Source organism: Nomascus leucogenys, chromosome 2 (genome assembly GCF_006542625.1).
Source record: "Nomascus leucogenys isolate Asia chromosome 2, Asia_NLE_v1, whole genome shotgun sequence".
Taxonomy (NCBI): domain Eukaryota; kingdom Metazoa; phylum Chordata; class Mammalia; order Primates; family Hylobatidae; genus Nomascus; species Nomascus leucogenys.
In genome coordinates this window covers 76,807,702-76,919,285 of record NC_044382.1, presented here as the reverse complement: position 1 = coordinate 76,919,285, position 111,584 = coordinate 76,807,702, and the positions used below count along the sequence as shown (strand labels likewise).

General features: G+C 51.0%; 1 protein-coding gene and 1 pseudogene across 3 annotated transcripts; one reads left to right on the top strand and one right to left on the bottom strand.

Moving 5' to 3' along the window:
* Positions 1–8,581: 8,581 nt before the first annotated feature.
* Positions 8,582–9,651, bottom strand: LOC100583033 (annotated as a pseudogene).
* A 16,252-nt stretch (positions 9,652–25,903) lies between these two features.
* On the top strand, positions 25,904–90,365 carry SBK1 (SH3 domain binding kinase 1). Of its 3 annotated transcripts, none has more exons than XM_030799278.1 (4): positions 25,904–26,700; positions 83,935–84,167; positions 85,538–85,740; positions 86,626–90,365. In XM_030799278.1, the coding sequence occupies exons 1-4, from the start codon at positions 26,606–26,608 to the stop codon at positions 87,469–87,471; spliced, it is 1,377 nt and encodes a 458-aa protein (XP_030655138.1). In that variant the 5' UTR covers positions 25,904–26,605; the 3' UTR covers positions 87,472–90,365. The 3 variants fall into 3 exon arrangements, with proteins under 3 accessions (XP_030655138.1, XP_003261540.1, XP_030655157.1); XM_003261492.4 differs by lacking the exon at positions 25,904–26,700 and adding an exon at positions 59,052–59,898; XM_030799297.1 differs by lacking the exon at positions 25,904–26,700 and adding an exon at positions 63,505–63,523.
* Positions 90,366–111,584: the final 21,219 nt, after the last annotated feature.

The following is a 111,584-nucleotide window of genomic DNA, read 5'->3' as shown; positions in this document are numbered from 1 at the left end:
GCGACCATCACCAAGCTGGCTAATTTTTTGTATTTTTAGTAGAGACGGGGTTTTGTCATATTGGCCAGGCTGGTCTTGAACTCCTGACCTCAGGTGATCCGCATGCCTCAGCCTCCCAAAGTGCTGGGATTACAGGAGTGAGCCACCTCGTCCAGCCAGTTTATGATCTTTTATTGTTGAAACCTGAATGGAATAAGGCACACATTATGTTGTTTAGTCTTCGCAGCAATTCTCACAGGGCCCAGAATACTTCAGTAACTCGCCGAAAGTCATCCAGCTCGTTAAGTGGCAGAGCCAGGATGCAAGGCCAGCGTTCCTTCCATCATCCCATGCTGCCACCCAAAAGTCCATCAATGTGCTAAGCCCTGTGCTAAGGGCTATGTGGAAAAATTAAATCAATAAGAGCTAGCCGCTGGCGGGGAGGAGTTAACTTCAAAAGAGAAAAGTTGAAGAACAGCCCAAGTTTGCCAAGATTTAAAGACCATCTCAGGACAATAACAGATGAGATGGCGTGTACTTCACTGCCAAATGCACTGTGCTGGCAAATATGGAGAAGAGAGAGATGCACTTTGGGCTGAACCCATTGGTCTGGGAAAGCCTCAGAGACAAGGCAGAGTACAAATATCAGGAAAAGCTATGGGCACATAATTATCCCAGGGAGACTTTGGATTCAGACTCTGGTCAATCAGTGCATGGCAATGGATCTGACCACAGGCAATTTGGGCTTTAGATCTCAGCCTAGCTGCCTGCATACCACAATGTTTTCATCATGGGCTGAAATTCTCGAGACTTCTTTTTTTTTAGAGAGAAAAGTAATTCCAGTTGGCTTTAACAAAACAGGAATCCACACTTGAGGCCAGGAGTTTGAGACCAGCCTGGTGAACATGGGGAAACCACGCCTCTACTAAAAATAAAAAATAAAAAAATTACCCTGGCATGGTGGCACATGCCTGTAATACCAGCTACTTGGGAGGCTGAGGCAAGAGAATTGCTTGAACCTGGGAGGCAGATGTTGCAGTGAGCCAAAATCGTGCCACCACACTCCAGGCTGGGTGACAGAGTGAGATTCTGCCACAAACAAACAAACAAACAAAAAAAGATCTATTCTAATTTGCATATATTAAAAGTCTAGGTGTAGGTGGCCTTCAGGCATAGCCTGATCCAGAGGTTCTACCATGTCCTAGGGACTTGGTCTCTCTGTCTCCTAGCTTTCTTTTTTTGTTGTTTGTTTGTTTGTTTGTTTGTTTTGAGACAGAGTTTTCTCTTGTTGCCCAGGCTGGAGTGCAATGGCGAAGTCTCAGCCCACTGCAACCTCTGCCTCCTGAGTTCAAGCAATTCTCCTGCCTCAGCCTCCCAAGTAGCTGGGATTACAGGCACCCGCCACCATGACCAGCTAATTTTTGTATTTTTAGTTGAGACGGGATTTTACCATGTTGGCCAGGCTGGTCTCAAACTCCTTACCTCAGGCGATCCACCTCCTCAGCCTCCTAAACTGCTGGGATTACAGGCGTGAGCCATCACCCCCACCCTCCTAGCTTTCACTTTACTCTAGGGCATACTTTCCCCTAGTGATGGATCCTGGCTATTCTAGACTGTTATTCTCTCAGGATTAAGTCTAAAGGAAAGAGAGTTTCTCCTCCTGAATTGTTCTGGAAAGAGTCCTAGGACTTACTCTGGTTGACTTGACTTGGGTCATCACTTTTTAGCTGGCTGGAATCAGATTTGAAGTCCACAGGACACGTGTTCCATGCACCAACCATATCTATACTCTGTCACGTCTCCATTTCCAGGCCCTGGTGAGTTCAGCTGAGGGACAGTGTACAAGTGAGGGACTAGCAAAGGGACTTCTCAAAGAAGAGGAGCTGGTCAGGCGTGGTGGCTTACGCCTATAATCCTTGCACTTTGGGAGGCCAAGGTGAGTGGATCACCTGAGATCAGGAGTTCAAGACCAGCCTGGCCAACATGGCGAAACCCTATCTCTACTAAAAATACAAAAATTAGCCAGACATGGTGGCGGGCGCCTGTAATCCCAGCTACTGGAGAGGCTGAGGCAGGAGAAACACTTGAACCTGGGAGGTGGAGGTTGCAGTGAGCCAAGATGGCGCCACTTCCCTCCAGCCTGAGCAATAGAGTGAGACCCCGTCTCAAAAAAAAAAAAAAAAAAAAAAAGAAGAGGGGCCCTGCTCCACCCTTGGAGCAGTCAGGAACCTTCCCAGTACATCATGACTGTCTTAGTCCATTCAGGCTGCTATAACAACGTATACTGGGTAGTTTACCAACAACAGATATACATTGCTCACAGTTTTGGAGGCTGTGAAGACAAGATCAAGGTACTGATCAATTTGGTGAGGGCCTGTTCCTCATAGATGCCACCTTGTTAACCTTGTTACTGTGTCCTCACACGGAAGAAGTGGCAAACAGGCTCTCTCAAACCTTTTTTCTTTTTTTTTTGAGACGGAGTCTCACTCTGTTGCCCAGGTTGGAGTGCAGTGGTGCGATCTCAACTCACTGCAACCTCCACCTCCCAGGTTCAAGCAATTCTCCTGCGTCAGCCTCCCACGTAGTTGGGACCACAGGCATGTGCCACCACGCCCGGCTAATTTTTTTGTATTTTTAGTACAGATGGGGTTTCACCATGTTAGCCAGAATGGTCTCGATCTCCTGACCTTGTGGTCTGCCTGCCTCGGCCTCCCAAAGTGCTGGGATCACAGGCATGAGCCACAGCACCCAGCCACCCTTTCTTTTTTTTTTTTTTTTTTTTTTGAGACGGAGTTTTGCTCTTATTGCCCAGGCTGCAGTGCAATGGCACAATCTCAGCTCACCACAACCTCCACCTCCCAGGTTCAAGCGATTCTCCTGCCTCGGCCTCCCGAGTAGCTGGGATTACAGGCATGTGCCACCACACCCAGCTAATTTTGTATTTTTAGCAAAGATGGGGTTTCTCTATGTTGGTCAGGCTGGTCCCGAACTCCTGACCTCAAATGATCCACCCACCTCAGCCTCCCAAAGTGCTGGGATTACAGGCCTGAGCCACCACGCTGGCTTTTTTTTTTTTTTTTTTTGACAGGGTCTCACTCTGCTACCCAGGCTGGAGTACAGTGGCGCGATCTGGGCTCACTGCAGCCTCAACCTCCCAGGCTCAAATGATTCTCCTGCCTTGGCCTCCTGAGTAGCTGGGATTACAGTTACGTGCCACTACTACCCTGCTAATTTCTTGTATTTTTAGTAGAGATGGGGTTTCACCATGTTGGCCAGGCTGATCTTGAACTCCTGCCCTCAAATGATCCACCCGCCTCAGCCTCCCAAAGTGCTGAGATTATAGGCCTGAACCACTGCACCCAGCCACACTGCAGTCTTGACCTTCCAGGCTCAGGTGATCCTCCCACCTCAGCCTCCTGAGTAGCTGGGACTACAAGCATGCACCATCACACCCCGCTAATTTTTGTATTTTTTGTAGGGTTTTGCTATGTTGCCCAGACTGATCTTGAACTCCTGGGCTCAAGCAATCCACTGCCTCAGCCTCCCAAAGTGCCGGGATTACAAGCGTGAGCCACCACACTGGCCCAAACCTCTTTTATAAGGGCACAAATTCCATTCACTAGGGCAGAACCCTCACGACCTAACGACAACCCAAAGGCCCCAGCCTCTCAATGCCATCACCGTAGGGGTTAGGTTTTAACATGTGAATTTTGGAGGGACACAAACATTCAGACCATAGCAATGACATATCCTGTAGAAGACTTCCAGTAGACGGGTCTGGACTTCCTTCAAACACTCAGTTTATGAGCTCTGCTGCTGAGAAAGGGGGACCAAGGCAAGGTGGTGGGTCCTAAGGTTGACAATAATTGGAGGGCTATCTCCATTCTACAGCCTGTCTGAAGGATCAAGAGTTTCCACTCAGTATGCCCTGAACATTACCTTACACACCTGACTCACTCTGAAAATTAGAGCCTGGCATGGGAACCCTCAGGACAGAATTGGTGGCAGGACCTGGTCTGAGCATGATGGAAGGATGGTTAGAAATGATCTTGCATCCATGTGGTTCAGAGTTCAAGATGGGAGGCTGAGACAGAAGAATAGCTTGAACCCAGAAGGCAGAGGTTGCAGTGAGCCAAGATTGTGCCATTGCACTCCAGCCTGGGTAACAGAGTGAGACTCCATCTTTAAAAAAAAAAAAAAAAAAAAAAAAAAAAAAAGCCGGGCACGGTGGCTCACACCTGTAATCCCAACACTTTGGCAGGCCGAGGCGGGCGGATCACGAGGTCAGGAGATTGAGACCATCCTGGCTAACAACATGAAACCCCGTCTCTACTAAAAATACAAAAAATTAGCCAGGCGTGGTGGCAGGCAACTGTAGTCCCAGCTACTCAGGAGGCTGAGACAGGAGAACTGCTTGAACCTGGGAGGTGGAGGTTGCAGTGAGCCGAGATCGTGCCACTGCACTCCAGCCTGGGCAACAGAGTGAGACTCCATCTCAAAAAAAAAAAAAAAAAATTCAAAATGCCTGTCACTCTGTCACTATCTGGGCATAGTTTGTGACAACAAAGAGAAAAGCATTTGTGTTAATTTAATAACATATATACATTAGGAATGCTTTCAGCAGCAAGTAACAAAAGTCTAAAAGTCTAGCTGTAGGTGGCTTTCAGGCATAGCCTGATCCAGGGGCTCCTACCATGTCCTGGGGATTACTTAAAACAGGGCTTATTTTTCTTTCTTAATAGTAAATAAATGATACTATATAGATACAGCTGCTTATGATGCCATGGCATCTGTATGATTCGCTTAGCCTTTTCCTCATGGTTGCAAGATGACTGCTGCAGCTCCAGGCATTGTATTCACATTCTTTTTTTTTGAGATGGAGTTTCACTCTTGTTGCCCAAGCTGGAGTGCAATGGCATGAACTCAGCTCACCTCCACCTCCCAGATTCAAGCAATTCTCCTGCCTCAGCCTCCCAAGTAGCTGGGATTACAGATGTGCACCACCACCCCCAGCTAATTTTTTGTATTTTTAGTAGAAACAGGGTTTCACCATGTTAGCCAGGCTGATCTCAAACTCCTGACCTCAGGTGATCCACCCACCTCGGCCTCCCAAAGTGCTGGGATTAAAGGTGTGAGCCATGGCGCCCAGCCATGTTCACATTATAAGTAGGAAGCAGGGGAAACAAATGATGCCAGCCACACCTGGCCTGCCTTTTTTCAAAGCTTCCCTGTAAACCTTGAACAGCCTTCTGTTTCTATCTTATTGACCAGGACTGGGAAATAACACCTCCCTAAGCTTCAAGAGAGTCTGAGAAAGAGAAAATGTAGCTTTTCTAGACTCTATAGTGGCAGTAGCAAGAGAGAGGGAAGTGAGGAATGCCAAATAGTCCCAACCACAGGACACTTTATTGTAAATATGGCAGGATAATATTTTTTGAGACACAGATTGATGTTTTATTTGATTTCTTGACTTTAAAAAACCTTTACTATTATTATTATTATTATTTGTAGAGACAGAGTCTTACCATGTTCCCCAGACTGGTCTCAAACTTCTGGGCTCAAGCGATCCTCCCACCTCAGCCTCCCAAAGTGCTGAGATTGCAGGTGTGAGCCACCATGTCTAGCCTGATTTTTTATTTTCTTCTGTCTTCCCTACTGTTAATCCAAAACCTGTCTTTGTTTCATATTCAGTAGAGAAATGGGAGAGGGTGGAAAGCAGGTAAGATCCATGAGTTTCAGGCTTTTGTATCCCAATAGCTTAAGTCCTTACTGGAGAAAGATAAAGGCCAAAAATAGAACTTGTCATTTTCAGATGCCCTTGGGGTAGAGAGAAAAGAGAAAGGCAGAGGGGAAGTAATGGGAAAAAAGAGAGAGTTTGGGAAATCTCAGAGGGAGACGCTGTGAACTCTACTTCTTGGGGGAAAAGCGATGAGACCACAGAGAGACGCTTGAGAAAGTCCAGAGCAGATGGGACCAGGCACGGTGGCTCACATCCGTAATCCCAACACTTTGGGAGGCCAAGGCAGGAGGATCACTTGAGTGCAGGAGTTGGAGACCAGCCTGGGCAACAGGGCAAAACCCCATCTCTACAAAAAAAAAAAAGGCAAGTTAGACATGGTGGTGCACACCTGTAGTCCCAGCTACTCGGGAGGCTGAGATAAGAGGATTGCTGGAGTCCAGGAGGTTGAGGCTGCAGTGAGCCATGATACACCACTGCACTCCAGCTTGAGGGATAGAGCAAGATCCTGTCTCAAAAAGAAAAAAAAAGAGCAGAGGGGAGAATGCTTCACACAATGCCCTAGTTCTCAGCGGGCATGAGAGTAGTGGAACATTCTCTGAGCCTTGAGCATGGTCCTGAGAGGTGGAAGGAGCTGCACAGACAGAAACAAGCATCCTGTGTAAGCTGAAATCCAGGGGATCGATGTCTGAGGGGTGATGTCTCAGGCAGACCTGCATGGACAGAGGACTTCAGGACAGACACTGCCCACCATAGTTTGGCACTTCAAAAGTTACCAAGAAATATACACATTCACATAGAAAGGTGAAAATGCCATCCTAGCTTGCAATAGAAATTATGCTGAGTGGCCAAGCATGGTGGCTCACGCCTGTAATCCCAGCACTTTGGGAGGCCAAGGCAGGTGGATCACCTGAGGTCAGGAGTTTGAGACCAGCCTGGCCAACATGGTGAAACCCCATCTCTACTAAAAATATGAAAATTAGCCAGGCACGGTGGTGTGCGCCCGTAATTGCAGCTACTCAGGAGGCTGAGGTGGGAGAATCACTTGAACCAGGGAGGCAGAGGCTGCAGTGAGCTGAGATTGCACCACTGTACTCCAGCCTCGGCAACAGAGTGAGACTCTGTCTCAAAAAAAAAAAAAAAGAAAAAGAAAAAAGAATGGAAAGGAAAGGAAGAGAAATTATTCTGACTTATGGAAAAAGTAAGAAAGTTCTTCATGCCTTCTTGAGTATGTGGTCTGAGATCATAGTCTGTGGCAGAGACCACTGGGTACCTCTCCCAGCATCCATTCTCCCCCTTCTCCTTAGGAATAAACTTTTACTTCTAGCTGGGTACACTTCCCAGCCTCCTTTGCAGCTAGGTGTCATCATGTGACTAAGCAGTGGCCAATAAGAAGTAAGCAAAATGGGACCCTATGGGACTTGTGGGACTTGTGGAAAGTTGCCTTAAAAGGAAGGAACACAAGCTTTCTCCCCACTTCCTTGTTGCTTGGAGTAAGGCAGTTCCAGCAGCCGTGTTGGCCCAAGAGGTGACCTTGAAAATAGAAGGCGGATGAGAAAGTGGAGCATGAGACTCTGTGTTGTGGCCATAGCATCTTGGACCACTTGCCTTCAGATGTATTTGACATGAATGGGAAATGCACTGCATTAGTTTGTGAGGGCTGCCACGACAAAAAACAGCCAGCTCTCCACATCCTCAGGTTCTGCAACCACAGATTCAACCAACCACAGGTCAAAAATATCTGGAAAAAAAAAAAAAAAAACTGTAATAGGCTGGGCGCAGTGGCTCATGCCTGTAATCCCAGTACTTTGGGAGGCCAAGGCTGGAGATGGCCTGAGGTCAGGAGTTCGAGGCCAGCCTGGCCAACATGGTGAAACCCCATCTCTACTAAAAATACAAAAATTAGCTGAGTATGGTGGTGCGTGCCTGTAATCCCAGTTACTCAGGAAGCTGGGGCATGAGAATCACTTGAACCCAGATGGCAGAGGTTGCAGTGAGCCAAGATCGTCCTGCAGCACTCCAGCCTGGGTGACAGAGTGAGACTCCATCTCAAAAAAAGAAAAAAAAAGAGCAATACTAGGCTGAGTTCAGTAGCTCACACCTGTAATCCCAGCACTTTGGGAGGCCAAGGCAGGCAAAATTACTTGAGGCCAGGAGTTTGAGACCAGCTTGAGCAATGAAATGAGACCCCCATCTCTTCAGAAAAATTTATAAAAATTAGCTGGTCATGGTAGCACACACCTGTAGTCCCAGCTACTCTGGAGGCGGAGGTGGGACGATCAATTGAGCCCAGGAGTGAGGCTGCAGTGAGCTCTGATTGCGCCACTGCACTCCAGCCTGGGCAACAGAGAGAGACCCTGTCTCTAAAAAAAATGAAATAAAATACAATAAATAATACAGTATAACCACTATTTACATAGCATTTGCATTGTATTAAGTATTCTAAGTAACCTAGAGATGTTTTAAAGTATACTGCATAGATTATTTTCAAATAATATACCATTTTATACGAAGACTTGAACATCTGCTGATTTTGATACGTGGGAAGTCCTGGAACCAATCCCCAGGGACACCAAGGGACAACTGTACCTCAGACTAGGAGGTTTAAACAAGAAAAATTTATTTTCTCACAATTGTGGAGACTAGACATCCAAGATCAAGGTGTCGGCCGGGTTGGTTTCTTCTGAGGCCTCTCTCCTTGGCTTGTAGATGATCATCTTTTTAAAATTGATTGATTGATTGATTGGCTGAGTGCAGGGGACTTTATTGATGGTACACAACAAGGCGGGGCTCCCTAGGCCCCTCCCTTTTCAGGGAGTCTGCATGGAAACTGTGAGGAAGAGAGATTCTCAGTGTGGTGGGGGACTGAGTGTGGCAGGGATTTTCCAGCAGTGAGGGCCTTTCTCTTCCTCTTGTGCTCTTGCTGGGGCTGGTGGTCCGGGGGTCTTACTCCTTGGAGGCCATGTAGGCCATGAGGTCCGCCACCCTGTTGCTGTAGCCAAATTCATTGTCATACCAGGAAACAAGCTTGACAAAGTGGTCATTGAGGGCAATGCCAGCCCCAACGTCGAAGGTGGAAGAATGAGTGTCACGGTTGAAGTCGGAAGAGACAACCTGGTGTTCAGTGTAGCCCCAGATGCCCTTGAGGGGGCGTCAGACGCCCGCTTCACCACCTTCTTGATGTCATCATATTTGACAGGTTTTTCCAGGCAGCAGGTCAGGTCCACGACCGACACTTTGGCAGCGGGGGCACCGAAGGCCATGCAAGTGAGCTTCCCATTCAGCTCAGGGATGACCTTATCCACAGCCTTGGCAGCACCAGTAGAGGCAGGGATGATGTTCTGGAGAGCCTCGTAGCTGTCACATCACAGTTTCCTGGAGGGGCCATCCACAGTCTTCTGGGTGGCAGTGATGGCATAGACTGTGGTCATGAGTCCTTCCACAATACCAGAGTTGTCATGGATGACCTTGGACGGGGTGCTAAGCAGTTGGTGGTGCAGGAGGCATTGCTGACAATCTTGAGGCCGTTGTCATGCTTCTCATGGTTCACACCCATCACGAACATGGGGGCATCAGCAGAGGGTGCAGAGATGATGACCCTTTTGGCTCCCCGCTGCAAGTGCGCTCCAGCCTTCTCCATGGTGGTGAAGATGCTGGTGGACTCCACGACGTATTCAGCACCAGCATCGGCACGTTTGATTTTGGAGGGATCCCGCTCCTGGAAGATGATGATGGGATTTCCCCGTTCTCAGCCTTGACAGTGCCATGGAATTTGCTACGGATGGAATCATACTGGAACATGTAGACCATGTAGTCGAGGTCAATGAAGGGTCATTGATGGCGACAATATCCACTTTACCAGAGTTAAAAGCAGCCCTGGAGACCAGGCACCCAATACAACCAAATTCATTGGTTCCAACCTTCACATTCACCATGCTGAGAGAAGACGCGGCTGTCTGTCAAATGGGAGGAGCAAAGAGCCAATTTTGTTTTTTTAAGAAACAGGCTTGACCAGGCGTGGTGGCTCATGCCTATAATCCCAGCACTTTGGGAGACCGAGGCAGGTGGATCACCTGAGGTCAGGAGTTCAAGACCAGCCTGGCCAACATGGTGAAACCCCGTCTCTACTAAAAATACAAAAATTTAGCCGAGCGTGGTGGCTCACACGCCTGTAGTCCCAGCTAGCTGGGAGGCTGATGCAGGAGAATCACTTGAACCCAGGAGGTAGAGGTTGCAGTGAGCCGAGATCACACCACTGCACTCCAGCCTGGGCAACAGAGTGAGACTCGGTCTCAAAAAAAAAAAAAAAAAAAAAAAAAAAGGGCTCTCACTGTGTTGCTCAGGCTGGCCTCAAACTCCCGGCCTCAAGCAATCCTCCTGCCTTGGCTTCCCAAAGTGTTGAGATTATAGGTTTGAGCCACCACAGTGGGCCTTAAATGGTCATCTTTTTCCTGTATCTTCACATGGTCTTCCCTCTGTATGTCTGTGTCCTAATCTCTTCTTTTTTTCTTTTTTTTGAAACTGAGACTTGCTCTGTCACCCAGGCTGGAGTGCAGTGGCGCGATCTCAGCTCACTGCAACCTCCGCCTCCTGGATTCATGCAATTCTCCTGCCTCAGCCTCCCAAGTAGCTGGGATTACAGGCACTCACCACCATGCCCAGCTAATTTTTTTCTTGAGACAGTGTCTCGCTCTGTCGTCCAGGCTGGAGTGCAGACGCGTGATCTCGGTTCACTGCAACCTCCACCTCCCTGGTTCAAGCAATTGTCCTGTCTCAGCCTCCTGAGTAACTGGGACTACAGGCACATGCCACCACGCCCAGCTAATTTTTGTATTTTTAGTAGAGACAGGGTTTCACCATATTGATCAGGCTGGTCTCGAATCCCTGACCTCAGATGATCCACCCACCTCGGCCTCCCAAAGTGCTGGGATTATAGGCGTGAGCCACTGTGCCCACCCCTAATCTCCTTTTCTTATAGGGACACCAGTCATATTGGATTGGGACCTCCGTCCGCCAATGACTTTATTTTCACTTAATTACCTCTTTAAAGGTGCTATCTCCAGATACAGTCACATTCTGAGGCACTGAGAGTTAGGACTTCAACATATGCATTTGGAGGGGGACACATTCCAGCCCATAATACACACTTGTTAGCAGGAGTCAGGCCTACCCTGCAGTGTAGCTCTGGAAATAGCCCCCTGCCCTTTCTCAGCCTGTTTCCTCTTTTGTAAACCAGGGGCTTCCACTGACGGTGCTCATGGCTGCTGTTGTGCACTGTGCTTCTTAAAAGCTCTGTCTGGGACTGATGTTTAGCTAAATTTAGGGCCAATCTGTCCCCATCGTGGGCTTGGTGGAGCTGAAGAAGGGTGTGGGTGGACTCACAAGGAGATGGCTCCAGGCCCGCAGGTTCCCCTCCTCCGGCTTTGCTAAAGGTCTCCCTTCCTCTCCTATGGTGAGGCTCCAGGAGTGGCTCAGGCCCTCCACTGAACACCGACCATCCTCCAGGCTGCACCCGGAGGACATGTGCACCAGGCCTGTTCCCAAGGCCTGCCTCTGCCCGGTGGCCCCAAGCCCAGTCTGCCCTGGACCTCAACAAAGGGATGAGTTACATTTGGCAAAGAACAGTGCTAGGTGCCTTTCATGGTTAGCTTGAGAACCCCCATTTGATGAATGGAGAAACTGAGGCAGGGTCAGTCACAGTGGCTCACATCTGTAATTCCAGCAGTTTTGGAGGCCGAGGCAGGCAGATCACTTGAGGTCCGGAGTTTGAGACCAGCCTGGCCAATATGGTGAAACCCTGTCTCTACTAAAAATACAAAAATTAGCTGGGTGTGGTGGTGGACATCTGTAATCCCAGCTACTCAGGAGGCTGAGGCAGGAGAATCGCTTGAACCAGGGAGTCGGAGGTTGCAGTGAGCTGAGATCCCGCCACTGTACTCCAGCCTGGTGACAGAGCAATACTCTGTCTCAAAAAAAAAAAAAGAAAACAAAACAAAAAGAAAGAAAGAAAAGAAACTGGGGCAAACACCTACACTTAACACCTGGCCTTGAATCTCACCCACTTCCACCTTCTCAGGAACTTCTCACTTCTGTATTTCAATCACTTTCAATTGAATCCATCTCATGAATGTTTTATTTATTTACTTATCTGTAGAGATGGGGGTCTCCCTATGTTGCCCAGGCTGGTCTCAAACTCCTGGACTCAAGCGATCTGCCCACTTCGGCCTCCCAAAGTGCTGGGATTGTAGCGGTGAGCCACTGCGCCCAGCCAATAATTCTTATATTAGACAGAATAGCCATTCATTTGTGACATGAGTTGCAAATATTTTTTCCTAGTTTGTCATTTTCCTTTTGACTCTATTGAGGTGAAGGAGACATAGGCTCTTGAGTACATTTCTAATGGCTTGTGCAGATTGCTACCACTCCTGTGATTGACAATTTGGCATTATCTAGCAAAATTGCAAATGCATTTATCCTTTGACTCAGCAGTCTCATTTCTGGGCATGTTTTTTCCTGATCAGATAGCTCAGATTTTCTTTTTTCTTTCCTTTATTTATTTTTTCTGAACACTCCTGGGAATTTATGCTATAGAGCTACTTTACATGAATGAGTATTGTGTGTGTGTGTGTGTGTGTGTGTGTGTGTGTGTGTGTGTGTGTGGCTTGGTACTGTTGACTTTGTTTTTAGAAGACTGGAAACAGTCTAGGGAATCATCAAAATCATCAATAGGGAAGTGATGAAATAAACTATGTTAAATCCACAAAACGGAATATTTTGTTGCCATAAAATAATGAAGAAGGCTTCTATGTATTGTAATGAAAAGAGCTCTAGGATATACCGTTAAGTGAAAAAAGCAAGGAGAGGCTGGGCACGGTGACTCGCACCTGTAATCTCAGTACTTTGGGAGGCTGAAGTGGGCAGATCGCTTGAGCCCAGGAGTTTCAGACCAGCCTGGGTAACATGGTAAAACCTCGTCTCTACAAAAAATACAAAAATACAAAAAATTAATCCCAGCTAATCAGGAGGCTTCAGGTGAGAGGATCACTTGAGCCCAGGAAGTTGAGGCTGCAGTGAGCCACGATTGCACCACTGTACTCCAGCCTGGGTGCAGCGAGACCCTGCCTCAAAAAAAGAAAGAACTATGTAATGCCACATTTGGATGCCTACCCAAGACACAATGCCAAAGCAGAGGTTTGCAACCAGGGCGATTTTCCCAACAAGAGATGTTGGGCAACATCTGGAAGCAATGTTTGCAACTAGGGATGGGGCCAGGCACGGTGGCTCATGCCTGTAATCCCAACACTCTGGGAGGCCGAGGCGAGCGAATCACCTAAGGTCAGGAGTTTGAGACCAGCCTGACCAACATGGAGAAAACCTGTCTCTACTAAAAATACAAAAATTAGCTGGGTATGGTGGCGTGTGCCTGTAATCCCAGCTACTCGGGAGGCTGAGGCAGGAGAACCACCTGAACCTAGGCGGCGGAGGTTGCAGTGAGCCAAGACTGTACCACTGAACTGCACTGCACTCCAGCCTGGGTGACAAAATGAGACTCTGTCAAAAAAAAAAAAAAAAAAAAAAAAAAAAAAACCCTAGGGATGGGGTGCTACTAGCATCTAGTGAATAAAAGGTAGGAAGGCTACTAACACACAGGACAGCCCCCTATGACCCAGAATCATCCAGCACAAATGTCAACAGTGACAAAGTAAAGAAACCCTGGATTAGCATTTTCTCTGACATCAAAGTTAAATCCAGTGGACTTCTGTTTTTAAGTCTTTATCTATCTTGGCCTCTGAAGGAGTATGCAGGATCATTGACTCTCCCTCCTTCATGCAAAGCTGAATCCTGTGACTTCTGCCATGATGCTGGCTTCCCTTCCTCCATCCCCTTTGCAGGCTCATCCTCCTACATGGCAATTAGATATCAGGGTTCCTGGAGGCGAGTCCTAAGCCCTCTTTTTGTCTCACCCCACACTGACCCTCACTGATCCCACTCACTTTGACTTTGTTTTTGGTTTATTTCAATAGAGGTGGGGTTTCACCATGTTGCCCAGGCTGGTCTCAAACTCCTGGCCTCAAGCAATCCTCCAGCCTCGGCCTCCCAAAGTGCTGGGACAACAAGTGTGAGGCACTGACCCAGCCACACCTTGGACTTTGCTTACCATCTTTTCTTTTCTTTTCCTTTTTTTTTTTGACCAAGTCTCGCTCTGTACCCCAGGCTGAAGTACAGTGGCGCAATCTCAGCTCACTGCAACCTCTGCCTCTCGGGGTCAAGCAATTCTCCCGCCTCAGCCTCCCATGTAGCTGGGACTACAGGTGCGTGCCACCACGCCTGGCTAATTTTTTGTATTTTTAGTAGAGATGGGGTTTCACCATGTTAGCCAGGATGGTCTCGATCTCCTGACCTCGTGATCCACCCGCCTTGGCCTCCCAAAGTGCTGGGATTACAGGCGTGAGCCACTGCGCCCAGCGTTGGTTACCATCTCTACACCAATGAGTCCCACAATTATACACAGCCCAAACCTCACCTTGCAGTCAATTCCATACATCTAACTTCCTGCTCCACAACCTCGCCTAGATGTTTCCAAGGCCCCTGGGGCTCATCAGGAGGACGAGCTTGCCTTCAGGGTCCTCCATACCCAATCCTCTTTTGGTGTCCCTATTTCAGTGACTAGCAAAACCATCGATCTAGATCCACAAGCAAGAAGCCTAGAAGTCCGCTGGGCACCGTGGCTCATGCCTGTAATCCCAGCACTTTGAGAGGCCGAGGCAGGTGGATTATTTGAGGCCAGGAGTTTGTGACCAGCCTGACCAACACGGTGAAACCCCGTCTCTACTAAAAATACAAAAAAATTAGCCAGGCGTGGTAGTGGGCGCCTGTAATCCCAGCTACTCCGGAGGCTGAGGAAGGAGAGTCACTTGAACTCAGGAGGCAGAGGTTGCAGTGAGTCAAGATCACGCCACTGCACTCCAGCCTGGGCAACAGAGTGAAACTCCATCTCAAACACACACATACACATACACACACACACACACACAAATTTTGATTTTGTGAGCCACGGCTCCCGGCCATAGTAGCCCTTAGACTTTTGAGTGACATAGAACTGAAGGAATTGAATGCAAGCTACTGTTGCTACCTGGGGAAGAAGGGTCACAGTGAAAGGCACAGAAAGTGCAAAGACCCTTCAGTAGTGAGAGAAGATGAGTATCATTCCCCGCACACTTACTGGCTATTTGTATTTCTTTATTTCCATTTACCAGTTTACATTCTCTGATTTTCCTTTTTTTTCTTTTTTCTTTTCTTGTTTGTTTGTTTTCTTTTCTTTTCTTTCTTTCTTTTTTTTTTTTTTTAAGATACAGTCCTGCTGTGTCACCCAGGCTGGAGTGCAGTAGCAGGATCTCAGCTCACTGCAGCCTCTGGCTCCCAGGTTCAAGCAATTCTCCTGTCTCAGACTCCCGAGTTGCTGGGACTACGGGTGCATGCCACCACATCCGGCTAGTTTTTTTGTATTTTTAGTAGAGACGGGGTTTCACTGTATTGGTCAGACTGGTCTCAAATGCCTGACCGCAGGTGATCCACCCACCTTGGCCTCCCAAAGTGCTGGGATTACAGGCGTGTTGTTTGTTTTCATTTTTGTTTTTGTTTTTTGAAACAGGCTGGAGTGCAGTGGTGCAATCACAGCTCACTGCGGCCTCAAACTCTTGGGCTCAAGTGATCCTCCCACCTCACCCTCTGAAGTAGCTGAACTATAGGCAACCACCACCACGCCCAGCTAATTTTTTTTGTATGTTTTGTAGAGATGGAGTCTCATCATGTTGCCAGGTTGGTCTCGAACTCCTGGGCTCGAGCAATCCTCCTACCTCAGGCTCTCAAAGTGCTGGGACTAATGACATGAAGACGTGAGCCCAGCCTGCTCTTTTTCCTATTGGATTTACAGTCCTTTTCTTTCTGATTTGTGAGAGCTAATTTTGGTTTATGGATATTACCCCCTACCTGTCCTTTGCATTATGCACTTTTAAAATCATTTGCTATTTGTGTTTGTTTTGCATATGGTAGTTTTTGCTGCATAGACAATTTTCCATTTTTTTTAGTCAATTTTTTTTTTTTTTTGAGATGGAGTCTCTGTTGCCCAGGCTGGAGTGCAATGGTGTGATCTCAGCCCACTGCAATGTCTGCCTCCCAGGTTCAAACGATTCTCCTGCCTCAACCTCGCAAGTAGCTGGGATTACAGGTGCCTGCCACCATGCCCAGCTAATTCCTGTATTTTAGTAGAGAGGGGATTTCCCCATGTTGGCCAAGCTGGTCTCAAACTCCTGACCTCAAGTGATCCGCCTTGGCCTCTCAAAGTGCTGGGATTACAGGCGTGAGTCATAGCGCCTGGCCTTTTCTAGTCAAATTTATGATTTCTGAACTCAGTTTCTCACCTGGAAAAGCCTTTTGCATCGAGTTTTTTTTTTAATCATTTACATTTTATTTTAATTCTTTTATAGCTTTATTTTTAACTTTGAAATCTCTGATCCATCTGTTGTTTCCTAGGGTTTAAAGAGTAAGGTATCTAGTAACTGTGAATATAGCTTTATATTTCTCCAAAGACCATCAAGTAACCCAACTTTTCCTCACTAATTTGCTTTGTTTTTGTCTTGTTTTAGAGACAGGGTCTTGCTCTGTCGTCCAGGCTGGAGTGCACTGGTACTGGAAGCTCACTGCAGCCTCAAACTCCTGGGCTCAGGCGATCCTCCGAACTCAGCCTCCGGAATAGCTGGGACTACAGGCATGTGCCACCACGCATGGCTGATTTTTTTTATTTTTTTAGAGACCAGATTTTACCATGTTACCCAGGCTGGTCTCAAACTCCTGGGCTCAATTGGTCCTCTCGTCTTGGCCCCCAAAAGTGCTGGGATTACAGGCGTGAGCACCACACCTGGCCCTTCCTCATGACCTGAAACGCCCCTGTGTCGGATGCTAAGTTCAAATCTACCCCTTTCGTAGTCATCTTTGCAATGCTGAGGCTACAACTGTGCAAACCACCTTAGCCGCTCTCTGCTAGACTCCCTGCTGGAGGCGGACTGCGAGGCTGGGGGAGTGAGGACACCAGAGTCCTTCCTGTTCCCATGCCCCTGGGGCAATGGTGATGCTATTTGGTGGCTTGGGGGACTTTAGCCCTCCCGCCACTTGCTCTTCTGTCCCCCCACCAAGTCCTCCCAAATAAACATACTCTAAGCCAGGCACGGTGGCTCACGTCTGTAATCCCAGCACTTTGGGACGCGAAGGCTGGTGGATCACCTGAGATCAGGAGTTTAAGACCAGCCTGGCAAACATGGCGAAACCCCGTCTCTACTAAAAATACAAAAATTAGCCATGCCTGGTGGCAGGTGCCTGTAATCCCAGTTACTGGGGAGGCTGAGGTAGGAGAATCACTTGAACCAGGGATGCAGAGGTTGTAGTGAGCTGAGATCGCACCACTGCACTCCAGCCTGGGCAACAGAGCAAGACTCCATCTCAAAATAATAATAATAATAATAATAATAATAGCAATAATAAACATACTCTTGAGTTAAACAGCACGTCTGTCTTCCAGTGTTGCCTTGAAACAAACTCCCCAGCACTTCTCTTCCTCTTCCAACCAGATTGCCATCCTAAAGATGTCTGCAGAGAAATTCTGAAATGGATCTGACTCTCTGAAGTGAGGGCTGAAGCCAGGCACAGGGGCTCATGCCTTTAATCTCAGCGCTCTGGGAGGCTGAGGCAGGAAGCTCTCTTGAGCCTAGGAGTTCGAGACCAGCCTGGGCAACATAGGGAGACCCCCATCTCTATTTAAAAAAGTAAAATAAAATAAAAGATAAAAAAATAAAGAAGGAGGCCAGGCGCGGTGGCTCATGCCTGTAATCCCAGCACTTTGGGAGGTCAAGGCGGGCAGATCATGAGGTCAGGAGATCGAGACCATCCTGGCCAACATGGTGAAATCCCGTCTCTACTAAAGATACAAAAATTAGCCAAGCATGGTGGCGTATGCCTTTAATCCCAGCTACTCAGGAGGCTGAGGCAGGAGAATCGCTTGAACTCAGGAGGCGGAGTTGCAGTGAAGCGAGGTGGTGCCACTGCACTCCAGCCTGGTGACACAGCGAGACTCCATCATAAATAAATAATAAATAAATAAATAGAAGGAGAGCTGACAACTGCCTAAGAGGGCTGTTCTCACATATCCCACCTTGCTGAGGTCTGCACATAGCTTGCCCACGCTGCCAACCTTCTCTGTGAGCCAAGTGTGCTCACCCTAAGATGGCACTCCCAGCCTCCACTCTCTCCTGGTTCCTCCTCCCCACCACACAACTGTCCAGAAGAAGGATCCAGACCAGGGGGCAGAGTCCCCTGTGGCTAGGGACTGACTCCGCTGGGCTGGGCATCTGAGGCCACCAGGGAGCCACCATAGTTCTTTGGGCAGCTCCATTTCAACACAGGGCCACGTGGCAGGGGCAGTTCCCTTGCTGGTATTTGATGGAACAGCTGCAGCACGCAGGGGAGGGATTCTTCTTGTTGTGTATGGATCCCCAAGGACAGACTAAGGGCCAGGAGGTGGAAGGTACAGGAAGGGAGCCTGTGATGGTTAGTATTGAGTGTCAACTTCATTGGATTGGAGGATGCAAAGTATTGATCCTGGGTGTGTCTGTGAGGGTGTTGCCAATGGAGATAAACATTTGAGTCAGTGGCCTGGGAGAGACAGACCCACCGTCCGTCTGGGTGGGCACCATCTAATCAGCTGCAAGTGTGGCTAGAATAAAAGCAGGCAGCAGAATGTGGAAGCACTAGGCTGGCTGAATCTTCTGGCCTCCATCTTTCTCCCGTCCTGGATGCTTCCTGCCCTCGAACATCAGGCTCCAAGTTTTTCAGCTTTTGGACTCTTGGACTTACACCAGTAGTTTGCCAGGGGCTCTCGGGCCTTCAGCCACAGACTAAAGGCTGCACTGTCAGCTTCTCTAATTTTGAGGTTTCGGGACTTGGACTGGCTTCCCGGCTCCTCAGCTTGCAGACAGCCTATTGTGGGACTTCATTTGTTATCGTGTGAGTCAATTCTCCTAATAAACTCCCCTTCAAATATTCATCTATCCTATCAGTTCTGTCCCTTTGGAGAACTCTGACTAATAGAGAGCCCTTTTAATTGCCTGCAGCTCTGTGGGAGGTAGTGAGTTTCCCATCCGTGTTCCTTTCCCTGGAATGCTCTTCCCACAAGGATTTGCAGAGCTCTCTACTCAGCCCCTTGAGGTCCATGCCACTCAAGTGTCACTTTATCAGTAAGGCCATCTGCAGCCACCTACCTAACATTGCAGACCTCCCACTCCATCTTCTTCTTGCTCTACTTTCTTCATCACTTATTATCATCATCCATTTTTATTAATTTATTTTTCTTTTTTTTTTTTTTAGATGGAATCTCACTCTGTCGCCCAGGCTGGAGTGCAGTGATGCGATCTTAGCTCACTGCAACCTCTGTCTCCCAGGTTCAAGCGATTCTCCTGCCTCAGCCTCCTGAGTTGCTGGGATTACAGATGGGTGCTACCACACCCGGCTAATTTTTTGTATCAGTAGAGACGGAGTTTCACCACGTTGGCCAGGCTGGTCTCGAACTCCCAACCTCAAGTGATCCTCCCGCCTCGGCCTCCCAAAGGGCTGGGATTAGTGGCGTGAGCCACTTCACCTGGCCTATTTTTATTAATTTATCTTATTATCTATCTCCTGCCACAAGAATATAACTCCACAAAGGCAGGGATGTATATTAGTTTTGTTCATTCCCGAATCCCCTGTGTCTAGAATATAAGTGCACATAGTAGGCACTGTAAATATCATTTTCATTCTCATTTCACAGCTATAGAAACTGAGGTTCATAGAGGACAAATAACTGGCTTTCACAGCACGCCTAGGTTTCCAACCCCAGACATTCTGTCCCCTTAACCCTACACTACACTGTGGTTAGAAAATGCTTATTGTAGCACTGTGTGTAATAGAAGAAGGCTGTAACCAACCTGATTTCCCATCAGTAGGGGAGCAGTTAAACAAATTACAATACCACGCATCCTGTAATAGCCTATAAAAGCAATCTGTAAATGAATTAAGCAGACCAATATGCACATATATGGAACAATCTTCAAGCTATTGTTAAGTGAAGATAGCACGATGCCCAACAGTGCATTGCATGTGCTCTCGTGTGAAATAATAATAGTAATGATAATGATAAAAAACAGGACCAGCCGCGGTGGCTCATGCCTGTAATCTCAGCACTTTGTGAGGCCAAGGTGGGAGGACCACTTGAGCCCACAGGTTTGAGACCAGGCTGGGCAACACAGTGAGACCTTGTCTCTACAAAAAATTAAAAAATTACGTGGTGGCAATGCCTGTAGTCCCAGGTAGCTGGGAGGCTGAGGTGGGAGGATTGCTTGAGCCTGGGAAGTCGAGGCTACAGTGAGCTATGATTTCACCAGTGCACTCCAGCCTGGGTGATAGAGTGAGACCTCATCTCAAAAAATAAAATAAAAATAAATGACAAACAAGATAGTCACACACACAAAGGCTGGATGTGCAGAGAGATGTTCTGGAAGGATGCTCTAGAAACTGTTGATAAGGCAAAGGACAGCCTGGGGGCCTTTAGTAGGAGGAAGCCTTTGTATTCCTTTTTGTAGTACTGAGATTGGGTGTTTTTTGTTGGTTTGTTTTTTTATGGAATCTTGCTGTGTCACCGAGGTTCGAGTGCAGTAGCACAACCTTGGCTCACTGCAACCTCTGCCTCCCAGGTTCAAGCGATTCTCCTGCCTCCGCCTTCTGAGTAGCTCGGATTACAGGTGCCCACTACCACACCTGGCTAATTTTTTGTATTTTTAGTAGAGACGGGGTTTCACCATGTTGGCCAGGCTAGTCTCGAACTCCTGGCCTCAAGTGATCCTCCCACCTCGGCCTCCCAAAGTGCTGGGATTACAAGCATGAGCTACCACACCCAGCCAGCATTGGGATTTGAGTTCATGCACACGATTTACTTTTTTTCGGCAACGTAAATCTTCCACATAGTTTAAAACTCAAAGCTACAGGAGGTATCTCAAAAATTAGCAGCCCCTTATCCTGCTGCTCTGCACTCCAACTCTTCTCTTTCTAAATTACGCAATGCATTCAACTCTTTTAGCTGATCCTGCTGTTTGCTGTTGTCTTTGGAAGTCAAGGTCATTCAAACTCTAAGCAACATGAAAATCACCCAGGGATCTTGTTAAAATACAGGTTCTGATTCAGCAGGTCTGGGGCAGGTTCCAAGATTGTGCATTTCTAATAAACTCCCAGATGATGCTGATGCTACTGGTCCATGGATTATTCTTTGAATGGCAAGATTCTAAAGAATCTGTGAACACAGCTATTTCTTGATTTTTCTGGTTTTGATCTTACTTCCTACTATAGAAAATGAAAATTTAGTTCTCTAATATCCTATCCCTCCTCTTCCACACACGTGCATACTGTCTTCATCCTCCCAATATGGTTATATAACCTTTTTGGTTAAATATGGTTACATAACCTTTTTGGTTAAATATGGTTATATAACCTTTTTGGTTAAAATAAGTTTTGGTATTTATATTATTATACCTTTGTAGATAATATTAACAGCTCAGCCACATAGTATACCATGAAGGCATTTCCATTTTTGTGCAACTTTTTGTTTTCCCTGGAGTTAATCATTGCTTAATATTTTCACTTCGGCTTTATCAGTGCATTCACAAACCTTCCTGACAAAACTGAAAGGCTCTTCTTAGTATATTCAAACACATTGCATAATCTAGGTCTTGGAGCCCCTGTCCCCTGATCCAATATAGGCTGGTTGCTCCATGTATTTCCTCCAACAGAGTGAGACTCCCAAAAAAAAAAAAAAAAAAGTGCAAGAAATGGGTTACTAAACAGAGTTTGAAGCAGAGAGAAGGATTTGGAACCTCCGCTATGAATTAGATTATGACTGCTAATTGTATCCTATTCTCCCTTCCTCTTTTCAATAGTAACCCACCTTTGCACCTTTAGCAATGCATATGGCCATGCAGCTAGAGACTGAATTTCCCAGTCTCCCAGTCTCCCTTGCAGCGAGGAACCAACTATTTGCTAATAGAAAATAAGTAGGAGTAAGGAGTGTCACTTAGGCATCACTCCATCTTTCTTCCTTCTTGAGGACCAAAATGTGAGCATGATGCCTATAAGCCATTTTCGACCGAGAAGACTACCAACCCCTGGACTGCTACCTGAGAAACAAAATTCTACCTTGTGATAAAGAAAACTTGGCCCAAACCTGGCTCAGGATATAACTTTTTCCCATGTGATGCAATTCACAACCTCCTTCTGGGAAGACATTGGCATACTTAACAAAATGAAGAAGCAACTTTTTTTTTTTTTTCGAGACCGAGTTTCACTCTTGTTGCCCAGGCTGGAGTGCAATGGCACAATCTCGGCTCACTACAACCTCCACCTCCCAGGTTCAAGTGATCCTCCTGCCGCAGCTTCCCAAGTAGCTGGGATTACAAGCATGCGCCACCACGCCTGGCTAATTTTTTCTATTTAGTAGAGACAGGGTTTCACCGCATTGGTCAGGCTGGTCTTGAACTTCTGACCTCAGGTGATCCACCTGCCTTCGCCTCCCAAAGTGCTGGGATTACAGGCATAAGCCACCTTCCCCGGCCACAACATTCTGATAAACTTTAATTCAAATAAGACTTCTTCTAGAAAACCAGGGGCCCAGCGAAGTGGCTCATGCTTTGTAATCCTAGCACTTTGGGAGGCTGAGGTGGGAAAACTGCTTGAGGCCAGGAGTTCAAGACTAGCCTGGGTAATATAATGAGACCCCCATCTTTACAAAAATTAAAAATTAAAAAAAATAGCTGGGAATGGTGACACATGCTTGACACAGGTGACACAGGCAGAGGGAACCAGCAGCCCTCTAGGAGGGGTGGCAAATGGCTGAGATTGAAAGGGTCAGACCCTCCAAGATGTTAGGGGCAGAGTTTGGAGCTGCATGGTGACTCTAATCCTCCTTCCCTAGGCTGTCATCAGAAGAGGGTCCGGGGTGGGAGAGCGAAAGGTGGAGTCTCAGGATCTTGCGAACTGCGTCTGAGCCTCCACACGCTACCTCCAGCTGAAGAGCCAGGCCCAGCCACCCAAACAGGAGACAGACAGAGCTTCACAGCCACTAAGAATTAAGACCTATTGATTTTCCCCATTAGCTAGAGAACGCCATCAAAGTGCATTAAAACCAGGCAAAGCAGCAGCATCGTGAATAATTAACATCTGCAAATGACAACCCCATGGGGCTGAGGGGAGGCGGGAAGGGGCTTCTAGAGGCCTGGGGCACCCTGACCCCTTCTGACCCCCACCCCAGGGAGCCATAGTCTAGGCTGCCCTCCCCTCCTTGTCTCTTGTCCCCTCTCATTCCCTGTCCTCTCCTTAAAGAAACACCAAGTCCACAGCGCAGCCAGCGACCTAAGCCGATGCTGGAGCAGGGAAGATAGAGCACGGAGGCAAGAGTCAGCGTTGGCAGCTCTGCTGTGTGTCACTGTGTGACCTCAGCGAAGTTGCTGCCCCTTTCTGGGCTCATTCTCCGCCTCTGCACAGTGCAGCGATTGGCCCAGCTGGCCTCTTGCTCAGTCTGTGGTTCTAGAGAGAGACAGTGACTCCCAAAGTCACACAGCAGGTCCGTAGCAGAGCCTGGGCCACTGGGGCCTCTCCCGCAGCCCAGTCTATGGGACCCCTTTGTGCCAATCGGAAAAAAGCACCCCCTTTGGGTAAAGCAATTGGAAGAGGCCACCCCTTTGAGCGGACCAATTTGAAAATGAATGCATGTCTTCTGAATAGATCAATTAGAAAAAGGCATCCTTCTAGGGGGACTAATTTTTTCTTTTTTTTTTTTTTTTTTTTTTGAGACAGGGTCTCGCTCTGTCTCCCAAGCTGGAGTGCAATGGTGCAATCTCGGCTCACTGCAACCTCTGTCGCCTGGGTTCAAGCAATTCTCCCATCTCAGCCTCCTGAGTAGCTGGGATTACAGGTGTATGCCACCATGACTGGCTAATTTTTGCATGTTTAGTAGAGATGGGGTTTCACCACGTTGGCCAGGCTGATCTCGAACTCCTGACCTCAGGCAATCCACCCTCCTCGGCCTCTCAAAGTGCTGGGATTACAGGCCTGAGCCACTGTGTTCAGCCTAGGGGGACTAATTTTTTAAAGGCACCCTTCAGACTAACCAATAAGAAAGAAGCACTCTTTTGGGTGGGCCAATAAGAAAAAGGCAACTCCCCACACTGTCACAGTTGAAAAGTGCAAGTCTTGGCAGAGCAGAGGTAGGGCTGGATACCACCCCCCATCCATCCTCCCCTCCCCTCCCCTCTCCCTGACCCCCCGACTGGCTCCTATCTGCCAGGGTGTCCTTATGCATCGTGCACAGCCTAAACAACTGTACATTGCTGCTCTGTTCCAAGCCTCCACCTTCTCTGGCCCAAGGAGGCCCAGACCTATTCTTCCAGCCAGTGGAACTCGGTTCCACATATATCGATGGATCCTTCCAAGCCTCTCTGCTTCCCCACCTCCAAACTCCTCAGCCCCTTAGCTGACCCGAGTTCCCACTTTCATCTTCCTCCCACCCACCCTTCCTCCTCAGAGCCCTGGGTGGGCAGCTCTGGAAGCAATCCCTCACGCATCTCCGACTGCATCACCTCTGCCTTCTTGCTGCCTTGCAGCGCACCGTCCCTGCCTTCCATGCCTCTGAGCCTTTGCATACTCTATTCTCTCTGCTGGTGATACCTCCTCTCTTGAGCTCCCCTGGAAAACTCTACTCACTCTTCAAGGCCCGGCTTAAAGATCTCTGCCTGTCACTCTCCTCCTCAAACGCCAGCCAGTTCTTGCCTCTGGGCTTTTGCACCTCTTCCTAGAATGTTCTGCCTCCAGATCTGGCTGGTTCCTCCTCCTTCCTCCTCCTCCTCCTCCTCCTTCGGGTTTCAGCTCCAGTGTTCCCTTCTTGGAAGGTGTTCCCTGAACACCCCTTCTAACTACCTCCCCATCAGCCTGTCACATGTCCCTGTTTTATTTTTTTCGTATCACTTTGGACAATCTGAATTTATTTTTCCTTTGTTTACGGGTGCTTCCAGAGCCATTGTGAATGGTGGTGCATGTTGTCAATTGCAGAGGAGGTGAGTGGGGCCGAAACCCAGCCTGGGTCCACACTACAAGCTGGTGTTGGGGCTGTACCTGCTTGGTGGGAAGCAATTCCTAATTCACATGGTGGCACTATGCAGGCAAGCTGCAGCTCCACTGCTGTCACCTCCTGCAGTGACACCCAAACCCACCAAAGAGGAATGACACCTGCCCACTTCACTGCTGCATGCCCATGTCCAGCACGGTGCCTGGCACCAAATAGGTGCTCAATAAACATTTCCAAGCCTGGTGCAGTAGCTGTAATCCCAGCTACTTGGGAGGCTGAGATGGGAAGATTGCTTGAGCCCAGGAGTTTGAGACCAGCCTGGGAAGCATAGCAAAACCCTGTCTCAAATAAATAAATAAATAAATAAATAAATTCAGGCAAACAAATTCTCTTATGATTCCCCCACTCCCACCCTCTTCCCATACTCCTCAATAAAATACTCCAGGCACTGTGGCTGCTTCATCGCTGGGTCTCACTGAAGCCAGCCCCAGAACTGGGCCCAGGGTTGGCAAAGGTGACTATTAAGGGAACATAGGAGGACCCAGGACGTTGAGGGGTGAGTGTGTGAGTTTGGGGGCCCTGGGGATGCTCCCTGAAGCTCTGAGCACCGTCTATCCCAGAGGGGCTGCCCTGAGCCCGCAGTTCCCCCTCCCAGGGCCCCCCAGCTTCCTGGAGGTACGTGTGGAGGGGTCAGTGGCCCACACACTCCCAAGCCCCGGGAGCCCAGTGCGGCACAGAGACTCGTGGGCAGGAGGTGGCACTGAGGGTCCTGCTGCAGCAGCCAGGCTCAGAGCGGGGGCAGGATCAAGGCACCACCCTTCCCTCTGCTCCCCGAGGCCACTTCGCCAGGCTGCCTGGCCGCACCCGCCCGGCCTGCCGGCCTCCCCAGCTCTGGCAGAGAAGGAGTTAACCTCCAGGCTTCGCAGCGTGAATGTGGAGCTATTAATACCCACAGCCCAGCCAGTCTGCCAGAGAAGCCACTGGAGCTAGGGAGAGCAGGGAGCAGGGAGAGCCGCCAGTCTCAGCCGAGCCGGGACCGGGACTCCGGGGGTCAGAACTTTTCTCAAGGACAGCGTGGGCACCGTGCCAGCCTCACCTGGCTCTTGCCCGTCTTTCAGCTGCAGGTCCCAACCCTCTCTCCTGGAGGCCACCCATGCCACCCACCCCAGCCGAGGAGAACAAACTTTCTTAAGGAAGGCCCCTCTGCGGCCGTGCTGGCTGGACCGGGAGGAGCAGACGGCTGGACAGACAGGGGGACTGGGGCACGGGACACCTGCGAGCCTGCCCTCCCAGTCCTGCCTCTGACAGACAGCCACAGAGTGGGCAGCCGGGGGGCCTAGGGCTCCACAGGGGCAGTGGGGGGGGCACTCCCAGACCTCCGTCCGCCCACCAGCCACCTCGGAGTCCAGGTGGCTGGACACTGCTTCCCAGGGCCCAGCCCCGTGGCTGGAACCCCTGGGGGTCAAGACAGGAGCCCCCACCACACAGAGCCCCCGGCTCCTCCACCCACCGAGGCGACGGGCAACCTGAGTGAGAAGGCACAGGTGGCGGGCGGGCAAGTGCAGAGCCCTGAAGCCGACGGGCTGCTGACCCTGGAGCGCCCTGGCTCGGGGACTCCTGCCCAGGCTGGCGACGATGCTGCAGAGGCCACCCCCGGCCACCCCTGCCCTGTCCTGGAGCTGCCTCCAGCCTGGCCCATGGGCTGCGGAGTCGATGATGTGCCGGCCTTCTGCTTCGTCTGCTTCCACAGGGAGGAGGAGGAGGAGCTGCTGGAAGAAGTCCCATTGCGAAGGTCAGTGCCCGTGGGTGGCCAGTGGGTGGGCAGCAGGTGGGCGCAGTGCTCGACCCAGGGTGCCTGTGGGCCTGGCAGTCTTGCTTCAAGTCAATCTCTCTCTGTCCACTGCTTACCACCCGCTGCCACTTCCTGCTTCAGATCTCAGATCTCTTACCTGGTTGTTGCCACAGCCTCCTTCCTATCTCCCCAACCCTAGCCCCAGAGTGGCTTTCACATCCTCTCCCACAGTGAGCATGTCCCTCCCCTGCTCAGAACCCTCCATGGCTCCCAGCTCCCGTGGGATAAAGTTAACACTTGGCTGAGCATTCAAGGCCTATGTGATTGGGGCCAACACTCCCCACCTCATCTCACTCTGTTCCCCTATATTCACCTCCAGTGAAACTCTGCCCAGACTTCTCTTCCCCCGTTCTCCTCCATCCAGGCCCAGCTGCAATGCTTCCTCCTTCAGGAAGCCCTCCTGGATGTCCCTGTCCCACCCTAACCTGAGAGCCACCTTTCTATCCTGCACTGCAGTGGCACCTAACAGGTGTTCCATCTTTGTTGAATTCATAAGCGAAAATGTGTGCATGTGTATTTGCTTGTGTGTGTGTGTAAAAGAGAGAGAGAGAGAGACAGAATGGTTTGTGTGGCTGCGTGACTGGGTATTGGGGGTGACCGTGTGTGACTGTGAGCCTGTGTACGTTTGTGGAAGCAGGTATGAGTTCTACATACCTATGTGGAGGGAAGGGCTGTGCTTGGGGCCCAGTGGGAGCTCATGCCCTAGAGATCATTGTTCCTTTAGCCAGCTCTCCCCACCCCCACCTGCAGGGAAACCCAGGCTCCAGCCAAGTGCATTATCCAAGCTGTGACCACAGGCTCTGGGAGTGATCTGCAGGGGAGACAGGGGTCACCTCTGCTCCAGCCCAGCCTGCCTGCGCCTCCATCACTGTCTGAGTCAGCACTGCCCTGCCCTGGATGGGGAGAAGGGCAGGCATGGGCCAAGCCAGTTTCCCCCTCCAGGACCCTTGCAGGACAAGCGGGCCAGACGTGGGCTCCTGCAGCCTAGGCTGGGTTCCTCCCTGACTTTCTCTCTTGGACTCTGGGTCCACAGTTCCCGCTCCATGGGCCTCTGTCTCCTCATCTGTGAAATGAGAGGATGTTCCCTGCTATGGTTGTCAGCTTAACATTCAACACAGTGACTGGCCACCCACAGACTGCCAGGGCCTGGGCTGGGGACTGGAACCTGGCTCACAGGGTCACAGCCTGCTAGGAGAGACAAAAGAGAAGACAGGTCAGTTCTGCACAGAGTAGTGGGCATCTTGATGTGTGTGGGTGCCCAGTGCCTAGGAAGTCAGAAGGCAAGGCGGACCACCTCTGCCCACAGGAGCCATCGGAGGCCCACCAGGTCTGTCTTAACGTGCAAGTGCCCTCCCAGGGGTGAGAGAGGCTGAGGAAAGGGCATCGCAGGCAGTGGGAACGGCAAGAGGGAAGGCTCGGTGCAAATAAGAAACAAAGTGTGGATGGTGGGGATGAGGCTGGCAGAACGGGGCCAGATCACACAGGGTCTGGACGCTGAGCCAGGGACCTGACCCATAGGCACTGGAGCAAGCGATGGGGAAGACTCGAGACAAAACAGGGGCAAGTGAGGAGAGGCAAGGAAATAATAGGTGCAGAAGGGCTTCTTGAACTCCTAAGCAATGGTCTCATGATAGAACCCCATGTTCATAGTGAACACTCAAAATGCTTGTTGAATGAATAAATGAATGAATGAACGAACGAATATGACATTGAAAGATAGGGCATCAGGCAGGGTGTGGTGGTTCACACCTGTGACCCCAGACCTTTGGGAGGCTAAGGCGGGTAGATTGCTTGAGCTCAGGAGTTCGAGACCAGCCTAGGCAACACAGTGAGACCCCCATCTCCACACATACACACACACACACACACACACACACACACACACACACACACACACAATTAGCCAGGCATCGTGGCATGCATCTGTTAGTCCCAGCTATTCCCGGGGCTGAAGCAAGAGGATCCCTTGAGCCCAGAAGTTCAAGGCTGCACTGAGCTATGGTCACGCCCCTGCACTCCAGCCTAGGCGACAGAGTGAGACCCTGTCTCAAAAAAGAGAAAGAGAGAGAAGAGGGCATGGGAATAATCTGAGTTGAATTGTTAAAAAATACTACACTCCCGGACCCTGCCTTGGCGATTTTGCAGCTTCAGGTCTTAGGATGGATGTGTAATGTTGATCGGTTTCCTCCAGGTGAACAACTTAAGCAAACCAGCATTTGGGAAGCCTCAGAAAGAGACAGGCATAGGCCTTAGGGTTGGCAGCCGTGAACTCCTGCCCCCTCCTCCCTCATCCCTTCATCTCCCACCTCTGATTCTGGGGACTCTCTGTAGGGGATGTCTCTCCGCCTCCTGCCCTGGGAGTATGGTAGCCTGTGTTTGCAGGAGCTGGTCTCCTTTCTAGCTGGCGGGTTCTGGCCCTTTAAGACCTGGGAGGGGACAGGGCCAGGCTGGGCAGAGACAGTGACCACAGGTGCCAGGTGGTGAAGCTAAAAATACTGAGTGATGTGTCCGCCCAGGCTGTGGGAGCCAGTGCTGGCTGGGGAGGGTGGGACGGAAGGCTCTGGAGTGTTTCTTTGCTGCTGGAGGAGGGGCAGGGGGGCAGTGAGGCTGGGTGGGGTCACCTTGGGGGCTTAGAGAAATCTGTGGCTGCCCCCAGCCAACCCCGCCCCGCCTCTCCCAGCCTTGCTCCAGCCCCTGGTAGGCTCCAGGATTCAGTCCTAGAATAGCTGGCTGCCACGTTTAGCAGCCCCGGGCAGGCTAATTCTGGTGCATCCCGCTTCTGTGTGATCCTGGGGAAGTCACTTCTCTTTGGGTCTCTGCAAAATTAAAGAGTTGGACTTTCTCAGGCATTTGTAGGGAAAGAAAGGCAATGAAGGGGGGCAGGTGACCAGTTCACTCCTTTGTGGATTCAGTACATTTCCCCTGAGGCTCCTTGGGGACTGGATGCTGAGGCCACTGCGATGAATGTGACACAGCCATGTCCCTGGAGGGGCTCGCAGCCTAGTGAAGACAAAAACAACACACGCTCGAACAGACAGCGCAATGTGCTATGATAGAGGTGTGAGCACTGTGCCCTCGGCTTCTGTTGTGGGACGATGCAAGAGACAGCCCCACAGAGAACACATCTGCATTTGATGAAAATTTGTCAGCAAACGCGTCACCCACAGTGATGTTCACCAGCCACCTACATCTGGTGTTTTGATGTATTAATTAAGGTGAGGCAAGCTGTTGGAATAAATAAGCTTGGCAATCGTAATGGCTCAACACAGAAGAGCCTTATGTTCTGGGTGTGTGTGTGTTTTGGGGTGGGGGTGGTGATGGAGGAGACTCTGCTCCACATGATCTTTCAGGGATCCAGGCTCCTCTCATCTTATAACTTTGTCATCACCCATGGCCACTGCTGGATCTTCTGCATCCAGCTTGCAGATGAAAAACAAGAGTGGAGAACACACATGAGGTTTTTATGAACCAAAGCTGGAAATGGCCTCCTTTACTTCTGCCCACATGCATTGGCCAGAACAGCTCATTGCAAGAAAAGCTGGGAAATATAATCCAGTCTACATGAAAGCATCCAGTACATAATAGATGCCCAATGTGCTCATTCATTCACTCAACAAATTTCCTTGCATATCTTTTGTGGGCTAGCACCAGAAACTGGACTGAAAATATCATCCCTGCTCTCATGGGGTTTATATCTAATGAGGGAGTCAAACAAAACACAAGTGAACAAATAAACAAATCGTCAAGGTTCAAAGCCCACTGTGAAGGAAATTACCAGGGATGGTGGAGACAGCTGCTTTGCATACAGTAAACAGGGAGGTGAGGATATTTCATCTAAGACCTAGAGAATGAGAGGTAGCCAGCAGTGGGAAGAGGGGTAGTAACAGCAGCTCAGGCAAAGCAAATTGAGAGCAACAGGTAGGCAGGAGCACGGGGAGGGCTCAGTGTGGCCGAGGCAGAGCAAATGACGGGGACAGTGACAAGAGGCAGGGCAGGAGGGATAGGAACAGCCAGGCCATGCAGGCCTTGGCACCCATGGCGAGGAGAATGGATTTTGTTCCAGATGGAATTGGGAAGCCTTTGAGAGCTCTTAAATGGGGGAAGTTGTATAATCTGATTGACATTTTAAAGGATATTTCAGGCTATGCTTGGGAGAATCAATGGTGACAGGCCAGAATGAATAGAGGACGCCAACGTGGAGGTCACCGTGGTGGGCGGCTTTGGAGATGGGGAAGTAAGGAAGTGCTTTCTGAACATATTTAGGAGGCTGGGCACAGTGGTTCATGCCTGTAATCCCAGCACTTTGGGAGACCAAAACAGGAGGATTGCCTGAGCCCAGGAGCTCCAGACCAGCCTGGGCAACATAATGAGATCCTATCCCTGCAAAAGAAAAATTCTAAAATTAGGCAGGCATGGTGTCATGGGCCTATAGTCCCAGCTATTAAGGAGGCTGAGGTAGGAGGGTTGCTTGAACCCAGGAGTTTGAGGCTGCAGTGAGCTGTGACTGTGTTACCACACTTCAGCCTAGGTGACACAGCAAGACCCTGTTTCTAAAACTAAAAATAAAATAAAAACAAACGTTGGAGACAAATCCACAGAATTTTCTGATGGGTTAGAGGAGGAAGGGAATCCGGGGTGATCTGGGCTTTAGGGATTGCAGAGGTGCATGGATGATGGGCAGATTCGAGGGAGGGAAGAGACTTGGTGAGAACATCAAGAATACAGGCTCACACCTGTAATCCCAGCACTTTGGGAGGCCGAGGCGGGCGGATCACTTGAGGTCAGGAGTTCAAGACCAGCCTGGCCAACATAGTGAAACTCCGTCTCTACTAAAAATACAAAAATTGGCCAGGCGTGGTGGCACACACATGTAGTCCCAGCGACTAGGGAGGCTGAGGCAGGAAAATAGCTTGAACCTGGGAGGCGGAGGTTGCAGAGTGGATATCGCACTACTGCACTCCAGCCTGGGAAACAGAGTGAGACTCCGTCTCAAAAAAAAAAAAAAAAAAAAAAATCCTGCCACGGATATATTTTCCACTTGAGAAGCAGGTGAGGTGTCCAAGGGAAGATGTCAAGAGAGCACATCATAATGACAGTCTGGAGTTCAGAAGAGGAGCCTCTCGGCTGACGGTGGAACTTCAGGGTCATGGGTAAAAAGATGGTGTTGCGAGCCATGAGATCACACGGGACAGAGGGGAGGGAAGAGGCTCCAGGACAGGGCCCTGAGGACTCCGCAGTATTGAGATCATGTGGAGGAGAAGCCAGCGAGGGAGGCAGAGAAGGAGCAGCTGGGAAAGTGGGAGGGAAACTGAGAGCATGGGCAGTCACAGAAACCAAGGAAGTGTCGCGAGGAGAGGGGGCGTGGTCCACCTGCTTCAAAGATGTGAACAGTCCAGGGAAACGAGATTAGATTCCGCTGCCAGGCGCGTTGGAGCACGTCTGCAATCCCAGCACTTCGGGAGGCTGAGGCAGGAGGATTGCTTGAACCCAGGATTCGAAACCAGCCAGAGGAACATAGGGAGACCCCCATCTCTACAAAAAGTGAGAGAGAAAAAAAAAATAGGGCTTGCGCGATGACTCACAGCTGTAATCCCAGCACTTGAGGAGGCAGAGGCAGGAGGATCACTTAAGGCCAGGAGTTTGAGACTAGCCTGGGCAACATAATGTATAAAAAAAAAAAAAAAGAAAGAAAAAAAGGAAAAAAAGCCAGGCGTCATGGCACGTGTCTGTAGTTCCAGCTACTCAGGAGGTTGAGGTAGGAGGGTTGCTTGAGCTTGGGAGGTCAAGGCTACACCGAGCCATGATGGCACCACTATAGTCTGGTCTGGGAGACAGAGCAAGACTCTGTCTCATAAGTAAATAAATACATAAATAAATACTAGCCGGGCATGGTGGCATGCACCTGTAGTCCTAGCTACTCAGGAGGAGGCTAAGGCGGGAGGACTACTTGAGCCCAGGAGTTCAAGGTTACAGTGATTTTTTTTTTTGAGACAGAGTCTCGCTCTGTCACCCAGGCTGGAGTGCAGTGGCGCAATCTCGGCTCACTGCAAGCTCCGCCTCAAGGGTTCATGCCATTCTCCTGCCTCAGCTTCTCCAAGTAGCTGGGACAACAGGCGCCCGCCACCACGCCTGGCTAATTTTTTTGTATTTTTAGTAGAGATGGGGTTTCACCGTGGTCTCGATCTCCTGACCTCGTGATCCGCCCGCCTCGGCCTCCCAAAGTGCTGGGATTACAAGCGTGAGCCACCGCGCCCGGCCTAGGTTACAGTGATTGTACCACTGAACTCCAGCCTGGGCAACAGAGGAAGACCCTATCTCTAAAAAATATAAAAGTTAAAATTAAAAACATAAATAATTTTTTAAAAAAGAAAAAAGATTAGATTGTGATGTAGAAGTCAAGAGTGACTTTGATAAGAATGCATCATGAAGCCTGGCATGGTGGCTCACTCCTGTAATCCCAGCACTTTGGGAGGCTGAGGCAGACGGATCACTTGAGGTCAGGAGTTCGAGACCAGCCTGGCCAACATGGTGAAACACCGTCTCTACTAAAAATACAAAAATTAGCCCTGTGTGGTGGCATGCGCCTGTAATCTGAGCTACTCGGGAGGCTAAGGCAGGAGAATAGCTTGAACCTGGGAAGTGGAGATTGCAGTGAGCCGAGATTGTACCACTGCACAGAGTGAGACTCTGTCTCAATTAAAAAAAAAAAAAGAATGCAATCATGAAGCAGTGGAAATAAAACCAGGTTTGATGTGGTTAAAGAAGGAAGATTGAACACACACATGTAACTTCTCTGTATCCCAAAGCCCCATTGAAAGGACAGTGAGGCTGAGTGCAGTGGCTCACAACTGTAACCCAACACCTTGGAAGGCCGAGGCAGAAGGATCACTGGAGCCCAGTGGTTAAAGACCAGCCCAGGCAAGACCCTGTCTCTACAAAAAAATTTTAAAAATTACCTGGGCATAGTGGTACATATCGGTATTCCCAGCTCCCGGAGAGGCTAAGGTGGAAGGATCGCTTGAGCCCAGGAGTTCAAGGCTGCAGTGAGCTATGATCACACCACTGCACTCCACCCTAGGTGACAAAGGGAGACCCTGTCTCTTACAAAAAGAAAAGAAAAGAAAAAGGATAGTGAGTGGATTTTTTAAGGTGTGTGCATCAGTCTTTTATTGCTTCCATAACAAATTGCCATAAACGTAGTTGCCTTAAACTAAACAAATTAATTCTTACAGTTTTATATGTCAAAACTGACACAGATCTCACTGAGCTGAAATCAAAATGTTGACAGGATGGCTCTAGGAAGCTCTTCCTGGAAGGGCTTTCTGGATGCTACAGGCAAGAACCCATTTCTTTGACTTTTCCGTCTTCCAAAAGGTACCTGCATGCCTTAGCCCATGACCACCTCCCTCCAGCAAGGTAGCATCCCTCTGATTTCTCATCACATCACTTTCTTTTTTCTTTTCTTTCTTTTTTTTTTTAAAAAAAAAAAAAAACAGGATCTCGCTCTGTAGCCCAGGCAGAAGTGCAATGGCCCAGTCAGGCTTGCTGCAGCCTTGACCTTCTGGGCTCAAGTGGTCCTCCCTCCTTAGTCCCCCAAGTAGCTGGGACTACAGACATGTGCCACTACACCACGGCTAATTTTTAATTTTTTTTTTCAGACTGTCTCGCTCTGTCACCCAGGCTGGAGTGCGGTGGTGCAATCTCAGCACACTTCAACCTCTGCCTCCAGGGTTCAATTGATTCTCCTGCCTCAGCCTCCTGAGTAGCTGGGATTACGGGCATGCACCACCACACCTGGCTAATTTTTTTATTTTTAGTAGAGACACCGTTTCACCATGTTGGCCAGGCTGGTCTCAAACTCCTGACCTCAGGTGATCCACCCACCTCAGCCTCCCAAAGTGCTGGGATTGCAGGCTTGAGCCACTGCACCTAGCCTAATTTTTAATTTTTTTATAAAGATGGGGTTGGGGCTGGCAGAGGTATCTCACTATGTGGCCCAGGCTGGTCTCAAACTTCCGAGCTCAAGTGATCCTCCTGCCTCAGTTTCCCAGAGTGCTGGGATTACAGGCATGAGCCACTATTCGTGGCTGTATCACTTTCTCCTACCACACCTGGGAAAGGTTTTCACAATTCATGTGATTAGATTGGGCTCACCTGAATTATCCAGACTGATCTCCCCTTCTCAAGCTTCTTAACCTTAATCACATTTGCAAAGTCCCTTTTGCCATGGAAGGTAACATGTTCACGGCTTCTGGAGATTTGCAGGGGGCCATTGTTCTGCCTAACACAGCATGAAGCAGTGAGAACTAATCAATTGAAAATGGAGAAAATAGCAACACCATTTTGGAATCTGGAAGATAAATGAACACGTGGTAATAACTGACTTAGCAAGCTGAGGAATTTGCACTTTAAGTGAACCCTAAACTGGGGTTAGGACAGGCCAAGGAGTATAATTTATACTGCCAAATCCCCCAAAGGTGCTGGCATTAATAGCCTAAGTACCTCTGGAAATGAGAGTAAATCTGAGGCTGAACCCCAGAAGGACTACGGTAAGAAGGACTTAAATCCTCAAATGTCCTTGCGGCCAGGCGCAGTGGCTCATGCCTGTAATCCCAGCGCTTTGGGAGGCTGAACTGGGAGGATTGCTTGAGGCCAGGAGTTCAAGACCAGCCTGAGCCACATAGCAAGACCTTGTCTCTAAAAAAGGGTAAAGACTAACCAGGCGTGGTGGTGTGCACCTGTAGTCCCAGCTACTTGGGGGGCTGAGGTGGGAGGATTGCTTGAGCCTAGGAGTTTGAGACCAGCCTGGGCAACATAGTGAGACCCCATCTTTACAAAACAGTTTTGTTCATTCCTGGAGGTCCCTCTCCCTGTCAAATAGCATCTAGTTTTTGTTTCATAGTTATAGTATATTTTCTTAAATATCTAAATATAGTAGTAATAGTTCTGGGGGTTTTTTGGTTTTTGTTTTTGTTTAGAGATAGGGTCTCACCCTGTCAACTAGGCTGGAGTGCAGTGGTGGGATCAGGGCTCACTGCAGCCTCCACCTCTGGGGTTCAAGCAATCCTCCTACCTCAGCCTCCTGAGTAGCTGAGATCATAGGTGTGCGCCACCACACCTGGCTAACTTTTAAAAATGGGTTTTTTTTTTTTTTGTAAAGATGGGTCTCACTATGTTGCCCAGAAATCAAAACTATTGGCCAGGCTCGGTGGCTCATACCTGTAATCCCAGCACTTTGGGAGGCCAAGGCGGGTGGATCACCTGAGGTCAGGAGTTTGAGACCAGCCTGGCCAAAATGGCAAAACCGTTTCTACTAAAAATACAAAAATCAACCAGGCATGGTGGCACCTGCCTGTAGTCCCAGCTACTCGGAAGGCTGAGACACGAGAATTGCTTGAACCTGGGAGGCGGAGTTTGCAGTGAGCCAAGATCACACCACTGCACTCCAGTCTGGGTGACAGAGCGAGACTCTGTCTCAAAAAAAAAAAAAAAAAAAAAAGGAAAGAAGGAAAAAAGAGCTAGGCAGTGACTTTGGTGTTGATCCAGCAGTCTTGGCCAACCTATGGAGGAGCTCAAGAGCAAACATTGTCCAGGAGAGGAGCCCCAGTGTCCCCACTGTCCCCACTGTCCTCAGTCATTGGCTGGAGCTGCCCAACAAGACCTTAGTCTTGGCTCAAATGCTGTGGCAGATCTCAAAGACAGTGTAGTTGAAGGCTGTCAGCCAACTGCAATCCTCAAAGCCGAATAGCAAGTTCTTTCTTTTTTTTTTAGATGGAGTCTTGCTCTGTCACCCAGGCTGGAGTGCAGTGGCGCAATCTCAGCTCACTGCAAGCTCCGCCTCCCAGGTTCATGCCATTCTCCTGCCTCAGCCTCTCCGAGTAGCTGGGACTACAGGCGCCCGCCACCACGCCCGGCTAATTTTTTGTATTTTTAATAGAGACAGGGTTTCACCGTGGTCTTGATCTCCTGACCTCGTGATCCGCCCGCCTCGGCCTCCCAAAGTGCTGGGATTACAAGCTTGAGCCACCGCGCCCAGCCTTGTTTTTGTTTTTTTGAGACGGAGTCTTGCTCTGTCACCAGGCTGGAGTGCAGTGGCGTGATCTCCACTCACTGCAACCTCCGCCTCCCAGGTTCAAGCGATTCTTCTGCCTCAGCCTTGAGAGTAGCTGGGACTACAGGCACACGCCCCCACACCCAGATAATTTTTGTATTTTTAGTAGAGATAAGGTTTCACCATGTTGGCCAGGATGGTCTCGAACTCCTGACCTCGTGATCCACCCACCTCGGCCTCCCAAAGTGCTGGAATTACAGGTGTGAGCCACCACGCCCTGCTGGAACTATGTTTTCAAAAATAGAAAAGAAAATTATTTTCAGCCTAGAATTATTATTATTATTATTACTAAAGACAGGGTTTTGCTCTGTCACCCAGGCTACAGTGCAGTGGCACAATCATGTCTCACTGCAGTCTCAAGCTCCTGAGCCCAAATGATCCTCCTATCTGAGCCTCCTGAGTACCTGGGACCACAGGCAGTGCCACCACACCCAGCTAATTTTTAAATTTTTGTAGAAACAGGGTTTTGCCATGTTGCCCAGGCTGGTCTTGAACTCCTGGCTCAAGTGATCCTCCCATTTTGGCCTCCCAAAGTGCTGGGATTACAGGCATGAGCCACCATGCCCAGCCCTCAGCATAGAATTCAATACTTAGCCAAACTACTAATAAAGTGATAGTAGAAAAAAACAATATTTTCAGATTGGCAAGAGCTCAAAAATTTTACCTTCTATGCACCCTTTCTTTTATTGATTTATTTATTTTGAGACAGAGTCTCACTCTGTTGCTCAGGCTGGAGTGCAGTGGCGTGATCTCTGCTCACTGCAAGCTCCGTCTCCCAGGTTCACGCCATTCTTCTGCCTCAGCCTCCCGAGTAGCTGAGACTACAGGCACCCACCACCATGCCCGGCTTTTTGTATTTTTAGTAGAGAAGGGGTTTCACCATGTTAGCCAGGATGGTCTCGATCTCCTGACCTCGTGATCCACCCACCTCAGCCTCCCAAAGTGCTGGGATTACAGGCGTGAGCCACTGCACCTGGCCTATGCACCCTTTCTTGAGAAAGCTACTGGAGGATGTTCTCCACTAAAATAAGGGAGTAAACCAAGTAAAACAAGAAATAGTAAACAAGAAAAACAATAAAGAGTAAGACCTGGGCCAAGAATAGTGGCTCACACCTGTAATCTTAGCACTTTGGGAGGCCAAAGCAGGCAGATCACCTGAGGTCAGGAGTTCAAGACCAGCCTGGCCAACATGGTGAAACCCCATTTCTACTAAAAATACAAAAATTAGCTGGGCATGGTGGCACGTGCCTGTAATCCCAGCTACTCAGGAGGCTGAGACAGGAGAATCACTTGAACCTGGGAGGTGGAGGTTGCAGTGAGCCAAGATCACGCCACTGCACTCCAGGCTGGGTGACAGAGTGCGACTCCATCCCCCCCCCAAAAAAAGAGTAACATCTGGACTCCAGGAAACAGGAATTGAATGTAAGAGAGAGGAGAAGGGAATCTCGCAGTTCACACTCAAATTAGAGAAGAGATTTCTTCAAGGAGATGAAATTGATAGAATACCTAATGTCTTTGAATTTTGGAGACATTTACACAAGTAGGGGAGAATATGGGTTGAATGATATATAAACATGTAGGTAAACAAGTACTCCCCTCTCCAAAAAATGTTATCAAACCCAGGAAAACCAAAACTTTTGAACAGAAAAGGGAAAGAAATTTAAAATGAAAATTTCTGCCCTGCAAAAGACTCTGCCAAGAGAACGTGAAGAGAAGCCATAGAGTGGCAGAAAATATCAAGTGCTCCTTGGTATTTACCCAAATAAGTTGAAAATGTATGCCCACAGAAAATCCTGCACATGAATATTTGCTAGTTTCATTTTAATGTGGTAAGGACACTTAATATGAGATTTGTCCTCCTAACATATTTTTAAATGTATAATACATGTATAATGCATGGTTGTTTTATTTGAGACATGGTCTTACTCTGTTGCCCAGGCTGGAGTACAGTGATACAATCACAGCTCACTGCCGCCTCCATCTCCTGGGCTCAAGCAATCCTCCATCCTCAGCCTCCAGAGTAGCTGGAACTACAGATGCGTGCCACCATGTCCAGTTAATTTTTAAATTTTTTATAGGGACAGAGTTTCGCCATGTTGTCCAGGCTGGTTTCGAACTCCTGGGCTCAAGTGGTCCTCCAGCCTCAGCCTCCCAAAGTGCTGGGATTCCAGGTGTGAGCCCCTGTGCCCAGCCACAATGCAGTATTGTTAACTATAGGTACAGAGTTACACAGCAGCTCTTTAGAGCTTATTCATCTTGCTTTATTGAATCTTTATGCCTATTGATGAGCTATTCGCCAATTTCTTCTGCAACTCTGACAACTATAGAACCAAAATCTAGGAATTAGACTTGTTTAGATATCCCATATAAGTGGAATTATGAGATATGCAGTAAAATATGCATAATATGTATGCAGTATAATACAAAATAAGCCTTCTGTGGCTTATTTTGCTTTGCATAATGTCCTTGAGTTTCATCTATGTTGTCGCATATTTTTTTCCTTCTTTTTTTTTTTTTTTTTTGAGACGGAGTCTCACTCTGTCACCCAGGCTGGAGTGCAGTGGCATGATCTTGGCTCACTGCAACCTCTGCCTCCCAGGTTCAAGTGATTCTTCTGCCTCAGCCCCCTGAGTAGCTGGGACTACAGGCATGCACCACCACGCCTGGCTAATTTTTGTATTTTTAGTAGAGATGGGGTTTCACCATATTGGCCAGGCTGGTCTCGAACTCCTGACCTTGTGATCCACCCACCTCAGCCTCCCAAAGTGCTGGGATTACAGGCATGAGCCACCATGCCTGGCCTGTCATCGCATATTTTTAAGGCTTAATAGTAGTAGTCTGTTGCATGTATAGATCACATTTTTTTCATCCATTCAACCCATTTGGGTTATGTCTACATTTGGCTATTGTGACTATTGTTGTAAAGAATGCAGGAGTGCTAATACCATTTTGAGAATTTTTTTTTCTTTTTTTAGAGATAGAGTCTCATTATATTGCCCAGGCTGGTCTCAAACTCATGGTCTCAAGCAGTCCCTCTACTTTGGACTCCCAAAGTGCTGGATTAAAGGTGTGAGCCACCGCACCTGGCCTCTCCTTCAGATTTTTTTTTTTTCTTTTGAGACACAGTTTCTTTCTTATTGACCAGGCTGGAGTGCAATGGCGCAGTCTCGGCTCACTGCAACTTCTGCCTCCTGGGTTCAAGCAATCCTCCTGCCCCAGGCTCCCAAGTAGCTGGGATTACAGGCGTGAGCCCCCATGCCCAGCTAATTTTTGTATTTTTAGTAGTGACGGGGTTTCACCATTTTGGCCAGGCTGGTCTCAACAAACTCCTGACCTCAGGTGATCCGCCTGCCTCAGCCTCCCAAAGTGCTGGGATTACAGGTGTGAGCCACCATGCCTGGCCATAGGTTGTCTTTTCACTGTGTAGATTGTTTCTTTTGCTAAGCAGAAGCTTTTTAGTTTGATGTAGTCCCACTTGTCTATTTCATTTTTTTGTAGAGATAGGGTTATGCCATGTTGCCCAGGCTGGTCTTGAACTCCTGAGCTCAAGCAGTCCACCCGCCTCGGCCTCCCACAGTGCTGGGATTCCAGGCGAGAGTCCCTGCACCCAGCCCCACTTGTCTATTCTTGTTTTTGCTGCCTGTGTTTTTGGTGTTATATCTGCACATGAATATTTATAGCAGCTTTATTCATAATTGCCAAAACTTGGAAGAAACCACAATGACAATGTCCTTCCATAGGTACACCCATACAATGGAATATTCAGTGATAAAATGAGCCATCAAGCCACCCAAAATACACAGAGGAATCTTAAATGTGTATTGCTACGTGAGAGAAGCCAATCTGAAAAGTACTATCTGACTCCAGTGATACGACATTCTGGAAAAACCAAAACTAAAGAAAATAAAAAGATCAGTGGTTTCCAGGGGGCTGGCAAGAGAGAGGGAGGGATGAAGAGGTAGAGCATGGTGGATTTTTAGGGCAGTGAAACTATTCTGTATGATACTGGAAGGGTGGACCTGTAACTTATATTTGTCAAAACCCATGGAACTCTACAATACAAAGAGTGAGCCCCGATGACGTAACATATGAACTTCAGTTAGTAACTATGTATCAATCTTGGTTCATCAGTTTTAACAAGTGCACCACACTGATACAAGATGTTAATGGTAGGAGAAATTTGTTGGGAGGAGAGGAAGTATACTACAAAACTGAAAGTCTCTTGGTCGATTCAAACACATTCTGCTCAGGCCTGGTGCGGTGGCTCACACATGTAATCCCAGCACATTGGGAGGCCGAGGAAGGCAGAGCACCTGAGGTCTGGAGTCCAAGACCACCTGGCCAACATGGTGAAACCCCGTCTCTATTAAAAATACAAAAAAATTAGCCAGGCATGGTGGCGGCTGCCTGTAATCCCAGCTATTCGGGAGGCTGAGGCAGGAGAATTGCTTGAACCCAGGAGGCAGAAGTTGCAGTGAGCCAAGATTGAGCCACCGCACTCCAGCCTGGGTGACAGAGTGAGACTCCATCTCAAAAAATAAAAAGAAACACGTTCTGCTCAATTGTTCTGTAAGCCTAAAACTACTCTAAAATATAAAGCCTGTTATTAAAAAAAAGAGAGAGAGAAAAAGAGAAAGGAATCTTAGTGTTCCACACAGAGCTGTAAATAACGTTTCCACAATATGTAAACATTTCCAGTCTCACCAATGTTATAATGCAACTGTAATGTGAGGGGGGATAGGATGTGGGAGTGGGTGGGAGAGGGGGTGGATGGACAGAAGGAGCTAAATCCTCTTCTCCCAAAGTGGAAGGTTGGTAAGGAATGCCTAAAACTGGAAAAGAAGCAATGTAAACATGTTATGTAGGAAATGCGGAGGTAAAAATGACTAATCACAAGCTAAAAGAGTTGAGATGGTTGTCCTTATGAAGTGGGAAAAGGGGCCGGGTGTGGTGGCTCACGCTGTAACCCCAGCACTTTGGGAGGCCGAGGCAGGAGGATCTCTAGAGGACTGAAGTTCGAAACCAGCCTGGGCAATATAGTGAGCCCCTCCCCCATCTCTACAAAAAATTACAAATTAGCCAGTCATGGGAGCTTGTGCCTGTGGTCCCAGCTACACAGGAGGCTGAGGTGGGAGGATTGCTACAGTGAGCTGTGATCACACCAATGCACACCAGCCTGGGTGACAGAGCGAGACCCCATCTCTTAAAAAATGAGAAATGGGGGTGAGGCTGCCCCCGTGTGTTGATTCTAAACAATGGGCATGTCTAACTTGAATAAAAATTGAAAGTATATTTTCTATATGTATATAAGAAAAGAAGAAATAATAAGAAAAAACAAAAGAGACTGGGAAGTTGCAGAGCAGAGAGAAGGAAGCCAGTTCCATCAAGAAGCTTTGTTCGGGGACCCAGAAATGGCTCAAGATGTGGGTCATGAGGAGACGCCAAAGCCTCGGTGCCCACGAGAAAGTCCTGGAAAAAGAATGAGGAGGTCCCGGTGCAGTGGCTCATGTCTGTAATTCCAGCACTTTGAGAGGCCAAGGCAGGTGGATCGTTTGAGCCCAGGAGTTCAACACCAGCCTTGGCAACATGACAAAACCCTGAGTCTACAAAAAATAAGAAAATTAGCCAACCATGGTGCATGCCTGTAGTAACAGCCACTCAGGAGGCTGAGGGGGGAGGATCGCTTAAGTCTAGGAGTTAGAGCCTGCAGTGAGCTATGATTGCACCACTGCACTCCAGCACTCTGGCCTGGGTGACAGAGGAAGACCCTGTCTCAAAAAAGGAAGGAAGGAAAGAAGGAAGGAAGGAAGGAAGGAAGGAAGGAAGGAAGGAAGGAAGGAAGGAAGGAAGGAAGGAGAGAGAAAAGAAAAAAAGAATGAGGAGGATGGAGTGGGGAAGAAGGGAACCTCTGAAGAAACAGGGTCCCTGCAGCCCCTCATGGGGAAGGGCCCTTCTGCCTCTGAAGCGGATGGAAGAAGTGGAGGAGGAGGGAGGCTGGAGGAGGGGTTGTGGTTTGATGGCGGAGGCAGTGGAAATGTATCTCATCCATCTGTTTTCTCAGCGAAGTGGGAGCCACGGTTTGTTTGAGGAGAGAGGAGGAGGTGGGAAGTCATCCCAGACCCTGCTACAGAGTGGGCTCCACGGACAGCAACGTCAGCACCCCTGGGGGCTGGCGGGGTGGAATGCGGAATCTCGGGCCTCACCAAGACCCCTAGGAGACTCACAGGCGAATTACAGTTTCAGAAGCTGCTCAGAAAGGGCAGGAAAAAGCAACTGGGAGGCATAGTGTGGGCCGAGGTTGGGGGCACTGTGCTGAGTGCCTCTCCGAGACTGGTGCCCCTGAATGAGAAGGGGCATTGGCAGCTGCGGGGTGACCCTCCCAGGCAGTGTTGGCTTGCTTGGTGCAGGCTGAGAGCGGATGCCCGGCTAGCGCTGTGCCAGGCTGGTCCTATAGCAGGACAGGTGGGCATGGGAGTGGGCATGTTTTCCAGGAGGCCATCGTGGTGGTGGCAGAAGGGGGTTGCTGGGTAGTGAGAAAGTGCTGCAGGTGGTGGATTGAAGTTTTTATTTTATTTATTTATTTATTTATTTAGAGACGGAGTCTCACTCTGTTGCCCAGGCTGGAGTGCAGTGGTGCAATCTTGGCTCACTGCAACCTCCGCCTCCTGGGTTCAGGTGATTCTCCTGCCTCAGGCTCCGGAGTAGCTGGGATTACAGGCGCCCGCCACCACGCCCGGCTAATTTTTTGTATTTTTAGTAGAGACAGGGTTTCACCGTGTTAGCCAGGATGGTCTCGATCTCCTGACCTCGTGATCCGCCCACCTCGGCCTCCCAAAGTGCTGGGATTACAGGCGTGAGCCACCGCACTGGCCTGTGGATTGAAGCTGATGCCTGCAGGTACTAGGCCAAGCGATGAAGAGGATAGAGGGGCGGAGCAGAGGGCGGAGTGCCCGAAACAGAGAACTCAGAGGGGGTGAGGTGTGGGGTCATTACGCAGGTTGGGGTGTGGGCCTGGGAGCGGTGGCCAAGGGGCTTGCAGAGGAGAGGGTCGAAGGGGACGGGAGGAGGTCAGGGAGCTGAGAGGCTGCTGGAGGCTGCTGAGAGCTCCTCTCTGTTCTCTGAGGTTTGTACCCCACAAACCTAAAGCTGGTGAGAGAGGAAACGGATTCATTTGCTCTGGGGTGTGGCTGCGTGGGGACTTTTGAAAGCTCTCCGGAGTTTGAGAACCACGGTGTAAACATAGAGACAGAGAGAAAAAAAAAAAAAAAAAAAGACAACAGGGGAGTAACAAGAAGACACCCTAAGGTGGGAAACGGTAGCTCACGCCTGTAATCCCAGTGCTTTGGGAGGCCCAGGCGGGAAGATCACTTGAGACCAGAAGTTTGAGACCAGCCTGAGCAATACAGTGAGACCCCCGTCTCTACAAAAAATTAAATTAGCCGGGCATGGTAGTGCTCGTCTGTAGTCCTGAGGCAAGAGGATCGCATGAGCCCAGGAGGTGGAAGCTGCAGTGAGCCATGATCACACCTCTGCACTCAAGCCTGGGCGACAGTGAGACCCTTTCTCCAAAATACAAATTTAAAAAGGTACTCTGGGGCTGGCACAGACCGAGGACCTCGAGTGGACCAGCTGGAGAGGGGATTCATGTCCTGGGTTGTGGGCGAGCAGAAGATGGAAATGTCGTGGTCTTGCCCTCCAGACAGAACACAGAGACAGAGCGCGCCGCGGTCCCTCGGATCGTCCTGCACTGCGGCGGAACGGCCACTAGAGGGCGCGCTGTGCTCACATATACTGACCGGCCGGCCGGCAAGTGGCGGATTCCGCTGACAAAGTCTCTGTTTAGCCACAGACGCCTGGGCTTGGCCCCAGGCCTTCTACGTCCGCCCAGCCCTCCCCAGGCCACATCGGGTCCCGGGAGAGAGACTGAGATCGACTTTGGGGCAGGGGAGATCAGGGGGAGGTAGGCGGTCTCTAGGACAGGGAAAGAGAGGAGGCAGCCACCTCCCCCACCTCACCCACCCCGCCTTTGTTTTAGAGGCAGGATCCCGCTCTGTCGCCCAGGCTGGAGTGCAGTGTCCTGATCCCGGCTCACTGCATCCTCAACCTCCCGGGCTCAAGCGATCCTCCTGCCTCAGCCTTCTGAGTAGCTGGGACTACAGGCAGGTGCCACCACGCCGAGAAATTTTTAATTATTATTTTATTTTATTCTATTTTATTTTATTTATTTATTTATTTTGGGACAGAGTCTCACTCCATCACCCGGGCTGAGTTCAATGGCGCGATCTCGGCCCCAGTTTGAAATTCTTAATAATTTCATCTTTAAATTGTAAGGGGAGTCTGATGGGCCAGTGGAGCATGTGCCCAGGCCTTGGAGCCCCTGCCTGATACCACATATGATCACCCTCTGACCACCTCCTGCAGGCAGGTTCTCAGCCAACTACTCACCGCGACAGCAGTCACACTGCTGCCGTTTGTTCCCAGCCAGGGGCCTAGGTGAGGGCAGGATCGGTGTCAGGTGTGCAGCGACGTGGCCCCGGACACCTGTGAGGTCTGCGCTTGCCCCACCAACCTCCCTGTGCCCAAAAGAGCATGACATTAGAAAGGGAAAAAGGGGCGGGCATGGTGGCTCATGCCTGTAATCTCAGCACTTTGGGAGACCAGGGCAGGTGGATCACTTGAGGTCAAGAGTTCAAGACTAGCCTGACCAAGATAGTGAAATCCAGTCTCTACCAGATGTGGTGGTGCACACCTGTAATCCCAGCTATTCGGGAGGCTGAGGCAGGAGAATCACTTGAACCCGAGAGGCTGAGGTTGCAGTGCCCCAAGATGGCACCATTGCACTCCAGCCTGCTGGGTGACAGGGCGAGACTCCGTCAAAAAAAAAAAAAAAAGGGAAAGGAAATAAAAAACACCATCACACAACTGGGCGTGATGGCTCATGCCTGTGGTCCCAGCACTTTGGGAGTCTGAGGTGGGAGGATCACTTGAGCCCCAAAGTTTGAGGCTGCAGTGAGGTCTGATTGCACCACTGCACCCCAGCCTTGGACAACAGAGCAAGACCTGGTCTCTAAAAAACCAAACCAAAAAAAAACCAAAACAAAACAAAAACAAACCACCATCACAGCCTGGGAGAGAGAGAGACTGAGGGAAAAAGGAAGAAGCTTTTGTTTCTGTTCTCGGAAATAAGAGGCCCCACATTTAAATTTCTCTGGGTCCCCCATTCTGTCGCGGGCACAGGGTCAAGTACTTTCACCTCAAAAACTGTCAGTGCTCCATCATGGGAGCTGTGGTTATTTAGGATCCTATGGTTAGAGAGAAACAGGGCGAGCAAGACAAAGCTCAGGGGCCACAGGGACAGCTGGTGGCGTTCAAGGTGACTGGTGCCAGGCCTGGAGACCACATTCCCCTGCCCTCCCCAGGGTCCTGAGTCCAGGGTCGGCACAGAGGGCAGCAGGCTGGGGATGAGCCCCTTCCTCCCCACACCTCAGTTGTCCCACTGTGCACAGGGAGGCGGCTGGCTTCCAGCAGGGACAGAGGGTGAGGATGTCTTTGTAAACTGAAGCACGGGGGGACATGTGGGCAGCAGCGATGGTTCTTGACCTGCCAGAGATTGCCATGGTTGCTCTGAAGGGTCCCAGGGTCAGGGGCTCAATTGCTAGGTTTGTTTATGTATTTATTTATTTTGAGCAGGGTCTTGCTCTATTGCCCAGGCTGGAGTGCACTGGCACAAACATAGCTCACTGAAACCTCAAACTCCTGGCTCAATCTGGCCACCATGCCTCCCTAATTTGAAAAAACTATATATATTTGCTTGTTTCAGAGATGGGATCTCACTATGTTGCCCAGCCTGGTCTCTAACTCCTGGCCTCAGGCAGTCTTCCTGCCTTGGCCTCTCAAAATGCTGAAATTACAGGCATGAGCCACCACGCCCAGCCCAGGACTCAATTTCTACCCCATCCCTTGAAATGTTCAAAGGGGATCCAGCTTTAACCCCCTAAGGATGGCTGACAAGGGATGGGGCCTCAGTGGTGACCTCAGGCCCAGGTGTGGATATCCTCTATGGCGCTACTGTGAGACCCTGACAGTAACTTCATTTATTTTATTTTATTTTATTTTATTTTATTTTATTTTATTTCTGAGACAGGGTCTCACTCTGTCACCCAGGCTGGAGTGCAGTGGCATAATCTCGGCTCACTGCAACCTCTGCCTCCCGGATTCAAGTGATTCTCCTGGCTCAGCCTCCTGAGTAACTGGGATTACAGGCACATGCCACCACACCCAGCTAATTTTTGTATTTTTGGTAGAGATGGGGTTTTGCCATGTTGGCCAGGCTGGTCTCAAACTCCTGACCTCAGGTGATCCACCTGCCTCAGCCTCCCAAAGTGCTGGGATTACAGGCATGAGCCGCCTGTGCCTAGCTCCTGACAACAAGTTCAAACCAGACTCTGGGGGTAGCTACAGGTCTTGGTAGTGATCTCAGTGGCCTCAGACCCAGTGGCAACCTTGGTGACCTCAGACCTTGGTGGTGTCCTCAGACAGACCCTGGTAACAGCAGGGAGGCACCTGGCATCTCACTCCCCTCCCTCCATCCTGGCTGAGCCTCCGTCTCTCCCCAGCCACTAGGATTTGAGCCATCCCCCTGGATCCACTTAATTAGCCGAGCTCATTAACTCCCACGAGACTTCTCCTCCCCCTCCTAATTAACTGACTTAATTAGGGCTTGCAGGCCCAGCTCCTCCCAGCCCCCTCCTGCTCCACCCCAGCCTGCCGCCTCCGGGCCGGCTCAGCCAAGCCTCCCTCAGCCTGGGATTGGAGCCAGGTGTGAACTGGGCCCCTCCAGCACCCAGGCCTCCACCCTGTGTCCCTCCCTGAGTCCCAGGACACCAGGACAGTGCCCCTCCCAGGCAGCAACCCAGAGGCAGGATGGAAATGGGGACGGGGGGGTGGTGGATGGAGAGAGGGATGGAATCGGGATAAAATGGAATCGGGTGGGAGGAAGAGGTGAGGCTGGCAGCTGACGGACAGGCTAGGTGGCACGGTGGTCAGGGCCTGGACTCAAGAGCCTGCGTGGGTTCAAGTCCCAGCTAGGGTGTGCACTTCAGCAAACGCCTCAGCCTGTCTGTGTCCCTGATAGATGATGATAGCGTCCACACCCTTGGGATGGTAGCGAGGTTTAAATGAGCTCATTTGTGTAAAAGGCTTAGAACTCAGCCTGGCACAAATCTGTGCTTGTTAAATAAGTGGGTGGGCATGAACAGAGGCCCCCTGAGGGCGAGAAGCTGGAGAAGGGGAGGGAACAGCCAGGTGGGGATCCCAGGCAGGCTCTGGGGGCTGCCACAAATGGACCGGGCTGGGAAAAGCCATGGCCTGGGAGAGGTTAAAGGGGTAAAAAGTGGGCTGGAAGGATTCAGGCCTCCGTATCCTGTTCCTCCTCCAGGGGGTGGAAGAAGCTGACCTTGTTGGTTCATTACCTGTGTCCTCTGTGCCTCAGTTTCCCCATCTGGGGGAAGACCCTAGCCTTGTGAAAGTACCTGACATATCCCAGATGCCTAATCAAAATCTAGACTCATCCCTGAGATGGGAAGTGACCCAAAAAGCATTTGGAGGGAGGGGCTTAGTGAAGGTGACCTACACCTCCCCTGGGACCCAAGCGAGGAAAGTGCGCTGTGCAGGCAGCAGGCTGGATGCAGGTTAGACATCAGGCGGGACTTACCGGAGTTGGGGAGTGCAAGATCTCGGCAGCAGAAAGGAGGAAGAGGTGTCTGAGCTGCCAGGTGGGCTCTGGGGAGAGATGAGTGGGCACTCGCACTGAGGGGAAGGGGAGAAGGAGCCTGAGCACCAGCCGGCTCTCAGCTCGCTCAGCTCCCGTCACCCCTCAGATCTCAGGGCGGCCATGCCTTCCTCCGGGAAGCCCCTGACCTTTGTGTCTCCTCTGTACCCTGGTCTCAGTAGGAATTTTACATTCGTTGGCATGATTAGTGCAGTGTCTCCCTCACTAGTCTGGGAGCTCCTGAAGGCACAGACTGTGATTTTTAGCCAGCCCTTTTATCCCAGAGCCTTCACATTTTGGGGGCCTGGGAACAAGTGTGAATGAATGAATGAATGAATGAATGGAGTGCCTTGGCCCAGAGGTTCCTGGAGCTTGGAGGGAAAGGGGCCCCATATGACAACCCAGGCAGCTATGAACCCACCCAGCCCCTCACATGGCTCCAAGAATAACCGTTCTTCGAGGGCAGCGGCTAAACTCCAAGGACCCAAACCCCTGCTTGGGGCAGGCTGAGCTTCCTCTGAGAATCCCCAGCATACCCTGGGATGCTGAGGAAATAATAGTGACTGTATGGGACAGAGGAGACGGTGTTTAATTACTCTCACATTTTTATTTATTTATTTATTTGTTTGTTTGTTCGTTTGTTTAGAGACGGAGTCTCGCTCTGTTGCCAGGCTGGAGTGCAGTGGCGCGATCTCAGCTCACTGCAATCTCTGCCTCCCAGGTTCAAGCAATTCTCCTGCCTCAGCCTCCCGAGTAGCTGAGATTACAGGTGTGCACCACCACACCCTGCTAATTTTTGTATTTTTAGTAGAGACGGGGTTTCACCATGTTGGCCAGGATGGTCTTGATCTCTTGACCTCGTGATCCACCCGCCTCAGCCTCCCAAAGTGCTGGGATTACAAGTGTGAGCCACTGCACCTGGCCATACTCCCGCATTTTTAAGCACTTTATTTCTGGGGGGTTGTAAGTGACAGAGACCAAAGTCCAACCGACTTAAGCACAAAAAGGACTTGAGTGGGTCATGTAACTGAAAAGTTCAGAGTTTCAGGCATAGCTGGATCAAGGGGATCAAACGATGACAAGGATTCTCTCTTTACCTCTCTTGGCTCTGCCGTCTGCTGTGTTGGCCTCCTCCTGAGGGATTCTTCCTGCTTGCAGCAACTCCAGGCTTACATCCTACTGCTTTTCAGTGCCATAGAAAGACAGCTTCTATCCTACCAGCCTGGCTCAGTGAACAGACCAATCTCAGAAACGATTGCTAAGGCCATGGGGGTGTTATACACTGATCAGTGGGGGCTGGGTCACAAGTCTTCCCCTAGAGTCGAACAGGTAAACCCCACCATTGCAACCCCTAATGGATAGGGAAGGATGTATCAGGGAATGTGGGTTCCCAGAGGAAACAGGGGTTCTGTTACCAGGTAGAGGACAGAGGCTGTGTAACAGAGGAATATGTGGGCATCATGCCAGACCCAGCCGGTCACTGTTCTAAGTGCTAGAAATTGGTGGCAGACATGTCATTTCCCCACCCCTTCCCCACTCCCACCTGCCAGCATCCTCATCTCTTTTCCCCAGGGCCTTCTCTGGCCCCAGCCTGCTCTGCTGTCATCCAGAATGCTGCCTCCCCTCCTCCCCACTGCCCCAGCAGCACTCCCCAATGACTGACAGGCAGAGTATCAATACCCCAGCTCCTTTGCCTTTGGATGTGGTAACCCTGAGCAGTGTGTTGTACGCTGTCTCTGTGAGTTCCTCAGTGGGGTTCACCTCCCATTGCCCATGGTGGTGACTGAGTTGGTAACACAACGCTTGTCGCTGTCTTTCTGTCTCACCCACCGGACCCACCACTCCGCTACCTGGGATCACCTACCAAACTACTTGCTCTAGAATCCTTGTCTCAGGGTCTGTTTCTGGGAAACCCAAACTAGGACATCATTAAAGCCAGCCCCCAGGGATGTGTTCCAGACAGCACTTGTTTCCTGCCAAATGTCTACGATTCCTGGGGCTGGCTTTGTTGACCTGTGCCTGTGAAGGAGCTGGGACGGAGCCAGCTCTGAGAATCCTGTCTTCTTCTGGGAATTCCAGGGGATGCCCCCTGCTCCCCCAGCACACACCCCCATGGGCATGGGCGGGGTCAGGACCCATCAGATCCTCGTTGCATAGCTTCCAGGGGCAATGGCCTCATCCCAGTCCTAAGGAGCCCAGCACCCAGAGCCATCGTGAGCAGGAGGTCAGGGTGGCGGGGGCCAGGGAGCCAAACTTGCTACCTAATCCTAGTGCTTCTCAGAGTGTGAGAGAGGAGGGCATTTCCGGTCGTTCTCAGACCAGGCTTTAGAAAACACAAATAATCAGGCCGGGCGCAGTGGCTCATGCCTGTAATCCCAGCACTTTGGGAGGCCATGGCAGGTCACTTGAGGTCAGGAGTTCGAGAAAACAGAATCACATAGTGAAAAAGTTCTTTCTTTTTCCTTCTTCTTTTTCTCCTCCTCCTTCTTTTTAAGATCCCATTTTAAAACACTTCCACGGAATAGTTTTTAATTATTTTGGAAACAGTGAAAGAATTTACACAAAACTGTAAACTGTGCACACCTACAGCTATAATAGAAACAGTGTCAACATTTTATCACATTTATGTCAGAGTTTTTCTTTTCAGGGATAGGGTCTCACTCTGTTGCCCAGGCTGGAGTGCAATGCCATGATCACGGCTCACTGCAGCCTTGACTTTGTGGGCCCCAGCAATCCTCTGCCTCAGCCTACCGAGTAGCTGGAACTACAGGTGTGTGCCACCACATCCGGCTATTTTTTGTAGAGACGCAGGTCTTACCATGTTGCCCAGGCTGATCTGGAATTCCTAGCCTCAAGTGATTCTCCCTCCTCGACCTCCCAAAGTGCTGGGATTACAGGTGTGAGCTACAGCACCTGGCTCTTGTATCAGATATTTTTAATTTTAAAAAACATAGGGCTGGGCTGGGTGGCTTGCACCTGTGATCCCAGCACTTTGGGAGGCCAAGGCAGGCGGATCACAAAGTCAGGAGTTCAAGACCAGCTTGGCCAGCATGGTGAAACCTCGTCTCTACTAAAAACACAAAAAATTAGCCAGGCATGGTGGCGTGCGCCTGTAATCCCAGCTACTTGGGACGCTGAGGCAGGAAAATCGCTTGAACCCAGGAGGCGGAGATTGCAGCGAGCCGAGATTACACCACTGCACTCCAGCCTGGGTGACAGAATGAGACTCCATCTCAAAAAAAAAAAAAAGACAAAGTATAACAGATAAAGATGAATTCCTATTATACTCCCCCGACGAGTCCTATTTCCTGGGTGCCATCCCGAGGGGCAACCACTCTCATGATTTTAGGGCTATTCTTCTCATTCCTTTTATTTTTTGTAGAGACAGGATCCCACTATGTTGCCCAGGCTGATGTCAAACTCCTAGGCTCAAGCAAATCCTCCTGTCTCAGCCTCCCAAAATGTTGGCGCGAGCCACTGCACGCAGACCTGCAGCTGTTCTTCTCATATGGGGTTGGCACACATTCAGCTGCAAAAAAGCCAGAATTCCCAACTCAAAGTGGCTCCAAGTTCAAGCAGCTCAGCAGCTCCGTGATGTCACAAAGAAGCAGGTTCTTTCCCTGGGCACCGTCACACTGTGTTTCCCCTCATCAGTGGCTTCCTGCTGGCCATGGTCACAGAGTTGTATTTCGGCAATGGAGAGCTCATCAGCACTTGTGCTAGAGCACTGTTTCTCACTACAGAATGGACACTCCAAAAAGGGATGGAGAGATTCCTGTATCCATCACCCACTCCAGTGCTGCACGTCCCAGGCACCTGTGCCATCTTCCATCCAATCCATCTTGGGTTCTGTTGGACCTCTTGGTTTTTCTATCAGCAATAACTTGGCCTGTGTCTTCCAGTGGTCCCAGGAAGGAAGTTCTCCACTACAAAGGACCATTGTGCCTGGCACAGTGGCTCACACTTGTAGTCCCAGCTACTCAGGATGCTGAGGCGGGAGGATCTCCTGAGCCCAGGAGTTCAAAACCAACCTGGGCAATATAGTAAGACCCCTTCTCAAAAAAAAAAAAAAAAATCACAGGCCAGGCACAGCGGCTCACGCCTGTAATCCCAGCACTTTGGGAGGCCAAGGCTGGTGGATCACCTGAGGTCAAGAGTTCAAGACCAGCCTGGCCAACATGGTGAAACCCCATCTCTACTAAAAATACGAAAATTAGCCGGGCATGGTGGCACGCACTTTTAATCCCAGCTACTTGGGAGGCTGAGGTAGAGGAATCACTTCAACCCGGGAGATGGAGGTTGCCAAGATCACACCACTGTACTCCAGCCTGGGCAACAAGGTGAGACTCCATCTCAACAACAACAACAACAACAAATCATAAATGCAGACTAACAAGCCAGGAATGCCTTCTCTCTGTCATGACTGGAGACACAAGGAATCAAGAGCATCACAGGACATGCTGGGGAAATCCCCAAATACCATCAGTTTCCCAAAGCATGGAGTCTATCAGTGTGGCCAGCCTGTCATCCCAGCACTTTGGGAGGCCGAGGCAGGCGGATCACCTGAGGTCAGGATGGCCAACATGGTGCAACCCTGTCGCTACTAAAAATACAAAAATTAGCTGGGTGTGGTGGCAGGCGCCTGTATTACCAGCTACCCAGGAGGCTGAGGCAGGAGAATTACTTGAAGCCGAGAGGTGGAGGTTGCAGTGAGCTGAGATCGCACCATTGCACTCCAGCCTGGGGGAGAAGAGCGAGACTACATCTCAAGAAATAAATAAATAAAATTAAATAAATAAATAAAAATTAAATTAAAAAAAGAAAAGAAAAGAGACTGGACTAGGTAGTTCACGCCTGTCATCCCAGCACTCTGGGAGGCCGAGGCAGGCAGATCACCCAAAGTCAGGAGTTTGAGACCAGCCTGACCAATATGGTGAAACCCCGTCTCTACTAAAAATACAAAAAAAAAAAAAAAAAAAAAATTAGCTGGGCATGGTGGCATGTGCCTGTAATCCCAGCTACTTGGGAGGCTGAGGCAAGAGAACTGCTTGAACCTGGGAGGCAGAGGCTGCAGTGAGCCGAGATTGTGCCATTGCACTCCAACCTGGGTGACAGAGCAAGACTCCAACTCAAAAAAAAAAGAAGAAAGAAGGAAAATAAAATCATGGCTAAGTTTTTTCTTTGTGTTCTGCTATCCAAATTATACCCATCAAGACCCTCTCTGGAGAGGTGGCACCTTTGAGCTGGCAAGAGTGGCTTATCCCTAGGCATCAGGGACAAAGGACTGCACCATTGCAGGCTGCTACTTCTTTTTTGTTTTTGCTTGTTTGTTTTTGTTTTTGTTTGTTTTGTTTTGAAAGAGAGAGTTTCACTCCGTCGCTCAGACTGGAGTGCAATGGCGCAATCTTGGCTCATTGCAACCTCTGCCTCTCCAGTTCAAGTGATTCTTGTGCCTCAGCTTCCCGAGTAGCTGGGACTACAGGTGCGTGCCACCATGCCCAGCTAATTTTTGTATTTTTAGTAGAGATGGGGTTTCGCCATGTTGGCCCAGGCTGGTCTTGAACTCCCAAACTCAGGTGATCTGCCCACCTTGGCCTCCCAAAGTCACCACTTCTGTGCCTCTCTTCAGATGTGTTGTGTTGGTTCCATCCTCTGAGAAGCAGGCAAGGTGGGCCAGATGTGCAAACAATTTATTGAGGAAAACCCTTGGGAGGGACCAAGAAGGAGGGAGGAAGAGGAAGCTGGGAAAATCATCAGACTGTACTAGAGCTAACTCGTGGAAAAGAGAGACAGAAGGAAGGATGATGGGACAGGAAGAGTCTTCAACTGCAGTGCAGTGAGAAAGTTTCTACAAAGTCAAGGGGGAGTCCTTGATCTAAAGCTGCCCGTTCGAGGAGTCCTGTGTCTCCACGAACAGACGCGCCTTAGTTCTTTGGCTGGGATTAGCTCGTGGGAAGCAAACCAGAGCCTTCCTATGTGAACCACAGATGGGTTTCACAGCTGCTGCCCTTGGTCAATGACTTTTCCTGAAGTCAGAGGTCTGAGTGGCACATTTTCAGGGCCGTCACATTCCATTCCTTGCACTACTCAGCTCTACCATGGATCCTGTGAGCCTCTCTTTCTATGGGAAAACTTTGAAGAGGGAGATTAGTGGAACACGCTAGAGCCCTCGCCTCCTTGCTGCAGTTATCGAGAGGCCATAATCAGCGCTTGTTCCTTCTTTCTTCACTATCCATTCTAAATTATCCACACTCTCCACTGTCGCCTTGGCAGGCCTTGGTGGGTTACCTGGTGACGTGACCCGACCCTTCAGTCCTGAGGGACATAAATTATTGGTTATTGTAACCCATGGATCACTGGATTCCCATATATTCCTCCTTGTCCTCCCACTGTAAAAGCAGCCCTGCCCTCTCTGCTGACCAGGGTCAGTTAGTGCAGCCATGATGGTGCCCTCTCTTCTCACCTGCTGGTCCCAGAACACATGGAGTCCAAAGTTTCCCGACCCCGGCCATAGCTTAAATTTAATGGGACCCATGCTGTGTCCCCTGGCTACAGTATACCCCCTTTGGGGACCAGGACTTCCCACCCTGTAGAACTGAGAGGGAGTCAGGAGGGGGACTTGATTACCCACAATGCCTGCCAGCAAACCTTTACTAACTGCACTATGGGCAATCAAAGTCCCAGATGAGGAATCAGGGAAGGTTTCCGCAGAAGGTGGCCTTGAACTGGGCAACCCTTGATAACTGTGGCTAGGGGCACTGCGAGGCTTGATTTGACTCCTCCCCTCTCTAGGTCTGTTTCCTCCTCTGCAAAAAGAGGAAAGTGCTCTCTAAGTGCTAACATTCTGAGACTCAGCTTTTAGACACAAGAAGATGTTTTCTTCCTGCTTTCTCCCTCTCCAGCCCCCTCTTCTGCACACCCAATAACTCAAATCTCTCTATTAGTTTATTTACAGCACTAAGGCCTTGGAAAGGATTAGAACAAAGTTAGGATGAAATCCGAAACTTCTCTACATTGACAGGACAAGGAGTGTGGGAGAGGATGGGAAGACACAGAGTTCTTAGAAGAGAACTTCTTTGGAAAACAAGGAGGAAGGGAAAGGTGTTCCAGACAGAGGAAACCGAGTGGACAAAGGCGTGGAGGTATCGAAAGCAGATGTCAGGCTGGGTGATGTGGTTCACACCTGTAATCCCAGCACTTTGGGAGGCTGAGGTGGGCAGATCACCTGAGGTCAGGAGTTCAAGACCAGCCTGGCCAACAATGGCAAAACCCCGTCTCTACTAAAAATATGAAAACTAGCCAGGCGTGGTGGTACACACCTGTAATCCCAACTACTTGGGAGGCTGAGGCAGGAGAATCACTTGAACCCGGGAGGCGGAGGCTGCAGCGAGCCAAGATTGTGCCATTGCACTCCAGCCTGGGCAACAAGAGTGAAACTCCATCTCAGAAAAAAAAAAAAAAAACAGATGTCAGGGCTCGGCGTGGTGGCTCACACTCGCAATCCCAGCACTTTGGGAGGCTGAGGTGGATGGAAGGCTTAAGCTCAGGAGTTCAAGACCAGCCTGGGCAACATGGCAAAACCCCATCTCTACAAAAAATACAAAAATTAGCTGAGCATGGTGGTGCACACCTGTAGTCCTAGTTACTTAGGGGGCTGAGGTGGGAGGATCACTTGATCCCAGGAGGTCGAGGCTGTAGTGAGCCATGATCACACCACTGCACTCCAACCTTGGTGACAAAGTGAGACCCTGTCTCAAAAAAAAAAAAAAAAAAGACAGAGGCAGATGTCCTAGAATAGCGTGACTGAGGTCAAGGCTGAATAGAGAAGAGAGGTCCTTTGTAGGGGAATGGAGAGCAGGCTCTAAATGTTAAGGGCTTTGAATGCCAGGATAAGGTTAGACTTTACCCTGATGGTACACAGGAAGTCCTTGGCAGTTTTATGTAAGACAGCAACCCAACCCCATTTGTATTTTACAGAACTGATGATCCCAAAGGATTTGGATTCTAGAAAAAAGACAATCGGGCCGGGCGCGGTGGCTCACGCTTGTAATCCCAGCACTTTGGGAGGCCGAGGCGGGCGGATCACGAGGTCAGGAGATCGAGACCACGGTGAAACCCCGTCTCTGCTAAAAATACAAAAAAATTAGCCGGGCGTGTTGGTGGGCGCCTGTAGTCCCAGCTACTCGGAGAGGCTGAGGCAGGAGAATGGCGTGAACCCGGGAGGCGGAGCTTGCAGTGAGCCGAGATTGCGCCACTGCACTCCAGCCTGGGCAACAGAGCGAGACTCCGTCTCAAAAAAAAAAGAAAAAAGACAATCACCAGGCACGGTGGCTCATGCCTGTAATCCTAGCACTTTGGGAGGCCGAGGCGGGTGGATCACTTGAAGTCAGGAGTTTGAGACCAGCCTGGCCAACATGATGAAACCCCGTCTGTAGTAAAAATACAAAAATTAGCCAGGCATAGTGGCACACGCCTGTAATCCCAGCTACTCGGGAGGCTGAGCCAAGATAATCACCTGAACCCCGCAGGCAGAGGTTGTGGTGAGCCAAGATCGTGCCATTGCACCCAGGCTGGGCAGCACAGCAAGACTGTCAAAAAAAGAAGGTGGGAGGGAAAGAAGGAAGGAACGGAGGAAGGAAGGAGGGAGGGAGGGAGGGAGGGAGGGAGGGAGGGAGGAGGGAGGGAGGGAGGGAGGGAGGGGAGAGAAAGAGAAAGAAAGGAGAAGAGAAGAAAAGAAAAGAGAAAAAAGACAATCTAGACAGAGGCAGGAGGCCGACCAATTAAGAACTGAAACAATATTCTCAATGGTAGAGGTTGCCAACCTATGGCCTGGGGGCCAGATTTGTCTGCAAAGTGTGTTTCATTTGGCCCATTCAGTATTTCCGAATTTTGGGAATTCGTTTCAAACATTTAAAATTTGGAAGATTTCTGGATTTCCTGCTTCTCTTTGAATATCATCCAGCCACGCACAGCCCACGATGTATCCGGTTCCCCTCTTTTCCACCCTCTCTATCACTTTACACACGACCCCAGTCGCTCATGTCTGCGCCTGTAGGTACTTGAGTTTGCAATCCCTGTCTCCTAAGCTCTGGAAACAGTTGGAGTGGCTGGGAGGATTACGCTGGGTTGAGAAAACAGCCTGATCAAAAACTTAGAAGAAATAGGGGCAGCCAGAAAAAATGGTGAGTTCATGTCCTTTGTAGGGACGTGGATGAAGCTGGAAACCATCATTCTCAGCAAACTATTGCAAGGACAAAAAACCAAACACCGCATGTTCTCACTCACAGGTGGGAATTGAACAAAGAGAACACATGGACATAGGAAGGGGAACATCACACACCGCGGACTGTTGTGGGGTGGGGGAGGGCGAAGGATAGCATTAGGAGATACACCTAATGCTAAATGACGAGTTAATGGGTGCAGCACACCAACATGGCACATGTATACATATGTAACAAACCTGCATATTGTGCACATGTACCCTAAAACTTAAAGTATAATAATAATAATAATAAAATAAAAAAGAAATGCTTTTGAAGCTTGAAGCTAAAAAAAAACAAAAGAAATAGGGAAGGCGTCCTGTGGGGGCTTTCTCACTAGGGAAAGAGTGAGCTGCAGGGAGGAGAAAGAACAGGGCCTGGAAGGACACGCTGTCCGTATCTCATCTCTGTCCTCATCCACCCACTTCATCCAGGCCACCAATTTCCGGTTATCAAACAGACAATGCAACATCCCTTACACCTGCTGCTACCTCTGCCTAGAATCTCCTTTCTTCCCTTCTATCTGGCGAGCAGTTCCTCCCAGCTGCACTCCTGGACTAGTCACCGGCTATTTGCAACAAGGATCGCAAAGGCGACCTCAGTTGGATAGGGCATCCACCCAGGCCCAAGTTTATGACCTCTTCCCTAAGAAGACTGTGAGTTCTCTGAGGTCTCGCTGGAAATAGGATGCATGGATGGATGGATGGATGGACGGACGGATGGATGGATGGAAGCGCAGGCAGGCAGGCGGAGGAACAGGCGGACGCATGGATGAATGAAATGCATATCCGAATGCAGAACCTGGATTTGTTTTCCCTCCTTCAAACAGACACAGGCTCCGCCCCACAAGCACAGACCGGGACAGTCTGGGGCAGTCTGGTCCCGCAGGGCCCAGAAAGCTGGACCAGGTGACCCTCTCAGACTCCCTCGAGTCCTCTGTAACCTCGTTCTCGCCCCCTCGTGGGCTCTGACCTAGAAAAGGAAGGGGGTGGCTGAGGGGTGGGGGGTGGGAGCCAGCTCGGGAGCCACCGGCGCTAGGACCCAGCGCGGCCGGAAGGGGGTGGGGGCGCCGCGCGGGGAGAATCTGCGCCCCGCGGCGCGCGGCGGGAGGGCGGGCGCGCGCCGAGCGGGACGGACAAAGGGGCGGGCGGCGGCGCGCGAGCCGGAGGGCGGAGCTGCGGGCCGGGCGGGCAGGTGCGCGCGGGCTGGAGGGCGGAGCCGCGATGCCGCGATGGAGCGCAGCCCGGGCGGGCGCCGGGGCCGGGGCCCGAGCACCAGGCGGAGCGCGAGCCGGAGCCGCAGCCGGAGCCCGGGCCAGGCCGGGGGCCGGGAGCGCAGGGCCGGGCTGCTCGTAGCGGCGGCGACCGAGCCCCCCAGCGGCTGAGGGGCTTCCAGCGCCCGCCGGTGGCCGGGACCCAGTAAAGCCCCCGCAGCCGAGGAGCGCGGGGAGCCCCCTTCCACATCCAGGATCCAGCGAGCCTCGGGGAAGAGGGGGGGCCCTCCCGGATCCGACACGGAGCGACTCCCCTGCGGGGAAAGCGGAGACTTCCTCGGTATTTAGAAGAGAGCGAGCCCCCTACGGCACCGCAAGGACTCCCCCTCCTCAGTCTGGGCCCCCCCCAAGACCTAGAACGCAGTGCCCCCAGGCCGGGATTGCGAGAACCCCCCTCCCAAGATCCGGTCATTACAACTCCACACCTCAAGACAAGAAGACCCAGCCAGAACGCCCCTAGATCAGGGGATCCCAATTCCCCCCAACTCCGGTACACAGAAATCCCAAATCTAGGCAGCCGGGGACAGCAAGAGACACTCTCACCAGCAAGAAGCCTCGGGGACCCCCCCCTCCAAAGCTCCAGGACTGGGGCGACTGAGCCCCTGGCGGCACCGCTTGCACCCCGGTCCATGGTCGCGGCGCCCTGAGCCCCCGGGGCCGGGCAGACGAAGACCGCGACGGCGCCCAGGCCCCCTGCCGCGGCGTCCCCGCGGCCCCAGCCCAGGTAAGCTGGGCCCAGTGAGGGGCGGCAGGTCAATGGCCACCGAGGTCCCCATAGCCCTGCAGGTGGGGAAGGAAGTATCGGGTTGCGCGCTCCCCCTTCCCCAGCGTCGCCATGGAGCCGAGGCTGAAGGACGTCTCTTTGTGTCTCGCTTGGAGGAGCCGCCCCCTCCTCCTCTCCCTTCCCCCACCCCACTCCCTAGCCTTGAGGCTCGGGCGCAGCTCCCCGGCCCCACGGGGGAGTGGTGGTGGAGCCCGTTGTGCCATGGAGAGGGGGGAAGAGGGCGGAGAGTCCCCCCCCAGAAGCCGCGAGCCTGGAGGTTGGACCCCAGGTCCTTGGAGTGTGAATACCCCTCCCCCACGGCCAAGCTGAGCTTCTAGTGAAGTCCCCTCGAGAGGGGAAAATTTGGGGGTGCCCACAGGTGAGGGGGGCTGCCTTATGTGGCCCTGGGTGATGGCTGGGGCTTCGGGTGTGTGTCTTTGTCTGTGAGAGTGAGGGGAAGGGGTGTGTTTGAGCGTATGAATGGGAATCGCATCTTCCCTGTGACTCCGCTGCCCGACCCAGGCCACATTGGGGGTCTTTACCTAGACCATACTTTGTACTCCCTGTGGGACAGGGAGGGAGTAAGTACCCCCCAAAGTGAGGCTCTAGTTTCTGGGGAGGAGAGGTAGCCTAGATGAAGAAGCCATTTCAGGTCAGGGCACCGTTCTGTTCCCATTTGTCCCAGGGACAGCAACCCAAGTCCTTCCCTTCCCCTCCTAACCTGGAGAACACCCAGGTTAAACCAAGAGTTGGCTCAATGTGTCCCAGACAACCAAGGGCCAATTCCAGGGTCTCGCTGTGGCTTTCCAGGTGGTATACACGGCCGTACCCCAGCCTGGCCCTCAGTGAGGTCCGGAACCCCAGGCTCTACCGCATATGGGGAGCCGAGAGGCCCTAGGGGACATTGTACCTTGAAATCCTGAATCAGAGATCCTGAGAAGGGGCCGGATTGCATGGAAGGAACACACTCTGGGCTGCTGGGAGTTCCCCTAATCTCTTCCCTCTGAGCCTTCTGCAGACAAGCAGTGATGCTGGACCCATTTGATAGGTGCGCAAACTGAGGCTCGGGAAGGCGGGACCCAGGGTACAGCTAGCCCTGCCAGTAGCTCCTTCACTTATTCATTCAACAAACCTTTCACCAATGTCTGTGATGGACCATGCACTAGAGTCAGGGTCCTTTTCCCCACTTCATTCCTATCTCCTTTCTTGATGTCTCCTGATCATCAGACCCCTGAGTACATCCCACTGGGCCTGTTGAGATGGACCTGGCCAGGTCCAGCTGACAGATTCTTGACCCTACACCTGAAGTACCTGATCCCTGTCCTGCCACAGCCTTGGGAGCCCTGAGCCTGGGTGGCTGACTCCTCATCTCCCAGCTTCCCAGCACCAAGTGCCCCCACCCCCACCTGCTGCTGTCACTGACCCAAGGGTGAGGATGTGACCAGCAGGAGAAGAGGGTGGGGGGCACTTGATGTGGGCAAACCTCTGGCAGCCCCTTCTGCCAATTTCAGGACAGTTGAGGCAGCCACCTTCAGCACAGGCTGTGGGGGGAATCAGGTGCCCTGAAGACTGAGTGACCTTGGGCAAGCGTGTGGCACTTCCCAGAGAAAATGACAGAGAGTGAGCCTCTCTGCAGCTTGAAGGGCGGATGGAGATCGAAATTGGGCAGGACAAGCATCCAGGGGTTTGCTCTACCCATTGCTGAAGGAGTTCATTTCTCCCCAGTGGGGGCTTTGTCACACACCCCACAGGCAAGGCAGTGGAACCAGAGGCTGAAGAGCAGAAATTTGAGTCACTGTGACCAGGGCAAACTGTGAGGAGGCCAGAGGAGGACAAGGAGCAAGACCTCCCCTCCTCCCTAACCTGCAGTGGCTCCCCATTGAGTCTAGAATCAAGTCGCTGAGTCCAGACAGTCTCTGGACTGCAGCCTGGCCCTAAACCACCTCTCCTAGCCCATCTCCTCTGTGTCCTCTAATTCTCTCCCTCCGTCACGTGCTCTTCCGCTGACCTGAAAAGCCCCACTCTAGGATGGCTCCGGAGCAGTTTTCTGCCTCCACCTCCCTTTTTGAGCTGACCTGAGCTGGCACATAGTAGAGAGCTGAATTTGATTGGTTGGTGGCTTGGTGGCTTGGAGGTAGTGGCGTGTGTCTACATGTGCAGTGAGAGTTTGTTTCCACATCTAGACTCAGCTACAGGAGATGGGAACCAGGTTTGTCTTGTCCACACTGCATCAACATTGTCTAATTCAGAGCCCAGCGTATGGTAGGGCACGTGCTGTAAAATACAGCCTATAGACGATTTTTGTTGGTCCAGTGTATTTTACATGTTTGCCTTTGTTGTTAGTGCTAAAAAAAAGTTGGGGGGGAGGCAATTTCACATACAAAAGCTGATTTTTGGATCTTCTTGAAAAATCAGATGATGTGGCAACCCCAGGCCACAGCGGGAGAATGACCACCTTCTTTAGACAGGGCCCATGCCTTCCAGTCCACCCCCAGGCAGCCCATTCGCTCCCTTAGGTCACCTCCTGGCCCACGATGCTGGCATCTGGGTTTGCAGGCCCAGAAAAATCTTTTTTTTTTTTTGAGACAGAGTTTCGCTCTTGTCGCCCGGGCTGGAGTGCAATGGCGAGATCTCGGCTCACTGCAACCTCCAGCCCCCCGGGTTCAAGTGATTCAACTGACTCAGTCTCCTGAGTAGCTGAGATTACAGATGCCCACCACCACATCCAACTAATTTTTTTTTTTTTTTTAGACAGAGTCTCGCTCTGTCGCCCAGGCTGGAGTGTCGTGGCACAATCTTAGCTCACTGCAACCTCCACCTCCCGGGTTCAAGCAATCCTCTGCCTCAGCCTCCAGAGTAGCTGGGATTACAGGCACCCGCCACCATGCCTGGCTAATTTTTTGTATTTTTAGTAGAGACAGGGTTTCACCATCTTGGCCAGGCCGGTCTTGAACTCCTGACCTCGTGATCCACCCGCCTCGGCCTCCCAAAGTGCTGAGATTACAAGCGTAAGCCACCACACCCGGCCACACCCAACTAATTTTTGTATTTTTGGTAGAGATGAGACTTCCCCACGTTGGCCAGACTGGTCTCGAACACCTGACCTCAGGTGATCCACCTGCCTCAGCTTCCCAAAATGCTGGGATTACAGGCATCAGCCGCCACGCACAGCCCAAAAAATCTTTGTTCAGTGGGCGACCTTCGTCTGTGTGTGTTCTGCACTCATGGGTGTTCCCTCCCACCCCCATGGTCAAGTTAGAACGTGCACAGAATAGTGTCCATCCAGGGTCTTAAGGGCTACGTGGTGAAGTGAGCCTGAACTTCTCCAGCCTGGTTCCACTTTCCACTCTTGATCCCATCTTGCACCCTTACCCCTGAACTTAGTGACATCCAGCAACCCAAAACCTGTTTTCTCTGTCTCACTTGCCCCATGTGTCCCAGGGACAGCAAACCTGAGTCTTTCCCTTCCCCTCCTGACCTGGTTCTAGGTGCAGGTCTTGCTCAGGACTCTTGGGGCGGGGCTGCTGTCCAGGGTTCCGTTCACCCCTCTGTCCACAGAAGAATTGGATGAAAGCTTCTTGCAGCTGTAAGTTTCTTCCAACTTTCTAGGACTAAGTCCAAGCTGATCTAAGTTTTGGTCAGGCAGGAGAGCTGGGGGCCTAATTATAGGAGTTACTAAAAAATATTGGTTGGGTGCAGTGGCCCACACCTGTAATCCCACCACTTTGGGAGGCTGAGACAGGCGGATCATTTGAGGTCAGGAGTTTGATACCAGCCTGGCCAACATGGTGAAACCCTGTCTCTACTAAAAATACAAAAAATTAGCCAGGTGCAGTGGCATATTCCTGTAATCCCTGCTACTAGGGAGGCTGAGGCAGGAGAATTTCTTGAACCCAGGTGACAGAGGTTGCAGTGAGCCGTGATTGTGCCACTGCACTCCAGCCCGGGTGACAGACTGAGAGTCCGTCTCAAAAAAACAGAAACAAAAGTTGACATTTCCTGAACAGAAATGAAACTGATGGGCATTGTGGAGTAGCTGGGCCAGGGGCCAGCAGCAGGCGCTGTCACTGGGCACAGCTCTAGAAGGGAGTGCACCCCTTTTCTGAACACAGGTCTCCAGCAACCTGAGGTCAAAGGAGATTCCAGAGCACCATGGTGGAGAGCTCAGGCTCTGGACTCTGCCTGGGCTTGAAGCTCACTGAACTGCTCTGTGACCTTCAGCAAGGCACTTACCCTTTCTGGGCCTCAATGCCCTTGTCTGTAAAAGAGGGATAACACTATCTTGTAGGATCATCAGGGGGATTAAGCAGGCTAAAGAATGAAAGGGACCTAGGACAGGGTATCCCATATCAAAAGTGCTCACTAACTGTTGGCCCTTATTAAATGGGGCGTCGGCAGGTGGGTGACTGAGCCTCCACAGTTACGCTTCCTTGGGAGCTGGTCTAGGGAGGCAGAGGCTTCTGGTTCTGTCCTCAAGAAAGGGAAGGGGTCTCTGAGAGGCAGGATAGCATTGTGAAGTGGAGCTTGCCCCTGCCCCGGGTGTGAGTGAGGGTGGAGGCCCTTCCTGAGCCTCTCCTAGCACTCTGCCTGAGGGCTGGGACTGTGATTTTGTGGGTAAAGCCCTCCTCCTTCCCAGCCTATGCTTTCCACGTGAGGCGCCTGCTGCCTTCTGCTGGAGAGTTTCCTGGAGACTTTCTGCCCCAGGAGGATGGGTCCCAGGCCAAAGTCTTCCCCAAACCACCCCTACTCTGGCTCGCCTCCTGCTCCCCCTTTCAGGTCTCAGGAAGCAGTGGCAGCTAGGCCTGGAAAGGCCAGTTAAAGTGTCCTCTCCTCCCCAGCCACCCTCCCATTGCCCCACCATTGCTTGGCCACACCTGGAGAGAGGACAGGTCCAGCTCATCCCCACCTTGGGAAACCATGTAATGTCAGGATTGGAGAGGAAGCAGTGGAACATCTCTTAGTGTCAAGTGCTCAGTGCTGGACGGCGATTTCTCATTTAGCCCCGAGGACAGCACCATGTTAACCCCAGAGTCAGGATTTGCACCCAGCTCCATGGGCCACAAAAGGTTTGTGTGAAGCCAGTGTCTGAGTGCCCGGGTTTGAAGCCCACCTCCACCATTCTCTGGCTGCATGACCTTGGGCAGGTCAGTTGTCTCCTGGGCCTCAGTTTCCTCTGACGTAGAATGGAGACAATAATAGCTGCCACTTCCTAAAGTCGTTGTGAGGATTAAGTGGATCTGTTGCAGATGAAGCGCTTGAGCAGGGCCTGCTGCTTAAGTGTTTGCTCTGGCCTTCCCTGCCGGGGTATGCAAATGAGCTGATCCAAGCCCAGGGAACTAGTGTGACCTCCCACTGCACTAGCACTCCTTCCCCGTGGCTTTAGGCAACCACCAGAGGGGCCGAGGATGTTCCAACTGCCTCTGGGCTTTGGGATGGCCCCAAGGGGCTGGGAGACAGGGCAGGGGTGGGGCTGGAGGGGACCATCCTCTTCCTCCTGATCTGGGCCCAGAGAGGCTGCACAGCACTGGGCCCCCACTGCCTCCAGGACAGCTTTTCTGGGTTTGTTAGGGCTCCCCACCATAGCCGGAAGGGGTTTACCTATCCATGAGCATAATTTGTGACTTTCTGAGCCAGGGCTCAAGGCCTTGCAGAGAGGAGACTTTTCCACCTTGGGAGCTCAGGTGCCTGCCAGCCCTGACCCTAGGTGTCTCCAGGAGGTGCAATGGGGCGCGCAGATAACACAGCTTAGTGGTAAAAAACACAATCCCTAGATTCAGCTGTGTGACCTTGGACAAGGTGCTTAATCTCTCTGTGCCTTAGGTCCCTCATCTATAAAAAAGGGGGATGATATTAGTACTTGCCTCTTCGGGTCATTGTGAGGAGTAAGAGAATGAATGTAAAGTGCCGTGAATGGCACCCCGTACCCATTAAGGGTTTGTTGTTCATATAAGTCCTCAAAGCCCTGAGCAGAAAGGGAAAGTTAGCCCCATCTTTACAGATGGAAAAACTGGAGGTGTATGGGTGAAGGTGTTTCCTCAAGATTCCGTAGCTGGGATTTAGGGAAGAGTCTGCCTCCCTTGATACCATTCACACATGGTCCACGAGCCAAGGCCAGTGAAATGGACCTGATGGGACCTTGCCTGAGCTCCAGGGCTAGATTTCCTGCCCTGCACTTCCACTTACATGGGGCCATGGCAGTGAGAACTGTGCCAGGGAGGAATCTGCAGCTCTGGCCCCAGGCCTCCCCGAGAAACCTCTAAGCTTCCCCCACCCCCTCCTCAGCACCACTCCAAGGACAGTGTGCAACGCTGCCACAGCTGGCCTCGGAGTTTCTGAGTCTGGTCGGGTCAGGTTGACACTGTCACTTTTCACTTCTCCAGGCCAGGTTGGCTTCAGGAAGGGTTTGTTCAGGTCTGGGGTTTGGAGTGCATCCCACTCGGAGTGGAAGTCAGGTCCCCCCCATGGCTTCGGAGGCCCCGAATGACAACAGCCATCCCTTCTCACCTCTGCTCTCATCTCCTGCCCTTCACTCCCTTATCCCTGTGCACACAGCAGATCCCACCTCTAGGCCTTCACACAGTGCCCTCTGCCAGGAGAGCCCGCCTGCCACAGTGCCCATGTGCATGCAGCCTTCTCCATGGGCTGGCCTCCTACCCACAATTCCCTTGCCTCTTTCCCTGCTCTGCTGTTCCTTGAGGACTTCTCACTGCCTGACACACATCTCCTGCTCCTCTTTGTCACTGTGTGCCTCCAAACTAGAATATGAGCTCTTTGAGGGCAGGACAGTTTGTTTGGTTTACGAATGTATTCCAGACCCAAAAATAGTACCAAGTACATAGTAGGTGCTCAACAAATACTTATTGAATATTTTGGAGCCAGATAGATAATCTCTACGTAACTTCTTAGCTGTGTGACACGGGACACATCACTTAAGCTTCCTATCTCTCTTTTTTTTTTCTTTTTCTTTTTCTTTTTCTTTTTTTTGTTTGAGATGGGATCTCACTCTGTTGCCTAGGCTGGAGTGCAGTGGCATCATCACAGCTCATGGCACTTTTGACCTTCCAGGCTCAAGTGATCCTCCTGCTTCACCCTCCCGACTAGCTAGGACCACAGGCGCATGCCACCATGCCCGACTCATTATTTTTTTAATTTTTTATAGGAATGGCGTCTTGCTATGTTGCCCAGGCTCATCTTGAATTCCTAGGCTCAAGCCGTCTTCCCGCGTTAGCCTCCCAAAGTGCTTGGATTGCAGGTGTGAGCCACTGTGCCCAGCCAAGCTTCCTATCTCAGAGTCTCAGTTTCCTGAGCTGTAAAGGATGTAAGGGGAATAATAATAGCTTCTCCTGAGATTGTCATGAGGTTGAAATGAGTCAATATATATACAGTGCTTATACTTTCAGTGGCTCATAAATGTTGGCTATTACTAGTAATACCCTAACCTGCACTGTTGTTTTATTATTTCACTTTACTGAGGATGGGGAAATGGGGCCATGGAGACAGTAAGTGGCAGATCCAAAGCTTCCAGGTGAGAAATGGCGGTGAAAGCCTGAACCTGGACTGCAGGCTCCTAGGCTGGGCTGTCTTCAGTCCATCCCAGTCTAGGAGCTCAGGGAGGCGAAGGAGGTGAGGGCTGCAGCTGGAGAAGGGCCCATCTCTTCTGGGGCCTCTGCTCACCCAGCCATCTCGCCAGAGACCACCACTTGTCCACTGGTAGACATTCAGCCCAGTCCCCCTGCCTTTCAGCCAGTGGTGGGCACCTACCATGCCCAGCATCCTCTACTCCTGTTGATATCCCTGAGTGCTGAGCCACCTGCCTCACCAAGGCAGCCAAGCTGGGAAGACCTCCCTAGCTTATCCCATACCCCCGGGGGCTGCCCCGGGCCCTGCACCCTCCAGTAGCCAGGAGGATAGGACCCAGGGCCCCTGCCTCCCACAGTGCCTCACTGGGGAGGGCAGGAGAGGCTGGAGAGCCTGTTCCAGCTCTGGGCACCAGCTGCAGGAAGGCAGCGTCACAAGCTATTAATAGCCACCAAAGATGTGCCCCGAGAAGGGGCGGACTGTGCACCAGCTGGGAGGGGAGGCTGAGGCAGAGGCCAGAGCCAAACAGGAGTTCACAGCCCCGGGAACCCCAGGCTGCCCCTGGTGGGGAGGGCAGTGAGGAAGAATGTCCAAGTGTCTGCAGCTTGGTCTCGGGAAAGTCTGGACTCTTCCTCCCAGGCTCCTCATGTGGGAGGTGGAGGAGCAGGGTCAGGTGATCCCTACAGTGCCTTCTGGCTCAAGTGGGTTCAGGGGTGAGATCCAGCAGAGCCAAATGGCCTCCATCTACAGAACAGAAAACCAAGACACAGTGAGTGGAAGGCCTTCCCCAGGCTCACCTGCAGAGTCAATGACAGATCCAAGGTCCAGGCCCCTCTGACCAGCAACTTCTTACTGACACCCACTTTGTGCCCCATCCTGTTAAATGAGCATTCTCAACCCCATTTTACTGATGGGCAAACTGAGGCTTAGGCAGGTGGCACAAACTGCCCAAGGTCACACAGCTAAGAAGGGATGGAGCCAGGATTTATACCCCGAAGGGAAGACAAGGAGGGGATTTGAGAATATTCTCCTCCTCCTTCTCTTTGTGAGCCGAAATAGAATGCTTGCTGGGGTCTGTATTTGTGTTGAGGACCAAGAGGAGGGAGAGGCCTTATCTAGAGGCTTGTGGGCTCCCAGGAGCCCTGTCCCTGCTGTTGTGTGTAGAAGTATGCATGTACTACATGGGACATTTTTCAGGGAAGAAGGTCCTGAGCCTCATGGTGCCCCATGAAGGCAGAACTACTAGCTTAGCTCATTTCACACACTGGAAAACTGGAGAGAAGGAGGGGCTGGCCGGGGCTGACCAGGGCTCCCTGGGACCAACAGCAGAGGCCAGAGTCTTTCCAAGCACCTCACTAGCCTGGCTTGGTGGCCCCCACCCTCTGGCAGTGAATAGGAGATTCCACAGGTGAACAGATTTCTACACTGGAGTAAACAAAGGTGAAGGTCGGGGACATCCTTCAGGGAAGGTGTTACAAGGCAGAGAGCCAGGCTGGTACACCCACCTCGGGACATGGACACCTCCACTCTGGGCAGGGTGTGAAGGGGGCTTCCAGATTCCTCCCCCCTTCTTGAGCACAGACTGGCCTGCTGTGGGAATTCAGGGGGCAGTTGTTCTCCTCTGGCCCTTCTCTGGGGGTGCCAGGCAGGTGGGCAGGCAGGTGCAACCCGTCCCTGGCACTTTCCTCTGGCACTGTCTGGTCTCCTGGTTCCTTTTACTCCCCAGACCCAACTGGATTGTACCCGGTAGGAATTTTCATGCCTACCCTACCGCTTTTCACCCAGTTCCTGCCATTCTTCTTAGAAGTTAATTCATTTATTCAACAAACATTTATTAAGTGCCTTCTATACTCCAGGCACATGTTAGCAGCTGGAGGATACAGCAGTGAACAAGACCAGACAGCAAAATCCCTGCCCTCCAGCTGCTTAAGTTCTAGTGAGGAAAAGACAGTCATAATAGATGTCAGAAGTTGGTACATTATATAATACATGAGAAAGCAATACATCCTACCAGGAAAAAAATAGAGCAGGGGATGGGGGGTCGGGAGTGCAGTAGGGCAACCCTGGTTGAGAAGGTGTCATTTTGTCATTTGAACAGAACTTGTAGGAAATGAGCTGTGCTGTGGATATCTAGGGGAAGGCAGAGGGACTTGCCACCAGACAGGGGCTGGCATGTTCAGGGAACAATAGGGGGACCAGCATGTTGAGCAGAGGGAGGGAGAAGATGGGGAGGAGATGGGCCAAAGGGTAAATGGAGGGCCATGGTAAAGGGCTTTGGAACACAATGAGAGCCAGTAGAGGCTGCTGAGCCTGGGAGTAAGGGAATGCTCCTTGGCAGCTGTGTTGAGAGGGCTTGGAGGCAGGGACCAGTTAGTAGGTTACTGTGGTAACTGAGAGGTGACTGATGATGGCTCAGAGAGGTGGGAGTGAGTGGAGAGTGACCAGGTTGGGTGCTGAGGTGGCTAAGCACCTTGCTAATGTCTAATGTTTATTCTTGAGTTATTTTATGCAAATACAAATGAGAAACCTGTTCTTACTTCTCACCATTTCTTTTTTCTTTTTCTTTTCTTTTCTTTTTTTTTTTTTTTTTCGAGACAGGGTCTTGCTTTGTTACCCAGACTGGAGTGCAGTGGTACAATCATAGCTCACTGCAGCCTCGAATTCCTGAGTTCAAGAAATCCTCCCACTTCAGTCTCCTGAGTAGCTGGAACTACAGGCATATGCCACCACTCCTGCCTGCTTTTCAAAAAAAATTTTGTAGAGATGGGATTTCACCATGTTGCCCAGGCTGGTCTCGAACTCCTGGGCTCAAGTGATCCTCCCTTGTTGGCCTTCCACAGTGCTGGGATTATAGGCATGAGCTACCACACCCACTATTTTCCCCCATTGCAAGGTAGCATGTTAACTACATGGGACTGTCTGGCCATGTCCCAAAGTGACACTGAGGCCCAGAGAGGGTGAGGGAGCTAGTGACAGCTGCTGTGTTTCACCAAGAAGCAGCCCCTTCCTACGTGGCTGGGAGAGGTTCAGTGCCACAGCTCTGTGGGGTGGGATGGGGGGGGGTTGGGCACTCTCCAGAAATTCCAAACACACTCACCCTTTAACCTAGCAAGCCTATTTCTAGACTTTATCATACGGACTCACCTGCACATGGCAAAATGACTTCTGTACAAGGCTACTCATTGTTTACAGTAATAGCAAAAGGTTAGCCACGACCCAAGTGTCTGTCATTCAGAGTTTGGTCAAATGAATGGTAGTACATCCATATATGCCTTTCCAGCCCTGGGGGCCTGGGTTCCAGTTCTGCGGCATTTCCCCCGTGCCTGGCTCCCTATCCCCCTGGAACCTCCCCCAGCCTCGCACTTAATACCGGACAGACCTTGGTGCTGTCCACGCCTGTGGTGCTGAAGACAGTGGAGCTGGAGAGAGGCCTGGCACTGGGAACCAGAGACCGAGAATAGAGAAGGGGAGATACAGCGGTGGGACGTTCAGGGTTCAGTTCCTGGCTCTGCCACTCAGGAGCTGAGTGACTTCGGGCAAGTTGCTTAACCCTTTGATCCTCAGTGTCCTTATCTGTAAAATGGGGCTGCCGTGAAGATTGATTGACAGCAGCAATGTAAAGCCTCAGCACACTGAGAAAATAAATGGTAATTTTTTTTTTCTTGAGACAGAGTCTCACTCTGTTACCCAGGCTGGGGTGCAGTGGCACCATCCCAGCTCACTACAATCTCCACCTCCCGTGTTCAAGTGATCCTCCCACCTCAGCAGCCATATGGTGGAACTTCAGGCCTTGAGCACCTCTGACCTCTCTCACCTGCTTCACTTTACTTCTCTGTGAGGCAAGGGGACCAGAGCTGAATTCCCTTAGCCTGCAGGACTGAGCCCACTCTCTGCACCTCCATATGACCCCTCACCTGCCTCAAGGTTTCTCCCTGCCAGATCTGTCTTTCTTTCTTTCTTTTCTTTTTTTAGAGATGGAGTTTTGCTCTTGTTGCCCAGGCTGGAGTGCAATGGTGCATCTCAGCTCACTGCAACCTCCACCTCCCAGATTCAAGTGTTTCTTGTGCCTCAGCTTCCCAAGTAGCTGGGATTACAGGTGTGTGCTACCACACCTGGCTAATTTTGTATTTTTAATAGAGACAGGGTTTCACCATGTTGGTCAGGCTGGTCTCAAACTCCTGACCTCAGGTGATCCGCCTGCCTCAGCCTCCCAAAGTGCTGGGATTACAGGTGTGAGCCACTGCACCTGGCCCCGATCTCTCTTTCTCTCTTTCTTTCTTTCTTTTTTTTTTTTTTTAGAGAGACTTTCTCTGTCGTCCAGGCTGGAGTGCAGTGGTGCAATCTTGCCTTACTGCAACCTCTGCCTCCTGGGTTCAAGTGATTCTCCTGCCTCAGCCTCCCGAGTAGATGGGATTATAGGCGCCTGCCACCACACCTGGCTAATTTTTGTATTTTAGTAGAGACTATGTTTCAACATGTTCCACCATGTTGGCCCAGCTGGTCTTGAATTCCTGACCTCAAATGATCCACCCGCCTCAGCCTCCCAAAGTGCTGGGATTGCGTAAGCTACCACACCCAGCCCTGATCTTTCTTATATACATAGTCAGATAAACTGTCTTAAAACCAGATTTGACCCAATCCTTGCCTTGCTTACATATTTTCAGTGGATTCTTGAATGGGCATGTGGTGTTTTCTGTTCCACATCAGTTTCTCTTCCTTGCAGTAATGGCCCTGTCTCTGCCTGTGAAGTTTGGAAGAGATGTCTCCACCATGCTTTTGCAGGGAGGGCCTGGCCAATCAGCAGATCGATCCCATCTGCTAGGTCACTGTGACTTGTTCAGAGATGAACAAGTGACCAAAGGTGACCCACCGAGATCTAGCCCCAGGACTGTTGCTGGAGCCAGCAGGAAAGAGGGACCCTCTCACCCTGGGCTGCAAAGCTGCAGGACACAGCTGTGCCGCTGCTGTGGGCTGGCTTTTCCATCATGGGGGAAGGGGACAGCCCGCTTGAGAATAAAGCAATAAAGATATAAGCAGAGAGGAGAGAAAGGTGGAGAGATTTCCGATGACTTTGAGTTCTGGGGCCAAGCATGCCTAAAGCCAATTATACTCTTGAACATTTGTTTCATGAATCAATATACTTCCTTTTTGGCTTAATTCAGCTGGTTTGAGTTGAGTTTATGTAACTTGCAAGCTATTCGGGCTCAGGCACTGTGCGGGGTGTTGGCATGGGGTGCCTATGTTAGAGCAATGCAACAGACAAGTGGGAATGAGCCCACAAATCAGAGAGGCAGATAAAATATGGACACAGATAACCATGAGGCCAGGGCAATGGTCAGGGCTCCAACATTTCCAAGGAGGGCCCTGGCAATAGGGATCAGTGTGGCTTCCTAAATCAGGAGGTGGCACCTGAATAGGCCTTGAAGGGGATTAACAACCCAGCAAGAAACCGAAGAGCTCCTTGAAAGCAAGCCCTGTGCCTTCCTCATCTCACTATTCCCAGCACTTAGCCAGGGTATGACAAACGCTGGGTGAATAATTCTCTACGTGTTTGGGAAATTGTAACTTTTTATATCTTGGCTTTCCTGAATGTGACCCTGTAGGCATATAGCTATTTTCCCAAGGGCCTGCGCAAAGTATCATTAGCCCCATTTTACAGGCACAGAGACTGATGGCCAGAGGGGAAGAGTGATTTGCCGAAAGTTACAAAGGAAGTCAGTGGCAGGGCTGGGCTAGAAGCCAGGGCATCTGCAGGGCAAGGTGCTGTCTCCCTCCAGCAGCCCCAGCCCCAGCCCCAGCATGGTGCAGTACAGATGGGGGTGGCCGTGAGTAACAGTGGCCGCTGTGAACAGAGAGGCTGGGGGTGCTAGAATAGGTTGATGATGCCAACGGGGAGGAAAGTGATGATAAATAGCTGACAGGAAACCCCTGTTATGTACCAAGCACCTCATGTAAATGAACTCATCTAATCCCCACAATGTCCTATGACATAGAGACTATTATTAACCCCAATACACAGATGTGGAAACTGAGGCACAGAGTGGTCATGTCACTTGTTCAAGATCATCCATCCAATAGGCGGCAGAGCCAAGATTCAAATCCAGGCACCATCACTCCAGTGTCCAAAAGCTTAACCACTATGCTTCACTGTCTCTAAAATGACAGAGTAAAAATTACCATTTATTGGCTGGACGTGATGGCTCACACCTGAAATCCCAGCACTTTGGGAGGCCAAGGCGGGTGGATCACTTGAGGTCAGGAGTTAGAGACCAGCCTGGCCAGCATGGTGAAAACTCGCCTCTACTAAAAATACAAAAATTGGCCGGGCGTGGTGGCTCACACCTGTAGTCCCAGCTACTCGGGAGGCTGAGGCAGGAGAATCGCTTGAACCCGGGAGACGGAGGTTGCAGTGAGCTGAGATTATGCCACTGCACTCCAGCCTGGGCAACAGAGTGAGACTCAGTCTCAAAAAAAAGAAGAAGAAGAAAGAAAGAAAAGAAAAAATAAATAAATAAATTTCAAGATGAGTTTTGGAGGGGACATTAAAACCATAGCAATATCTCTTCCTGTAAAATGGGGATAGTGAGGTAGCACCCACCTCCCAGGGTTGCTGTGCTTATTTTCTAATAGATTTAATCCACAGTGGTTAGCACCATGCCTGGCATATAGTAAATGCTCAAGAAATATTTGCCAGCGTAATTATTCTCCCACAGAGCAGGATAGGAACAAGTCATCTTCTCTTTACAGGCTGGTCACTCTCCACCCACTTCTGTAACTGGGTCCTTGTCACTTGGTGCCCAGTATTGTCACTGTCCTGGTTAACCTCCTCTGGCCACATTCCAGGGAGTTGAACACACTGAGGTTCAAATCTAATCTCTCTGGTTTGTTTGTTTTGAGACGGAGTCTCACTGTCACCCAGGCTGGAGTGCAATGGCACGATCTCGGCTCACTGCCAGTTCCGCCTCCCGGGTTCAAGCAATTCTCCTGCCTCAGCCCTCTAAATATCTGGGATTACAGGTGCCCACCGCCACGCCTGGCTAATTTTTGCATTTTTAGTAGAGATGGGGTTTCACCATGTTGTCCAGGCTGGTCTCAAACTCCCGATCTCAAGTGATCTGCCTGCCTCAGCCTCCCAAATTGCTGGGATTACAGGTGTGAGCCACCATGCTTGGGCTCTTTTTTTTTTTTTTTTTGAGACAGGGTCTCACTCTGTTGAGACCTCCCAGGCTTAAGCGATCCTTTCACCTCAGCCTCCCGAGTATCTGGGACTATAGGCATGTGCCACCATGCCCAGCTAATTTTTTTGTTTCTTTGTAGATAGAGATGGAGGTCTTGCTATGTTACCCAGATGGTCTTGAACTCCTGGGCTCAAGCAACCCACCTGCCTTGACCTCCCAATCCAACTGCTGGGATTACAGGCACGAGCTATCGTGCCTGGCGTTCTTTGGTGTGTGTGTGTGTGTGTGTGTGTGTGTGTGTGTGTGTTTTGTTTTGTTTTTAATTGATAGAGATGGGGTCCTCACTCTGTTTTCCAGGCTGGAATACAGTGGTGTGATCATGTCTCACTGCAGCCTCGAACTCCTGACCTCAAGCAATCCTCCCACCTCGGCCTCCCAAAGTGGTGGGACTACAGGTGCCATCACATGCAGCCCCAAATCTGAGCTCTTCTGCTTACTAGCTGCATAACCCTTGAATTGGGGTAGTGCCAGCTGCTGTAACAAACAAGCCCCCATATCCCAGCGGCCAAACATGATCGAGGTTTCCCAGTGGCTCCCACAACAATGCAGACGGGCAATCCTCCACAGCAGGAGGCTTTCCACACAGTGACCTGGGGACCCAGGTGCCTCTTCTCTTGTGGCTCCACCGTCTTCTGGGGTTTTGGAGTCCTCTGCATCAAACCAGCCGCAGAAGAAGAGAGTGCAGATAAACCTTCCCCTATCCTTTGAAGCCCCAGGCTGACAGCGACACACATACCACTTCTGTGCACATTCCAGTGGGGAGCCAGTCACATGGCTGGCCTGGATGCAAGGGAGGCAACGTGGTTCCCTGCTGGATGGCCGCTCTCCAGCCTGACTTTGTAGTATAGGAGAGGACACACGCCTTGCTGAGGGACAGTTGGCTGTCTGTGTCATAACTGTGGGCAAATCATCCACCTCTTGGGCCTCTTTTGTTGTCTGTTAAATAGAAGGCATCACTCGGTTGTGGTGATGACTGCACAGCCCTTTACGTTTACTCAAATCATTCCATTGTGCATTCCATGGGAGTTAGGTGGTGTATAAGTTCTACCTCAATTAAGATGTTTTTTCAAAATAGGAATTCAAGCTGGACGTGGTGGCGCATGCCTGTGGTCCTAGCTACTCAGGAGGCTGAGGCAAGAGGATCATTTGAGCCTGGGGGTTCAAGACCAGCCTGGGCAAAATGAGGAAACCTCGTCTCAAGCAAATGCAAATGCTTTAAAAAATAAAATAATAGGAAGCACCCTCCCTTCTTAGGGGTTTTGTGAGGACTCAATGAATGAAATTTTTCCAAGTTGGCCACACCACGTAGGTCTGTGTATACATGTGTGTCTGTGTGTGTGCGCATGTGTGCATGCGTGTCTGTGTGGATGCTTGTGCATCCGTGTGTGTGTTGGTGGGGAGAGCAACAAGGACTCCAAAGTAGGCCTGAGCCAGACGATGAGTTGGGTGTCGTTTCATAAGGGTGGTGCCAACGCTTGCCGACCGCCAGCAGGAAGTAGTGGGCGGCTCAGTGTTGCTTCTTGCTTGGGAAACCCTCCCCCACCACGGTGGCCCTCCCAGCATGTGGCAGAGCCGTGACTACTGCCATGAAGTCGGGGGGGGACCCCCACCCACCCTCAGCAACACAGATGGCAGATGGAGGCCTCCCTCGGGGCCGGTGAGGACACACCCTTGAGGCGTGAGGTGTGTGTGCCCTTCCTCCACCCTCCTGAGGGTGGGTGGATGAGGCACTGACTGCCCAGCGTGAACAGAGGTCAGAGAGGCCTCCGCTGCCTGGTGCTGGCAAGTTCACAGCCATCACATCCACAGCTGCTCCTGCAAGTGGAGGCAGGGACGACCAATGATGAAATACTTTGAGGGTCGAGTTCCCACTGAGACTCGGCCCCCTTCTGGGCCTCAGTTTCCCCACCTGGCTGGGGAATCTGGGTGCGATGTTCCCAACATCCTGCCTTGGGAAAGTACAGGAGTGAAAGGTACCAGCTTTGGAGCCAATACCAATGCTAGCTGTGTGACCTTGGGCAAGTTATCTAGTCTCTGTGCCTGTTTCCTCATCTCAAAAGCCAGCGCTGTAGCTCACACCTGTAATCCCAGCACTTTGAGAGGCCAAGGCAGGAGGATTGCTTGAGGCCAAGAATTGGAGACCGGCCAGGGAAGCATAGTGAGACCCTGTCTCTATTTTTTTTTAAGCGGAGCTAACAATAATGCCTACCTCATATTTGTGAGGATTAAGTGCATTGGTCCTGAGAACGGCCAGGCAGGTGGTAAGTCCTGTGTGAATGTTGGTGCCATTATTGTTGTTACTTTATTTCTTCACTGTAGGGATGGGGAAGCAGAGGCCCAGAGCAGTGGTGTGACTTGCTCAAGGTCACCCAGCAAAAAAGTGGCGCAAATTAGGATCAAGGCCAAGCCTCAAGGCCCACTGCTCCCCGTGTGCCTCCGAAGCCACGTGCGTCAGAACTGGGTCAGAGGCAGCATGTACCTGGTGGATGATGCAGAGGCAGGGATGGGCGCGTGGATTAATTCCTTGTCTCCTGCTGACACCTTGCGGAGAAAAGGCCTGAAGGGAGAGGGAGGTGTGGAAGGAGAAGAAGGAGGGAGGGGACGGTAGGGGGACCCCCAAAGCTGAGCCCTGGGAACCAGGAAAGGGATGCAGGAGAGGGGTGAATCCTATCCAGCCCCTGCCCCTGGGGAGCTCTTGGTTTGTTGATGGGCAGACAGGGACACAGCTGAGGTATTCAACAAGGGCCCTGAGAGAGGGACAGGCAGCCCCTGTGAATCTTGCTATTCAGCAGAGGCAGGAGTCAGCACGTGTGAGGGCAGCAGGGAAGTCTTCCTGGAGGAGTGAGACCTGGCGATGAGGAGGCACGGTAGGGAGGTGGAACAGGCAGGAGAGACTCTTCAGGAATCGAGGAGATAGAATACAGGACACTAAAGCCTCAAAGAGGCCAGGGGCGGTGGCTTGGCAGGATCATCGCTTCAGGCTAGGAGTTTAAAAGCAGCCTGGGCAACATAGCAAGACCCCATCTCTAAACACAAAAAATAAAAAATTAGCTGTGCACCATAACACACACCTGCAGTCCTAGCTACTCACAAGAAGGCTGAGATGGGAGGACTGCTTGAGCCCAGGAGTTCAAGGCTACAGTGAGCCATGATCTGCACTCCAGCCTGGGCAACAGAGAAAGATCCTTTTTCTAAAAAAAAAAAAAAATTAAAGTAAATAAGTGCATTAAATAAAGCCATAGAGAGGCAGTGTGGGGTAGTGGTCAGAGCATGGGCTGAACCTGACAGTGGGGGGAACATATGGGGACCAAACTGAGCCCACTGGGCTGTGTCCCTGATCCAGCCCAGCCCTTCCCAGGGCAACTCCAAGGCAGACACGCCAGAGGGCAGAGATGAGCCAAGCATCCCGTCCCTGGGTGTGGGAGGGAGGGCGGGCTTGTAGCCACTGGTGGCCACGAATTAAGCTCCCAGGGCACACAGAACAGCCTGAGGTGGCCTTGCAGGGCCAAAGCCCAAGGCGGGAGGATTGCACACATGTGGATATGTGTGCTGTATGCACGTGGACCACCCACCTCGGCAGCCCTTGGGGACTCCACACGCATCAGGAAAAGTAGGTCAGGGGAGCAGCCCAGCATCTCCCTGGTGGGCGTGGGGAGGAGTTTGAGGCAAAGAGGGCTGCGTGCTCATCAGAGCCCCTGGGGGACAGCCCCACAATCCACACAGAAAGGGCCCAAGGACGCGCAGGCCCCGGGGAGGCCTGCACAGAAGCAGCCTTGCCTCGCCCTGCTGGTGTTGCCACGGTCGCCTCGGTTTTCTAACCCGGAAGCCTCATCACCCAGGTGGTGGGTGGACATTTCACAGGGGTTGGAAGAGATTTTTCCAAGCCTGAGACCAGGGAAAGACAATCACGCGGAGATGTCGCCCCACGTAAGCCCAGCTGGTGGCTGCGGGAAAGACCCAGTGCTGTCCAGCCCAGAGCTGGGACTGCATGGAGACGTGGTGGCAAGTGGCATGTCTGCGTTTGGGTCAGCACGCTAGAGTGGAGAGGAAGGGCATGCAGGAGCGGGTTCTCTGGGCCTGGCATTGTTCCTACCTCTGGTGGAGGGGACTGTGGAATGAGCGAGGCCAGGGCACATGTTTAGGTGGAAATGAGCTAGGAAAGAAAAGACAGTTGCTGGAGAGGAAGGTCCTGTTGGAACAGGGGCGAGGAGGCCAAGTACAGTGGCTCAGGCCTGTAATCCCAGCACTTTAGGAGGCGGAGGCAGGAGGACTGCTTGAGCCCAGGAGTTCAAGACCAGCCTGAGCAACAAAGTGAGACCCCATCTCTACAAAAAATAAAATACGGGCCGGACACGGTGGCACACGCCTGTAACCCCAGCGCTTTGGGAGGCCGAGGCAGGTGGATCACCTGAGGTCGGAGTTTGAAACCAGCCTGACCAACATGGAGAAACCCCGTCTCTACTAAAAATACAAAAATTAGCCGGGCGTGGTGGCACATGCCTGTAATTGCAGCTACTCGAGAGGCTGAGGCAGGAGAATTGCTTGAACCCGGAAGGTGGAGGTTGCGGCGAGCCGAGATTGTGCCAGGCAGCAAGAGGGAAACTCTGTCTCTAAATAAAATAAATAAAATACGAAAAAAATTATCTGGGCATGGTGGCACATGCCTGTGGCCCCACCTTCTCAGGAGGCTGAGGTGGGAGAATTGCTTGAACCCAGGAGCTGGAGGCTTCAGTGAGCCATGGGGGCACCACTGCACTCCAGCCTGGGCAATAGAGCGAGACCCTGTTTTAAAAAAATTTAATTTAAAAAATGACAGGAGGCTGGGTGAGGTGGCTCACACCTGTAATCCCAGCACTTTGGAGGATTGCTTGAGGTCAGGAGTTCAAGACCAGCCTGGGCAACATGGTGAAACCCCATCTCTACAAAAAATACAAAAATTAGCCAGGTGTGGTGGCGCACACCTTGTGGTCCCAGCTACTCAGGAGGCTGAGATGGGAAGATTGCCAGAGTCCGGGATGCAGAAGTTGCAGTGAACTGAGATCACGCCACTGCACTCCAGCCTGGGTGACAGAGCGAGACCTGTCTTAAAAAAAAAAAAATTACTGACAGGGGAGATGAGCTGGTTCATGAATGGAGGGAGGCAGGAGGCTGGGGAGACAGGGATGGGAGCAGGCTGCAGGGCGGGGAGGGGAGGGCTCCTTCCTCCCGAGCCAGCTGAGAGGACGGTGCAGATGGAGCTCCGTTTGGGGCTGGGTGGGAGGCCAGGAAGTTCTCTCCTGATGTTCCTCCTCTCCGTGTGAAGTGGGAGGCTGGGTCGTGCCGAGAGTGAAGGGGAAGGCAGAGGAGGAGGAGAGGCTTGGGGCCTGGAAGGGAGCTGCTGGGCTGGGAGAGGATGCGGGGCTCATGGAGTGCTCACCCCCTCCCAGCCTCCAGCCATGCCCGCCCGCCCTTGCTCAGCCGGAGAGAAAGCCGGTGATGATGACGAGAACAACACAGCAAGCCTGGGCACCTATGGAGCACTTACTGCGTGCCACATGCCAGGGCTTCACGCCTGTTAACTTACTCAACCCTCTCAAGAACGCATCGGGAGAAGGCACTGTTGTTGTTGTTATTATTATTATTATATTTAGATAGGGTCTCTGTCATCCAGGCTGGAGTGCAGTGAAGTGATCATAGCTCACTGCAGCCTCAAATTCCTGGGTGCAAGTGATCCTCCTGCTTCAGCCTCCTGAGTAGCTGGGACCACAGGTGTGCACCACCACACCCAGCTAACTTTTCTTTTTTTTTAATTTTTATGGAGACAGGGTCTTGCTCAGGCCGGTCTCACACTCCTGGCCTCAAGCAATCCTCTCACCTTGGCCTCCCAGATTGGTGGGATCACAGACGTGAGCTACCTTGCCTGGCCAAACGCACTATTATTATATCCTTTGTATAGATGAGGAAACTGAGGCACAGACAGAGGAAGTACCCTGCCCAAGGACATCCAGCTAGCAAGTGACAGAGTTGGGACTCAGACCCAGGCTGTCTGGCTCTACATCTGTGCCTTCTCCCAGATGGAGCTGTGGTCATCGTTCTTCAGGGTGCAGGGGTGCTTAGGGGCAGGCTAGGGACGCTGCAGTGACATGTCTGGGATTAGAGGGAGAAAAGGTCGGGTGCGGTGGCTCATGCCTGTAATCCCAGCACTTTGGGAAGCGGAGGCGGATGGATCACCTGAGGTCAGGAGTTCGAGATCAGCCTGGCCAACATGGTGAAACCCCATCTCTACTAAACGTGCAAAAATTAGCCAGATGCGGTGGCACACACCTGTAATCCCAGCTACTTGGGAGGCTGAGGCGGGAGAATCGTTTGAACCCAAGAGGCGGAGGTTGCAGTAAGCCAAGATCATACCAGTGCACTCCAGCCCGGGCGACAAGAGAGAAACTCCGTCTCAAAAAAAAAAGTAGGGGAAGAGAGGGAGAAGGGAGTGCAGGGAGGATAGAGGGAGGCTGCACCAGGAAGCAGGTGCTCAGGGGCTGGAGGCTGGTGGCAGCTTCTAAAGGAAGCAGCCCTGGCCTCTCTTGCCGGTGCACACACAGACACATATTCATGTGCTCCTGCGCCTGCAAAAGGCTCGTCCCCCCTAGTCTACCCCTCTCCATTTACAGATGAGAAATGAACACCCAGAGTGGTTGCCTGGAAGACAGGGGTGGGGAGGGATGGGGTTTTAGAAAGGGGCAAAAGGAAACTTTGGGGTAATGGATGTATTTGTGGTCTCGACGGCAGGGATGTATACATATGTCAGAATCATCACACTGTACACTTCAAATATGTATAGTTTTTTGAACACCAAATATACCTCAATAAAACTAGAAAAATGACATGAGATAAGGGAAAATAAGGGGAAATAAAGAAATGAAGGCCACGGATGGAGAGTTAGTTCACTGTCACCCACATGACAAGTCAGGTCTCAGCCCAAGTGGTGGCTCACGCTGTAGTCCCAGCACTTTGGGAGGCTAAGGTGGAAGGATCACTTGATCTCAGGAGTTCAAGACCAGCCTGGAAAACACAGCAAGACCCCATCTCTCCAAAAAATTTAAACATTAGCCAGATGTGGTGGTGCATGCTTGCAGTCCCAGCTACTCAGGAGGCTGAGGCAGGAGGACTCCTTGAGCCCAGGAGTTCGAGGCTGCAGTGAGCTATGATCACCCTACTGCCCTCCAGCCTGGGTAACAGAGCAAGACCCTGTCTCAATACAAATACAGTTTTTTTTTTTGAGACCGAGTCTCGTTCTGTCGCCCAGGCTGGAATGCAGTGGCACGATCTCTGCTCACTGCAGCCTCTACCTCCAGGGTTCAAGCAGTTCTCCTACCTCAGCCTCCCAAGTAGCTGGGATTACAGGTGTGCACCACCATGCCCAGCTAATTTTTGTATTTTTAGTACAGACAGGGTTCCGCCATATTGACCAGTCTGGTCTCGAACTCCTGACCTTGAGTGATCCGCCCGCCTCAGCCTCCCAAAGTGCTGAGATTACAGGTGTGAGCCACCGTGCCCAGCCTAAATACAATTTTTTAAAAAGTCAGGTTGGCCGGGCGCAGTGTTCATTAGTCAGGTGGTGAGGTCGTCTGAGGTGGGGGAGGCACTGCTAGGCTGTGCTGATGTGTGGCCATGTGTGTGGTGGGATGGTGTGGTCACATCTATACCATCCTGCTGGTTTGGCCTGAGACCACGTGGCCAAGGTATGTGATGCTGCAATCATGGCCCTCAGACCTCTTCCCCACCCCCTACCTTATGGACAGCCATACCACTTTCAATCATAATATACAACTGGTGTGATCACTGCGTCTATTGCCCCTCTCCCCCTGGGGTGTAAGCCCCATGGGGGCAGGGAATCCTAGGTGTTTGTTCCATGCTGTGTCCTCCCGGCTTTGGAGAGCCCTGGGGAACAGCAGGTGCTTCATCAGTACTTGTGAATAAGCTGGGCACGGTGGCTCATGCTGGTAATCCTAGTGCTTTAGGAGGCTGAGGTGGAAGGATCACTTGAGGCCAGGAGTTCTAGACCAGCCTGGGCAACACAGTGAGATGCCAACTCTACAAAACAACAAATTAAAAATTAGGCATGATAGGTGCAGCAAACTACCATGGCACATGTTTACGTGTGTAACAAACCTGCATATCCTGCACATGTACCCCAGAACTAAAAATTAAACATTAAAATAAATAAATAAAAATTAGCCAGGTGGCCGGGCGCGGTGGCTCACGCCTGTAATCCCAGCACTTTGGGAGGCCGAGGCGAGCGGATCACGAGGTCAGGCGGTCGAGACCATCCTGGCTAACACAGTGAAACCCCGTCTCTACTAAAAATACAAAAAATTAGCCGGGCGAGGTGGCAGGCGCCTGTAGTCCCAGCTACGCGGGAGGCTGAGGCAGGAGAATGGCGTGAACCCGGGGGGGCGGAGCCTGCAGTGAGCCGCGATCGCGCCACTGCACTCCAGCCTGGGTGAAAGAGCGAGACTCCTTCTCAAAAAAAAAAAAAAAAAAAAAAATTAGCCAGGTGTGGTGGCGCATGCCTATAATCCAATCTACTCAGGAGGCTGAGATGGGAGAATAGCTTAAGCCTGGGAGGTCGAGGCTGCAGTGAGCTGTGATTGCACCACTGCACTCCAGCCTGGGTGACACAGCAAGACCCTGTCTCAGAAATAAAAATAAAAACAAGCTGGGTGCAGTAGCTCATGCCTGTAATCCCAGCACTTTGGGAGGGCCAGGCAGAGGGATCACTTGAGGCCAGGATTTCGAGACCAGCCTGGGCCACATAGTGGGACCCCCCTCTCTACAATCCAAATAAACAAAACCAACGCTTGTGAATGGGAGTACCCGTGTGAACTCGGTATCTGGCTGTGTCTGTGTGACATAAACAGGTGCCTTGCCTGACACTGTGTGCGGGTGGCAGCATGAGGCAGAGGGGCTGGTGCCACTAAGCGCAGGGTCTGGCAGTGACTGGTCTTGGGGGAGCTGACTGAGGCCTGGCCCCTGAGGCTTTGGGGAAGGCGACGCGACCAAGATGCTTGTCGCCCCCTTGTGGTTATCTTGGGCCTGGCATCCGGGCCCATCCTCAAGTTTTCTGGGTTCTGGGGAGGGCGGAGGGGCTGGAGGAGGGGACCCTTGCCTGATGTCACACTTCATGCTCACCACCCCCACCCAACAGGGAGAAGATGAGCGTGGGCTGCCCAGAGCCTGAGCCGCCCCACTCCCTGACCTGCTGTGGGCCGGGGACTGCCCCTGGGCCTGGTGCCGGTGTGCCCCTTCTCACTGAAGACATGCAGGCCCTGACTCTCCGCACACTGGCCGCCAGCGACGTCACCAAGCACTATGAACTAGTCCGGGAGCTGGGCAAAGGCACCTATGGGAAGGTTGACCTGGTAGTCTACAAGGGCACAGGTGAACAAGTGCAGGGTGGCAGGGCTGAGAGGTTGGGGTGGGGCAGGGCTGGGAGGTTGGGGTCGGGGGACATGACCTTCCAGCTGGGCCGGGGCTCTCTGGTGCTCTGTGGAAGCCAGGAGGCAGGGTCAGGGGCCAGGTGGAGAAGATGAGGCCTGAGGCAGCCCAGGGGGAAGGAGACTGGGCAGATGAGGCAAGGGAGGAATCCGGGGCAGAGTGGCCAGGATACAGGATGGGCTGCTGTGGGGCCATCTGGGGTGACTTTGAGACAGCCAAGAGGCTGTGCCAGGAGCCTCTGGAGAGGGGAGGGCTGCCGGCTGTGTCTAAGTATCACCAACATCTCAGTGATGTCTGGCCCCAGGAAGGTGGACGGAGAGTGAGGGCGGTTCTTCAGGAACAGGGTGCCACACTTAATGGGTGGTGGAAGGACCTGTGAGGTCAGTATGGCAATCACCATCTCTCAGGTGAGGACAGGGAGACCTAGGCCAATTCAGCCACATAGCCAACACCCTGCAGCTGCAGAGGCTGTGAACCAAAACGAGACCCCAGGAGTCATCTCCAGGGCCTTGTCGCTTAGTCACTGAGCTTGATACCTCCCCCACACTGTAGGTCACAGCCGTGCCACCCAGCCAGCCAGGAGCTGGGGCTGCTTGAGCTCCCACAGCTGCACACACTTGGGTCCAGGGGCTTTGTGCTACCTGAGGGCAGCAGGAGAAGTACCTAACGTGTTGTCACCCGAGCTTTGTTACTTGCTGTGTGACCTTGAGCAAGTGACTTCACCTCTCTGTGCCTCAGAGTCCTTCTCTGTAAAATAGGGTAACATTAGTGCACAACTCATACGATCATAATGAAGTGTGAGTTGTGAATGTGCAGTGCTGAAGGCAGAGCCTGCGATGTGTAAATGCTCCATGGACACACATGTGCTCCACCCAGCTATGTACCAGATGGGCACAGATGCTTGCCCAGGCACAGAGTTGTGGACACATGCCTTGCAGTGTCTCATTTCTTATTCATTCATCCATTTAGCTAAAGACAGGAAGCTCAGGGAGACCCATTCTAGCTGGGGTAGACCGACAAGATAAATAAGCATATGGCAGGCAGGACAAAAAGAGAGGTGGAGGGCGTCACAGGCCCCCCACCCCCTCCTCCTGGAGGGCTGCAGACTGGGTGTAGAAGGCCCAGGTTGACCCTGCCTGCATGGCCTTGGGCAAGTCCTTTCCTCTCTCTGGGTCTGTTCCCATCCGTGAGATGAGGACAGTCATGCCTGCTGGGGACCCTGTTGCACCACGGTCCAGAGACAGGCATGCGTGCATCCAGCACGGAGCCACTGGAAGAGGGGGCTTCAACCCTGTTGCTGTTGCTCCCATCAGGCACAAAAATGGCACTGAAGTTTGTGAACAAGAGCAAAACCAAGCTGAAGAACTTCCTGCGGGAGGTAAGCATCACCAACAGCCTCTCCTCCAGCCCCTTCATCATCAAGGTCTTTGACGTGGTCTTTGAGACAGAGGACTGCTACGTCTTTGCCCAGGAGTACGCACCTGCTGGGGACCTGTTTGACATCATCCCTCCCCAGGTACTCGGGATGGTGGCGTAGGGTGGGGAGAGGGTCTTCAGGGTCCCAGAGTATGAGAGTGGGAGTGGAGTCAGACCATTTAATTAGCAAGTATTTACTGGGCACCTGCTGTATGTCAGTTACCATTCAGGGAGCTGGGGATGTGCAGTAAGGAAGACAAAAGTCCCTGTTCTAGTGGGAAACTGACACTCCACAGCGGGCCAGATAATAACAGATGGAGATGAGCGCCTGAAAGGAGACAGTGAGAATGATGGGATGAAGTCTTACCGCGCCCTCCCCTGGGGCTGCACAAGAGGAGAGGTGTCAGATCCACCTGGGAAGGGGCCCTCAGAGGAAGCGACCCTGGAGCCGGGAGGGTGGGGGAGGGTTCCAGGCACTAGCTTTAAATCTGCTCTGCCGCTTGCTGGCTGAGTGATGAGACCTTCGGAGCAGGTCCTCCTTCTTTGCTGAGCAGCTACTGCATGCCAGAATCTGGAGACACAGATGCACGGACACAGCAGGGAACAAGATAGGAAGCTCAGGGAGCCCCGTTCTAGTTGGGGAAGACCGACGAGATAAGTATCTAGCAGGCAGGGCAAAATGACAGCAGGTGGAGGGCGCCGCAGACCCCCTCGTCAACCTCCTCCTGGAGAGCGGCGTGTCCCTCCTGGAGCCCCGATGTCCCCATAGGAGAAGCAGGCATGGTAGCCACTATGAGGATTGGATGAGACAGCGAGGGAAAGGGCGTTCAGCAGCACCCGGGCCGCGTCTGTGCGGTCGCCCCAGTTACTGTGGACAGGGTGGGAGGCGAAAACCGCCTTGCTAGAGAAGGAGCTGGAGGGGAGGACGGCAGGGCGAGCGCAGGAGAGCTTGAAACCCAGCGCGGCTTACCCCGGCCGCCCGCAGGTGGGGCTCCCTGAGGACACGGTGAAGCGCTGCGTGCAGCAGCTGGGCCTGGCGCTGGACTTCATGCACGGGCGGCAGCTGGTGCACCGTGACATCAAGCCCGAGAACGTGCTGCTGTTCGACCGCGAGTGCCGCCGCGTAAAGCTGGCCGACTTCGGCATGACGCGCCGCGTGGGCTGCCGCGTCAAGCGCGTGAGCGGCACCATCCCTTACACGGCGCCTGAGGTGTGCCAGGCGGGCCGTGCCGACGGGCTGGCGGTGGACACGGGCGTGGACGTGTGGGCCTTCGGCGTGCTCATCTTCTGCGTGCTCACCGGCAACTTCCCGTGGGAGGCGGCGTCGGGCGCCGACGCCTTCTTCGAGGAGTTCGTGCGCTGGCAGCGGGGCCGCCTGCCGGGGCTGCCTTCGCAGTGGCGCCGCTTCACCGAGCCCGCGCTGCGCATGTTCCAGCGCCTACTGGCCCTGGAGCCCGAGCGCCGCGGCCCGGCCAAGGAGGTGTTCCGCTTTCTCAAGCACGAGCTCACGTCCGAGCTGCGCCGCCGGCCCTCGCACCGCGCGCGCAAGCCCCCCGGGGACCGCCCGCCCGCCGCCGGGCCACTGCGCCTCGAGGCGCCCGGGCCGCTCAAGCGGACGGTCCTGACCGAGAGCGGCAGCGGCTCCCGGCCCGCGCCCCCTGCCGTCGGGTCGGTGCCTGTGCCCGTGCCGGTGCCGGTGCCAGTGCCCGTGCCAGTGCCTGTGCCCGAGCCCGGCCTGGCTCCCCCGGGGCCCCCCGGCCGGACCGACGGCCGCGCGGACAAGAGCAAAGGGCAGGTGGTGCTGGCCACGGCCATCGAGATCTGCGTCTGAGTCGCCTCCGCTGCCCTCGGACCCGGGAGCGCCCGGGCCCGCCCCGAGCTGGTGCCCGGTGCGGCGGTGGGTAATGGAGCCACCTCGCCGCGGGGCAAGGGGCGCAGCGGTAGACTAGGCAGGACGCGGCCCGGCACCTGGTCCGTCCCCGGCGGGCTGGTGAGGAGGCCACCAAAGACCCTTAGTGCGACCTGGTGACCAGGGGCTTGGCCCAGAGGAGCCAAGCCCCACAGACCCGAGAATTCGGAGGCCCCCCCAACACACACACACACACACACACACACACACACACACACCAGGAGCAAGGGAGCTTTCGGGCCACACTCCCAGACGCCTCCCTGAGCCCTGGAACCCGGACTCATTGCTCCTGGCCCTCCATACCCCCTGGCAGATCATCCTGCGGTCCCACCCGAGATCCCCTCCTCCTCGCCATCCCACACTGCCCCCTCCCCACCCTGGGTACAGAAAGGGACTGAAGTGTTGGGCAGAGAGGCGGCTTAAGGCCCCTGGGCACAGGCTGGGATCAGGGCAGTGAGCGGAGGGCAGCTGTGTCCTGCCCTCCCTTCTGGAGGCTGGAGGGGAGAGGCCAAGCCCTTGGAAAATGCAGCAAATGTCTGGATGTCGCATAAGTGCTTGTATGTGCGGGACAGGCCCCGAGAAGCTAGTGACTCCTGCACACCCCCATTGCACAAATGAAATCACAGCCCAGGAGGGAGGGCAGCTTGGCACTGGCTGAGAAGTAGAGCTCTCTCCCCGCCCCTCCCCCTAACCACAAGGGATTGTCCTGAAAACTTGTGGGGATAGAAGGGCTCACAGGGCAGGGGTCTCAGCTGCCTTCGCATCCTTAGGGCAGGGGAGTGAGTGTGGAGCCGAGAGCAGGGCCCAGCTCCCCCTGCCAGCCGCACTGTCCCAGGCCCAGGGACCTCTCCCAGGTCCTCCCAGCCCTTGCCACACAGCCTAGATGTAGTAACCTGGGCTTCCAGCAGGTGGCGAGCTGGTTCGTGCTGGAAATTTCTCCTGGGTTTCTTGGGGTCAAACATGCCAACCTCCAAGACCCCATCCTCACGTCTCCCACGTTTCTGGCACTGGAGTGTGCAGGGCGTAGGACCTGCATGTGTGGGTGTTAGAATGGGGGCGGTGGACGCGAGGGGGCGAGTGTGTGACTAGGTGTGTGTGCACATGCATAGGGTGCAGACGCGTGGGTGCCATCCGATGCGTTCAGTGACTGTGCGTCCAGACACCTCAGCAGCGCCCCCCCACCACACCCTGGTCCTCCCAGGCAGCTGTCCCAGGGTGCCCAGGTCTGCCTTGCACCACACCCCTCAGGGAATCCGGCAAGGAGGACCCTGCAGGTTGGTTCAGGCCCCCAGGCAGCAAAACAGAGACAACAGGACCCCCGCCTGACCCCCTGCCCCTCTCTGTGGAGGCCTGGGACCCCCGCAATAAGCTCCACATGGGTGAGGCTGTCCCTGTGCCTGGCCCTCCGCCCCAGGTCACCCCTGCCAGGGTCCCTCCTGGGGTTCTGGGCCACTTGAGGGGCTCTTTGATGGGCCAGGCCGGCCAGAGTGAACTCCAAGCACTTTCTGGCTGGTGCCCCAACCTCTCCACTCCCCACTCATTCCCACCTTGAAAAAGGGCTATAGGTCCCCTGCCCTGCCCGGGTCCAGTTTACAAACTGTGGGGTGGCCCAAGGGCCTGGCCCCACTCTCCCCGCTGTGCCCACTTCTCTCCAGACTCCACCTCCCCAATGGGTATGGGCCCTCCACATGCCAGGTAAGTAGCAAACTCCCACTCCCTCCAAGGACCAGGTCTCAGAGAAGGCCCTGGTCACTGCCCCTGGCCCACCTGGAGCCCATCGGGGCTGCCTCTCCCAGCCGCGACTTCTCCTTTTGCCTTAGGCCTCGCGACATCCTGATCTCTCCTGCAATAACTAGGAATCAAGATTCCACAGTAGACGTCCCTTGCCGTACTCTCTCTCTCTCTCTCTCTCTCTCTCCCTCTCTCTCTCTCTGTTAAGATCCTGTTTGGGAGTTTCCCCAGCCGTTGTATATCTAGTATGTTAGAGTTGGGAGGGGACCGTAGTTATGTAGCCCAGCCCCCTCATTCCCAGAGGCACCCAGAGGGCCAGCCACCAGCCTGACCCCAGAGCAGAACCGGAACACCAGGTTGGGGCCCTGGTGCTGCCACCACCTCTGCTGGTCGGGCTGGGACCCTTTGCCCCTTAGGAGAGGTGTTGGTCACAGATGTTTACCTCAGTTTATGTCACTGTCGAAGAAACAAAAGATAATAGCAAAAAATAACACTGTAGACATGAAGACTTAGAAGACAAAAAAAAAAAAAAATCACACACAAAAAAATCTCCCCTGTTGCGATTCTTCTGTGAAGGTGCAGTGTGTATGTGTGTATGTGTGTGTGCGTGTGCGTGTCTCTGTCCCACGCCGGGCAGGCCAGGGCATCCCGGCCTCTGTCCCAGACCCCGTGTCCCCCACACTGCCCCCCATCCTTCGGTGCTTCCCAGAGACCCCTCTGAGCTGGCCTGTGGGGTGCGGGGAGCCCCCTGGGTGGGAGGCAGGGCCACAGGTCGGCTAGAGGGTCTCCACCAGGCCCACTGAACAGAACCCCAAAGCTGCCAAAATGTTCCCTGAGCCCACACTGTGGCCGGTGGGACAGTCCTGGTGGCTGACATCAGCGTCCATGCTTGGCTCAGGGCCTGGGGCAGGGTCCTGGGTAGAGTCCTAGCCCCAGAGCCCCAGCCCCCCATGTCTTGCCGCCCCTCCCCCGTGTGTTTGTAAATACTCTGGCATCCTTTGGCCCTGAGAAGGTTTTTAAATGTGTTATTTACTTCTCTAAACATGACGATTGCTATAAAAATAAACAAAAGTTTAGAAAAATGACCACTGGGTGGCTGTCTTTTCTCAGGTTTGGGGTGGAGAGGGCGGTGGGGGTGGGGGCACACAGGTACTCTAGAAACTGAAAACTTGGGCTGGGCAGAGTGGTTCACATCTATAATCCCAGCACTTTGGGAGGCCGAGGCGGGCAGATCACCTGAGGTCAGGAGTTCAAGACTAGCCTGGCCAACATGGTGAAACCCTGTCTCTACTAAAAACACAAAATTAGCTGGGCGCGATGGCGCACCCCTGTACTCCCAGCTACTTGGGAGGCTGAGGCAAAAGAATCGCTTGAACCCGGTAGGTGGTTGCAGTGAGCCAAGATCGCGCCATTGTACTCCAGCCTGGGCAACAAGAGCAAAGCTCCATCTCAAAAAAAAAAGGAAAACTTGACCTTGACATAGGCTCTAGGCCTCCTGTGACCTCTCAGAACTTGAAGGTGAGGGGAACAGGACCCAGATTCTGGGACAAGGGGCAGGCAGTTGTCCCTTACCTGGAGCTCAGCTTGTAGCCCTTCGGCCTGGCCAGAAAAGAGGCAAAAGTCCAGAGAGACGGGACAGACCAGTTCACCACTCAGCGCCTTTTTACCAAGCACCTTTTGTGTACCAGGATTCCTCCTAGGGGCTGGGGACACAGCACTGAGCAGGACAGACAGGGCCCCTGCCCTTAGGCAGCTGGTGATCTAATGATGAAGGGAGACATTGCCCAAACAGCAGGCTGGGCTCAGTGAGAGCATGGAACTGGGAGACTCATCGAGTTTGGAGGAGCCCGCAGACACTCCCTGAAGATGAGGCCAGAGCAGGGGACAGGAGGAAGCTGAAAGGGCCAGTTGTGGGTGTAGACTCCAGCAACAGGCAAGGTGGATGTTCTGAAGGAGGGGGAGCTTCAGTGGACTGTAGGGAGTTTCGTGATTCAACACTCATTCAAACAAATATTTGCTAACTATCTACTCATGTCAACAGAGCAGCTCTGTTGGCCCTGCCTTCAAATACAGGCACATCCCAAGGCAACAACTGCCCATCGCCTGCATTGCTGCCTCTGGACACAGCCTCCCTCCCTGGCCTAAGGCAGGAGCCTCCTCTTCTGAGCCTCTGCAGGCTTTTTTTTTTTTTTTTTTTTTTCAAGAGTTAGAGTCTCGCTCTGTTGGCCAGGCTGGAGTACAATGGCATAATCATAGCTCACTTGCAGCCTCGATCTCCAGGGCTCAAACAATCCTCCCACCTCAGCTTCCCAAGTAGCTAGGACTATAGTCACGTGCCATTGCTCTGGGCTATTTTATTTTTATTGTCACATTTTGTAGAGATGGGGTCTCACTATGTTGCCCACGCTGATCTCCAACTCCTGGACTCCAGTGATCCTCCTGCTTTCGCCTCCCAAAGTGCTAGAACCACAGGTATGAGCCACTATGCCCGGCCAGACAGATCCTTTTGATAAGATCTGTCACTATGTTCAGAACCCTACAATGGCTTCCTATTACACCCAGAATCAAAGCTGAAGTCCTTAGAGTGGTCTCCAAGGTCCCACGAGCTCTGAGAGGTCACAAGAGGCCTAGAGCCTATGTCAAGGTCAAATTTCAAGCCCAGCACGTTCCAGCCTCATCCCTACCATCCCCTGTGCTGCCTGCCAAGCATGTGCTCACCTGGAAGCCTTCACCTTCGCCTTGTACTCTCCCAGGGATTCCTCCCGCCTTCCTTCAGGGTCAGAGCAAACTTCCTGAGCAGCTTGGGTGGAGAGCAGCCCTCCTTAGCCTGCTTCGCTGCACACTGAGCGCTTGTCACCGCCTGCAGGACGATGTATTTATTTGTTACCCCATCTCTCCCCCCTAGAATGGAAGTTCCATAAGAGCAGAGGCAGTGTTTGGCAAACTGCTACTTCCCTCCAGCCCCCACGCCTGGGACAGGGCCTGGTACGGTGATGGGAACTCCGTAACAACTTGTCAAATGAATGAATGCATGCCCACTACTATTCTGGGGGCCAAGGAAACAGCAATAAACAAGACACGCAATCCCTATCACATCCCCTGAGACTCAACATTTTTTTTCCTTTTTTCTTTTTCTTTTTTTTTTTTAAGATGGAGTCTTGCTCTGTTGCTCAGGATAGAGTACAGTGGCGCAATCTTCGCTTACTGCAACCTCCACCTCCCAGGTTCAAGCAATTCTCCTGCCTCAACCTCCTGAGTAGCTGGGATTACAGGCACACGCCACAATGCCTGGCTAATTTTTTTGTGTTTTTAGTAAAGATGAGGTTTCACCATGTTGACCAGGCTGGTCTTGAACTCCTGACCTCAAGTGATCCACCCGCCTCAGCCTCCCAAAGTGCTGGGATTACAGGCTTGAGCCACCGTGCCCAGTCTTTTTTTTTTTTTTTTTTTTTTTTTGAGATGGAATCTCACTCTGTCACCCAGGCTGGAGTGCAATGGTGCGATCTCGGCTCACTGCAACCTCTGCCTCCGGGTTCAAGCCATTCTCCTGCCTCAGCCTCCCAAGTAGCTGGGATTACAGGCATCTCTACTAAACCCTATCTCTACTAAAAATACAAAAATTAGCCAGGCATGGTGGTATGAGCCTGTAGTCCCAGATACTCAGGAGGCTGAGACAGAATTGCTTGAACCCGAGGAGGCGGACGTTGTGGTGAGCCAAGATCGTGCCATTGCACTCCAGCCTGGGCTACAAGAGCGAAACTCCGTCTCAGAAAAAAAGAAAGAAATACAGTGTACAATAAATGTAACGTGCTTGAATCATCCCGAAACCATCCCTCCACCCCCATCCTCGCTTCACCCCACCCCACCCCACCCCTGGTCCGTGAAAAAATGGTCTTCCACAAAACCAGTCCCTGGTGCCAAAAAGCTTGGGGACTGCTGTTCTAAAGAGCAAAACAGACATTCTATAAGTTACATAATTATATATGAAATGATGGGGTGGGGGCAGAAAGAAAAAGAGAGGGAGGGCAAAAAGAACAGAAAAAAAGCCCTACCGGGGCAGAAAGGACTCCTACCAAAGTATTTGATTTGGTATATGTTAAAGAAAAGCTCTGTCATTTCGAAACGTCTGCTGCTTCTCTGCCATGATAAGGGTGTCATCCACTTTAATGGATTGTTGAGGGATAGAGGAGAAATCTACAAAGGCAAAAGAGCATCACTGGTTCCCCAGCTTGGTGGACAAACATCACCTCTTCAGATCCCCCACTGAGCCAGAGAGTGGCGGGACTCGCCACTAGGGGGCCCTGGCTTTCGGCAGCCATGGCTTCTGTCTCCGCCATTCACTCCTGTCACTGCTGAATTCACTTGGGCAATATCAGGCATCCTCCAGGCTACAAAGCTTTTGCCCTGCTGTGCCCATGGCTTGACTGGAAGGGCTTCTAATCTCACCCAAACGCTGCAAGAGAACTAGCCCTGTCCCTGTAGCCCCTTCTGTCCTTTAATTTAGCCTTGGTCGCCTCCCCTGATCATGGCACATTTCTTCTTGAGGGTGCTGGTATCCTGTCCATAGCCTTCCATCCAGACTAATCAGTCCATCAAAAAGGTTCCAATAACATTAAACTTCCGGCCGGGTGCGGTGGCTCACGCCTGTCATCCCAGCACTTCGGGAGGCCGAGGCAGGCAGATCACTTGAGGTCAGGAGTTCAAGAGCAGCCTAGCCAACATGGTGAAATCCCGTCTCTACTAAAAATACAAAATTAGCCCAGCATGGTGGTGCATACCTGTAATCCCAGCTATTCGGGAGGCTGGGACAAGAGAATCCCTTGAACCCAGGAGGCAGAGATTGTGGTGAGCTGAGATCGCACCATTGCACTCCAGCCTGGGCAACAAGAGTGAAACGCCGTCTCAAAAATAAAAAATAAAAATTTTTTTTAAAAAAACATTAAACTTCAAGTCTGTAATCCCAGCACTTCGGGAAGCTGAGGCAGGTAGATCACTTGAGGTCAGGAGTTCGAGACCAGCCTGGCCAACATGGTGAAACCCCATCTCTACTAAAACTACAAAATTAGCCAGGCATAGTGGCAGGCACCTGTAATCCCAGCTACTGGGGAGGCTGAAGCAGGAGAATCACTTGAACCCAGGAGGTGGAGGTTGCAGTGAGCTGAGATCACACCATTGCATTCCAGCCTGGGTGATAGAGCAAAGCTCCATCTCAAAAAATTAAAATAAAATAAAATAAAATAAAAAACATTAAACTTCAGAAGGAAAGGGAGTTGTAGCCTTGATTCCTTTTTTCCCAAGACAGCCCTTGAGGCCTATGCAAATTTTCCCAGCTCCTCAGCAGTCACAGCTAAGCAGGCCAAGGCAAGGGTTAGTGGAAGGAGTGATTGCAAAGACCCCATGACACCCTTCACACAGAGCCATAGATGACTACTCAACTTATGGTCACGTCACCATGGGAGAGTCACCAAACAGCATCTCTCTCTCAGAAATGTCAACATCTATACACCCATCTACTGTCTGGTTTAGGGTGGAAATGTGGGTGTAAGAAAAGTAATTTAGAGGTACTTACTGGCAGCTGAGGGGAGGAGACTGTTCCTCACCCAGCCTTGGGTTAATGGAGCTTTGGTGCAATGGACAAAAACAGAGGTTTTGATTTGGAGGCGAAGAAAGGGGACAATGGCTCCAGAGGCCAAGAGCAGAGAAAGACAGCAAGGAAGTGGGCTGAGCATGGTGGACTCAGGAGACGGTAAGCCCCATCTTAGGATGCCTCAGACACATCGTGGAGGGGGCCTGGTTTTCCTTTTTGAAAATATTTTTTATTTTATTATTATTAATTCATTAATTTATTTATTTTTTATTTATTTTATTTTATTTTTTTGAGACGGAGTCTCACTCTGTCACCCAGGCCGGAGTGCAGTGGTGTGATCTTGGCTCACTGCAACCTCCAACTCCCAGGTTCAAGCGATTCTTCTGCCTCAGCCTCCTGAGTAGCTGGGACTACAGGTGCACGCCACCACATCCAACTAATTTTTGTATTTGTAGTAGAGACGGGGTTTCACCATATTGGCCAGGCCAGTCTTGAACTCCTAACCTCGTGATCCACCTGCCTCAGCCTCTCAAAGTGCTGGGATTACAGGCGTGAGCCACCACACCCAGCCCTTTTTTTTTTTTTTTTTTTTGAGACAGAGTTTCGCTCTTGTTGCCCAGGCTGGAGTGCAATGGCGCAATCTCGGCTCACCGCAACCTCCACCTCCTGGGTTCAAGCGATTCTCCTGCCTCATCTTCTTGAGTAGCTGGAATTACAGGCATGTGCCACCATGCCCGGCTAATTTTGTATTTTTGTAGTAAAGATGGGTTTCTCCATGTTTGTCAGGCTGGTCTCGAACTCCTGACCTCAGGTGATCTGCCCGCCTCAGCCTCCCAAAGTGCTTGGATTACAGGGGTGAGCCACCGTGCCCGGCCTACAACCTGTTCTATCAGCAAGGTCTTTATAACCTGTATCTTGTGCCAACCTCCTGTCTCATCCTGTGACTTAGAATGCCTTAACCTCCTGGGAATGCAGCCAAGCAGGTCTCAGCCTTATTTTACCCAGCCCCTATTCAAGATGGAGTCCCTCAGGTTCAAATGCCTCAGACACTCCTGCCTCAGCCTTTCAGACAGCTGGGACTATAGGCACACACCACCAGGCCTGGCTAATGTCTTAATTTTTATTTTGTAGGGACAGGGTCTTGCTATGTTGCCCAGACTAGTCTCAAACTCCTGGCCTCAAGCCATCCTCCCACTACAGCCTCGCAGACTGCTGGGATTACAGGCATGAGCCACCACGCCAGGCCTTGATTTTTTAGTATGTGGGCTCAAGACATTCAATGTTGATGTTAAAGGAAAATGGGGCCGGGCACCGTGGCTCACACCTGTAATCCTAGCACTTTGGGAGGCCCAGGGGGCGGATCACCTGAGGTCAGGAATTTAAGACCAGCCTGGCCAACATGTCAAAACCCCATCTCTGCTAAAAATACAAAAATTAGCTGAACACGTTGGCTCATGCCTGTCATCCCAGCACTTTGGGAGGCCGAGCTGGGTGAATCACTTGAGGTCAGGGGTTTGAGACCAGCCTGGCTAACATGGTGAAACCCCGTCTCTACTAAAACTACAAAAATTAGCCGGGCACAGTGGTGGATGCCTGTAATCCCAGCTACTCAGGAGGCTGACAAAGAAAATCGCTTGAACCCGGGAGGCGGAGGTTGTAGTGAGCCAAGATCACGCCACTGCACTCCAGCCTGGACGACAACGTAATAATAATTATTATTTTTTTGACAGACACAAAAAATAATAATAATACTTTTTAAAAAAAAGGAAAATGGGAGGTGATTGTAGAAGGTAGAGGATTGTAGAAGGTAGAGGAGTGATAGTTCATTAAAATTGTAATAAGAACCACAAGATGCTAAGAGTAATGAGATGTAGCGGACGTCTGCTATTTTTGCCTGTTCAGCATCCACTCGTTCTGCTTTGTGTGATAGCACCCCAAGCTTTCTTTGAACCAGCCCTTCCTTCAGCGGAGGCCGACCCCACCCCTTCGCTCTGTGGGGTGGCCATATGACCCAGGTCTAGCCAATCAGCATATTCCATCCCTGAGCCACAGCTGTGTGCCCCTAGCCCAAGCTAGGCTGCTCCTGGCCTTCTGCACCTATTAGGGGAAAATGTTTTCTCTTTTCATTGGAGTTGCTAAGTATGTGGGATGTAAGCCTGGACTTGCTGGTGGCTGCCTTTGCCACCGCTTAGGGAGATTCTGGCCAGGCATGAAGCCCGCACAGAGTAAATGAAGCAGGGCCAGGAGATGAGGAGAGATGGATTCTGATTGCGTTATATGAGTACTAGGATCTGTGTCTGAAATCCAAATGGCTTTTTCTTTTCTTTTCTTTCCTCCCCTCCCCTCCCCTCCCCTCCCCCTCCCCTCCCTCCTCTCCCCTCCCCTCCTCTCCCCTCCTCTCCTTTCTTTTGTTTTCCAAGAGGGAATCTCACTCTGTCACCGAGGCTGGAGTGCAATGGCACGATCTCAGCTCACTACAACCTCTGCCTCCCAGGTTCAAGTGATTCTACTGCCTCAGCCTCCCGTGTAGCTCGGATTACAGGCACGCACCAACACACCTGACTAATTTTTGTATTTTTAGTAAAGACAGGGTTTCACCATGTTGGCCAGGCTGGTCTTGAACTCCTGACCTCACGTGATCTGCCCTGCCTTGGCCTCCCAAAGTGCTGGGATTACAGGTGTGAACCACTGCGCCCGGCCCCAAGTGGCTTTTTCAATTACATGAGCCAACGTATTCTCACAAGTCCATTCGAGTTTGGTGTCTGTTACTTGCAAATAAAGGAGTTCTGATTGGTTCCCAGTGAAACCTCATCTGTAAGACCTCTGAGCCACCAGTATCCACGGGGCTTGCCTATAACAGCTCCTGTGCAATCCAGTAGCCTTGAACACTGGAAGCCACTGAGCCCTTCTGTGACTAGATGCACACCTCTGAGGCTAAGATTACTGGTGTATTCATTGGGACCAGTTTGGTCTCAGTGACTGAAAACTCAACCCAAACTGGTTCATTTGGAAAGGAAAAGTCAGCCAGGCACAGTGGCTCATGCCTGTAGTTCCTAGCAGTTTGGGAGGCTGAGGTGGACAGATCGCTTGAGCCCAGGAGTTCGAGACCAACCTGGGCAACATAGCAAAACCCTCTCTACAAAAAAAAAAAAAAATTTTTTTCTTTTTTTTTTCGAGACAGAGTCTTGCACTGTCGCCCAGGCTGGAGTGCAGTGGTGCGATCGTGGCTCACTGCAACCTCCACCTCCCGAGTTCAAGCGATTCTCCTGCCTCAGCCTCCCGAGTAGCTGGACTACAGGCGTGCACCACCAGGGCCAGCTAATTTTTGTATTTTTAGTAGAGACAGCATTTCACAATGTTGGCCAGGATGGTCTCAATCTCTTGACCTCGTGATCTGCCTGCCTCAGCTTCCCAAAGTGCTTGGATTACAGGCGTGAGCCACCAGTGCCCGGCCTCTACAAAAAAATTTTCAAATTAGCAGGTGTGATGGTGCACACCTGTAGTCCCAAGTGGGCAAAGTTGCTCTCCGATTGGCTGAAGTCTTTGTCACCTGCTCCACCCCTGAGCTGGAGCCTCACCCAAAGTAATTGACTGAAAGGGGGTGTTCTCCAGTGGGAAATTAGGTAAGGTGTACATTATTTGGCCCTAATTCTTCACCCTTCCCCCTACCCATGCCCTTGGCCATGTAATTTTGCAGTGCCCTCCTGTCACAGGCAGGATGACCTGATGCCTCTTTTTTCTTTTTTGAGATGGAGTCTCGCTCTGTCACCCAGGCTGGAGTGCAATGGCACGATCTTAGCTCACTGCGACCTCCACTTCCTGGGTTCAAGAGATTCTCCTGCCTCAGCCTCCCAAGTAGCTGGGATTACAGGCGCCCGCCACCACACCCAGCTAATTTTTGTATTTTTAGTAGAGAAAGGGTTTCACCATGTTGGCCAGGCTGGTCTTGAATTCCAGACCTCAAGTGATCCTCCTCGCCTGCCTTGCCTCCCAAAGTGCTGGGATTACAGGCATGAGCCACCACGCCTGGCCCTGCCTCTTGAGCCGGGGAGTTCAAGACCAGCCTGGGCAACATAACGAGATTTCAGCTCTATTAAAAATAACAATAATTTAAAATAAAAAGAATGGCCCTACCTTTCACTGGCAGGGAAGGGTCGGGGGGGCCTCCTGTCATCTCCAAATCATAGTACTGTCCCCACCAGCCATAGCTGATCATTTTAGGAGTGGTTCCAAGGAGTCCCAAGCTGGGCCCATTAGAGCCTCTCCTGGAGGGTTACAATAGAGATGAGAAGCCAATCAATATCTGCTATAATTAAAAATATGAGAACTTAGGAGTCATGGGGCAGCTGTGTCTAGTTGAAAGGCTAGAGAAGCAGAGAGAGTCCATGTGTTTGTTACTTACGGTAATGCTGGCTGCTGGAACAGATAAGCCCCAAAATCTCTGTGGCTTAACATCACAGAAGTTTATTACCTGCTCAGATAACAGTCTAAGGCAGATCTGCCACATGGCCATTCAGGGACTGCTACCTTGTGATTCTGCTCTCTCTCAGGGCCTGGGCTGGTAGATAGCAAACAATGCAGACAGGAGAAGACAGATCCATGATCTTAACCATCTCAGCCCCAGGCAGGGGACCGGGTCGTTTCTACCCACCTTCCATCAGCAAGAACCAGTCACATGACCACATCTAACAGCAATGAAGGCTGGGAAATACGTGCCCAGGAAGGGAGGAATCAATTTATTTGCAGATAGAGGGAACAGAAGAGAGGGAAAGGGGGGAAATAGAGAGAGGGAGGGAGCGAAAGAAAGAACTAAAGAGCACAGAACTAAGAGAGCCCAGGCACAGTGGCTCACATCAGTAATTCTAGGGCCTTGGGAGGCAAGATAGGAGAATCACTTGAGACCAAGAGTTCAAGGGCCTAGGCAACACAGTGGGACCCTATCTCTACAAAAATAATAATATTATTATTATTAAATAAAAGAAAAGGAAGAGACAGCCATGAAGATAACTAGCTGAGGCCAGGTACAGTGGCTCATGCCTATAATCCCAACACTTTGGGAGGTTGAGGTGGGCAGATTGCTTGAGGTCAGAAGTTCCAGACCAGACTGACCAACATAGCAAAACCCCATCTCCACTAAAAATACAAAAATTAGCTGGGCGTGGTGGCAGGCACCTGTAGTCCCAGCTACTCGGGAGGCTGAGGCAGGAGAATCACTTGAACCTGGGAGGCAGAGGATGCAGTGAGCTGAGATCATGCCACTGCACTCCAGCCTGGGTGAGGGAGCGAGACCCTGTCTCGAAAAAAAAAAAAAATCACCTGGCTTGTTAAAACAGATTCCTGGACCCCACCCCAGAATTTGATTCAGGTCGGGAGTGAGGCCTGTGAAGTTGCATTTCTAGCAAATTCCCAGGTGATGCTCATGCCGCTGGTCCCAAAGCACACTGTGACGTGCCAGTTCCAGACTAGGAGACTCCAAAGAGACACTGGAGCCAACCACAATGTGCAAACCTGATTGGGTCCTGATTTGGAAATTAAACATCTTTAAAATGCATTCAGGGAATAATTGGGTTCATTTGAACGTGGACTCCATATTAGAAAATTTCTATTGATTTTCTTGGGTAGGGTGGTGACATGTGGCTGGCTGTAAGGGAAGATGTCTTTATTTTTAGGAGATTCACATTGAAGTCCTTATAGGGGTCAAGTGGCATGATATCTACAGCTAACTTTTATTTCATTTATTTATTATTATTACTATTATTATTATTATTTTAGAGACAGGGTCTTGCTCTGTCACCCAGGCTGGAGTGCAGTGGCATGATTGTAGCTCACTGCAGCCTCAAACTCCTGAGATCAAGCAATCCTCCTGCCTCAGCCTCTCCAATAGCTGGGACTACAGGCCCACACCGCCATGCCTGGCTTACAACTAACTTTTAAATGTTGGCCAGGCGCAGTGGCTCATGCCTGAAATCCAAGCACTTTGAGAGGCCGAGGCAGGCGGATCACTTGAGGTCAGGAGTTAAAGACCAGCCTTGCCAACATGATGAAACCCCGTCTCTACAAAAAATACAAAAAATTAGCTAGGCATGGTGGCAGGTGCCTATAATTCCAGCTACTGAAGAGGCTGAGGCAGAAGGATCGCTTGAACCCAGGAGGCGGAGGTTGCAGTGGGCCAAGATCGTGCCACTGCACTCCAGTCTAAGCATTAGAGCGAGACTCCATCTCAAATAAATAAATAAATAAATAAACGTTTCAACAAAATGCACACATGCACACAGACAAAGAAAATATGACAAAATGGCCGGGCGCGGTGGCTCACACTTGTAATCCCAGCACTTTGGGAGGCCGAGGCGGGCGGATCACGAGGTCAGGAGATCAAGACCACGGTGAAACCCCGTCTCTACTAAAAATACAAAAAAAAATTAGCCGGGCGTGGTGGCGGGCGCCTGTAGTCCCAGCTACTCGGAGAGGCTGAGGCAGAAGAATGGCATGAACCCAGGAGGCGGAGCTTGCAGTGAGCCGAGATCACGCCACTGCACTCCAGCCTGGGCAACAGAGCGAGACCCCGTCTCAAAAAAAAATAAAAAAAAGAAAAAGAAAGAAAATATGACAAAATGGTAATTATTGAATTTCAGGATAAGTGTATGAGTGACCATTATGCCACTTTTTCAACTCTTCTATGTTTAGATGTTTTAAATATTTAAAGCTAGGGACTGGGTGCAGTAGCTCATGCTTGTAATCATAGTATTTTGAGGGGCTGAGGTGGGAGCATAGCTTGAGCCCAGGAGTTCGAGGCTGCAGTGAGCTATGATCACACCACTGCACTCCAGGCTGGGCAGCAGAGCAAGACCCCATCTCAAAAAAATATAAAATAAAATAAAATAAATCTGGGGAGGGCGTGGGGGAGGGACTAGTGCATTGCAGCCTAATTGAACGAGCAGGAGGCCGCCACGGGATGAGGCCAAGCCCAACAGTGTCAGCCCCTCTGGGTCATTCTAAGGACTTCAGATTCTATCCTGAATGCATGAGGAAACCCTTGAAGGCCTTAAGCAGAGAGTGACATGGTCTGATTTTCTTTTAATCTGTAGCTTTGTTTTTGAGATGGGGTCTTGCTAAGTTGCCCAGGCTAGTCTTGAACTCCTGGGCTCAAGTGATTCTCCTGCCCCAGCCTCCCGAGTAGCTGAGATTACAGATAAGTGCCACCACGCCCAGCTAATTTTTGTATTTTTAGTAGAGACAGGGTTTCACCATGTTGGCCAGACTGGTCTCAAACTCCTGACCTCAAGTGATTCGCTCACCTCAGCTTCCCAAAGTGCTGGGATTACAGGTTAGAGCCACTGTGCCCAGCCAACTGTATATTTTTAAATAACTCAAAGAGTGTAATTGAATTGTTTGTAACACAAAGGATACATGCTTGATGTAATGGATCCCCATTTACCCTGATGTGATTATTATGCATTGCATGCCTGTATTAAAACATCTCATGCACCCCATACATATATACGCCTACTATCTACCCACAAAAATTAAAAATTAAAAAGTGAAAACATTATCCTTTAGATGCTTGGCCACATGGGGGACATAGCAAATGGTTCATGGCCAAGCACAAGAGAGCCACTAATGTCTGCACCAGGAAGGGATAATTATCCAATTATAACCCAGAGGCAGCCTCTGGTGTCAATAGCTAATTGTTCTGAACAAGTCCAGATTCTTTGCTTCCCCAAAGCTGTGTGAAATTTAAAAATTCATAATCATTGGCAAATGATAATCGTAATACAGATGCCAAGGCACTTCCCAGACCAAAGAAACCCGATTCCCTTGGCACCAAGATCAAATCCAAGATTCTCAGGGGATTCTTTCTCTTTCTTCCATTCTTTCTTTCTTTCTTTCCTTCTTTCTTTCCTTCCCTTCCTTCCTTCCTTCCTTTCTTCCTTTCTTCCTTTCCTCCTTTCTTCCTTTCTTCCTTTCTTTCTTTCTTTCTTGACAGATTCTGCTCTGTCACCCAGGCTGGAGTGCAGTGACGTGATCTCAGCTCACTGCAACCTCCACTTCTGGGTTCAAGCAATTCTCCTGCCTCAGCCTCCTGAGTAGCTGGGATTACAGGCACCCGCCACCACGCCCGGCTAATTCTGTATTTCTACTAGAGACGGGGTTTTACCATGTTGGCTAGACTAGTCTCGAACTCCTGGTCTCAGGTGATCTGCCCACCTCAGTCTCCCAAAGTGCTGGGATTACAGGCATGAGCCACCACACCTGGCCCCAGGGGATTCTTGATTGCAGCCAGGCAGAGCCTGCAGTCCCAGGGTGGCAAGTTCCAGCAGACCTATGAAGGACTGGCTCCAGGGTCCCTGAGCACAAGGTTGCAAGGCCATGTTGTAACACCCTGGACCTCTTATGAGTACAGATAGACCCTGGCTCTGGAGGACCCAGGTCAAAGAAACCTGCCCTCTTGAGGCTTGGGGATCTCTTATTCCTTTTCTTTTGACAAATTGACTTATCTGATGATATCAATGATCCATATGCATAGGAAAGAATTAAAACAAAAGTGGCCTGGTTGGCCTGGCGCGGTGGCTCACGCCTGTAATCCCAGCACTTTGGAAGGCTGAGGCAGGTGGATCACCTGAGGTCGGGAGTTTGAGACCAGCCTGACCAACATGGAGAAAACTTGTCTCTACTAAAAATACAAAATTAGCCAGGCGTGGTGGCACATGCCTGTAATCCTAGCTACTCAGGAGGCTGAGGCAGGAGAATTGCTTGAACCCAGGAGGTGGAGGTTGCAGTGAGCCAAGATCACGCCACTGCACTCCAGCCTGGGCGACAAGAGTGAAACTCCATCTCAAAAAAAAAAAAAAAGTGGCCTGGTACAGTGGCTCATGCCTGTAATCCCAACACTCTGGGAGGCTGATGCAGGAGGACTGCTTGAGGTCAGGAAGTTCAAGACCAGCCTGGGCAACATAGCAAGACCCTGTCTCTACTAAAATAAAAAATTAGGTTAGGCATGGTGGCTCATGCCTGTAGTTCCCAGCTACTTGGGAGGCAGAGGTGGGAGGATCGCTTGAGTCTGGGAGGCAGAGATTGCAGTGAACAGACATCACATCACTGCACTCCAGCATGGGCCACAGAGCAACACTCTATCTCAAAAACAAAAAACAAACAAACAAAAAAAACAGGAGGCATGGTGGCACGCACCTGTAGTCCCAGCTACTCAGGAGGCTGGGGTGGGAGAATCACTTGAGCACAGGAGTTTGAGGCTGCAGTGAGCCGTGATCGGGCCACTGTATTCCAAACTGAGTGACAGAATGAGACCCTGTATCCAAAAAAAAGTATTTTTTAAAAAGTACAGGAAAGAAAGTAAATAGGCCAGGTGCGGTGGCTCATGCCTGTAATCCCAGCACTTTGGGAGGCCAAAGTGGGTGGATCACCTGAGGTCAGGAGTTTGAGACCAGCCTGGCAACATGGTGAAACCCAGTCTCCACTAAAAATACAAAAATTAGCTGGGCATGGTGGCACACGCCTGTAATCCCAGCTACTCGGGAGGCTGAGGCAGGAGAATCACTTGAACCCAGGACGCGGAGGTTGCAGTGAGCTGAGATCTTGCCACTGCACTTTAGCCTGGGTGACAGAGTGAGACTCCGTCGCAAAAAAGAAAACAAAAAAACAAGAAGGTAAGTAAAAGTCACCTAGAATCCCATTACCATGAAATAGCCCTTGTTTCATTCAGTGACCACCCTTCAAGCATTTCCTTATGAAAACAAACACCCACGAACACACACGGATATGTATGTAAGCGGGCCATACACATGAGCATCGTTCATCACGGGCAGGCTTCTTCCTTCTCTTGACTTACTTCCCACCCTCCCTCTCCCCCATTGCATCCTTCCCTAGTGTCAACTGAAAAATAATACAGTCTTCCTCCATTTGAGAGATTTTCCTTCTTATAAAAGGTTGCAGCCTGTAGGCTGGGAAGCATAGCCTCCAGTAGAGACCAAAAGCAGGCACTTCAAGGGAGGGAAGAGTGGAGGAGAAATGTATGCCAAACAGATATGCTAAATATACATATTGTATTGGTCTGTTCTTGCATTGCTATAAAGAAATATCTGAGACTGGGTAATTTATTTAAAAAAAAAAAAGAGGTCTGGCTGGGTGCGGTGGCTCATGCCTGTAATCCCAGCACTTTGGGAGGCCAAGGTGGGCAGATTGCCTGAGCTCAGGAGTTCAAGACCAGCCTGGCCCAACATGGTAATACCCAGGCTCTACTAAAAAAATACAAAAAAAAAAAAATTAACCAAGCATGGTGGTGGGTGTCTGTAATCTCAGCTACTCTAGAGGCTGAGGCAGGAGAATCACTTGAAACCGGGAGGCGGAGGTTGCAGTGAGCAGAGATCGCACCACTGCACTCCAGTCTGGGCAACAGAATGAGACTCCGTCTCAAAAAAATAAAAAATAAAGATTAAAAAGAGGTTTAATTGGCTCGCAGTTCAGCAGGCTGTACAAGCACGGTGCGGGCATCTGCTCAGCTTCTGGGGAGGCTTCAGAGAGCTTTTACTCATGGTGGGAGGCAGAGTGGGAGCAGACACATCACATCATGAAATCAGGAGCAAGGGGGCGGGGAAGGCGCCACACACCTTCCAACAACCAGATCTCATGTGAACTCACCCACTACCCCAAGGACAGCACTAAGCCATCATGAGAGATTCACCCCCATGTCCCAAACACCTCCCACCAGGCCCCACCTCCAACACTGGGGATTACATTTCCATAGGAGATTAGGACAGGGACAAATATCCAAACTATATCAGATATTTAAGAGGTTACAGGAGGAGCTATGAATATTCATGAAGGAGAGGGCGCACACATAATCAGTAAACAAACATGCATCCCACATTCACTTTGGGCTGGAGACTTAACATGTAAGTGCATTACAGTGAGGCCCTGGATATCAGAAGGTAGGTAAAGCAGAGGGCACGAAAGCATTCAGCGCACAGCCTCTGTAAACCTGCCAGGACCAGTCCATGTTAGCAGCCTCTTGTCAAGAGAAAGTTACTGAAATCAGGCTGGGTGCGGTGGCTCACGCCTGTAATCCCAGCACTTTGGAAGGCCGAGGTCAGGAGTTCAAGACCAGCCTGGCCAATATGGTGAAATTCTCTCTCTACTAAAACTACAAAAACTAACTGGGCATGGTGGCTGGAGCCTGTAATCCCAGCTATTCGAGAGGCTGAGGCAAAAGAATCTCTTGAACCCGGGAGATGGAGGTTGCAGTGAGCCAAGAACGCACCGCTGCACTCCAGCCTGGGCGACAGAATGAGACTCTGTCTCAAAAAAAGAAAAAAAAAAGTTACTGAAATCAGTCTCTTGTCCAGGCAATGCTGTGGCTATGGCTTATGGAATGAGGAAAGGTGTCTATTAGTCACCTTCTGGTGGTCCAGTTGCAACAAGACCACTGCTTGTTTAGCTACTAGACAAAAAGAAAACCCTTGTGGCAGTTAGAGCATAGTTTATTCTTTTTTTTTTTTTTTTTTGAGATGGAGTTTCGCTCTGTCACCCAGGCTGGAGTGCAGTGGCACGATCTCAGCTCACTGCAACCTCCGCCTCCTGGGTTCAAGCGATTCTCCTGCCTCAGCCTCCTGAGTAGCTGGGACTACAGGTGCGTGCCACCACGCCCAGCTAATTTTTGTATTTTTAGTGGAGATGGGTTTCACCATGTTGGTCAGGCTGGTCTCAAACTCCTGAACTCGTGATCCACCCACCTCAGCCTCCCAAAGTGCTGGGATTACAGGCATGAGCCACCATGCCCAGCCAGTTTATTCTTTAAGTGTGGAACTGCATGACTTAACCTTTACTCAGCATGTTATAATTTGGTATCTTATTGCCACAAAGAGTCCATTCTGTCAATCTTATTCGTTTTTGTTTATTTGTTTTCTTTTGTTTGTTTTTGTTTTGGGACAGGGTCTTGCTGTGTCACCTCTGCTGGAGTGCAGTGGCATGATCACTGCTCACTGCAGCCTTGACCTCCCAAGCTCAAACAATCCTCCCACCTCAGCCTCCCGTCCAAGCTGGTCCCAGCTGATGGGGCCAGACACCATGGCTCATCCCTGTAATCCCAACACTTTGGGAGGCTGAGGTGGGAGGATCGCTTGAGGGCAAGAGTTTGAGACCAGCCTGGGCAACATAGTGAGATTCCATCTCTACAAAAAATTGAAAAAACTCAGCAGGGCATGGTGGTATGCCCACCTGTAATCCCAGCTAGTCGGGAGGCTGAGGCAGGAGAATCACTTGAACTCGGGAGACAGAGGTTGCAGTGAGCCGAGATCATGCCACTGCACTCCAGCCTGGGCAACAGAGCAAGATTCTGTCTCAAAAAATAATAATAAATACATAATGACTGAAAGCATCCTAAATTTGATGAAAAACATTAAACTACCCATCCAAAAATCTTAGCAAATATGATTACGACAAGTAAACTCAACTCAGAGCTGAGCTGTGTAGTAAATTATTATTACCTTTCCTTTCTGCACAATTTTTGTTTTCCTAGGGTTAGTCATTTTCGTTTTTTTCATTTGCTTAGCATATTCGATGTGCTTATTAACTCAATCCAAATCTCTCCATCAGTTGTTTATATAATTTCTCAAGATGTTCACTTAGATTAAGTGGTTTGTGAATTTCATTTTCTTGGAATAAATCTCTGCTGGTGCCTCCTCCCATGCTCCAATATGAACGCACTCCTGCCCAGGCCTGCTGCACGGTGTCACCACGGGGTCTTTCTCATCTCATCCTTTCCCTAAGGAGACCCTTCTCCTCTTTTTTTTTTTTCTCTTTTTTGAGACAGAGTCTCAATCTGTCGCCCAGGCTGGAGTGCAGTGGGGCAGTCTCGGCTCATTGCCACCTCCACCTCCCGAGTTCAAGCAATTCTTCTTCCTCAGCCTCCCGAATAGCTGGGATCACAGGCGTGTGCCACCATGCCCGGCTAATTTTTGTATTTTTGTAGAGACGGGGTTATACCACGTGGGCCAGGCTGGTCCCAAACCCCTGACTTCAGGTGATCCGCCTACCTTGGCCTCCCAAAGTGCTGGGATTACGGTGTGAGCCACCCCGCCCCACCTCCCTTCCCCTCTTCTGTATGTTGAATCTCCTGTTCCTAGATGCCATTATGTTCCTCTTACTTGGCTTGTTTTCTTGTTTTGGTCAAGTGCATTCTCCTATAGTTACCCAGTTAAAGAATGCATCAGAAGTAACTTTTGGCTGCTCTGCCTATGGAGCAGCCATTCTTTTATTTCTTTACTTTCTTAATAACCTTGCTTTCAAAAAAAAAAAAAAAAAAAAAAAACACCTGTCATCGAAGCACTTTGGGAGGCCAAGGCAGGCAGATCACTTGAGGTCAGGAGTTCAAGACCAGACTGGTCAGCATGGTAAGACCCGGTCTCTATTAAAAATACAAAAATTAGCCAGGTGCGGTGGCACACACCTGTATTCCCAGCTACTCAGGAGGCTGAAGCAGAAGAATCGCTTGAACCTGGGAGGCAGAGGTTGCAGTGAACCAAGATCATGCCACTGCACTTTAGCCTGGGTGGCAGGGCGAGACTCCATGTCAATAAATAAATAAATAAATAAATAAATGAATAAATAAATGGAGTATCTTCTGAGACCTTGCAAAAAAAATTTTTTTGTTGGATCTTATCAGACTCATTTCTAAAATGCCCACTGGGGTTTGCATTTTCACCAGCAATATATGACTATGCTTCCCCTAAAACTCCATTAGCTCTTTAATTTTTGCTTACCTGATGGGTATAAAGTGCTACCTCATTGGTCCTTCAATTTGTGTTTCCCTGGTTACTAATGAGGCTGAACATTTTTCGCTTATTTATTTGCTATTTAAATTTGCTCCTCTGTGAATTGCCTGCGCTTCCTCCTCTTGGCCGTTTTTCTCTCCTACTGTTTGCCTTTTTGCTGACAGTCTGCAAGGCCTGTCTATGCACCACGGATATAGGCTGTTCATTTACCATATTGGCAAATCACCTTTTAACTTTGCTTAGGATATTTTCCCATAATTTTTTCCTCCAATTTTAACAAAGATTCATCTAAAAGATTCTTGGTGATTTCTGGGCTTCTCTTATTGGCTTAAAAATTTCCCGCCTGGGCATGGTGGCTCACGCCAGTAATCCCAGCTCTCTGGGAGGCCGAGGTGGGCAGACTGCCTGAGGTCAGGAGTTCAAGACCCGCCTGGCCAAAATGGTAAAACCCCGTCTCTACTACAAATACAAAAATTAGCCAGGCATGATGGCGCATGCCTGTAATCCCAGCTACTAGGGAGGCTGAGGCCGGAGAGTCACTTGAACCCAGGAGGCGGAGGTTGCAGCGAGCCAAGGTCACGCCACTGCACTCCAGCCTGGGCAACAGGGTGAGACTCTGTCTGAAAAACAAAAATAACAAATATTTTCCACAATTTCCACATTATATATATAGTTCCCTAAATTTTCTTCTGAGAATTTTTTTTTTTTTTTTTTTTTAAAGATGGAGTCTCGCTCTCATGCCCAGGCCAGAGTGCAGTGGCGCAGTCTCGGCTCACTGCAGCCTCCACCTCCCAGGATCAAGTGATTCTCCTGCCTCAGCCTCCCTAGTAGATTACAGGAGCCCACCACCACATTGGGCTACTTTGTATTTTTAGCAGAGACGGGGTTTCACCATGTTGTCCAGGCTGGTCTCGAACTCCTGACCTCAGGTGATCCACCCTCCTTAGCTTCCCAAAGTGCTGGGATTACAGGTGTGAGCCACTACGCCTGGCAAATCTCCCATTTTCTTATGTTAGCCTCTGACTCTTTGTCCTTGACATGTTTTTCTTCATAGAGGCCCTGCACCTTCCCTCTTCAAAGCATCCCCTAAGCAATATGTGAATGAAATATGTTCCTTTTTCTACTTCTAGCCAATGAATTCTTACAATATCAAATTATCTCTTTTCAGTCAGGTGCAGTGGCTCATGCCTGTAATTGCAGCACTTTGGGAGGCCGAGGCGGACAGATAACTTGAGGTCAGGAGTCTGAGACCAGCCTGGCCAACGTGGTGAAACCTCATCTCTACTAAAAATACAAAAATTAGCCAGCCGTAGTGGCGCATGCCTGTAATCCCAGCTACTTGGGAAGCTGAGGCAGGAGAATCGCTTGAACCCAGGAGGTGGAGACTGCAATGAGCCAAAATTGCACCACTGCACTCCAGCCTGGGGGACAGAGTGAGACTCCATCTCAAAACACACACACACACACACATACACAGACACACACACAAATTATCTCTTTTATTTCAATAGCATTTCTTTTTGTTCTTGTTCTGGCATATGTAATACAGCCTCCAAAACACCATCTTGTTGTGATTTTAAAGGAAATGGCTTTAGTATTTAGAGTGATTTTTTCTGTTAAGTTTTAGCAAAGAAACTTCATGATATTTAGGTAGTTTATGTTTTTATTTTTATTTTATTTTAAGACAGGATCTTGCTCTGTCGCCCAGGCTGGAGTGGTACAGTGGCACGATCACAGCTTGCTGCAGCCCCAACCACCCAGGCTCAAGTGATCCTCCCACCTCAGCCTCCCGAGTAGCTGAGACCACAGGCATGCACCACCTGCCCAGCTAATTTTTTATTTATTTATTTAGTGACAGGGTCTCGTTATGTTGCCCAGGCTGGTCTTAAACTCTTGGGCTCAAACTATCATCCCAAAATGCTGGGATTACAGGCGTGAGCTGCCTCACCCAGCCTAGGTAGTTAATTTTTATTCCCTTTTTTGAGTTTTGGGGGGTTTGTTTTTCTTTTTTAATTTAATTTTTTTTTTTTTTTTTTTGAGACAGAGTCTCGTTCTGTCGCCCACGCTGGAGTGCAGTGGTGCTTGGCTCATTGCAAGCTCTGCCTCCCGGGTTCACACCATTCTCCTGCCTCAGCCTCCCGAGTAGCTGGGACTACAGGTGCCCGCCACCACACCCAGCTAATTTTTTGTATTTTTAGTAGAGATGGGGTTTCACCGTGCTAGCCAGGTTGAGGTCTCAATCTCCTGACCTCGTGATCCACCCGCCTTGGCCTCCCAAAGTGCTGGGATTACAGGCGTGAGTCACTGCGCCCAGCCTTGTTTTTCTTTTTTTAGAAAAAGCTGTTGAATTTTACAGCTGACTTCTCAACACCAATTGATGTGATCACATTGTACTTTCCCTATGCAATTATATTGATCAATTACTGTACTTGATCATTCTTGAAGTAAACTGCTCAAGATATGTTACTCTTTGGATATACAATTGTATTTTATTAACATTTTATTTAGAATTTTTACACCCAAATAATTAATCTTCAACTTCCTCTTCTTGGCTTGTTTTTGGTTTTTTGTTCCTGTTGTAATTTGCTTGTTGGTTTACTATGTTTATGAGATTTTCTTTTCTTTTTTTTTTTTTTTGTTTGAGAGGGAGTCTTACTATGTCACCCAGGCTGGAGTGCAATGGCACGATCTTGGCTCACTGCAACCTCCACCTCCTGGGATCAAACGATTCTCCTGCCTCAGCCTCCTGAATAGCAAGTAGCTGCGATTACAGGCACCCACCACCATGCCCGGCTAATTTTTGTATTTTTAGTAGAGACAGGGTTTCACCATGTTGGCCAGGCTGGTCTCGAACTCCTGACCTCAGGTGATCCACCCGCCTCGGCCTTCCATAGGCTAGGATTACAAGCATGAGCCACTGTGCCCGGCCTACT

What these genes read in the sequence shown, in the direction of transcription:
- SBK1 (XM_030799278.1), top strand. Translation starts at nt 26,606, where the DNA reads ATGGGCTGCGGAGTCGATGATGTGCCGGCCTTCTGCTTCGTCTGCTTC. An exon ending in GGTAGTCTACAAGGGCACAG is followed by an intron (nt 84,168 to 85,537) that starts GTGAACAAGTGC and finishes TGCTCCCATCAG; the next exon opens with GCACAAAAATGGCACTGAAG. An exon ending in TTGACATCATCCCTCCCCAG is followed by an intron (nt 85,741 to 86,625) that starts GTACTCGGGATG and finishes GGCCGCCCGCAG; the next exon opens with GTGGGGCTCCCTGAGGACAC.